The 110,759-nt window shown below is 48.9% G+C and overlaps 2 protein-coding genes and 1 long non-coding RNA gene across 6 annotated transcripts; 2 read left to right on the top strand and 1 right to left on the bottom strand.

The window, feature by feature from the left end:
* Positions 1 to 1,159: 1,159 nt before the first annotated feature.
* TPPP3 (tubulin polymerization promoting protein family member 3) lies at positions 1,160 to 4,852 on the top strand. Its single transcript, XM_054640824.2, has 4 exons — positions 1,160 to 1,283; positions 2,235 to 2,585; positions 3,614 to 3,767; positions 4,002 to 4,852. The coding sequence occupies exons 2-4, from the start codon at positions 2,398 to 2,400 to the stop codon at positions 4,188 to 4,190; spliced, it is 531 nt and encodes a 176-aa protein (XP_054496799.1). The 5' UTR covers positions 1,160 to 1,283; positions 2,235 to 2,397; the 3' UTR covers positions 4,191 to 4,852.
* Positions 4,853 to 15,112: 10,260 nt separating this feature from the next.
* On the bottom strand, positions 15,113 to 100,439 carry PLEKHG4 (pleckstrin homology and RhoGEF domain containing G4). Of its 4 annotated transcripts, XM_077185034.1 has the most exons (24): positions 100,210 to 100,439; positions 86,452 to 86,649; positions 78,755 to 80,864; positions 73,375 to 73,590; positions 69,479 to 69,602; positions 68,316 to 68,409; positions 63,233 to 63,319; positions 61,348 to 61,464; positions 59,058 to 59,156; positions 58,017 to 58,165; positions 45,110 to 45,248; positions 42,628 to 42,750; positions 41,924 to 42,115; positions 25,762 to 26,705; positions 23,630 to 23,879; positions 22,973 to 23,062; positions 22,416 to 22,640; positions 21,321 to 21,491; positions 20,627 to 20,843; positions 19,919 to 20,035; positions 19,570 to 19,833; positions 18,760 to 18,956; positions 18,143 to 18,219; positions 15,113 to 16,981 (listed from the first exon to the last, which is right to left on the bottom strand). In XM_077185034.1, the coding sequence occupies exons 1-23, from the start codon at positions 100,210 to 100,212 to the stop codon at positions 18,178 to 18,180; spliced, it is 6,168 nt and encodes a 2,055-aa protein (XP_077041149.1). In that variant the 5' UTR covers positions 100,213 to 100,439; the 3' UTR covers positions 15,113 to 16,981; positions 18,143 to 18,177. The 4 variants fall into 4 exon arrangements, with proteins under 4 accessions (XP_077041149.1, XP_077041150.1, XP_077041147.1 ...); XM_077185035.1 differs by lacking the exon at positions 18,143 to 18,219; XM_077185032.1 differs by lacking the exons at positions 15,113 to 16,981; positions 18,143 to 18,219 and having other exon boundaries at positions 18,233 to 18,956.
* A 2-nt stretch (positions 100,440 to 100,441) lies between these two features.
* Positions 100,442 to 110,388, top strand: LOC143695094 (uncharacterized). Its single transcript, XR_013184008.1, has 3 exons — positions 100,442 to 100,955; positions 104,757 to 104,854; positions 109,292 to 110,388. It is a non-coding gene; the product is annotated as an uncharacterized LOC143695094 (long non-coding RNA).
* The last annotated feature ends 371 nt before the right edge of the window (positions 110,389 to 110,759 follow it).

Below are 110,759 nucleotides of genomic sequence, written 5' to 3'. Positions count from 1 at the left end.
GGGCTGTGACACACCTGGGGCCTCTGGCCACTCACCTCTGAAGTGAGTGGTAAAGTTAGTGATCCCAAACTCCCAGAGCTGGCTGGTGGTTACCTCTGGAGGTCTCCAGACCCCAATCCAAGAAAGAATCAGTGTGAGTGGGTTGCTCATGTCTTTGTCCAGTCAAGAACTGGCAACAGTGTCCCAGGAGAGAACAGGTACCCCTCAGCCAAGTGGGGGAGGTTGTCACTGGGGCTGTGCCCCACAGCAAAATGCTCTGGGTGCACAAGCAGAACAGATGCCCTGGGGCAGCTCAGCCATGGGGACACCTGTGTTTGTCCTTAACCTGCAGCTTCTCTGCACAGGGAGCAGGGCAGACAGACCACAGACAGTGCCAAAGATTGATGTTTGAGCCACTTCCCAGTCCCTAAAGCTGCTGATTTGTCCTCAGGACCCCCAAGGCAGCAGCAAATCTCACACTGTGTGTCCTGCTTGCACAGCTCCTGCTGGTGCTGCAGCCGATCACCCACGATGCCCTGCACCCCCGAGCGATGCCAGGAGGGCATGGGGATCAAAGCAGGCTCTGGGCAAACAGCTGAGGTGGGGCAGTGAGTAAGAGATGTGGGTTGTGCTGGGGCTCCATGACAACCACAATATTTGGGTACTGCCTCAGCTCGCAGCACCCACTGGGAGCCCTGCTGTGGTCATGCTCCAGGCTGCCAGGGTGGCAGTGCTAGCATGTGGCTGCTCCAAGGAGGTCCCACTGGGCCACAGGTGCTCACCACGGTCCCTGACACACCAGAGGGGTTGGCATTGCCTCCTCAGCCTGGGCAGAGTTCCTCTATGGGGGGCATGGTGATTGTGTGGGGCAGGGGAAGGGCTGCAGGGTACAGCACAGCCGGGGTGCCAGGGGGAGTCTGTGCTGAGGGGTGGTGGAGAGACCTTGTGGGTTTATGGTGGGGCCTCGGGGGGTGCTAAAGGGACCTTGTGGGACAACGCTGGGGATTTGTAAGGTGATGGAGAGACCTTGTGGGGTGTAGGAAAGACCTGCCAGGTGCTGGAAGGGTCTCGTGGGGAAGCAGAGAGGCTTCATGGGCTCGTGGAGGGTCCCAGAGGTGGTCCCGGGTCCGCTGCCCGGGCTCCTCTCCCCGCCCCGAGGGCGCTCCCGCCGTGCCGCGGCCCGGGGGAGGCGGGCGGGGGCGGCCCGGCCCCTCCCGTCCCCATGGCGGCGCCTTAAACAGGCGGCGGGGCCGCCCCCGCCCGCCTCAGAGCGCGGCGCCGGGAGGGGAGCGAGTGACCGGGAGGTGAGAGACCGAGCGGCCGGGACCCCCGCACCCGCCGCCCCTCGGGTGCCCGTCCCGGGGCCGCTGCACGGGGAGGGAGAGAGAGAGGGAGGAAACCCGGGAGGAGGGCGAGCGGGGCCGTCGCTGCCCCGGCACCCCGCGGCCGCGGGCAGAGACCTCCGAGCCGGGCGGGAGAGCCCCGGCTGCCGCTGCGGGGCCGTGCGGGCCCGGGGCTGCGGGAGCCCGCGGGAGGACGGGGCCGGGAGGGGACCGGCGGCATCCCCGCCCCGCCGCGCCTCCTTAGCGACGGTCGCCGGGCAACGCCCATCCTCCCTAGCGACGGTCTTAGGGACCACTCCCCGGCCTTCGCCGAGGCTCCGGGGCCCCACGCCAGCCTCTCTTGCCCGGACACCCACCGGGCGAGGTACCCGCTCTGCGCCTCGGGGTGCCGGAGAAGCCCCTGGGTGCTGGAGCTCCCCGGAGTTCGGCCGTGCCCAGTCCCGGCCGAGATGCTGTGGGTGAGGGATGCTGAGCCGCCAGGGCGAGGCTGGCGAGGCGATGGCGAGCGGGGACGGGACAGCAGCAACAGTGCCGCCACGGGGTACAGAGACTTGTTTGCTGCTTGTCACCCTGCAGGGCATCACGCTTGGCCCAGCCCTGGGGGCAGTCACAGGCTGGGGTGCTGCAGCTCCGCACAGGGGGATGGAGGCAGGGGAGAGGTGGGGCTGAAGGCAGGCGGCGGGGCCGCTGTGCGATGTGAGAGCGAGCGGGATGAAGGCGGACGCATTGCGTCATTCCCGGAGAGTACTCCCGAGGGACAGGCTGATGCACTCACTCCCCGCCAGCCCCGGAGCCGGCAGCCTCGCTGCTGACAGCTCTCGACCAGCAGCCTCCATTCCCCAAGACGCGTTCTTGGCTTTCGGCCTCGGGGCTCATCCGAGCCTGCTGTCAGCCCTCACCCCACGCCCGCAGGTGCTGCCAACACCCCGATCCTGCTGCGGAGCCTCCATCCTCGCCAGCCTTCCTCCTCCTCCTCCTCCTCCCGCTGCTGCCCTCGAGGGCCTCGAGCAGCCGGCTGAGCTCTGCCGTGCCGCCAGCAGGAGCCTGGGTGGTGCCGGGCCCATCCTGCAGCCCCATGGCCGGGAATGCTGAGGTGGCATCCCTGGAGGAGAGCTTCCGCAAATTCGCCATCTACGGCGACACCAAGGCCACGGGGCAGGAGATGAATGGCAAGAACTGGGCCAAGCTGTGCAAGGACTGCAAAGTCACCGACGGCAAAAGCGTCACCAGCACCGACGTGGACATTGTCTTCTCCAAGGTGAAGTAAGTGACTTGGATGCCTCTGCAGGATGGGCAGGGCGTGGGTGTCTGGGTGTGGGGTCCCCACAGAGCTCTGCTCCCCCTGCTGTGTGCCCAGGCTGTCCATTCCACTTGTCACAGAGCTGTGGGAGCTGTCCTGCAGTGTCCCACCTTCAGGGGGGACATGTGGCTGCTTCTGCAAGACCTAATGATAAATCAACCCAAATTTGGAGGTGGGAGGCTCAGATTTGGTGCAGAGATTGTGTCCCTGCTCCCACTCCAAGAGTTGGGGTGGGCCTGGTTGGCTCTGCCAGGTTCCCATCTCTCAAGAGGTGCCACAGGGAGCAGAGGAAGGTGCTCAGGGTTGTCCCATGTGCTGTGGCCCTTCCCTGGGCCTGGCCAGCCAACACCCAAGCTTGGGGAGGATCCTGGTCCATGGGAGTAATAGGGGCAGCTTGAAGGGCTGAAAGGCTCCTGGAACTGCTTTTAGGGTCCCTGGGGACACAATGATGCTTCACGCTCCACACCAGGGTGTGGGAACAGGTGGAGAACCTGCTTCCTCCATGTGCTCTGTCCAGGAATTCCCATGTTCCTCAGTTGGGTCACATGGAGCTGAGCACTGGGAGGTTTTGGGGTGCAGGAGAGCAGGTTGCCGTGCTGCCCTAGAGATGAGAACCAGGAGCTCCTGGGAGAGATGCTCTGTACATGTCCTTCCAAATTTGACTGGAGGATTGATGCCTGCCAGAGGAGAGAGTGTGGTGGGCAACCCAGGCAGCTGGGAGAAGTGGGGATGGATGCACTCCCCTTCTTCACACCAGCACCAAGTCCTAGAGCACTTCCATGCACACTGGTGTTTGGTAACAGGGACTTCAGCAGCATTTGTCTGGAAGGCTCCTGGAGCTCAGCACCAGCTGTGCCCAGCCCAGCCTATTTGGCTGTAGCTGAATTTCAGAAGTGGGTGAGGGTAGAACAAAGTCAGGGTCTCTCTGATGCAGCTCATCCCATTTGGAGGCAAAGATGTGCTGGTGGCAGCCTGAGTTTTGCTCTTGCAGAGGGAAGACAGCCCGTGTCATCAACTACGAGGAGTTCAAGAAGGCGCTGGAGGAGCTGGCCCCCAAGAGGTTTAAGGACAAGAGCAAAGAGGAGGCCTATGAAGCCATCTGCCAGCTGGTGGCAGGGAAGGAGCCCATTAACGTGGGTGTCACGGTGAGTGAGGAGCCCCTGGGCTGTGGGAGCAGGAGGGGAGGATGGGGCTCTGCCCCCTGTGCAGATGCTTTCTAGGAGACCCCATGGCCCCAGGTGAGGGGGACCTGAGGGTCTCATAGGGCACAGGGGCACAGCAGGGTCTTTGGTGGGTGTCAGGACCTTGTGTGGGGCAAGGGATGGGACTTGTGTGGGAAGGGGATGGAGCATCTTCTTGTCTCCCATGTCCCACTGCAGAAAGCCAAGACAGTGGGAGCTGTGGAGAGGCTGACGGACACCTCCAAGTACACGGGCTCCCACAAGGAGCGCTTCGACGAGAGCGGCAAGGGCAAGGGCAAGAGTGGCCGGGAGAACATCGTGGACACCAGCGGCTACGTCAGTGCCTACAAGAACGCGGGCACCTACGACGCCAAAGTCAAAAAGTAGGGACGGGTGCCCGTGGCGCGACCGGCCCGGGGGCTCGGTCACAGCCCCGGGACGTGCCCGTGAGCCGGGCCCGGGAGGCTGCGCTGGGGCCGGCCCGGGCTGGCGGGATCGGCCCCCGGCGCTGGGGGGATCGGGGAAATCGCCGGGCCCAGAGCTCTGCCCCAGCGCTGTGTCCGTCCCCCCCGTGCTGCGATCCCCCCGCCCCTCCGTGTCCCCCGTGCTGTCACCGCAGCCCCACACCGCACTAACAGCGCTGCTCCTCAGGGCTCCCCTGCCCGCCGGCACCCACACCTTCCCTACCTCAGCCCCGGCTCTCGGGGCACCCTCCGTGTCCCACCGGGCACCGCCGCTGTGCTGCCCTCCGGGGCCCTGCCTTAACCCGCAGCAGCTCCACCACAGCCGCCTCCTTCCCTCCCCTCGGGGCTGCCTGGCCCAGCCGCTCCCCGGTTCTCGAGCCTCAGGCCCGGCGGTGCCGCTCGTCCCGGAGCCGCTCCCGGCCCAGCCCCGGGATGCACCCGCGACTGTTCGGTGTCGCCTGGACAGCGGCAAAGGTCTCCGACCTGAACCCCCGTGGCCTCCCGCTCCCTTCGTGAAGCCCAAACCAAAGGATGCTGCAGGCCCGCGCTGTAACCCGGCTCTGCAATAAACCCCGTCCGCACTGAGCTCCGCTCTGGTTTGTTCGTGGGCCCGACCCCTCTGGCTGCTCCCCCGGCCGGACAGAGGGGGCTCGGCCGCCCCGGGCAGCTGTGCCGGGGGTTGGCCCTGGCCACCGAGGGTTTTGGCAGCTCCTGGCTGGCCCCGAGTTGCCTGAGCAACCGCAGGCACACAAACACGAGCGCCTGGCTCCCACTGCTGCTCTGTTTGCAACCAAACACACGAGGAGCTCCTGGTAACGATCCCTGGGAACAGGCCGGGCTCCAGAGCGGCACGGCAGCTCCGGGATGGGATGGTCACTCAGAGAGAGCAGGAACCCGGCTGCAGGGGCCGTGAGCCCGGCCCCAGGCACGGGCTGAGCCTGCTGCAGGGCTGCCGGGCGGGCACGCCGGGATCTGCAGCTGCACATCCACCCCCAGGGTCATCCACGCAGAGCCAGGCTCCCTAAATAACCCACAGGGGTTATCCCGGGTGCCTCAGCTGTGGCACTGGCACTGCTCAGGACGTGAGGGATGTGTCAGGGGCACACATGAGGCTGGCACAGGCTCGCTCACTGCAAGGCACAGCACTGCACCCCTGCATCCCAGACACTGCTTTGGCAAACACAGGAGAAGGAAGAGCTGGTCTGGGTGTCTTCTTCCATGCTGGATCCAGCCCCATCCTCAGTGAGGGCTGGGGGATGTTACCTCTCCTTTCTCCTCTGAGGGGGTTGGAGGGAGTTTGTGGCTGTCTATCCCTAAAGGCTCCTTATGAAGAGCCAACGTTTCTCAAAAATTGTTGCTTGTGAAGGGAGAGGCCGGGAGACTTTAACCCTTTGCTGACTGCCTTGCCCAGTGCACAAATGAGCTGCAGAATTCCCTGGGCCAGGCTGCCCTGCATGCCTTGAGGTCTGTGGAGGTGACTCAGGCCTGTCCTTGGAGGCTTGGCAAAGGAAGATTATTTTGGGAAGAGGTGAGCAGGTCAGGCCCCACAGGACTCATCCCTGGCTGTGTGTGGCCCTGCTCAGGACCTGGATGTGGAGCACAGGAGCTCTCATGTGGGGACAGCTCTGCAGGGGAGTTGCAGGTGTTGATGTGGTTTTGATACAGGGAAATCAAGAATCCTGGGAATCACAGAATCCTGGGAATCACAGAACGCTGGAATCATTTGGGTTGGAAGGTACCTTAAAGACCATCTCATTCCAGCCCTTGCACCATGAGCAGGGATTCCATGTTGTTCCAAGTCCCATCCAACCTGGCTGTGAATGTTTCCAAGGGATGGGGCATCCACACTTCTCTGGCCAGCCTGTGCCAGGGCCTGCCCACCCTGCTGCTCAGGTGATGGCTCATCCAAGGCAGGGCTGCAGCATCTCCCAGGACAGCCAGCTCCACCAGCCAGCCTCTCCCTGCTGATTCCTGAGCTTCCTCACAGCCTGTGGAGCCCCTGCAGAGCTCAGGTAAGAGCTCACAGCTCTCACAGCTCCCACCTGCTGCCACCCCCTGCATAAAGAGGCTCCTCACCCACTCCTGCACCTCTTCAAGTCCTTCACCACTTTCTCCACAGTTTACACAGAATTTCTCTCCTCCAGCCTCTTGGTTCTGGAGGAGGCAGCTCCAGTGCCCACTGCTCCCAGCATGCAAAAGGCATCTCAGTCATGCCAAAGCAGCCCCAGGAGAATTTGTGCCAGTAAAGACTGGCTGGATCTGTTGGCTGCAAAGTGCCCCAGATCAGCCTGAAACAAATCATGTCCTCTGAGGTGAAGGGAACAGCTTTCTGGGAAGAGTAAGATATTGATCTGGGTCTTCACCAAGAAGGGGAATCTTACTAAATACCAGTGTAATGATCTCCTGAGGGTTGCTGGCTCTGTGTGTGCATGTCCAAGGCCCCGTTCGTCCTTGCAGGAGAGTGAGAATGCCCTTTAGAAACAGCACCTGCAGTTCTGTGGCTGTGACCTGATTACAGACACATCCCACAGCTCCTCAAAGTGGTCAAATCCAGCTGGAGACATGGGTAAGTGCAAGGAATATGGCCTTTAAACAGCAGCTTTCCAGTGTGGGCAGGAAGGCAGAGGTTCCTGGAGTGGTTGGCAGTGGAGCACAGGATTGACAAGGAGAGGCTGAGCTGGATTGCTCAGCACCTGAGAAGACCAAAACCTGAAGAAACTTCCACAAGACCAGCAGCTCCAGCTCTTGCCCAGTGAAGCTTGAAGTGGTGCCACAGGCTGCTGAGCCCTTGGGGCATTAGTTGCAGACCTGCTCTGTGTGATGAAAAGTGACACTGCCCAAACCCAGGCCTGCAGCCATCTCCTCGTGCTAATGACCATCCTCTGGCCAAGCATCTGCTCTGAGCCTGGCTCCTCACCAGCCCCAGACAGACACTTTGCAGCCAGCTGCAATTCCCTGGCAGCAGAGGAGCCAGCAGGGAGGTGTCTCAGCCAGTTTGTGTTGTGTGCATTGGTCCAAGCTCCAGACATGAAGATATTTTCTCCTTCCCACTTGTGTCTCTCCCTTGGCCACCCTCTGGCCACGCTCCCACAGTGGAGAGACTCGCCAGACCTTGTCCCCTGTGGTGCCCTGACACCAGAAACTGCCACCTCTGGGTTTTAGACAAATCCTGACTCTCTTACAAGGTGGTGTCTCACCTTGCCACTGGGATGTGCAGCCCAGAAGGATCAGGTGGGTGATTTGCAATCAATTTAGCTGTAAAATGTGTTTTCTGCCCCAAGGTCCCTTCCCTAGAGAGCTTCTAAAATCATCTGGGCTCAAGGCTAATGTGCTTCATGCTTTGACAAGTTGTGTGCTGGGGATGAGGGAACTGGCTCCTCTGAGAGGTCATTTTTCTCTAGGATGAGCGATTTGACCAGAAATACTGATGAGGATGGATCACTCTGGCCCTCAAGGACATAGATTTGTTCCTAGAAGAGGGAGACAGTGGATACCAATATGGCCAGGGAGGTTTTACCCTTTCTGCCCCTGTGCAGGATCACCAAGAGCTCCTGTGCTGTCCAAACCTCGCTCCCCAGGGAACATCCCTGCTCAGAGGGCTCTGTGCTGGTGCTGGCAGGTCCTGGCAAACACCTGCCCTGTGCAGCTGTACCTGCCCTGCTCCCTCAGTACTTTTCCACTTCACTGCTAGCCTGATGGACAATGCTTTCCAAAATACACAGACAAGCTGTAAATCGTGTTCAGACAAGATTCAGAGTGCAGCTTCTGTCACCTAAACCCAACTCTTGAATTCAGGCTCCTCCTGTCATGCCCTGAGATTGGTTTGACCACGTGTGCTCAGGCAATGCTTCACTGCCAGCCACGTGCTCCAGCACTGTGCTGGAATATTGATTCAGTTCCCTTTTAGATGGAATTCAATTAACTAAATTACCATCTTCCCAGCATGGCATGGCTCCAGATAAAATGTTATTATCCAGGACTCATCCCTGCATTTTGTTAATGTAATAACTGCAGCAGACTTGTGAGAGCACAGGGGGAAATGGAAGCAGGAAGATGCAGAGAAAGAAAACAAAAGGCAACGATTGGATTCACCAGATTGAAATACAACAGGAGCTACCATGCAAGGTGAAACTGAGCATGGCCCATATTTAATGTCTGTTTTGTTCCCTGTGCAGAGCACAATTGAATAATTGCTCTGGACTCCAAGCTCCCAGAGCTGTGTGCTTCCACAGCTTCCCAGGTGTGTGATGCACATTTTCCCAGTGGGAATGAGGCTGCATTGCTCATGACTGGTGCATTTCTCAGCTGGAAGAGGGGTTTGGGAACAGTGTGGCTGCTCTCTTCAGTCAGCTGCTGCAGCAGGATGGTTTGTGGATAGTAAAGACTCAGGGCAAGATTGTTGCATAAAAAAGATTAAATGATAGGCAGGCATTTGAGAGAGGGCACCTCCTGCAAGGATATTTTTCCAAAACCAATACACTGGTTTCGTCATGGAACCATGGAATATCTGGGACTAGAAAGAATCTTAAAGATTCTTTAATTCCAACCCCTTGCCTTGGGCAGGGACACCTTTCACTGCCCCAGGGTGCTCCCAGCCCTGTCCAACCTGGCCTTGGGCACTGCCAGGGATCCAGGGGCAGCCACAGCTGCTCTGGGCACCTGTGCCAGGGCCTGCCCACCCCCACAGGGAAGAATTTCTTCCCAATATCCCACCCATCCCTGCCCTCTGTCAGTGTGAAGCCAGTGCCCCTGCTCCTGGCACTCCATGGCCTTGTCCAAAGTCTCTCTCTAGCTCTCTTGGAGCCGCTTTAGGGACTGGAAGGTGCTCTGAGGTCTCCTCCTCTCTTCTCCAGGCTGATTTCCATTTATTCAAAATCACATTTTAAAACATTTGTACTTGGAGCTCTAAGCTTGTAGCCCAGAGCTCTGTGTTTGACAAGCTGCAGCTACAGCCAAGATTCATTCTAAGATTTCGTGCAGAGATTGCTGACTGTCCCTAATAACTGATAGAAGCTGTTCCAAGAGATCAATAGCATGTGCTGAGATAGCTGGAAGCACATCAGTGGAGCAATCACATCTGTGATTGCAAAAGGCAATCAGGTCTCCTCTCTCTCGTTTTGACCCAAGATATTTTTCTAAAAAAAAAAAAGGTTTAATCAGACACAGAATATTCCTGATGTGCTGCTCACTGAACTGGCATTTTCATGACTTGGCTTAGAAGTCTGTGACCAGTTCCAGCCTCATTAAGGGTATGATGTTAATGGTCCCCAGAATAGCTCTCTGTTGTGTCCAAATCCATCCATGTGCCAGCAGTGGGGGCATTACAAGAAGCAGACACGACTGGAGGAATTCTGCTGGGACACAGGCACCGGGTCCTGCTGTGGCAGGTGAGCTGTCCCCTGCCTGTGACCTCTGGCTGTGCTGCAGGACAGCCCTGGGCTCCTGTCATTCAGTCAATTGTTTCACTTCCAGGCTTGGAAATAACACCTGGCAGCTCAGACCTTTCCAAAACAACTCATCAGAAGGGAGCACAGGGAGAAGGGTGGGTGAGCTTCCAGGTGCTGCTTTCTGAGCATCTTTCTGTCAGGCTGGGCTGCTCTGAGAGACAAAGGGGATCCAGCAGCTGGAGGTTACACACAGCAGAAAATCTCCAGGGCTGCCTGTGAGAGGCTGCACATTCTGTTTGTAAAAAAGCTGGTTTTGGTCCTTCAGCAGCCCAGGTATCCATCCTGTGATGCTCTGGCTTCCTCAGAGTAACTCCACTCTTGCTGTACCATGACTCCAAGCTTCTGGAAAATGCCAGTGGGGCACATCTGGCCCTGGCACCACATGTGTGTGGTTGCTCTGTATCTGTTCTCATGAGCCTTATAAACCACATCAGCCCCCATTTACTCAATTCCCAGGAGGCTCTGGAGGATCTTTCCATTTTTCTTTACTCTGTGTGTGTTTGATTCCTGGAGATGCAGTGGCTGGGAGCAGCAGCCTGATCCATCTCTTGTAGGGTGGAAGCCTCCACATGGTTCCCCTAAAGCCTTTCATCCAGCTACTGAATCAAATAATCCCTTTGGGATGAGACAAAACATAAGAAAGCAAACCCCAAATCCCCAGAATCACAAAGGGCCATAAATGTTACAAGAAATGAATCACTTTTGTACAGTTTTACCTATGTCTGGTAAGTCCCTGGGAGCCTTTCCAGTGGTGCTGCTGAGCCTCAGAAGTGATGAATATCCGTGAATGTAACATGGTGTGAGTTTAAGCAAACCCTTCTGTCACTGCTTTGAAGTATTTGTCTCAAACACACTTCTAAAGAAAAAAACCCCAACTTTTTCCAAGCATTCCTGCATAGGTGTGTGAAAAAAACAACTTAAACAAGCAGTAAAATCTGGAACACACCAAGATAATCTAGAGTTTTGGCAGGAAGCTCAGGTGATGTCAGGAAACAATTCTAAACAGAAAAGTTTCTATGGATTTTTTTTTTAATTTTTTTTTTTTTTTTGAGACATAATTGGAAACAGATTTTTGCTTTGGATTTAAACACTTCCCAGCAGCATCTGCAGTGTTATCCCTGCCTTATGCATGTCAGGAACAGGAGGGTATGGAGCAGAGGAGAGAAAAGCTCAGCACCCTCCTGTTCACGTTATTGCTGCAGGTTTAGGTTGTCTTTGGACAGCCATGCAACATCATTTTCCTGGGATTATTACCCATTGGATTTCAAGGTAAATTACAAAATCCAGCGAGGCTCCTGTCCATGGAGGTCCATTCTTCCCCCCTCATAAATCCAGCAAAGGATTTTGGAGCTGTGAGAAGAGCAGGGTGCTCTTCTATATTAATGGTTTTGCAGTCAAGTCGACCAGAAGAGAACATCAGAGACACCAGCGACTCCAAAACCATAAACCTGACACAAAACCAGCCTGCAAACTACTGTCTGGAAAGCTTCTTAATTAAATAAATTAAATAAATTATCTTTATGTCAGCTGATGCTTCCAGTAGTAACACACAGAGATGATAATGGGTAAACCCAGGAGAACATTCAAGATATGTAAACCCATCCCTGAGGTGTGACACTGCCCCAGAATTGCAGCTGTTATTGTACAGATTTATTTAGATTCTAACATTTAAAGTATAAATTATTAACAAATATTAAATATAGATATTAAGATATGGAGTTTGCCTGTATTCATATTGATGGTCTTTTTTTTTAATGCTGACCTTATCTCTAGAGGAAGTTAAAAATATTATTCTGAAAAATTGTTTAGATAAATAATAAAGTATTAATGTATATTAAGTAAATATTAATAAAGTATTGATGAGCACTCCTATATCTTTATCTAAAGCCCTCTTTAGGTTTTTTAACTAGAAGTCCCACATGATCAAATTGATCAGTTAATTTATTAGCTGCCATATTCCAGGTTTTCTTAGCTTTTTTTATTTTTTGTGTCTTCTCACCTGTTCCCTATTCTAAGAAATGACACAAAGAGCATCTAATTAAAGAGATCTGTCATGTTAGCATTGTGTTAATTGGCTTTTAAATAAATTGCAGCCCTGCTCCTTCCTCCAGACCGGATGGGATGGGATGGGATGGGATGGGATGGGATGGGATGGGATGGGATGGGATGGGATGGGATGGGATGGGATGGGATGGGGAGGCACAAGGCAGGGCTGAGCCCCCTTTGTGCAGGGGGAGCTGCTGGCTGGGCACTGCTGCCCATCAAAAGCAGCCTGGGCTGCCTGAATTCCCTCAGGAATGTCTGGGAGGACTTTCCTTGCAGCAATGGCACCATGAGGGTGTTTTGGTGGTGCTGTCTTTCTTCCACTGTCCCCTAAAATTGGATTGAGCCTCAGAAATACCAAGGTTTTACTCTCCAGTTGTTTTTCTTAAAGCTTTTAATCTTTCTTGCTTGAACAGTATCAGCAATAAGAAGTTGATGTGATTATCTATGAAAAAGTCTTGTTCCTCACATCATCTTTGATTATCAGTGCAGTCTGGAGCTACAAGCTCTCTCTGTAAGGTACTGACTTTATTTCTTGCATCCATTTACAGAGGATTTCCCTCCCCTCCCCATCCTTTTCCAGACATGCTTTTGACTCCTTTTTCTGTGGCCATTTATATGAGAAATAGCAAAAAACCCTTCCAGACATCAGGTTGTTCTAGAATTTGCAGGTTTGTTCTTGCCACTCAATGTTTTCTGTGTGGATGAACCAGAGAGCATTGTGGGATCTGCAGAAGAAGAGTTAATTAATTTTAGTGTCAGTGATTGGTATTTCTCAATTCCCAAAAGTAAAGTCACTCTGTCTCCTGAATCTCTGTTGTGGAAAGAAGCTCCTGCATAGGGTAAGTCTGATAATCATAAATTATTCACTGACCAACACAGTTTTGTGTTTGGGCACCTTCATTTTTATATGCAGACCTCAAGGTTACCTTTTCTCAGCTCTGCTGAATTTATCCTATGAGCATTAATTCTGCAGCTGAGGCCTTTCTTGCAGGCAAAGTGGGATTTTCTGTGCTGTTCTTCTAGACTTTTTCCATTCTTAGGTAATATTGTGTGCAGATGGATGTCACAGACTTTCTGTTAAAGTTTATCAAGGCTCCTGATAAGTATCCAAATAAAAGTCACATTCAGCTCTTCTGCCCTGGTTGGTGAAACAAGATTTCATGCTTGACCTTTCCATAAGAGCTCATTTAATGGTTTTGATTTTAATTAACTGCAGTTAAAGAAAGCAGCTGCTGTGTTTGAGGAGAATTTAATACTGCCCCATCTTATTGAATACAAATGTTTGAATCTGGAAAAGGTGGTGTTGCCCTTTCTAGTGCTCCATGAGGAAGTTCAGTTGGCCTGAAAATAACTTCATTCTAATGAATTTATTATGGTAAATTCACCACTGAATTTACTGTCATGTGCAACAGGGAAGTGACAGTTCCTCCTCTTCCCCTAAACTCTGTATCTGCATAAATGGAAATACTAAACGGGTATCTCTAACAAAGATTTAATTTGCTATACAGCTACAAGTATTTTTTATTTTAATTAAAGTGTAATTTTGTCTTGTGCCAGTGAAAGGTGAGTCTGTACATCCTGGCTGGATGAAAGTCTATTTTCAAACATTCATACCTGCATTTCCTCCAAGCTTTTTTGAAACTCTGAGTTTCTTCTTTTCTTTTTTTTACAAATGGAATTGTCTCCAAAATGTTGTGCTGCTTGATATTTCTAACATCAAATAATAACATTTTGTATTTAACATCATCCTTTTTTTTCTTTTCTTTTTTTTTTTTCCTTTTTAGGCAGTGTTTAACGTTGTTCCATCTCCAAAGGCTGGGAGAGGAAGAGCAGCAAAGCTCAATAGTCTATTACTGCATTAACAAACAGTGCACAATGACATTTACCACGGCCCTGTTGAGGTATGGCCAGGACCACATCCCACTGAACCAGAATTCCTGCATTCCCCATCCCTGGAAGTGCTCAAGGCCAGGCTGGATGGGGCTTGGAGCACCTGATCTATTCCAAGGTGTCCCTGCTCATGGCAGGGGGTTGGAACAAGGTGATGTTTAGAGCCCTTTCCAACCCAAACCAGTCTGTGATCACAGATTTGTGCAATGTCTGCACATCTTTAACAAAAAGGAAAATTGCACCTCTCTTCAGATTTTTGTGGGTTTTTTTTTAGGGCAGATCAGCAAAGTCAGATTAGTCCAGCTGAAAAATACTCCATCTGCCCCCTCTGCTGGTGTCCCTGCCCTAAGGCTGAAAAATGCTTTCCAAAACTGCAGTGGTCAGGAGAACTCAGGGAGGTTACAGGAGAGGGTATCCTCCCTCCACAGGCACAGCAATCTGTCTATAAAATTTATCAATCATCAGAAATTGAGATGGCTTAAAACAGCAGTGTCCTGTGAATATTCCACATTCCACCAAATTAGAATTTTTGCATTCCCCATTCCTGCAAGTGTCCAAGGCCAGGCTGGACAGGGCTTGGAGTGACCTGGTCCAGTGGAAGGCAGCACTGCCCACAGCAGAGGGGTTGAATGAGATGGTCTTTAAGGTTTCTTCCAATCCATTCCAGGATTTTACAATTCTAACACCTGAATGGCCAAACTATGTCTGGGAATTGTTGGGAGTACAAACTGGGTAGGGCCAGGCACAATGGCCATTTCTAGCAGAGATAAGGATGTTCTGGGAAGGGTGGATTCCCAAACAGCCCCACTGAACCCATCTACCCTCTTCAGGGGATTCCCTAAATGTGGAAAATGCCACGATGAATTTTCCATCTGAGCTGTGTCATGAGTGTCACAGAGCAGAGTGGGACTCCTGCTTTTCAATCAGACTTTCTTTATCCCTGGTTAGTTAAAGGGGGAGAAAAAAAGAAGAGACAGAGAATGCCACTTATCTTGTAGAAAGGCTGGAAAAAGGATGGAAAATTCCAGTTCTGACAAAATTTCAGGGAAACACCTCTGGTTTAGGAGCTCATTTATTTTGGTTGCACCCTCTCAAAAATGCATTGTCTAATCTGGGATTCCTGATTTGCAGCTCACTCTGTAGAAGTCAAGGTTGGCAATGGAAATATTTCTACTTATGCCAATAAAACCAAATATTTTTTTCTCATTGTTTGGGTGCCAGATATGGAATAGAGGGAAAAAGTTGTTTGTGTACTTTTCAGTGTTTAAAATGACAGGCACCATCAGCCTCACCCCAATAACCTGCTGGGTTAGGTTTGGTCAGAGAAATGTTACTTCAATCTGTCCCCAGTAGTCTGAGGGGGTATTTAAACACCCCAGGGCCAACTGCTCCTCTCAGGACTCCCTGTCTCCTTCTGCAGCCCAGGCTCCCATGCTGAAATCATGCCACAATGCAAGTAAGATTCATATAAAGAAAATAACCTTTATTAGACAAATCAATCAAACCCTGAAGAAAGAGTGTCAGGTAAACAATACTAAAGGTTTGTCCAGCAATTTAGAAACCTTTGAAACTGAGAAATTCCAGACGTTTCATGTTCCTCTTGTTGCATTAGTAACTTCTCTCCCTCTTATGACATGAGCTATTGTTGTCTTGACAGTCCAGAAACTTTGCATTAACCCAGCAATTATCTCAAAATAGTAACTTGTAAAATATTCCCTGTATAACTGTTTCCCACGCAATTTTGTACAAAGGTGTCAAATGTATTTTCCTTGCTGTCTGAAAAAAGAACAAGGTTTAAAAACATCCAGCTTATTAAAAATAAACAAGTGTTTTACATACAGTACAGGAATTTCCAAACTTGAAGGAACACTGTCTCCAGGGTGGCTGTGGGATGTAACACCCCAGTCTGCCAAGGGGAGAAAATTGCAGTTAAATAAATTACTACTCCATCTTCTTCCTCAGGCCAAATGTAGCACTTCTCCCACACCTGCAGGAGCCTGATTTACAGCCCTGCACAAACCAGGAGTAAACAGGAACTTGGCAGCCAAGTAACCACTGTTTCCAGAAATGGTAATTTTCATTTTGTCCAAGAACAGAGGGAGGGTGTCACAGCCACACAGTGACCTTGGATGTTACTCATGAAAAAGCCACCTTGGAACACAGGGCTCGTTTGTCTTCCAGTTATGCTGTGTTACTTCAAACAACTTCCACTTAAGGTTCAGCATTATGATCAACCCATTACACTCAAAACCTGTTGGTCTCGAATGCCAGCACATCCAAAGCTCCTCAAACAAGCCACAACAGTGGGACTGAAGTACCAGAAGAGGGGCTGAGTCAGAAATGAAGCAAGGAGCCAGTCCCTGTCAGTCCAAAACCAGGGGCACAGCCAGGACAAAGCACAATGGAACCTGAACTAAGCCACTGGAACCTGAGCCAGCAGGGCAAGAGAGGAACTTGCACTGGGACCGCAGCTACAGGGGGCAAGTGGCTAAAATTAGAGCCAGGAACTTTGGTGCCTCCAGAGCTCCACAGACAGCTCCCTCTTCCTCACTCCTACTGACACCTCTGCTGGCTGCTCCAAAGCCCCTCTCTGGGTCAGCCTCCCACGGGCCTCAGGGGAGTCTCTGCCTGGGCATCTCCCCCTTCTCTGGTGAATGCACTGAGGGTTTACAGGGGGAGCTGGCAGTCAGAGCAGAGGTGGCACAGGCAGAGTGGCAGAGCTGACAGATGGTTATGAGAGAGATTAACTCAGCACCAAGGCACTGGAAGAACCATCTGAAGAAACAATTCATAACAATGAAATTGCTTTTATTAGAATGGAAGTATTAAGCCAAGGAAATAAATTATTGCTATGATAGACATATTTAGAACATAAGGAAGGACGTTAAATCTTGAGCTTCAGGTCACTATAACCCTGAAACAGAAAGTTAGACTACTTTTTTAAATACCTCAATTTCTCTTCATGCCCTTCCAAAAACTTTATAAAATATGCAGCTTACACAACAAATAGTAACAGAGTCACTTGTAATAAAAATCTGTACAACTCATAGCTTTAAAAATAATATTTTTTTTTCCCCAAACTGCTATGTTACTTATTACTTATAAATACAGGGCTAATGAGTTCTAAATGCCCAAGGTCCCATCCAATACCAAAGCTATTACATTTAGTTGACAGAAGCCTTCCTGGGACTTCGTCTCAGGAAGAGGTCAAGTTTTGGGCTGTTTGAAAGAGCCTGATAATGGGCAAAAAAATATCTTCAAGGATGAAGACTGTGTCCTTCTGCTGGTCAGAGGCCTGGGGTCTTCAGTGAGTTTGAAATGGCAATCAAACCTGGAACACAGCACCGTGCAATGGGTTAGACCAGCTGCACTCCTGGGACGTGGCAGGATCCCACAGGTCCCTCTGTCCTGGCCAGCAGTGACCTCACAAAACACTTGAAATCCACTGTATGTCAGAGGCAAATTTTGGTGGGGAAAGAATATTCTCCCTGCAGGAGAAGCACAGCTCTTCCCTCTGTGCCTAAGGACTCACCCAAAGGTTTTGTGCTGCTGTCCCTTCTGCTTCTGTGGCCCCTTCAAAAGTCTCACCTGTGACTCTCCAGAAGGAGGCTCAGGATCTTAAATCTGAACCTTACTGGTTCTGTACAGCTGGGTCTGAACTCCTGCACCTGCAGGTCATGAGGCATGGGCCTGCATGGTGCCACACCCCACAGTGCCAAACCTATGAGCCATTCACCACCCTGTGCCTTGACCATTCAAGCCCTAATCCTGCCTCTCCCATACCCCTCTGCTCCCTGTGAGAAGGGAGGCTCAGCCCCAAGGACAGAGAGGAAAAGGCTGAGACAAGAGCAGGCTGGTTTGAGTGACAATATCAAGGGCTGCCAGCCATGAGCAGGAGCCCTGCTTGGCTGCAAGTCCTGTTAGGGTTCACCCTCCTTGGATCAACAGTGACTTCCTTCCAGACAAGGCATCCTCCCAAAATCCCTAAATAGTGAAACAACCTCTGGCAGCGCCCTCAGGACATCCTGACCATAACCTAACAGGTTCCTTTGTCTGGCAAAGTACCATTTCCTTTGGAGGTTGAAAGGAAACTGTGGGATAAATCTGCCTTGGGGAGAATACTGATTCCCCAAGGCAGTTCAGAGGGACTAAGAGCAGGATTTTGGCAAACAGCCACAAGAAATAGATTAGTGGTTAGACAGGTGGGCAGCATTCAGAGGAAAGCAGCTCATCTGAACACTCAGGAGGTGGTCAAGCCTTTACTACCTGAACGTGATTTTGCTTCTGCAAGGCAGAAAGCATCAGACCAGCTGTTCAGAGTGTGGCTCCATGGGAGCTGCTCCTCTGTAACCAGATGAATCAGAGCCTCAGTCAGGAATGCATAGGGAAAACTCATAGAGGAGCTGAGGGTGAGGTTCCCCTGACTCAGAGCTACTGACAAACCTGACCAGCACTCAGAACTGCTGGAAAATCCCCTGCAGGGGCTACTTACAACAACTCCACTTCCTGAGGCGGGGCCGAGGGGGGTCACACTATTCTTGAGGGACTTATGGTGACCTGGCCTGCTTTCTGCAGAAGAGAGAAGCCAGTGTTAGTAGGGGGTTAGAGGACAACAGCATCAGGACAGGATCTAGTGGGAAGGGAAGCAGCTGAGAACGCTAAGGAACACACCAACATCTCAGAGCAACAGGCTCCCACTACTCCCTCTCATCATTCCCCAAAAAACGCCCAAACCTCCCAGGAAAGGAGCTTGGCAGCACGTGCAGCAGAGCTCCAGCCACTCCAGGAGGTTATATGTGTACCCCAGCCCATGGCAGCATTATAGCTCCTGTTTGTGCAACACCTCCTAGTGCAGCCTCCAGCACTGCAGGTCCTTTCCAGCTCATCTCCTCAGGGATCCTGGCCACTGCAGGGGTGGCTCCTGCACCAGAGGCTCTCGCAGGCCCCAGAGGGGCCAAGTCTCTGCAAGAGGAAATGTCACTTCCCCACAGTCACCCCAAGCCCAAAAGCAGCATCTTCGGTCCCCCTGTGAGAGGCAGTGGCTTGAACTGGGGAGGCAGGTACAGGAGCAGGCAAAGTAAGGAGAGTGTTTTGGCTGCTTGCACTTACTGCAGAAATGTACTGGCTGTTTGTGAACCTGGGTCTGCCCTCCATGGCAGAGCTGTGTTGTGGGCCTATGGGCATGTAAGGGGGTGAGCCCATGTCTTCACAGAAGCTTTCTTGTGGGACGTTGGAGACACAGCCACTGTCGGAGCCGCTGGAGCCAGTGGCAGACATGCAGTGCGATGACTCTGAGCTCTCTGTTGCTGGGGAAAGAGAGGAAGGTCACTCTGATAGCCACAGACCACTAACAGATCCAACAGATAACTTTGGGTTGCATATAACCCATGCCACATAAGCTTGATAATGTACCTGTCTGCAAGGGCACTGGCCACACAAGCCCACAGATCAGCCACACTCCTGTCTGGGCCTCTTTAAGGCCACAGACAACAAACCAACACAAGGAAGAAGAGTTCTGATGATGCTGGTGAGTGGTATGGGCTGGCCAATGAAGTTCACACAAGGGAACGCAAAGGGTGATGGGGCCAGGATGGTGAGGGCAAAGGACAGAGCACTCCATACCAGAGGGGAAGGGACACAAGTCCCCAAGACCACAACAAGTACACAGCACCAAGCCTGCCATGGATATGGCTGCAGCTCAGCAGGTACTTTATAAGCCCTGTATTTGAGCTAACTCTTCTCACAGAACCTGAGACAGAGCTGGCATTATGGAAGGGCAGGGCCCTCATGCCCTGGTCTGGGTAGGAGACAAGGAGTGCCATGACCCCAGCAAGCCTGGTCTGACCACACAGCACAGAACAAGGAGCAGGGATGAGCCCACACATCCCAGGTGCTGTAGAGCAGAGGGGCTGTACGTACTCATTGAGGGCTGGCTGCTCGTCTCGTGCTCCAGCTCATCTTCCTCGATGCAAGTGCCAATGTCAAAGGGACGTCTGGGGGCCAGGACCCCTGGCAGCAGAGCCTGGTCCAGGTACATGTGGAGGTTGAGGGGCCCCAGCAGGGAGGAGGAGGAAGGGGAATAGGCAGTGGGGGTGCTGCCAGTGGAGAGCTGCGTCTGTGTCCTCTTGAAGGGGTTGGAATGGTCAAACAGAGACACTGCAATTGAAGCTCTGGTCCTGGCACCTGACAGAAAACATACAAAAAAACCCTGAGAACCAGTCCTGCCTCCCTCACAAGGATCAAGGGGGAAGGCACAGCTGGCACCTACCTCTGCCTTTCATGATGTAATCAATAGCACGGTCATTAATAGCTGCCTCACTGGGTTTGATATCCAGGAAGGGCTTGTTACCCACACCCATGGAGACCATCTCCTGCATACGGATTTCTGGAGAGGAAGAGACCCACAGCCACATTGTGAGGCTGACCCAACCCAACCCTCCCCACAGGCACTATTCAGCCACAGGTTAGAGCACTCTTGGGCTGGGCTGCTTCTGAACTGCTGAGATTAGATCTCCTCCTCTCCCCTTGCTGCCCTCCCCAGCGCTGTGGAGTCTCCAGGAACAAGCAATCATGCCCTGCTCTGGCCAAGTAGCTCAGCGCCATGCCACCTACGAGTGTCCTGCCAAGCGGGAAGCCTGTGGGGGACAGGAGGGACTTGGTCAGCATGATTCAGTAGTGAGCTCCAGTAGTGGCCCACATCACTGGAGAGACCAACAAGTCTTTCAGGGGCACAGCCTGTGCTCACAGGACAGGGAACCCTGAGCATGGATCTTTGGTTTCTCTCATGGACAGTCATACAGAGCTTGGACCAGTTGAGTTCCCTGGGGATGAGGGGCAGGGAAGGGACATGCCCAGCCAAGCCCAGCACATGCTCCTGAGGCTGCATGCTGGCACACAGCTGCTTGCTGCACAGAGCTGCCTGGTAACAGGATCCAAACCTACTCAGGACAGCATGAGCTGAACAGGGCTCCCGCACCTTTTGCGGCACAGAAGGAATTCCAGGAAGGAATCACACCTTTATTGCGGGCTGCCTGCTGCCACAGGATTTTGGCAATGTCACCAGTCCAGGCCTGCTTAGTCTCAGCTGAGCTGGCCTGGAGGATGTAGGTGTCACTGGACTTCCGCCTTCGGAACCAGATCTCAAAGCGCAGGCCACTGTCTCCACAGTTCTCGGTCAGACCAATGTCTGCAGTCTGGGAGGAAGAGGAAAAGCAAAGCATAAACCAGACTGTATCAGGAGCAAAAGGAGTAAGCTGCTTGAACCTTGTGCTAGAGCTATCCTCAGCTTGGCAGACCTAAGAGGAAGGAGCCTGAGGGTCTGGAAAGCAGCAGGTATGTCCTGGATACAGCTGAGCACAGACAGCTCAGGCAATTCCTAGTGCTCCATCCAGAATTACCACCACTTCCCTGCCACGTAAACATTGCCTTTCCCCCATACTCCACAACCCTCAGAAAATGCTGGCCCCACATCTCACAGCACAGAGGGCCTAGGCATTAATGAGTGAAATATCCCCTTCTGGCTTCATTGCATGGTTTGGAGGAGGCTGAGAAGTGGTGGGAGCAGCTCTTCTGCTGAAGGTGCTCCTGCTTCCCATTTCAGAGGCATGTGCCATGGGGAAACCAGCCATGGACATCTCCCACACAAGAGGGAGCTGCAGGGCTGCCCTTACCTTGAAGGAGCGCTTGTAGATATACACATCAAAGCCACCCTCAATCCTCTTGGGCTTGCTGAAGAGGATGAGGTCCTCAAAGAGGAAGACGTGTCGCTGGTACTTCCTGCGGCCCAGCCAGATGGTGAACTCGTCCTGCCGCACCAGCTGCCCCTGCTCCTTCAGGTTTACCTGGAGATGGGAGGACACCCTTGTAAGACTCCACCAGCATGACCCAGGCAGCCCTAGACCTGGACTTGGAGAACATGGTCCCATACGGCTGTAGCCCAGGTAGTGAGGAAGTGGCAGCTACCTGACATATTAAGAGGGCTCTCTTAATATGAGAGAAAAGAAGTCAGGCTGCATGGCATTGCTGGGGATCACATCAGGCTCAAACAACTGGCTCCAAGCTCAGGGCAGAGCTGGACCTTTCTCCTAGGTGTACCCACAGATGGCCCTCTTCTGTTGCCCTGTGCACATCTGTGACAAACCTCTGGAGTGGCAACTGCAGGCAGCAGCCAGAGCTTTCTCTTGGGGAGGAAATGATTTCCATCCACTGCAAGGAGCCCAACTGGGTCAGAAGGCCAGCTCCTCAATTCTTCCTGACCCAGACTGATCTTACTCCATCCTGAGCCCTGGGGATTCTCCTTCTCAAGTGCTGCACTTTGCATGCCTCTCCAAGTCCCACTTAGTTGATTTTGTCCTACCCTTGGCATTGGCATCAGTTCAAATTCCTTATTGCAATCTGCCAGACCCTCTTTTGACAGCTCAAGAGATGAAAGGTCCAAAGCAGCCTGCAGGATGCCATCTGCAAGGGCTGTGAGGCTGCCTCCCATCACTGGTAAACATCTGGGAGCATGTTTATGACAAGCAGCTCACCCAACTCAGGTAGCAGCACCCAGGCTGTCTGCCCTAGGAAATCAAGGAGACCTCCAGGCCTCACTGCTCCCTTGCCCCATGCCTCAGCAGTCCTTCTGTGCTGTACTGGCAGACAGCTCTCTGATCCCTGGGGGAACCTGAGGGGAGGCTCACCATACAATCCAAAGACCCCAAGTCTAGAGAAGGGGAATAAGTGTGGCTCTGCTCCCCTGGGCAGGGGAAGACACTGGAACGTACGTCACAGTCACGGATGGCATCCATGGCCAGCAGGTCATTCCCATGCCGGAGCTGAAACTTCACCATCTCCTCAGCAGCACGGAGATAGCCCAGCTCCTGCTCTTGTGCCTCGCTGCACTCCTTGATCAGGTCCTTCAGGAGCAGGGCATATTTGCTCATCCGCTGGATGGGTTTCAGCAGGTAGGAGGCCAGGTCCATCTTATCCCCCAGCTGTACCTGCTTGAACTGAGAAATGCAACACAGTGAAGGCAGCAGCCTCCCCAAGGAGAACCCTGTGCCCCCAGGCCAGCACTGACACCTCTTGACTGGGGTACTCAGGGAAAATGAGTACTCCTGGGGGGAATGCAAGGCCACAGGACCGATGCTGCTGTGTGCTGGGCTCCTTTCCCAAGCTCTCTCTGCACCTCTGCCCTGTCCCTTCCATACAGCTGTGCAGAGAGTTGTGCCAGGGAAGCAGTGGCAGCACTGAGCCTGCCTTAGGCAGGTAAGTTGGCTTTGCTTAAACAGATCAGTGACCAAACACAGTGAGCAATCCTGATACAGGCAGTGGAACTCACCTTGAAGAAGGTATTCCCATGGCTGGCCAGCAGCGAGTCTGACTTCGGCTTGTTCTTGCTATACAGTGCATACATTCCAAACTGGTCTTTCTGCAGAAGAGATCCATCCTCCAGTGAGACCCATGCACCCAGGACACAGTGACAGCCACAACCCTGGTAGGTTACTCTAGTACTTCTGCCTCTCCTAGGCTGCACCAGAGCCTCCTCTGATATTGGGAATAATTTTATTTCAAGCTCACTAAGAACAAGGGAATGTTCTTGTCTTCCTACTCCCAGAGTAGCTAGGACTTTTTGATTCATTGTTCTGCTATCCCTAGCCTCTTCCATACCCCAACAGTCACCTGGTACCATTCACACCACATAGCAGCAAAATGCATGGGGCAGCTGACCTTAAGACCTGTGTCCCTGTGCTTCTGCCCAGCAGCCCTCTTCTCCCAGAGCTGGTCTGTACCTCTCTGCTCACTCTAGTCATTACCTCTAACACCACAGACAGAAAACATGTAAGGGATGTCCCTGGAGAAACAGATGGGCTTTAAGGAGCGGAGATTTTGTTCCCCTGGCAGTGTCTCTTGGTAGCAAAGCACAACATGAAAGGCACAGAAACCAAACTCATGTCTGGAAGAGCCCGATCCCGGGGGCAAGGTACTGATGCCTTACGTGTCGCAGGAAGCAGTGGCTGACCCTCAGTGGGTGGTTGCAGCAGCTCTCAAGCTCTCGAAGGAAGTATTGGCTGTGGAAGTCATAGAGTTTCTCCAGGTTTCCAAAGATGACGCTGCGCTTCCCACGCAGGTCCTGGGGCAGGTCGAGGCGCTCCATCTCAGGGAAGTAGCTGTCGATGATGTAGCGGAGTGACCGCACGTACTCCCGCTCCGTGGTCACCATCTCGTCGATGATGTGCCGCAGTTTGCTGCAACAGGAAACACCCAGCCCTGAAGGGACCCGGGCTGCAACAGGGCTACAGCAGCCAGAGTGCCTGCAAAGCACTGGACTATCGCTAGAGAAGCTCTCTCTGACCGCCAGCATGGAGATGATCCTTGGCACAGTCCAAGCTCAGATACACAACTGTCCGTGATTGCTCTGACCCTGAGCGCTGACAGGACTCAAGGGAACAGCATGAAGCTGTGTCAGGGGAGGTTTAGGCTGAAGCTTTTAGGTCCTTCACCCACAGAGAGGGTGCTAAGGCACTGGAACAGGCTCCCTAGGGAAGTGGTCATGGCACCAAGCCTGTCAGAGCTTAAGAAGCATTTGGACAAGGCTCTCTACCACATGGTGTGATTCTTGGGGTAGTCCAATGCAGTCAGAAGTTGGATCAATTATCCTTTTGGGTCTCTCTTTCAGCTCAGGATATTCTGTGATTCGAAGGATTCAGGAAGGGAGTGCCCAAGGCTGGCTGTGATCCTGATCCTGATCCTCAGCAGGACACACACCCCTGGGCCCACCCAGCCCCTGCTGTGGACACAGTGGGCTGCTCTGCAGATGGCTGCTCTCCTGAAACAACAGTGACAGCAGAAGTCACAGTGACTTCTGTGAGGAGTCAGCCTGATGACTAGACACTGTGGGAAGCAATGTTAACCCTGGGAGAACAATAGCTCTAGAATTAGGTGCTGTTGGGCTTGCCCTAGTAAAAGTGAGAGTAAAACTGAAATGCCCTAGCATTTCATCAGTGAACAGCAGTTCCCAGCATGGATTGCTCTCACGTATCTCAAAGGCTGCCTCTTAGGTACTCGAGGTTTCCACTGTGAGGCAGTGTAGTACCAAGCATAACTACTCCAATGTGTCCCTTCCTCCCCTGCATTTCAGCCTTCCCTCAAGTCAACTCCTCTGGCTGTTCAGAGAACAGAGCAGTGGAACTGTCTCAGCACCCATGGACACAGGAGGCCTGCTGCATTGCTCCCTTGAGAAGCAAAGTGGTCACCCTTCTATCTGCTGGTGCACATTCCCTGCCATGAGCTTTTCTGGGTATCTCAGGGATATCAGAGCCCCCTTCCAGAAGATTTCACTGTCCCCAGCCATTTCACTCAAGAGTAGTAACCATGGTCCCCCAGCATCCAGCACTCTTTTCTCATCTCTGCCATTAATTCTTTTACTTTGAATTTAATTTTTTCCAGTGAGAGCAAATGAAAGACCTGCCTGGAGATCCTTTGTCAAGAACAGCTCGTATCCCTGGGCTCTCCAAAGCATAGGCACACATTGTAGTATGACAACAAAGCTGAGATTCTCAAGGATAGAGAAGGAAAACAGCACAAATGGCAGCTGTTGGACACCCAGAGATTTCAGCCCCAAAGCACAAATATAAACACCCTCTCACCTGTGATGCTGCTGTCACAAGGTGCTGGATATGCCTCCCTACCAGTCTGGGTACAATACTCCCAAAAGTCTGGGGGACAATGCCCTGAGCTTCTGCTCTCCCACTGCACCTGTACTCCTGGCTTTGTTAGGTCACTGAATACTGTTTCTGTAATCCCTCATTCTCCAATGGAAGCAATGTTCAGAGACTCCCTTTCCTGTCTGGGAACTGAACTTTCCCCTCCTAGAGGAATCACACTGTGAGGGAAGAGCCACAAATCCAGTTTCTCTGTTGCCCCACCAAGGAAGGTGTCAGATTATGTGGGGACATCCCTGTGGGCTTGCTCAGCATCACATACACACATGCAGGGAAGCTGGAGCTACATCTCCATCTGTCCTGTAACCAATGCTAAAGCAACCAGCACTACAGAGCTCCTCTAATCTCTGCTGGCTGCCTTTCCACCACCCTAAGAAAGAGAACCCCAAATGTCACAGACACTTACCTGCCCCAGCTCTTGGCTTCTGACCCGGAGAGGCAGCCCCTCTGTCCCTCCAGCAGGCAGTCTGCAGCCCAGCTGCTCACAGCTGGCTGCCGCAGAGCGAACGTCCTGTCCACCAGCTCAGTGCTGCTCACCTCCAGCCCCTTAATGAAGACGCCGGTGTTGCCGTACCTGGCTGGCTCGCTCCTCTGGCAGCTGGCCCACAGGCTCTCACCATAAGGCAGGTCAAAGCTTTGGGCCTTCCGGAGCACCTTCCTGGGAGGCAGCTTCCCAGGGACTGGAGTGGATGTAGGACACTGCTTCACCTCTGGGGCTTCTAAAATGCTCTCCAGGTTTGGCTTTTCTTCAGGCAGCATTGGAGACTTACAAGCCCTGCTGGTGAAAGAAATTCTGCTTGAGTGAGGACCAGGGCTGAGAGGAGCTGGGCAGACAAATACTTCCCCAGCATCAACATCTCCAGGGCAGCTCAGGGAGGGCGAGGGAGCTTTCTCCCTAGTCCACTCCAGACAGCTGTTGGTTCTGTTGTAGCCATGAGATGTGCTCTGAGTCCTGTCCCAGTGGGACCTGGAGGTGGCCCCCTCAGAGTGCCTCCGGTGGGACAGAGTGCCAGTCTCACTGCCAGCCTGGGGCTGCTCCCCCACAGCTGGGTTGCGGTCTGACAGCAGAGACTTCCTTGTTCTCAAGGCTGCTTCGAGTTTCTTTTCAAAAACCAGCTTGGTCTCCTGGCATTTAGACCATGCAAATTTCCACTGCTTGAGCCCCTTCTCACTCTTCAGCTCACAGGCCAGCTCCTTCATCTCCTGGAACCGGGCAGCACTGATGTCCGGGTGCTGCCCCTTGTAACTCTCCAGGCACTTGATCACATCTGCACAGTGCTCGGCGGAGCTGCAGTCCTCCATGCTGATACAGGCAAGGTGTCGCATCCCTTCCAAGGCCCACTCGTACGCCTGCAGAGCGAGGACAAAAAGCAACAGCCAGTCAGAGGGACTCAGTGAAGAACAACCCTAATTCAGTGCCTGAAGATAAGAGAAAGGATCAGTGTCTGGCCACCACAGTTCCTTGAATGTAGAGAGTGGGGGGGGCTGCTATTGTCAATGGGGCTTAACAATTCAGCAAAACAAACAGCCCCTTATGCAGAGGGCTTCAGCTGTGCTGGCTGCTCTGCCACAGCCCCACCTCCCCGCCAGGTCCCTGGGAGCTGGCGCCCACACTGCTGGGCATGTTTGTCCTCTCTGGGCAGGGGGGCCCAGGGAAAGCTGCTGCTAAGACTGCAGGAATTCACACCTCAGTGTGGCCCTGCTCAGCATAAAACCTGGAACTCTCTTTCCTCTTTTGCCCAGCCACTTTCACCACTGTCAAGCAGGACAAGGTCAAAGGGCACCAGTAAGCTGCAGGCAATAGGACTGCTGCTCCCTACGCTGTTTTCCCAGAGCTGACAGCACAAAGAAGCCACACCTGGGCTCTGTGGATCACCCCAAATGCTTTGACCCATCCTTGCAGCAAGGAAGAATCTGGGACTATGCAGCTTGTGCATTTTCTGTGTCTGCTGGCAGCTTGTGTGGTGTGCTGTGTCCTGCCTGCCTGGCTCTGCTTGCCACCGCACTACATGCTTGTGCTCGTTAATCAAATACTGAGCTCAGCAGTTTATTTCTAATACTCCAGGAATGCTGGAAGCAGCTTCATGGGGCTTAACTCTAGCAGTGGTGCATATGCTGGCCTTGCTAAAACAGTTCTGCTGCATCAGTCAACCAAGAGAAGTGGGACAAAATGTGGTCCAGTGGGACAAATACCAGGGAAGAGTGAGTGTCTTATCACCATGGAAAGAATGGGGCTCAGCACCAAGACGTGTCATCAATCAGAAGCAGAAGAAAGACAAACATCTGACTTAGGTCCATAAGCTACCATTTTCTCTATAAAGCAGAGATGGCAAGATTTAATGATAGAGTAAATAAGATGTGACCAGCTGCTGTAGGCCTGGCTAGAGAATTTTAATGGTCATCAGTGAACACACAGGGTTATTTGTTGAAATCAGATACACAAGGTGGGGAAAACACCCTGGACAGGGCTGCCTAGCATCTTCTACCAACTGCCCAACATCAGTGGATGTGCAAAAACACCACTGGATGCCTGGAAGTGAGCCAGACCATCTCTACCACTTAACCTGTCAGGCCCTGTGTACCTGCAGAGAAACAACACTCATTATTAGTGCCAGGAACAAGGTGATTGGTTTTTCCATTTTCCATTTCTTGAGCAGCTTCACTGTAGCAACCTTCACTCAGAGAGCTTAAATCATTTACTTTTATGCAGCTTTAGACATCAAGAAAATCTACCCAAGCTTTATGCAAGCAGACATTGCATCCCCATCAGGGACATGGTGGTCAAACATATCAGGTGCCAGGCTCACTCTCTGCTGGTGACAGAGACAGGCAGAAGGTATTTCATTCACATGAAGCTCACTCCCTGATGGGAATGACTTTGACAGCCAAACGCTGCTGTTTGTAGGAGAGCTGAATGCCAGCACAGCCTGCAGCCTGAGCAGAGTCACTCTAGGGCCAGATTCCACAGGAGCTCCCACAGCCATCCACATTCTCTTTTGAGCTGCAGCTGCAGCATGGTGTGCGTGCAGCCAGCCCCATTACTCATGCAGAGCAAGGAGCTGCTTCAGAAGCACCAGCAGCTGCTCAGGGAGAATGCTTCTCAGCACCACACAACTGCAGCATGGAACAATCCAGAGAGCAGTAGCCCCCTTTCCAAAGAGCATCAACAGGCCCCTGACCTTCCTCTCTCTTGATCCAGGCTTTATGCTCCAGACTTGCCCACTGCTGGCAGCCAGGAGGGATGTGCAGAGGCAGAGGACGTGTCAGATTTTGGTGTGAATCCGCATTTATCCTCGATGCAGAGGTTCTTCTATTTCCTGGAGGTGGAAGCATTTCAAGGCGAGGTGAATCCCCAGGCCCAGCAGATCTGCACAGCAGTGACAGATGGCCTATTCTGCTGTGGGGTTTTGAGCTGCCCCCTCCAGCTGTACATAAACCAACACCAGTCCCTTACAGCTCTGCCCAAAGCAAGGGCTGGCCATCGGTCTGGGCTAAGAAAGGGCACATCTCACCTCTCTGGCTGTGGAGGTCAATGGGTGATCCCCACTGAAGGCTGCATGCTGGCTGCCATTTGCTTGATGGGAAAAGCTGAGCTCAAAAGACACAGAGGGCTGTCAAAGAGGGTGCTGAGAGCGATGTTCAGGAGAGGGACATCCAGCAGACCTGCCTGGACTCTACAGTAACCAGTCAGGAAGGCAGATGCCTTGTGAAGGCCTTATCTAAGGCTGGGGTACTCATTTCCATGCACAGATAGGAGAGAGAGAAAAGAGACTTTTATTTCCTGGAAACACTGCAGATCTGTATGTGACTACTGTGAGGAGGGATCAGGGCTGCAAAGCACACAGGACAGCAGCCCCACCACCTCTCATCTTCATATGGTCTCTGTCTGTTCTTGGCAAGGACCCCAGGGCTGAGGAGAAATTACTCTCAATCTTGATGGCATTTCCTTCCATCACCAGTGCCTGTCACAGGCCGGCAAATAGCTCAGCTTTGTTCCCTGCACAATGGAGCAGCCCTCCACATCCTGCAGCTTTGCTTGGTAACAGGCTAAGTGACCACCAAGGCTTCCTCCAGTCACATCATCCGCTCCAACTGCCCCTTTTTGCACATAAATGGCAATCCTCTCCAGGGACCAAGTGTGCCCCCATCCTCGTGCAGGCAGTGGTATTGCTGTCACCTGTCCCCCAGCAGGGCTGCAAACAACACTCAGCCAAGCCAGGATATGGCCCTCTGGGTGAGGGGCTTTTGGGGAGCAGGCAGCCCTACAGCTTCCCTGCAGAGCTGCAAGAGCTGCTCAGATAAAAGGAGGCACCTGTGCACAGGGAAGCTGAAATCTTCCCAACCATGTCTGGAACCAGGCAGGAAAGAGCCTGTACCTCAGCTTTTGATCTTTACAGTCAAGTTGTTAACTGAACCTCTCAATTACAGGATTAAAGACAAATGTGCTTCCTGCATACGCCTGACTGACCTATCCTGCAGCAGGCATCAGCAACAGGTTGGTCCTGCCAAGCTGCCCAGGGCTCTCAGGGAGCTGCCATGCTGTAAGGAAAAGGCAGGGACTTCACTGGATTGTGGTGCAACCCTCAAGCCCATCATCCTCTGCTGGTCTTCTGATCATTTCACCATGGACAAGGCTTGCAGCACATCGAGGACAGGAGCTCCTGGAGTCTGTTGGGTTTGGCACCACTAAAGTACCATCTGCAAACACAGGTTCAGAGAAGTTGCTCAGGCCTGGCTCAGGGCACACTGCCAGCACTGAAAGCCTTCCAGGGGTCCTGGATCCTCACCTGAGCCACTACTCAGAAATTACACCTCCCCAATCCAAACTTATCACAATCCTATCAGATTCCTTGTATACTCAAGGTTAAGTGACCTCTAAGACACCCTCTGGGTAGCCAAAAGAAGGAGCAGGCACTGTGCATCTCACATATATGCCAGAAGGGGCAATTTCAGGGGTCTGTCTTTGTCCAAACCTCTTTCATCCCTTCCTGTGGGGAGATCAAGACAGTAACTTCAATTTCTTTACAAATACGAAACTGAATGTCTGAATAGGCAGAGGTAGGCAAATCAACTTTCTGCAGAAGAAAAATGCACCTGGGTGGGTAACTAACTTTGCTGTGAGAAGGTTTCCTTTGGAATCTCAAGTGCCTGCACAGTGCATCTTGAGACAGTCAAGATGGCCCTGGTGGGAGCAACAATGCAGGCAGGAATGGAATCATGCTGGTGGGTATGAGGACTGAAGCACAGCAACAAGACAGACCAAGTTTCTCACTCTTCTGTGGTGATGTCCCAGGACTGGAAGCCCCCATCTCTCTTGCTCTCTACAGCTCAGAGTGGGGGAAGCAGCACAGCAGCTGAGTACACTGTCAAGGACAGCAGAAAAGGAACTGACATAACAAGCCCTGATCCATGGTGCAGCTCCTGCACCCAGGCTGGGCTCCACTCTGCTGTTTCTCAGTGAGACACAACTGACTGCAGGTCTCTGTGGAAAGAAACAACTACACAGCCCCCCATTTAATCAGACCTCCTCTCACCACCACTGTACTCATTTTAAATGCCCTTAACTTCAGCTGTGAGCTTTAAGAGCAAAATGAGGTTAGCTTGCAGCAAAAGAGGCAAAACTGGTGCAGCCAGAAAAATTAAAAGCATCACAGGTACTGCTGTGAACTAAACAAAGCACTTCCCAACAGCTATGCAGGGTGTCACACAAGCACTGAGTCCTGCAGCTGCTCTGCTCTGCTGGCCACCCACACAGCCTTGATACTGACCCAAGTGCAGCTCAGACACAGATTGCAACAATCCCAGCACAGGGGTAAAGTGTGACAGGGACTCACCAGAACACCATTCCAGAGTAAATGCAGCTCAATTGCAAGAAAATGCTACTGCCATTATTGATGTTTATTTGGGCTTATTCCCTCTAAAGTCCAACATGGCTTTAGGTTGATTTGAGAAGTGACTCCTGCTCACAGCACTGGTGTGTCCCTTGTCACAGGCTGCTGCATGCACGGTGGTAGCAGGGACCCATGGCTGGAGAGGGCCTTATATGCTGGCAGTTCAGAAGGACCACGATTAAAGAGCTATTTTACATCAAAATATACTGAAAGCAAAATTACCCAGGCTTACCCTTACTTACCACAAAAACTGTCAGCTGGCAAATGGTGACAAGACTAACTGAGACCAAGCAGCTTCAGCAGAAAGTGGTCAGCTCACCACACACTTGGATCTGCCTTAGGCTTTCCTCAGGCTCCCACCTACCAGTACTAACAGCACCCATGAAGAAAGGAGCAGGGAAAGAGCAAGATTTCAGGATCTGCAGATGTTCCCTTGGCAAGTCTATCTGTTGGTTAAAAACTGGCTTCATCCTACCTTGCCATCTGTCCAGAGGGAGTCCATACCCTGGCTGTGCCCAGCTCTGTGCTGTACATTATCCCCTACAGCCAGACTGAGGCAGGGCCCCTGCTTCAGTGCATCATCTCAGCTCTGATTATTCACAAGCAAATGCTGCTAGCCTAAATACCAGATTGGGGGGCCTGGTAACCAGAGACAAGGCAGAGGGGGAAGGGACCGCGCTTCACACGAGAGCTACTGAAGTGTGCAGAGAACACCCTGACTGGGCACAAGCCAGATACCCCTTCACAGTGCAAAAAACAGGGAGAGAAAGCATTCCAACTGACCCCAAATTCTAGCAAAATGCAAAGTAAAACACTACCCAACATATAAGAACTATGGAGCAAACACTGATCCCTCCTAGACATTGTGATGCTTTTTCCACATCTCTAAGAGCCAAAGCCCCTGCTCACTTCTACCAAGATCTGTGGCTCCATGAGCAGGCAGCTCCACTTGCACACAAGAAACCATGTAATTTCAGAGCACAAGCATTTCAGCAAAGCCACCACGTTAGAAGTAATCTCTTCTCTATGCAGAGGTTTGCTGTTACTCTCCTATCCTGTAGCAGTCAACTTTTCCAAACTGCATTTGCAGCCCCTGTCTGCGATTCATTAGAAGCACAAACCAAACCAATCAAAACTGTGTCCTACATGAGATGTAGCTGGTAAAAGCTCAGCTTTAAAGACTATGAAAAAGACTCATGCTCTTGAAATGAAGAGCTAAACTATTTCTGAGCTGCTGTGTAGCTCAGACAGCCTCCCCTCCTCCAAGGGAGAACAGACCACTGAAATCTTTAGTTTGCCTAAAACTAGCTGCTAAGGAAAATAAACTTTAAATCCCGTATTTGCATTTCTGCCAGTTACCAAGTGCCAGCTGCTGTACAAACACTGTGGGAGGGCAAAGGATGAGAGATGAGCACAAACTAGAAACTCCTTGGATTTAAGCATAAGAAAGCAGAACAAGCAGATACCCCACAGCTGGGCAGGAAAGAACAACAAGGGGTCAGGGAAGCAGCACCTGTCAAGGTTGGTCTGGGCATGCCACAGTCCAGGTACCATCAAAGGCTGCTCATTAGAGCAACGTGCTTGGACATCCTTTTGCAGCAGCTCTCTTGAACAGAGCTCAAAAATCCCTCCATTTGCCCTCTGGGGAGCCAGGAATGACAAGTCCAGGAGAGCCTAATTACAGGCAAATATAATTGGCTAAAATAAGATTGCACATGATTTCTGCTCTCTTGACGACAGCACGAGGACCCAAAGGGCAAATGTGGCTCGCTGTGCTGGAGCTGTCGTGCAGGACGCGTGCTTGCCCTGCTCTTCTCTAACTGCTGCCACTGCCAGGCAGCACCCAGGGGGGTCAATTAGAAACTGGGTGACTCACCTGGTGAATCACAAGCAGCTACAATAACCCCTGCTTCAGAGCAACTCTGAGATTCCACAAGAGCAGCCTGTGCCAGTTTCACCATATATCTATGTACAGGCACACACGTACATGTGTATGACATGCATGTGTATATTTACTTGTGTGTGTATGTATAAAATTACTCCCTAGGTAGCTGGGCAGCAAGTGGCAGATCTGCTTTCCTCAAAGCTCCAGAGTTTCTCATGACTGTAGCTTTGGGTAGATTCTGCACTGACTATTCTCCCCCTACTTTTCTGTCTCACTATAGAGATTTTCTCAACATTTAAAAGCTCCCAGGTCCAGAAGATCAGGGGCCAAGTCTGCTCCCAGTAAAACCAGAAACTTCAATGTTTGCCTTTGCTGCAAACCAGCCTCTTCACATTTGAGGCACTGCCCATTTTTTCAGCAGCTTTGTTCACCAATGAGCCAAAAGCCTCATGCTACCAGCCAAGCTCAAGATCAAGCTACAGCGAGATGTGTGAGTCACCAAAGCTGGAGCTGGCAACTTGCACAACAGCAACAAATTACCCTTTCAGAGGCTAATGTTACCTCCAAAGGTTTTTTGCATGCTTTGCTTTTACATCTGTCCCGACAGTCACACCATCATGCTGTTCCAATACCCCACTGTAATAGCACCCCACAGGCAAGTGTGGACAGACTGGACTGTGGTGGGTGTCTCCCCTCTGCCCTGGCTCCCTTTTAATGAGGTTCCTCATGCTCCATGCTGGGGATTGCAAAACTTCCAGGATGCCCTTAGGCCTGCATGGAGAAAATGGGTGCTTTCTCTGTAGTCTTCATTTCACATCCTTTCCCTTGTGACAAGCTGAGCCAAACTCTGCTTAACTATAGCATGATGTGTTGGGATCTCTCTGCACTGCACTTTGGGAGCTTGTGCCCCAGGAGACGTGGAGCTGAAACTTGATCTAGACACCCAGCACGTTTCACTGGGTCTCTCCTCTGCAGGGGAACTGACAATGCTGGAAACAACTCCTTGTTTAAGAGCACACCAAGATGTACTTGGAGGGTGCAAGGCCCTGCAGAGCAGCCGGAGGAGCCGGCAGAGGCAGCGGGTGCTTGGGAGAGCCCTGTCCATATGTCCAGGGCTTTGATATGCAGATTGAGCCATTGTGAGCTTCAGTTCCATCTGTACACTGAGGGGAGCTTCATGACCAGATTGCTTGAACAGATCTATTTAACTCCCATGACTAAAGGGAATTCCAGTCTCCAGGAGGATCCGAGCATCCAGATGGATGCCAGCACACAAAAATTCAGAAAATCTGTCACCCTGTGCAGCTTCTATCCCAAGATTAGAGGGGAAAAAAGTACCCAAATTTTGCAATGCACAAGGCTGGGCCCAGCTGAAGGGAGATCTCTGCTGGCATCAGATCTCACACTTTAAGAACACACATTCCCCTCGCACCTCAGCTCCAATGTGAGCTGAGAAACCCCTGAACCTGCTGGGTGGAAATGCTGTTTCCCTGCCACAACTGACTGGCTCCCAGTGTGGTGTTCCTGCAGGAGATCTGAACACACCTGAGAGAGGCCCAAGTCTTTCAGATAACTGTCAATTTATGCTCATGGCAGCCAAGGACACCGAGGAATTTTTACACAGAGGTGCTCTGACAATCAAGGCTGTAGGTGGTTTCAGCATGTCAGGCATTGCTCCCTGCATACATGCAGTGGCAGAACATGCTGGCACTCCTTGGGTCAGGGAAGGCACATGAAGGGCACACACCCCACATCCCAACATGTGCTACACACTGGCTGGCTCCCTCAGACTCTTCCTGCTGTGTCCTCCACCGAGGGAATTTGGCCAGCACAGTAGGAGGGAGAAGGACCCCAGATGAATCAAGGCTTTGCCTCTCTGCACATGTCACAAACACATCACAGACTTCATTCTGCACTAAAGCACTGCCTGAGGTGCTTGAACAGGTGCTCAAAAGCGTCTTAACCCAAGAACCTCTCACCTTCAACTGCAAATTGCGCTTGGATTTAGCACATGACAAAAACCTAATTAATTCACTGCTGCTGCCCTTTAACACTGAGGGACAAATGAGTCTCACACCTATGTTGTGCAACCAGAAAGGAGCACTGAGTGCTGGTGCTAACTACTATTTAGCTTTTACCTCCTGCCACAGAGCTTGCCAGGGCTACTGCTGTACTGCCCATTTGACCATACAGTTTTTGGTGAAACATAGCAAAAAATAACCCTAGCACCAGCAGAGCTAGAAGTGATTTACTGAAGAATTTGTAAGACAGAACAGTTTCCAAATCACTAGTTTTGCAAGACAGAAAAACCTGATCTATAACAGATCAGATTTAAGTGTTCAGGACTTCTTGTTTGTACAAGAGGGCTATCTCCAAGGCAAAGCAGAAACTTTCTAATGCATGAATACACTTTGATAGGAAAGTAAACACTAGACTCTTTTTAACCTTGCAGGAAGATTTCTCCAGCAAAAACCTGGCAGGAAGGAGAGGGGAGAAATCTCACGCATTAACCTTGCATGAACTCTGCCAGAGGATCGATTTTCCTTGAGGCTCATTCCCCCAACTGCTTCAGGCTGTGCATGAAAAAGGACACCCCTGAAATACGAGAACAAATCAGACTAGATGTCTGTCTAGGGGCACGACTTTACAGGCATAACTGAGGAAGGAGAGAGAAAGAGAGATGAGACAGCTGCTGTCAGACAATGCTGAAGCCAGACAACAGTGGCTTCCCCTAAAACAGCACAGTAACTATTCCTCTCCCATGCCTTTTGGATCTCCTTTCATCATCCTGAGAACTTGCATCAGTAACAAGATCAAAACTGGTACTTGGGAATGTTATGCAGACCATCCCCAGAAAAGCAAAGACAATCTCTGCACAGAGGTGTAGAGAGAATAGTGCATATTAAGTCCCAGGGACTTTATTACAAACCACAGCAAAATCTCATTTGCTCCAAGCTGCTGTGGGGTAAAACTATGTTCTGACCTGTGCAGAACTGCTGGCAGCATCATGGAACAGGGACCTATGTCTCTGTTTACAGTAAGCTACAGTAAGGATACACCGAATGTCTTTTTTTCCACTTTGGTGCTAAGTTCTACTCTGTGCTTCTCCAAGCACAGAGTTTCCCAGGGCAGGGAATCATAGAACCCTTTCAGTAAAATTACTTCTCAAACTGTGCCAAACAGCCTGCTACAAAAAAATCACACTTTCAAGTTGCAGACACCAGGATCCTTTCCAGCTTCCCACAGATCAGCATTCACAACCCTCCTTTATTCATTAAAGGCTAAGAAAAAAAACATCAATAATTTATCACCTGGAAGGGACTTTTTTCCCTCAAAAAGATCATCTGCAAAATTGTATCTGGTACATAATCAGAAATGAAACACAGGAGAAAACAAGGTATCAGCAGGTCTCTGTTCTGAAACTTTTGGGGAGAAGTCAGAGATAACATTTGTGGAAGGCAACTTATTTAGCATACTCTGGATTTCTGCTGACAAATTTAAGATCAGATCTGAAAGCTGGGAGTGCTGTGCCAGCAGGTCTCAGTCACCTGGGGGGCAGGAACCCAGCAAACCTTGGAACAGACCAGGAGAGCAGCCCCTTCCTTTGCTGTCCACAACATTTGACAGAAGTGCTGGAGGCTGAGAGGTACCACCTGCCCTGCACATACATCCAGTCTGTCTGCAGCACCCAGCCCCCACAGCAACTTCTAGCTGCAGGTAAATTATGGCCACTGAAATGATCATGCAATAACTTTTAATAAAGAGAAAGAGGGAGTTCTAGTAAAGAGAAAGTCTGCTCTGCTACAGACAGCGCAGCCCTGGGATTCAGAGGGACCATGCAGAGATGCCCACAGCCCACAGGGTTCTGTCTGAGCGCACAAAAGCCGCACACAAAGCGCTCTGATTCACCCTGGATACACAGACACGCACAAGCAGCCGAGTGAAAAGCCTTCTCTACGTTGTTTCCAAACAATATCAATACAGCTCACACATCAGCCGGCACTTGGTACTTACAGGAGGGTTTGCTGTGTCCGTCTGCTGCCGGAGCCGGGATGGGGCGACTGTGACTTGGAGGGAAAGGTGCATGGAGATGTGCAGAGAGGCGAGAGCGATGGGAAGAAGGGCCCCGGCCCCTCTTTGGGCCCCAGAGCAGCAACACTTGCTCACGGGATGGAGTGTAAAAAGGCTGGCATTCCTACAGCAGCAAGGACAATGGGGAGGGATGAGGAGGCACTGCCATAATCAAATGCAGGCCAGCTGGCCCTCCCCCAGGAAGGGCAGGCACCTCCTTCACTTGCCAAAGGCTTTGTTTTCTAAGCCACAAAGAACAAAGTGGCTGAGGAGGAGAGCATAGGAGAACCCACTGTGGGGGCAGGTCCATCCAGAAGCACAGGTAACCCATTCCTGGAGATGTAAACACAGATGGAGAGGGGCTGGGCAATATTCTGCCCACTCCAAGCAGAAGTCAGAAACAGCAGCTCCTTGAGTGCAGCAAAAAAAAGACAGACAACTGAGGAACAAGAATCACCTGAGGCTGATGGTCAGGGGTCCTTTGAGGGAAAAGATCCAAGAGAAACAGAGAACACCACTGAAGGAATTGCTTGTGGAACAGAGCCCTAAGAAATCCCAAGAAATGGGAAACCCTACCATTTCTCAACCCACCTTGCCCCAAGAATCCTTAGCAGCAAGAACTGAAGGTGAACAACTTCCCTCAGAAAACAAACATAAGGCAAGGGCTCAAGCTGCAAGAGACTCACAAGCTATGGCAGGGCAATGACCACACTTTCTCTGAGCACCAGTGAGGCACCATCTTGCACAACATCCTGAGAAGCAGGAAAAAGCCCCCGGAGCTGCCTCAGGCCCTCCTGTAATGATACAGGCAGTTCAGCTCTGGGCACCACATCACCACATGGCCACAGGGTATGCAGGTGCTGATGGGACACTGCCCCTTCTGGTTGGGTCAGTGTTTTCTTCTACTTGTGCCAGCAAGGATCATGCACCTTCACTCCTGACCTTCAGCAGGACTGGCTGTCATCCCAGACCTGGTAGAGACTGTCCTGTGTGCTCTGGCTCACTGGACATGCTGCTGCAAGTAAAGGTGCTCGGTTTTGACAGGGCACATTTCAAACATGCAGTCCAGGTAACCTGCACTTCCCTTATGGTAAAGTCAACAACATGGGATATAAGAGTGTTCTGGGAAATAATTCACCCAGAGACAGCTTAAGGAAGGAAAAATATGAAGGCTGATGAGATAAACAAGGAGAGGAAGACTTGCTGGGGCTGCTCCTGGTCTTGATGGTGTACCTATGGCAGTGTTATTTATGAAGCCAGGATAGAGAGCAGGAGAAAAGGACACTGGGGACTGTCCTGCAGGAACCCCAGAACAAAACAGACATCAATGCTTTTGGTGCACCATCCATACCCTTGCTTGTTCAGCTGTCCAGTTTTTCCCCAAAGCACTGTGTGGTGCCAGATCCCAGCGCAGTCTTGGAACTGAGTAAACAAGGGACAGTGGCCAAACCAGGCTTGAAGCCACAGGGAGATGGCAGGACCCCGAATATACCCACACTGACTTTGTGGTACTGAAAAACAATCCTCCAGCCCACAGTCAGAGGTGGGGAAAGCAGCTTCCTTCACTGTTCTCCTGCCTCAGCCCAACCATCATCCACCCTCCTGTCAGGCACCAAGGGCTCCTGCCACAAAGGAAGCGGGGACAAATGGAAACATCCAGCTTGGCACCAGTCATGTCTTTGGGGAGGGAACCCTGCCAGCCCATGTGCAAGCTCCATGTGGTCTGGCCCAGCTCAGGCTGCCTCATTGCAAGGAGCTCTGACAGGCCTTCAGGAACTGCCAAGCAGTGAAAAAAACCAGTACAGCACCTTGATAGGGCATATGGGGTTATGCTGTCCCGTCCCACGGCCTGTCCAGCAGCCACAGCCCTACAAACACCTGCCCACCACATGCAGGAGGGCCAGCACAGCAGGGCCTGCCATTCCCAGCAGGCAGTGAGGTACGTGAGGGACGAACACCATGATCCCCATGGTGGGTGCTCCACTCCCTTGGCACATGCTGAGATGTTTGGAGAGCTGAGCTTGCCAGCTCATTTCCATAGTGTACATTGCTTACGCATCCTTGGGCTTCTTCCCCAAATCCTGGGGTTTGGCACTCTGCAGGCTCCTTACAAGAAGGAATATCAAGGACATTGCTTATTGCAGACTCCTGCTGTAGATATGCCCTCAGATATTAGGGAAGAGAGAAAGGAGTTAGGCAGGCACTGACAAGATCAATGCAGGAGGGTCAAAAGCAGCTCAGTATCAGAAGACAGTGAAATCAGTTTAGATAAGATCTTCTGCTTATCCCCCACCTCCCAGACCACACCACTAACTTTGCTTTGGGAAGGCAGAAAGCATTCTGGAGATCAAGATCAAACTCATAGGCACTGAAAGAACTTTCATGCTGTGCAGCAATTTCTGCACTGATCCTACAGCTGCAGGATGTATCCCCCTACACTCCTTGTTTCAGTTGGCCACTGGTTCACAATACACACGTGGTATATTTACACCACCAGAATTGTTTATAACTCTACTGAAACCAGTGAGATCAAAATCCTCCTCCCTCCCTGAGCCAGCTGCCTCTCCTCCACACAAAGCAGTGTGAAAACACACTGTGCCACTATAATTTTGTTTTCACTGGGGCCATGCAGCATGAAAGGCACAACCAAGAGGGCTGCTGCTGCCAAGGACTGCATCCTGGAGTTTTCATCCACCAAAAAAGCTGCAATGCCCTCAGAAAATTAACGAGCCGTTGTTGGGGTCTATGTAGCATTTGAGTCTCTAGAAATGACCCAGGCTCTGAAAAGGCTTTGAAGCTATGGAGAAACACACTGCCATAGTCATGTCCAACTATCCTGGCAGCCCAAAGAGCTACCAGCACAATGTAACTTCCATGCCAGAACAGAGCATTGAGCAGCCTGGAAGCTTTGGGGAGACCTTAGAACACCCTGCAGAACCTGAAGAAGCTCCAAGACAACTGGAGAGGGACTTTGGACAAGCGCATGGAGTGACAGGGCAAGAGAGAATGGCTTCAAACTGACAGAGGGCAGGATTAGGTTGGATCTTAGGAAGAAATTCTGCCCTGTGAGGGTGGTGAGGCCCTGGCACATGCTGTCCAGAGAAGCTGTGGTTGACCCATCCCTGTAAGTGTTCAAGGCCAGGATGGGGGCTTGTAGCAACCTGGTCTAGTGGGTGGCATCCCTGCCTGTAGCAGGGAAGTTGGAACTGGATGACTCCTTTAAAATCCCTTCAAACTCAAACCATTGTTTGGTTCTATGATCATGTGCTACAGTCCACATTTGTGCTCCAGAGACTTCCAGCTCTGCCTGGAAGGGTTCACATACAACCAATGTTTGGCTTGGCTGCAGAATTGTCAGTATGCCAAACAAGGCTCGGTGCTTTTGTGTGCCTCAATTTATCAGAAAAAACATGAGAAAACCCTTCCCAGGATCCTTCCCAGGATCCCCCATGATGGCAAGGGGTGTTCAAGTACCAGAGCAGCCCTTGAACTCTCTGTTCAGTGAGGTAGAAAAGCACAGGTTCTTGCAATTCTCCTATGGCACAGAAGGCAATTCTCTCTCCATTGGGGTGAAAAAAAAAAATTACATCCTTCCACAGCAAGAGGGTCCCCCACCTGCACAGCAAACTGCAGAGATGAGCCAGAGCAGACCTGCAGAGCATCACCAAACAAACTCAATCGTCATTGCCCTGACAGCAGTGTTCTGGGCTGCCTTCTCCACTTTTCTGCCTCACACAGGATGCTTTTCTGTGTTTTCATGTTTAGCTGAATTTCCTCCCTCCCCCCGAGCACTTCTGGCTGCCAAGGCAGCTCAGAGACAGCAACGAAGTGGCACCTACATCTGGTACAGCTTAACTTTTAGTGTCTATTCTTTCTGGAATTTGAGAACTTCAATACCCAATGTTTGTACAAGTGTGGAATAAATGAACACAGGCTCCCTGGCTTTCTGTTCTTGCCAAAGTTGTATTTTAAAATGCACTTAGAAAATCCTACTGCTTTTTCATCTGCAACTTTAGAAATTAAAGAACACCAAACCCAACTGCAGATCTGCTAAATGGGTGCATTTGCACTAAACCAAACAGGTGGGAAGGTCAGGCACTCAGCACAGTCACCACACACATCATGTCCTCCTGCTTCCCAGATCCCTGTGATGATCCAGGGATCCCTCGTTCCCTCAGCCACACTTCCCAGCTCTCCATTCTGGTGCTCCCTTTCCTCATGCAGGCCTCGCACATGGGAGGAGTTGGACTGTATTTATTTAGGACTGACAAGCAGAGTGCTACTCCTGATGGGTTAACAGGCTGAATTGGCCAGTGTGTAAGGATATAGCAGGAAAATGCAGGCAGCCTATCCTGGCATGGTGGCCAGGACTGGACACAATCAGCCCACCTCTTGGCCCTTGTCATCAGAGCCAGCACTGCCATAATCCTGCCCACTGTTGCCATGAAAGGGGTTAAAAAGCTCCAGCTCAGAGAGCAGAAAACCTCTATGCTTAACAGATGTGGACATTTTCTGGAAAACACACCCGCCCCTTCTCCCACACACTGACTTGAAAAAAATCACTGCAGACACATGAGCATGAGGGGACTGCTGCAGGTTATAGATCCAGCTCCCTGATGGAGCAAATACTACATTTCACACCTTTCATAAACAATCTAGCATTGGATTGAGTCCAAGCAGACTTTTACACCCTCCTCTGTGCAGCAGATGCCTTGTCTTACCTTGTCAAAGAATTCATATAGCCTGACTGTTTCACAAACTCGGTGCCTCGTTTCATCCAGCTGGGTGCAGAAATCCTCCAGCTCATCTTCATAGGTCTGCAGCTTTACCCTGTAAGAATGCACATCCACAAAGGAAAGGTCTTCCCATTGATTCATCTTCTTTAATGCTTCCTGTCCCCTTCTGCAATATTCCTGAAAACAAAAAGGTATTGTTTATGAGGATAAAGAGCTGGAATCAACACTAAGTAGTCTTCAAGGCCATTAGCAGCTAGGGCTAACTAGACTGGTTTTTAAGGCTCAAATCACATGAGCAGGGGTGTCTTTGTTTACAGCAGAATTGTGAAGCCTGATCTCATGATTTACACTTGTTACACAGTAGCTTGTAAAGGCCTACACAGCAAGACCATGGCTCAGTCAGCATCAGAAAAAGGCAGTGTTACAAGCGCATCAAAGGAGGAACAAAAAGATCCATCTTTCAACCCAGTAGTTATTTTCCCCAAGACTGGTAAATGCCATCTACTAAGTGTTGAGCTGGTGGGTTTGTCTGCAAAAGGAGAGCAGGGAGACTATGCAGTGAGAGGGAATGACACACACTTTGGTGATGAACCCTCTTAGCACCATGTGTTTGGCTGAGCACATACAAGACACACATGCTACCAACTCAGATGCTGGAGAATATCATTTTCCAATCTGACAACACTTACACTGGCAACAAGATCAAACTCCTTGAACTGCTTTTGTGCTTGAAGCAGCATCTCCAAAGAATCATCCAGGTTGACAGTTTCCTTTAGCCGTTTTCTGCCAACGTTCTCAATCCAATTGCTGACCTAGAAGAAAAGGGATAAGCCCTGCTTGTTAGTCACCCTGTGCTACTCACCAATGTAGGCCTTTATGTGGAAAGAGCAAGGAACTCCTCTCATAATGCTGGTCATCTCATTACTGGAAAGAATGAGTGTAGACTTCTCCCCCCCCCCAATCCAGCATTTCAGTCTGAGCCTCCTGCTCAGAGTTTTTCCACTTCAGGTTACAGAGTAATTGAAAAGCTCTGCTATTGCTCACTAGCCTTAGGCATAAACAGGGCAAGTGGCTGCCTGGGCTCTGTTTTGGGTGAGCCATGGTCTAAAGCAAGCTCTGCAACTTGCAGACTGGCCTGACATTCCTATTATTGTTACCCCCAACTGGGATCAAATCTCCTTGCTGCCAGATTTCCTATATCACTTCCCTTTTCTGACTGGTAGGACATGAACCATGTCAGTGTGAATGTATTGATGGATTCTTCCCATCTGCAATGCTCCATGGTTCTCTGGGACTCTCAGCTACTGGTTTTCTGAAGGCAGCTCTCCACAAAGCTGAGCAGCAACTCTATGTTCCTCAATGGAGCCCAGCTACTGCTGCAGTTATCAGCCCATATCCTCAAAGAGGGGTAGAGGACTGACTAACTAAAAGCATCCTAAGAGCAAAGCAGTCATAGGAGGGCAGGCAGGATAACACAGCACCTCCATCATCACCAGGTTTTAAAAACAGGCTGGTAAACTTGTCTGCAATGCTCCAGGCATAGGTGCACCTAGGGGAAGGGACAGACAAAGTGCTTCCTAACGCCCACACATCCTGTTTTCCTATGTCACCTGAATCCATATCCCAACTCAACCCCAGAGTCAAGGACAAACTCCTAGTTTTGTGGACTGTGAGAAGGTTACAAGGAGCAAGCCCACAGGCAAGAGGAAGAGATGGTGGTGGGTTCTCAGTACTGCAGAGAGGCACACTGCTGCTGCCTAGAGCTCCCAGGCAGGCCTAACAGCAGGAGCAGCCCCTGCCACCACTGGTGATCTACAAGCAAAGTAACACAGGAGCAGTTGAGTGTTACTCAATTCAACAAAAAAATAAAGTTCAGCTTAAAGCAGAAAGAGGTTGCAGTGCTTGCTTTTGTGCCTTTTTTCATTTTTGTTAGTTATTAGGAACCTGTGTGTTTAACAAGAGTCTCTACCAGGTTCTTGCAACACACTTCTTGTCCCGAGCACATCCTGCATGGCGCCCCAGTGTCTACCTGCAAATGGGAAGTCATTAAACTCCCAGATCCACCTTGGCCTGTGAAAACACTAGGTAGGCTGCAGCCTCCTTTGCAAATCCAGTTCCCACTAGAGGAGAGGAGCCCAGAATCCCAGAACAACAATGGTGAAACGGATCCTAATCATGATTTTTAAGGACAAACAAACTTCTCATTGTTGATGAGTTACAGCACAGGAAACCATGCAACTCCATAATCTCAGCGTTGAGTTCAGGCTTAGGGATCTGCAACATGGAACATCTGGGATCTGCAACACTGAAAGGACTGATCAGCTCTTGGAGGATGCTCAGAGGTGAGCTGCTTTATGACTTTTTGAGGTGCTTTATCAACATGGCTACAGGTTTCAAAGGTCTTTCTGAAAGCCAGTGCCTGTTTGCTTCAGGTATCCTATGGCTGTCAAGAGTTTCAACAAGCACTAAATGAAGGGAAGTTGAAGGTCCCACAGAAGTGCAGAGGGTGGGAGGTTGAGCATGGCTTTTGGGCTAAGGACAAGAAGCTGTTCCCTTCCTGGAGCCTGTAGAGAGGGCTGCACCCAAAGGCAAACCGAGCTGCACCCAGAGGGGAAGGAGTGTGCCTGGACTTATCAGATATCAGGGACCCGAGAACAGCACAGGAATCTAAACAACAGAGTACACAACAGGGATGGGCAGCCAGTGTGGGGCAGGGATATTCTGCAATAGAATGTCAGGAGACCCTGCAGGAGCTATAGCCCAAAGGGGACACCCAGACTTAGCAGCTTGTTGACATCACTCTGCTGCTTCTCAAGGTGAAGTATGAAGAATACTTCATCAACAGTCTCAATGAGAGGGTCAAAAAAGACACCCAACCTCCAAGTGTATGGCTTACCTATGAGCCACTTCACAGATGTTTATGGGGTTTGACTAATCCACACCTAGAGAGAAGCCAAGGGACTTTCACTTGGCATCAAGAGATACCAGGGAAATAAGTGGCTTGATTCTCAGCACTGCTGAAACTCTATCTCAAATTCTTATGTTCAGCCGTTCTTTTTAAGCATCAAGCATCACTGTACACCTTCACACAACAGATCAACAGGCCGAGTACCTGCTGTGGAACACACAGTCAGAGGGCAGCAGCCACTGGAACTGACAGGTAGGTCTTACCTCCTTAAAACACTCTTCCACTTTCTCGAACTCCATCACCAGCTCCAGCTCCTGGATGCGCTTGTTTGACAGCATCACCAGGCGGTGAACGCCCTCATCAACTTGGTTGTAAAGCACGCTGGCAGCGTCGAGCGCATCTCTGCAAGGGGACACAGGGCTGCTCAAGGCTTTTGCATTAGGTCCTTCCCCCAGCACTTCATGCAAACACAACCTGGCCAACAACAGCACTCCAGTCATCCTTCCCATGGAACCCACATAGGCCATCTCCATATGGAGAACAGGGGAGAATATTGCTGCTCCTTGCACATTACCATGATTCACCACTCTGACCCCAATGCAGGTAACCTGGCAGGAAAGACAAGAGCATCTCCTCCCAGCCAGACTCCCTGCAAGATTTACCATATTTCTCACACTTTCAGCTTTTCATAAACACAGATCATTGCATCAATGGATTTTCACAAAACACGGGGTCAAGCAGTTTCAGTGTCTAAAACCACCATTTGAATTTAATTAAGTAAATAAGCCACCACTAGTAAGCAAATCTCTCCTGAGTGACAACAACAATATTAAGTGCCTGATGCCCCACTTACTGTCAGGATTTCCACCAGCCAAACAAATATGCAAAGTGTACAACAACTCAGTGCCAGGAGAAATCAGATTTTACAGTATTGTGCTGAAGAGATTCATAGACTGAGCTCCCTACCTCCCACAGGCAGCCGTGCTGACCAAAGCCCAGCAGGCAACACCAGGAGGCACTCTCCCTGCCAGCCTGCCCACAGCACACAGGCAAGCATGGAGGGGTCAGGATGCAGCCCAGTGCCCTCAGATGCTGCAACCACAGTCTTGGTAAGATGATGAGTATTAGCAAATTCATTTTAGATGTGTGCAACACCTCTCCAGCACAGGCTTGGGTGAATCACAGATGGGATCCAGGAGACAGAAGAGCATTCAAGCTTATTCTTCTTGTATTTCTTTTGCTTCTAGATTTCCCCTCCTACAATTAGGGGCTCAAGAGACAGCTACAAGAAAACATTACAGCCTCCTTCAGCTGTGCTCTACACTGGCATGTTCAGTTGCCTGGTCATCTCCTGTACTCACCCTAAACCAATTTTCATTTCATTGTCTTACAACCTTCTGACTTATTAGAGCGTGGCTTTTTTATCGTATTATTAAAATTATCTAAAGCACTTGCAAAATAGGTAGCTAATATTGCTAATGGAAAGTGATTCAAACCAATTCAGTATACATGCTTATTTCTGTCTGGGTTTACAGGCAAACTTGAACCTATGAAATGCAACTGAATGTGAGTGTTTAGTAGCAGCCACCCTGTAGTTTTAATTGACACGAGGTAGCGCCATAGGTCTGGACTAGCAGCTCTGCATAGCAGAAATCCACACTATTTTTCCATTCAGAATTCCACCCAGTGTGCAACAGCCAACTTCTCAAACCTCAGGCTCTTAGATACTTTTGTTTTTCCTCTTTGAAATGCCATTAGACTGAATGAATTTCTCCAAAGTGCAGCCAAAAATACCCAAATAGTTTCTGGACTAAGATCAGTGCTACTGCAGTACAGAGCAGACAGGTCCTCTGCAGAGAATCTGCAGGCTTCAATGGAAAGATCCAAGCTGTAACGCTGCTCTGGCGTTTCCCAAAACTGCCATAAACAAACCGTGATGATATGAGCCTTCTGTTTTGTAATCCTTTCCTATGGACAGACCCAGATGCAACCCAGGAGACTCACAGCAGCAGAGTCATAATCATTGTCCAAGCTGAGCTCTGGAAAGTGTTTACAGAGCAGGTTGTGGAGGCCAGTTCCCGTCAGCAGCAGTGACACAGCTGGGACAGCTAATGAGAAACAGTTTGGACGATGGCTGCAAGTTAAATTTGGCAACACCATTAATGCTGCTCGGTTTTGTGCAGCAGAGCGTATCTGTCAAGTCCTATTTTCTGAGTAAGTCTCCAGCATACTGATGGCCAGACAGGCAGACACCCCTTGGCCTTACTCCCACAGGGCTGAATTCCCTGCTGGCATGAATGCTCTCATCCACTCAGGAAATGGATACAGCAAACACTCTTCCTCCCGCTGGCACAGGCAATCAGCACCTATAACTTTAGGCATTCCAGGCTGCTATATGCAAACCTTTTCAATTACCCCCTCATGAGGCAAAATATTTTTCAAACCTTTCCCTGAGCTTCCATGGAAATCACTTTGGTGTTGATGCTACTTCTTTGATGGCACTCATCAGCAAGCCAGACTGACCTGCTAGACCTTTCTGTAATAGGAGTCCTTATGTCCACCCAAGCCAGTGACAAATGAGCATCCATGGCTTCAGCACTTAATGTGGTATTGTCAGATGGCAACCTGATGACACAGGGACCTGAGACAAGGGTTCCAGCTCTGCCATTGCCTGACCTAGCAGGGAGTATGATCTGATTAGGGGATGGGAGCCAGGGAGTCCCACTCTGCCCCTTTCCATACCTGACAGAGGAAACAACCCCCCCATTGTCCTAAGTCTGAGCAGTTTTCCTTGACAGGAATCAGTAGCAACTTGGGCTGCAAGGCCTAACAAATACTACAGATTCTAGCAGAGCAGACTGCACATTTCCCAAAGGCACAAAACACAGGCTTCCCTGAAGACAACACTGCAACTATGGGAAGGAAAAAAATCACCCTCAAGGAAGAAGGATAGGAAGTGATTTTAAAAAAAGGCTAAAAAAAACCACGTTTCAAGTTTTTTTTTTAACCAGAAATAGGTGTACCATAAAGTCACTGTGTAAAGAGGCTAATTCACTGAGCCTCTGTGGAAAAGACCAGTCTCCTGGAGACCACTTGAGACCAGTGCTGGCCTTATGGCCAGCAAACCCCTCCAGGTTAGGTTCAAAACTGCAGCAATGAAGTTCTCCTGCTGGCCCACCAAGCACTGACCGAGGAACCCATTTCAGGAGAAGGGGCTTGAGTGAACTTCTTGGTATCCAGCTAAAGGATTGAGAAAAATCCACCCCAAACAACACCTCTGGCCCCACACATTCCCTCCACAGGAGTTATCCTGCCTCTGAAGATCTCAATCCAACCAAGATCTCCAATCCAACCAATATGTATATTTTTAGAAGGTGGAAGGGAGCTCCAGTTTAGAAGTGAGCCCTTTACCCATTGGATGTAATCATAAAATACATGTCTCAGTAAATAATGTGGCAGCTACAGATGTACAGAATCTACATATATATGCAAATCAGTCATCCTCTCTCTGTCTCTGCTGATACAATGGTACTAAAAGTGACATCCAGTTACTAAAGACACACACAGAAAACCTTTGCTTTACTGACCCACAAGCATCTCAAACTTACCTGAAGTCAGTCTAAGATGCTTTTGTGAGTTCAGTTCAAAAGAAGGCTGGAAATTAACTTTTACCAGTAATTTGGGCTGTTTGGGGTTATAGAAGCCAAAATCCCTTACTCTTGTCATTTAAAGGACTTTTATTCCTCTGTGAATGCTTGCAGCAGGCTATTGATACCCTTATCAGCCACAATTCAACACTTTAAGGCCGCCCCTTCTCATGGTCCTGCCAATGGTTTCCTGAGCGATTGAAACAACATGCACAGAAAAAATATTTCCAAACAGCTCCTCTGGGCTCAGAGTTCCCAGACAACTTCAGGTGTGGCCTCACACCATTCCTGCTCCTCTGTGAGTTCCTCCAGCATCTCAGCACCTCAGCTCTTTCAAAGACCAGCCACGCTGTTTTCACACATTCTGCCTCACTTGGCAGGCATTCATTAAGCCCTCAATGTCTAGTTGTTGGTCTTCTGTTGCATCTCCAAGGTAACTCCATTCATATGTTGTCAGCCCCTGACAGTTCACTTTTACCAGATGGACAGGCTCTCTGACTAACATCCATCTTTTACTCTCCTACACAGAGGAAAATATAAGCCTTTCCATGCCGTAGTATAAAGTAGGTAGGCAAACTGAGCCCAACAAAGAAATCACTCACAGTCCATGGGAAAGTTTGGTTTTTTGATTCACTTGGGCACTTCAGTGCTCACAGAGAGGATCCACTGGGCATTAAGCCTGTTCTCCCAAACCTCTGTACATCTGTTTATCTATTTACACACACCCACATCCATTTGCTGATCTAGATCTTAAAAACTTCCTAAATGATTTCCAGTACACTAGTAAACTCCACAATATCCTGAAACAGGGAGTTTTATAGGGAAAATGATACTTCACACAAATATCTATTTCTTTTTCAGCTTCAGACTGAGTAGTTTTTAATTCCTGTCCTTCAGTACCTTCACAGCAGCTTGAAAATTTGTTTGAAGAAAGAAGTGACTTCCATCCTGGCACACAAAGAAAACACCTGGCTGTTAAGGACTTTAAAGATATTTTAATAGTGGCCTGTGCAACTGAGCACAAAAGGCAGAGCTGTTTGAAGTCAGTGGAAAGTCTCAGCTCAGATTTGTGTGGATGCAGTGCAATTTCCCTGCATATGGGAGTGTGGTATTAAGAGTCTTCTTCCATGGTCAAATCATCAAAAGCAATTTTGCAATAGTGCAGAGTCAATATAATTTATAGCAAAAAGGAGTAGCTTGATGTCAGTTTATGTTTCCCCAAATCCTGTTTTCATTGGGCAATTATCATTTCAGTGGAAAAGGTTCCAAATGTCTTCAGCTTTCTGGAGAAGTGCCAAGCTGTTGTATAATGGTAGGGTAATTTTAAACCTATAATTTAGAAAGACCATTTCTGTCTAAGTCCATTCTTCAAAAAAAGCCAGCCTTGGAGAGTTACACTTTAGTTTTCAAAGTAAAGTACCTGTTTTGTTTTCAAAAAATAGATGGCCACAGAAGAAGCTTCCAGCAGAGTCATAAAAGCAGGTGCTGCCTGCACCATGCCTGCCAATGTCACTGAGATGTAAACAGGAGAGCACAGGGAAGGGAGCAGCAGAACCATCACTATTCTGCACCTTCCTGTCTGCCCCTTCAAGAACTGCTTTGACAATCAGCAAGAACAGCAGATCTAACAAAGGGGCTGAAATCAAGAGTTCATCCTCGGACCAGCCTTGGCCAATTTTAAAATGCAAAAATTCATGGATGGAAGGAAATACAAGATGTTGGTAGTGTATTTAATGGGGTTTGGGCAAGTATAGGGCAGCTAACTTGTCCTAGGAAAATTGGATATCCTTAATCTGATTTGTTCTGTAATTTAGAAGAAACACAGTTGGATGTTACAACATTAGCCTCATCTAGTCTTCCACTCTCTTAGTGCTGAACTTCCCTTGTAGATGTCCATACAGGTTTTAGCATAAAATGAAAAGGATCTGGAAATCATGAGATTTAAAGGATGGATTAGCCCAAGGACATCACCCAGATCATGTGTGCTGATACCTTGGCTACAAATCATTTAAAACATCCTGAGCAATGCTTCTGGAAGAAATCCTTCCAGGTCTGCAGGGACTGTGCTGTGCCTGAGGGATGTTTTGCAGGATGAGAAATGTCATTCTTGGTCATTACTGCATTTTGGTAGCAACCTACATAAGTGCCATGTTTGTAATGATCCTATAAAAGGAGGTCAACCTCCAATGCACAGTCCTGCTCTCTGAGCTGAGAGCTTCACATGCAGCTGAGGTTAAAATTCAAACTAGCCATGGTGAAGCTAAAGCAGATACGGCTAAATAAATATGACTGATTATTCTCTGCAGCACACAAATAGCCATGGTGGTTTCAATTCCCTGATTGAAGTATCTGAGGAACTGGGAACATTTTTTAGAACCCTGAAGCATCCTTACAAAGGCACAGAGGTCAAACACCAAATCTGCAGTTGCCTGTGGGATGGCTGTTCCCAGTGGATCTAGCTGAGACCACAGACCTGGCTGAATCCCTCCTCACTAGGTTACCTGACCTGGGAGCCATCAAGTAAAAACCATCCAATTAATGCAACACAGGAGACCAACACTGCCAAGAGAATTCTCTTCTGGAGCTCAGTTAGTTTAAATGTGTTTTTAGCAGAAATACACTCAGAAATCCCTTTAAAAGCTAAGGGATCAATGCACACAGTTAAATAAGTGTCCAAGCACAGTCCCAAGATGTGACCTTTGTTTCTTTCTTCTGCCTGGCTCACATTCAGATACAATAAAACTGTGTTCAGACTCTGGTTGATTTAAAATCCCAGTAAGATCCATAAAACTGACTGGGAAAAAACCCCATTATAATAAATCCCAAACCAAAAAGTAGCCTGCTTATGGGGACAGTTCCCAGTGCAGTGGAGCCTTGGATAGGATTTGGAAACATCATTCTGGGAACACTGAGCCTCAAGATATGATTTTCTACCAGCTGTAAACAATTTCTACCTCCAAACCTTGTCTAATGTACATTAACCTGCTTATGTTTATACTTTATATCCTGGTCAAATGCACCAGTCTAAGAGCTGTGTTCCTGAAGCTGAGACCACCAGGCTTTCAAGATGTCCTGCTCAAATACATACACACTTCATTTAAAGCCATATCCCTATTTCACTGATATATCCTTTTGCCCACTTTCAGGACTATGATCCATATAATAGTAGGAGCTGTGCTATTAACCAGCCCAGCAACAGAAGTATCTATCCCAACACAGTTATATAAAAAATGGTTCTTGTGGGATAGCCTGGGCTAAGGCAGGAATGTCAGGCAGTTCAGCTAACATCCTATACTGGAAACTTTTTGCCATTTTTTTCCATAATATTTTTAAACAGATAAAACACAGTGTGTCATTAATTACCTAATGCCCTGTTGGCATGACAAGCATTGCAAACAAAAACAAGCAAAACTGGAGTCTTCTGGGTAAATTCTCACTGAATCCAAGAAGATTTAGGACATAAGCAGAAAATGAAAAACAGAAAGGGAGCTGAGGGGAATCATCTATAAAAAGCCCAAGAGGACAATGAAAACTTACCTAGACAGAACTCTGCAATCTTTTAGCTCTCTGCAAATGCCACAATTGACGTCTCACAGCACTTCATGCACTCAGAATGACAACAGCCCCAGCTCCACTCTCCTTTATGTGCGGAGCAGCGAGATTTGTTTAATGGGAGCCTAAGTGCCTTTTACCAGGCTAAAACCACCACGCCAACAGAGGGAACAGGTTAGACTGTAACCAAAATGAATACCAAGTAGCACAGCGTGTGTTTGGGTAGAAATGTCGCCCTGTGCTCCTCCCTCCACCTGACACAAACAAATAAGGCCCAGGAAGAGCACAGCCACCCATGCTCGGCCAAAGGCTTAGTGCTCGTCAGCACCTTCTGTGTCACCAGCAACAGCACAGAGGCCTCTCGTGGCAGCCTCTGAGGTCAGAATTTAAGCACACGTTTTCATCTGCCTTCAAAGGTATTCTGAGTACACATCTTGTCCCAGGGTTTTAGGATTGGGTCCACAGGAGGAACATGGAAAGGACCCTGCACTGAAGGGTGCCTCTCACAGATCACATTAGGAGGGTGCACTGTGGCAAGTGGTAGCGTGAGAGGCTCCCAAAGCTCCCAGAGAGGAATGAAGATGGGCAGGCACCAGCTCAATTGCCATCAGCGAGAGGGACACAAGCATTAGCATCTTCTGAAGCATGCACACACAGAGCACAGCAGATACACATCTCTAAAGCAGAAAGGGGATGGCAGAAGACAATAATGCCTCCAGGAAGGTTTTCCCAGTGTAAGTTGCCTGGCTATGACCACCAGCCTATGGGCAGCAGCTGGCAGTTTGACAGTGCACACGCTGTACCTTACAAACCAAGCAGTCCAGCCATCTCAGTCTGCCCAAACTGGGACTTACACACCAGACACCTATCTCCCCACTACCCTTGCTCCCAACCTGTTCCACATTTTGGATGACCAGCTTAGTCTGACTCTGACCCAAGCTTCAGACAGTGCTGTGCAGTCCCTCAGCAGGGGCAGAGAGCCTGTACATTATCCAGGTTTACTTCCACCACAGGGAGCTCACACACCACTTTGCAGAATGGCACATGCAGGCCTTGCAACACCCCAGGAGTTGCTACTAGCAAGAGCCCTGCTGAAGATCCATAAACAAGAGGTCTGCAGCACCACACAGCTACACCCCACCTCATTGTTAACTAGCCACAGCTTCAAGGAGACGCAGAGTCTCAGTAGTGTGTGTGGAAGCCAGAACATGAACTATGGAGGCTTTTAGCTGTAAGATCACCCTCTCTGTCACTGTAATTGAGTCAGGTCCAGCGCCAGGAACCTGGCAGCTCAGGAAGTCTGCTCTGTACTGTCCATTCCCTCTGCTCAGCTCAGGTCCCCACCCAGGGCTTCCAACTAGATCACCAAGCCACACTAAAAATAGCCAGCTCACAAAACCAGCTCTTGGCTCTAGCCACTCCACCCTCAAAATACAGAGACTAACTATACTGCCTTCTGCAAACAAAGGAGAATTCACTCCTCCATCTATTTATAAGCTGCTTATTCACAGCTAGTAAGCACAGATTCTTTTCAGATGAGGAGCTTGGGGGAAGAGATTAAGCTTATTCTGGTTCCCTGGTGCACAAAGCCAAACACTCAACATGATCATTCCTTCACCATCTGAGGTTTTTCTCCTTTCAGCTCTCACCTCTAGCCTTGGGACTATCTTGCCCATCACCATGCAGAGCATGACACAATCCCACTCCCGTGCCATGGTGAGAACACTGTGGTAGAGCCAGGCAGGTGCATTCTGGTTAAAAACCATCTATATATTCATATAAAATGGTTATACCTTCTTTACTCTACTTGTGACTCATAACACATCTGCAGGATGAAAGGCATTCACTGGGCACTTGTCTAAGCACACGTTTCCAGCTGTTGGCTATGCAGGAAGGGTAACAATAATGAGAACAACAGTGAGAAACACCTGGCTAAAGACCAGGTTAAAAGGATCCTGGCCTTGCTGCCCACCCCCACACCACAGCCTCACTCAGCAAGAGCTCCCACTGCTGCTGCCTGGCTTCTGGCAGCTTCTCTGACATTGCCATCATAAACGGTAAGTTTTTGACATCCACTACAGAAGCAGCAATAAATTAATCCACTTTTCACAGCTGGCTCAGTGAGTTGCCTGTGATCACTACACAAGATAGCCAGAAGCCAAAGCTACTCCTGCTAACCAACTCTATGTACCTTATTAAACAACTCTTGTTATTAAAAAATTCCTCTTTGAAAGTGCAAAAAGAAGTATTAACAGCATTGAAGTGATGGAGGTCTCTGTGACATGTGGCCACACTTAGCAAGAGGAACTTCAGCTAGGCTAACAGCTCTGCATTTCAATCCCCAGAAAGACTGGGACAGCAAAACCTCAAAGAGTTCAGCTAACAGACCTGGAGAAGCACTGAGCCTTCAGAGCAGTGGATGGTGTGAAGGCAAATGTGCTGGCTTTAAATCTATCAACAGTGAGCAAGTGGCAATGCCACTTCCAGCAGTCCCCAGGCACCTCTGGGTGGCCAGCCCTACCATTACAGCACTTCAAGAGGTGCCACAAAGATACACTGGCTCATGAGTGCCACACCCACACCAACTCCAGGACAAATTCAGCCTGGTCTTGCTGGAGGTGGGAGATCTCAGAGGGATCAGCTGAGCACACCACAGCCCCTAATCCAACTCCTTGCAATGAGCTGCCTGCAGGATGTGTATTCTGGTAACTGAGCTCCTCCTTCCTAAGCTGGGAGAAGGCAGAGTTCCAGCCATCCTGCTTGGAGAAGACTGTCTTTCCTTTTGTGGACAAGCAGCTGGATGGGTAAGGCTATCTTCTGCAGTGGTACTTGGTGGAGGAAGGAGTATGAAGGCTCTTGGTCAGCTCACAATGGGAGCAGTTACTGGTCAAAGCCACTGCTGTGGTGCTACAGCATCTCAGGATGAGACCATCCAGGAAAGACTCCCAGAAGCTCTCAAATCAACTAGATTTAGAGAAACAAATGGATGGAGCACAACACATCCTTCCTGCATATCCACATCTCTGATGGAATGAGTTCAACTTTTGCAGGAAGGAATCTGTGCCACTGGCTTAGCAAAGCCTCACAAATCCCAGGTCAGACCTGAGCAGCAATGAGACCCACTGCTCTGTGCCACTCCAAAGGGCAGCTGTGCTCTCCAGGAGGTCAGAGCGAGCAGAGAAGGCTCCACAACCAATTCCACGAGAAGAGTTTCATTACTAAAGAAAAACTACAACAATTCTTGTTTACCTCGTGCTTGTGAAAGGTATTTGGCAGATAACATCTGACTGCACTTACATGCCTGCTTCCTTGCCTGTTTTAACTTATTATCTCCAACCTGTGGTCAGGCATTTTCAGAAGGGTTCATCCATCTCTATTCTTACCAGCTCCTGGTGTTCTTTTTCCAAATGAAACCACAAAATAGCACCAAAGACATCTGTGACAGCTAGAAAAATATATTGCCTGAAAAAAACCCCAAGTCAATCCCTTGCTTGGTTAATCCCAAGGTGAAGGTGCAGATGGGCTTGTCATCTCTATTCTTAAAAAAAAAAAATCACAATTTTAACTTTAGTTCTCCACTTGTAGTCGACATATTTTAATTAAGTGGAGCCAAAAGTCCAGAAAACTGCTCTTTAAACTGTCTTCTCTATTTATATGTAATTCATGCATATTCAGACAGTCACCTGTTCACAACTGGCCTCAATTTATGACTAAGAAGTCCTGGCAGTCATGACTATTTTATCAGACTTTTGTACCACACGAGACAATAAAAAACAACAATGGGACACGTAATAGACAAAAGAGCCAAAGGTGACTTAGAAGAGTAAAGCCATTTGACTTGCTTTTGTAAATAATTTATTTCAAGTATTGGGAGAATGGGTGTGGAATTAGGCTGCTAAGCATTGATCAAGATTTTACGATTCAAAGTTCAGAGCAGCAGTGCCACAAGCCCTGCTGAGTGCACACACAAAGGGAGTTCTGCTCCATTTTCACATATCACCAGCTGAAAATCAAATATTGGACCTACATACATCACTAGCCACTCCATGATAGCTTAGTTGGCCAGTTGCAATATTTTGTCTCTATCCTGCTTTGATCATATCTGTTAAAGAAGCCTTTGAAAATCATAATCTTTACAATATTAGCAGAGCTTAGAACCTTGAATATCTGCACATCAGATAGGAAAGGAGTAAGTGCAAAGCCATGGAGGACCGAAAACCAACAGTGCTTTAAACAGAGTTCTCTAGCCAAGTGATAGAGCTCTTTTCCCCATTTAAAGGGATCCTGAAACAAAGAAGAGTGGACTTCTTTAGTCCTCTGCCCCAACTTAGATGAAAATTTAAATACTGCATGGATTTTAGTTTCTGCAACTACTCCACAGCCTAGAAAAGAATAACTTTCTCCTGCTATATTCAGTTATGCTCCTTAAGCTGGAGAAAGCCACATGTATTTGAGCCATGGCATACAGTCTCTTTTCACACTGGCAGACAATGAATATAACCTGAATTAAGCAGAGAATATGCTACACAGCTTCTGTACAATCAAGCACTGTACAATCAAAGAATTCTGTGTGTATCCCCCACCCCTGCCCTTGCTAAAGTAATCAAAGCAGTAAATTATCCTTAGGGGTTCTGTCAGATCAGGTTTCAAAGTTGATCATTTCCCTGCACAAAAATATAGGCTTAGCTTAAAACCAAAACAAAACATAAAACTCGTGCACATTTTCCCATTCTCCTAGAACTCTAAAGTTGCTATGTTACTTAAAATAAAATAAATAATAATTAAAAAAACTAAACAAAGCACAAAACCCCACATTATTGTGCTTCTCATGTCATGTGAGAATGAAAAGCTTATACTGTAGCAATTCAATCCAAAATTGCATCAAGATTACTTCACCAGTTCAGCAAGAGAACTGTGTCTGCATAGTCTGCCAGAGCTGCTGACAGGAGCCACAGCAAGCAGGGAACAGAAACAGTTACACAGCCTGCCCTCATGCTCCTCTCTCTGCACCAAAATGTCGATCCTCTTCTCCCAGTGACAGGCAGCAACTTGCACTGTCATCCACTTGCTGAATTTTAAAAGAGAAATGTTTTTTTCACAGTGTTTGGTTGAGATACTCCATAACTACTTTGTTATCTTCTCTGGATTCCCTCCCTTCAAACCTCCCAGCTTGTGATGGCAACATGGAATTGAACCAGAGCAAGGCTGTGGGTGCACAGAGCTATTCCACACCACCCTGCCACCCCCCGTGCCCTCACCTGCACCCACATGCCAGTGCTTATCTCACAGTGAGCTGCAAGCTCCTGGCTGCAAAGGCTGCCTTTCTACCTTGCTGTTTGCACAGCACATAGCACAGAGGCCTTCCCATGCTGATAGGCTTCAGGTGTTTTAACAGCACAAACACAAGTTGTGCAATGCCCTGGGGATGTCAAACAGCTGGGCTCTCTCAATCCTCGCTTCTCATACCGACCCCACAAATGGGCAGTGAGTATTTGTTTGTGCAAACTGTACCAATGTGCCAGGAGATCAGAGCCTGCCTCAGCCAGCAAGCATTCCTCCCAGCTAAGGTCCCTGGAAATCCCCTTGCACAAGGAGTGCCTTAGGAAATCACGCAGCGATAATGGCCTGTACCTAAACATTCATCACTGCTATCATCAATTAAGGCTTGTGTTTCACAGGTACCCAAAATATCCACTTCTCTCTCCACTACAGAAGATAAGTCTGATTTGGCTTCAAAAAGGAAGTTGAACCATCTAAGTGAATTGACCTGGACTAGTTTTTGGACTGGGGAAGAAGCAATCAAGATAAGAATAAAATTCATTACATGTTTCACCTTTACTGTTTTTAACATAATTCCTTGCTACACAAAGCTGTTCTCCAGCCTGCAGAAACGATGGGGCACCTCAGGGAGACTCCCAGCACCTGTTTTTTGCTCATCCCCATCTCCTCTTCTCCCAGTCTGGGGGCTCACCTGTAGTCTTGGGTAAGGGTGACACAGGACGCCTCCTTCCCCAGTCTGGCGAGGAGCGCTCCGCCCTCCTGCTGCACCCTGACCAAACTTGCATCTTCAAGTACATTCTTCATCAACTGCCTTGAATTCCTCAGCAGCACAGCTGCATCCTGGAGGGATCACAAAAGTGAGGTGAGCAGATATTGCAATCTACAGGCAATGAGGGAACAGGCAAAAACCGGAACATAAACCAAAACACACCAAAACCACATCTCACTGGGCCCACTCTAGGAAAAGGGGACGTTGGTTCCCATAAATGTTTCTCTCCAGCCTGATAAGTCTAAAGTGATAAACAGTGCTCCTTATGCTCCTGATACCTTCCCCACCAGGCTAAAATTGTGACCCAATTCCCATAATTCTTTTTCCATTCATTTGCTGGGCATAGAAAAAACAGATTTCCAGCCGTGCTTCCCACACATACTTAGCTCCTACTGCTCTGGGAGCCTGGATCTGCATGGCTCCAAGCCTCGGGACAAGGTGCACATGAAGGGTTTGTGGAGATACAGATGTGTGCAGGAAGGCCACTACCATATCCTCCATCATTTACTATTGGCACCCTCAGTGCAGAGCTGGCAGCAATTCCCTACCATGTCAGGGATACAGCAGCTTCTCAAGAAGAGAAATAGAAGGTTTGTGACCACGTAGGCTTGGTCTTTGTTTCTTTGTCCCTTCCCCTTCTTGCCCACTTCCAAACTTTGCCCACACCCAAGTTTGTACCAGCTACAGAGCTCTGAGAATGCACCCCAATGCTGGAGCTAGCACCCATCAGCAACAAGCCCAGCTGGAAACATCTCCTGGGTGACTCTGAGGAATCAGACAATCAATCAGCTTCCAAACCCACTGAAGCCTCTATCACTTCATTTGGACTAGCTCCTACTAGTACTGGGAAACCCTGCTACTACAGCTTGCAAATTCAAAGCTACAGCTTTTCTGCAGCTATCCAGCCTCGTGCTCCTTTCTGTCTCAGGTCCACCCCTGATCCAAGGTGAGCAACATGCTTACCTCAGCCTTTCCTGGTAATTTTGTGGATTCCACTTTATTAATAGCTCCCTGAAGGAAGGCACAAACACCCTGGCATTGTTGTAGCAAGTATTCCAGCTTCTACAAGAAGAAAAGACCAAGGCAGAGATTATTGTCTCACGGCTGACAGGAAAGGTCTTCTGGGCTTGCAAAAGCTTCAGAGTACAAAAATCAAGAGAGGATCAAACACATTAATCCAAGGGTTCAAATATATCATTCAGTGAGACTATATCAGCAAAGAGAAACCCATAAGAAGCTTCAGCTGCATCACACTAGACCAAGGCCTCTATGCAGACCTTAGAAAGCTGCATACTCATGGCTTGGATGGGTCATGCTTTACAGAAAAAAAACCCAAAAACTAGTCCACTTATGTCTCACATTCTTCCATTAGCATTTCTTGTAACTTTCCATGATGATGAATCACACTGCATAAATTTCAGAGAAACAAAACATAAAACAAGTACTTGGAATTTTTCTACTTTAAATAATTTCTCCTCGTATTAAAAGTAGTGTAAATTAAAGATTAGGAAACTGGAAAGCTTCCAAAATTAAGTACCTTAACCTATGGACAAATTTGAAATCCTTCCGCTCTTCAGGGTGGGGGGGAAGCAGGGAGAAAAACAAACAAAAAAAAGTCCAAACATTTCATAAGGGCTTGTAAGGCACTATTTTTTAGAAAAGTTAATGATACAAAGCCTGAATACTGCCAGATGCCACCTTCTAGCCACTAAAATCAAGAGAAGGGAGAAACAGTTATTCCAAAATAACTGTGTTTAAAACAAAACAAAAAAGCAGCTGTTTGAATCTTTACTGAATTGAACTCCCTCCTCCCCTGGAGTGCTGGAACACTGCCAGCAGTGACAGATTAGCAGGCAGGATGCAGGTGAGATCACTGAGACAGGAAATAAATGCTGTTTGCCACATAGCTGCAGAGCTAAAGGAGCTGAGCACACGGGTCATTATCACACACAGTATAAACAGGCATTCCATACAGAATGATTCCTATACTAACTCCATTTGGTAATGTTTTACATGCCAAGACAAGAAATAGCCTGATATTATGGTGCTTCCTTCATGAATTACCCTTCTGCACACACAGAGCACCTCAGCTCTCAAGGTATTCTCAACTCTGTCCATTAAACTAATCCATTACTTCTTGCAAAGTTTCTCTGCTTTGTCACTGCCAAATAAACTTCAACTTCTCTAAGTTCTCCAAGTCAATCCTTGGCACAGATTAGGCCTCTGTACCTCTACTGCATCAGCACAGGTTCATACAAGTACTTTTAGATGTAAGTTGGAAAAAATAAGTTAACATTTGGCACATGCCAAGCCTATCTTCTGAAGCCTACCACCAGCACCAGAGTGGTGCTATCTGTGACATCTTAATCATGGCACTCTGGGTAGCAAGGTCAGAGCCAAAAGACCACTGGAAGCTGAGGTGACAATTCTGCCAACCACCAGGGTCAGCAAACTCAACATGAAGACAGCCAGCTTGTGTGCAGATTTACAGAGATTTAATCCTGTCTAGTCTTGGTGTGCCAAATAACTCAATAGAGCTTTTAAAGATTCAACAAGCACATGGTTGACAGCACTCAGGCTCCCTCCACAGCACAAGTGCACACAGAGCTGGGTATTGGTGCCATGGATGCCACCCCTGCAGGTTTCTGGCAGTCTGCACATACCCTGCTGCTTGCAAGTAAAAGATATTCCTAGAAGAAGAATTCTGAACTGATTATCCAGAACTTCCAAATCTCACTCATGCAAGGACTTCAGATATTACCAAGGAGATAATAGCTTGATTTGGGAACTTGCTCCAAAATCAATAAGATTTAATTTGTTATTACAATCAGGTTCTTCATCATGAGTCCAATGGCAACATGGTACCAACACCTTCTGCTGAGATTAGTTTCAGATGTCTGACCTCCTGTCTAACTCAAGAGCCACTTGTGTATCACAAGACAGGATTCCATTTCAGATTTGACCATATTTTGAAGGCAAGAAAGAATAGAAAGAGTTAATGCAGTTCAAGCAAACGAGTAAAAAACTAAAACTTTAGTTCCTGCAGTCATGCCAAAAGACCACAGTGTGTACTCATCTTATGAAGACAGTATTAGCTTTTTTTTTTTTGATACCAGAGATTCATTTGCATTCACAGCTTTACAGGAAAATTGTCTTTTAATGCTTGTAGGTTCAGCTGTTGACAGGTTCCTGTTGCTCCCATCTGTTACCATGCTTCTCTCAGACACCAAAGCACACAGGCCATTGTACTCACCCTGCGGAAGCTCAGCCAGCTCTGGTGGCAGTATGGAAAGGTCCCTTCCAGCTCCAGAGGCAGCTGGGAGCTGTCTATGTGCTTATGGAGGGATTTCATGGAGGTGAGAAGTTCAAACTGCACAGGAATAGAAAGGAAAAGAAAAAAGCTCACTTGTATTAGGGTGTGAGTACTGGAGGAAGAGGGGAAGGTTAACAAAAGGCAGAATCTATTATTTCTTTCTCTGTCTTGCACCGAAGCACAGCATGGAGTGTGTAGCTGCAATATCACAATATGAAGGGGAAAAAAACCCAACAAAAATTCAATCTTAGAGCAGCTTGTTGAACAGCTCAGTGGGCAAACCCTGAAGGAATGCAGGCCACAACATGCTGTTTCACCAGGCAGAACATCTGTGATGGAAGTCTGGCAGCAGCCAGCCTTCTCCAGAGCCAGCACCTCCTGGTGTAAGCAGAGCAACTCCCTCATATGTTCCCACAGTTGTGCTGTGATTTGCATCTGTTTAGAGAATCTGGGAGGTTAAATCTAGCCCCCAGCTTCCCCATCTTACTTCCTATAAAAGAGTCTAACAGACCAGCCTCTGCCCTGCCCTCAGCTCTCCTCCACTCATCACAGCAGCTATTTGCTCCAAGAGTTTCTTGGAGCTTGGCACAGGTAACTTGCCCTCTTCACATCTGTAGGACCTCAGAGCATTTCTACACTCACCAGAGCAACAAGTGCTCCTGCAGGTACATGGAAGCCAGCCCAGACACAAACTCAGGTGCAGACATTTAACTCCTACACACATACAGTGTGAAGTTTCTACCTCCTTACAAAATTGTGATGATGCTTCCAATTCCTCCTGCATGCCCATGTGTTTATCAGCCTTTCCTCTGTTCCCTCCTACACTCTTTGTGTTTGTTCAATGTGTTTAATGTCTTCTGTAACTCTCCCTGCATGCACGTGCCTGCAGCCCCCATTCTGACTCCAAATTCTTCCACACGGGGGGAATAAGGAAATGGACTAATAGCATTTGTTATTCTTTAGCCTTTGGGGACACCACACCTCATGCACAGCAAACCTGACACCTGTCACAACATCTTCATCCACAGGAGCCAAAAGGGAGCTCCTGGCCTGCTCTGAAACCTACAGAGCTTCATCAGGCACATAATTCTTGCAGCTTGCAACAGTCTTGGAGCACAGGAAGAGGACTAAGATGAAGTCTGCTGACCACAGCATGGCTGGGAGCCTACATTTCTTATACAGCTATAGAATAGCAAGACAATTTTACTTCTAGTGGGGGAGTTCAGTGATGTTGTGGTAACTTTTCCTCCTCTTGGTCTTTCCAGATATTTCAAGCTACAAAGGGAACCTCACACAAATGCCCATCTCATCTTCCCCTTCTTGCAGAAGTCTCTCAGCCACTGGCAGCAGCAGGTATGAGAGGAAACAGAGGAGATGCAAAATCCAGGAAAGCAACAGGCACTTTCAAAGGTGGAGTTCAGGATTTAGCATAATGTGATCTCTTCCTGACCACACATTTCCCCACTTGTTAATGGGAGAACATGAAAAGCATCTCTAATTGTGCAGAGCTCCTCCAGACAGTTATCCATGTTCCCAACAAACCCCCTGTGTTCTGAGTCCCCAGCAGACTGACGTAATTGTGGTGCAAATGTCACTGATGGGCGTGGCAATAAACAGCAGGACAGGGATCTGTTCAGCTCACAGAAACACTACAACCCAGTAAATACCACACACATAGAGACCACAGCCACAAAACAGGGAGGATACCTGTGGAAATTTCATGTGAGAATGAACATACATCAGTGACAGGGAATTTGCTGTCTGGACAGTTAAATAAAGGATATCAGGAGTGGCCAAGCAAACTCCAGATAAATGGTTCCATTACCTGTCCTGCTGGTGGCTTCTCCATCCGAAAAGTCAGATCTTTTTCAACCAGAAGCAGGACTCCATGAATACAGTGAGGATCCATCTCCTACAACAGAACAGAGCACAAATCCATTAGTCATCTGCCTTGGATACTAAGGAGAATATACCACAACAGGTTCATAGAAAGTTTGCAATTTATCCTTCAAAGGCATCTACAAAGCCTAGAAGGCATTCACCAGAAATTAAGGAAGACCAGTCTACAAAATATCAAGGTGATGTCTTTAAGCTAGTTTGCTTCAGATCAACTAGTCCTGCAATATTTAAGGAAGCAATGGAAAAGGTCAGATGTTGGCTGTACTAAAGAAGCTCTGCCCTCTGCACAGGGAAGTGAATCAGGGGAAAAAAAAAAACAAAACAGAACTTAAAAAAAACTAAACCATGTTCCATGTCCAAGTTTTTTCCTGATAACTCTACTGGTCACTTCACCTAACTGAAAGGAAGTGGCTTTCCCCCCTCCACCCCCAATCCAGTGCCAAAAACATCATCTTGTCTCTACTTACTGCCAATTTACAGTCAAGTACTTGCATCCTGTTTCTACTGTTAAACTGACAGAAATTCCAAATACAAGGGATGTTTGGCAGCTGTAGTTCAAACTCAGTGATCCAGGAGCAGCTCTCCCATTACAGAAGCATTCTACAGGGAAGTGAGAAACAGGCAGAGAGAAAAACAGTAGGAAGAGGGAAGCATGGCAGAAAGATCCAGACCATGGAGACAGGATTCCCTACATATGTGATGCCTGGACCAGGAAAGCAAGGAGAAGAGCCATTAAAGCTGTTGTGCCACATGATTAAACAAGAGCCATCCCATTTTGATGTCTCCTATATGGTCTTTGCCTCGGCAAAGATCTCAGGAATTGTCAAGCAACAAATCCTTTGTGGTGTTGCTCGAGCTGGAAGGAACCTGCCACACAGCAGGTCACAGCAGCAAAGGAAACTTGTTTAAATAAACAGCTCCAGCAGTGAGCAGGGTTAAATATCTGCCAGGAGCAGCAGAGCCAGAGTACAGAGAGAAGTGGACCAACAGAGACTGAATGACCTAACCTGACACTGGACCCAGTTCAGCAATTAAAAAACAAGGCAAACACAAGGAGCCCAAATTCTGCAAGTGAAAGTAGCAGCAGAGATCCCGGAACAGAGGAAAAAGGCCTTTCTCTCATCCACCCCTAAAACATGATCCTTTTAAACAGAGAGCAAAAAAACCCCAACTGAAACACCTTCCAAAACCATGAGAGGTTTCTAAATTGTAAATTTCTCCAGTAAATTATTCACACTTTCACTGTTATTTGAACACTGATTAAAAGGCCAAAAAGGATTTATTACATAATTAGGCTGCATTAGGCAAATACTGAAGAGAGGATGGGGAGATATTACAGCTGTATCACCAGCTCTGAATTTATCTGCTAGAAAGTACTGAAGAAAGAAGACTGGACACAACTTCAAGACTGCTGATGGTACTAAACAAATTTTTTCTTACACAATCCCTCTTCTATGCCAACAGTCACAAGATGTGCAATATGAGTGAGGGATAAAGGTAGTGATGGTGTAACAAGAGGTTACCACAATAGCCAAAATACTCATTTGTTTGTTACTCCTGAAAATAGAAACTGAAAAACCATTCACAAATAAAGCTGTCAAGGGAAAAGTTCAAGGTTTTCCAACTCAAGAAGAAATTGTATTTCCAAAGAAATCAAGTACTTTTCACCACATTTTTAAATTTGAACAGCTGAAGATAAGTCAGTCTCATCTAGCACTGATGGAGCAATCCAAAGACTGAAACAGTTTACCAGGAGCATCTCAGGAGACAAGCAGAGCTGGGAACAGCAGGATGCCACTGAGGAAGCTTTCCTGCAGCTTTATGCACAATCTCTTACCCTCTCTGCTAACAAAACCAACTTTATGGAAGCAAAGAAACAAGAGTTTCATACATACAAGTGAACTCTTCACCTCCCAAAACAGGTACAGTTTGGACAGCATAGAATAGAGGGGCATCAATAGGAGTTCAGAAAGCACCAGGGTAAATACAGAGCCTTTTATAATTATTCCTTTTAAAGAGAATTAGATATTTCTTCCAATGTTTCTCAGACTGAAGTTCCAGTTTTCTGGCTTCCTGCCCCAAATGGAAACCCATGGCCAGACTTAACAACACTGGCACAGTCTGAAGCACAGGCTGCCAGGAATGTTTGCACAGAGGGGACAGTCCCCAGACACCTCAGTCAGTCTCTGAGTGACCACTCTAATGGACTAGCAGGGGTTCCCTGTCTTTAACATGAGAGACCAAGTTCCTCTGCACTTCTGCACTAAGTGAGAATGCAAATACACCTCCTGAACAGAAAGGTTTGCACAGAACTTCTCTGCTTTCAAATGCTAAACTGACTCTTCCCAACCCAACACGAAAACACAGCCTTCACACTGATATGGGAAATTCAAAAGAATCTCACTCTATTAAGATTCAGGCAGAGGGAAATCCCACAGATACTTGCTCACTGAAGGCAGGGTACACATTCCACTGTCCATGCCTTGTCTGCTCACTGAGCAAGGGATCAGTCTAGGACTTCTGAGCAGCAAAGCTCCTCTTAAGAGCTACCCTCCACAGCACAGAGCCTACTTGTGACAATCTGTAACCAAACATCACAGCATTTATCCTGCAAAAATCCTTGCTCCAAAGCATCATTACACAGTTTCCCACAGGAACAAGCCTGATCTATTCCTGCAACATGCACGCACAGTGCACTTCCCTTCACCTCCGCACAGAGCTGCCAGAGCTCCTCCTGCTTCTTCCTGAGATAGCTCTGCAGCTCCTTTGATTCTGCCCCACTCCCTCTGCTCCGGCTGCTGTCTGGGACAGAAAGATTTCCCAGCCACCCAATATTCCAAAACAAAAGGCGAAAAAATTATTGCAGAATACAACTGGCCCTACCCTGAAGGCAGAGAGGACAAGCTCCCACCAGTTTACCAGGTGGTTCTGGACAGAGCAACTGACAGACTCTCATTGCTGTAGGGAAAACTAACCTACAAGCACCCAAAGTTGTCTACTAGCATTTAATTCCAATCATGCATTCATTCTCAAAAGATGGAGAAATGGAAGGAAGATTTCCTCAGGCTGACATATCCTGACCCAGGAACCTTTGCTTCCCAGGAGTCTCTCTAGGCTTAACAGAGCCCAGCAGGAAGGGACTCTGCAATAGGGCATCTGATCTGTGCTGCCCCACTGTGAAGCAGTGCTTCCCACTGCTGGGTTAAGAGGAAAACAACCCCTCAGAACTGAATAAGCAGTGCTGGACCTCAACATTAAACAGATTCCAGCACATTATCATAGTAGGCTTCACAGAAACTATGTAAGTAAAATCCTCTATAAGGGGAGTGGTGGACAGCAGAGAAATGAGCTCTAGAGACAGTCTGCCAGAGACAAGAGACACTGAGATGTGTAAGGGATTTCAGAAAGGTCCCCAAGGAGGTGATGTGCACGGTAACCTTAGAGATGTAACACACAGTCTGTACCTCAGAGCAGTCACTGGCCAAGCTAATCCTGCTGCACTCCACAATACTTAGCTTGCCTCACTGTAGTTATGCTCAGTTTTCTGTATTACTCTACCCTTGTTCCAGAGCAGAGGACAACATTGCCATGGGATAACAGAGTAAATGCTGAGGATCTTAGTGAGGCCAGGGATTACTCCTGTGCCATAACTAGGCGATGAGCTACCTGAACAGGTCTCCTTTACTGAGTCTTCAGAAGAGTCAGTGTAAGGATCAAAAACCCATAAGCAGAGTAATCAGCCTTTGTAAACAGTAAGAGTAATCAGTCACTGTTACCTAGAGCACACACTTAGGTCCAGCAATCTGTCTTACAGCACATTAAACTCTGTTAAGTAACTGTAGCACCACCCTGATAAGGAGGTGCTCAGAGCCAAACAGCCATCACAGCACAGCAAAAAGCTTCCCCCCTCCCTCATTTCAGAGGGGAAACTTAAGGTTAAAATGGCATTATTACCATGCTTGTATGAGAATTGAGACAGCCAGAACATGTTACTGATTTCCAAATCAGGCAACTAAGACTGCCATGCAACTTACATGGACAGTGAAATGCTCAAAAGCTTTAGCAAGCCTACTGCCATGTGGGCACAGCATAAAAGAGAACGTGTTTGCTTGTTACCTCTGCAGAACTGAGCAGGGCACAGATTACTCCTTCACCACAGAGAATGAGCACACTGATAGAGCTCACAGCTCCACCCAGCCCAGGAAGCAGGAGGAGACAGACCTCTGAGTCAGACTCAACTCTCAGATGTGGCACTGAAGCACATAAACCACAGACATCAGCTTCATTAAAACATTGCCCTGTTCCAGTTTGCAGAGTTTGAGTCCTAAGAGACCTAAGCTCTGATTTAAAAGGAACACCTGCTTAAACAAGATTAGTCATCGCTACAACCCATCATCTCCCTGTCTTTCTAAGAGCAGCAGATAGTTTCTATCTGGGAAGGGGGGCAACGTAACCCACTGGCTTCCCAAGTGACTGATATGAAACCCTTTGACCTGAAGCAATAGAGAGTTACAGCACATCCGATTCTAATCATTCACTGACAGCCACATCAACAGCTGCACGTGCTTTTCCACCTGGCACAGCAAGCAGTGTCCTTCCCTTCCCATGACAGCAGCAGAGGCATCTCTCCCTCCCTTCTCTGCAGCAGGCAACAACCCCTGCACATTCCACACAGCCCCTCAGTGCAGGGGACAACACCTCCAAGCAAGATAATTCATGACAGCATTGAGACTTGGGTACGGGCTGTTCTCAGCACTGAGATGAAAGCAAATTTGGAGGGGTGGGGAGGGGTGCTCTCCCCTAACTCAGACTGGCTTAGGTTTTTTGCTTTGTCTGCAGTCTGGCAAGTCCAGGTCATCCTCCTAAAGCAGGGCTGGGTGCGTAGCTCCACCTCCCAAAGCCAACTGAAAGCCAGGTGGCAGATGGAGACACGAGCAGCAGATGGAGATGTAACATCCAACCATGCCAGCAAGGCAGCCAGTGCTCCTCTGGCCAGGCTCAAGGCTCACCTGCAACGTGCTGAACGCCTTGAAGAGAGCAGGAACGGGAGAACAGCGACGAGCATCCACAAGAACAGTCAGACCCAAAGCCTGACATTCTGGTCTGCAAGGACAAAGATAAAAAGGTCACCTTTGTCACCAATGAAAATTAATAAGACTATAAAAACAGAACCTGTAGTCATGGCAGGGTGAAAAAAGACCAGTACATTATGGCTTTATAATAACAGGAACTAATTAGCCACCTTCTCCTGAGCAAAATATATACACAGAAACCACCAAATAATTGCTCTGTTTTTACCTTTGCCATATGATTATATGACTTCCACCCAATTTCCCATTTCTCCTATTCCTAGAATATTTGTCACTGATGGCAAAGGTGCTGATGCACACTGGATAATCCACACAGGAAAACCAATTCTTCCTAATTGTGTTCAGAGACAAGCTCGGTTTCAGCCTAACTGTTTCAGGAGAGCAGCCAGTCTGGAGCAGACCCAATGTCTACCTCATCTAGAATCAGATTTGAAGGGAGAAGCATAAGAAACAAAGTATGAGTTTCTCATGGATTAAGCCTGCTCCCCTTATTAATGATTTAAAGGCCTCAAAAAAATCACTATCAGAGTTGCTTTACCTCTTCTTATTTAATCATATACAAGCGAAAAATAGTGATGAGCTGGGGAAGAAAAGTCTGTCATAGTGAAAGGAAGAGAAGCTCCAGCAAACTCCAGCCTGCAGACAGAGGCTTTTTTCAGACACATATCAGGCAGCCTCTCAACCCTTACAGATCCTTCCTCCCTCTCAGCTTGGAGGCCTGGCCCTAAAATATCATGTCACAACACTATCACAGAGCTGCTGCATGACTGCCCCATGATAGCTCCCAAATCCCATTTTCTGAACTAATGAAGGATAGCAAGAATGGCTTGGATTCATGGCAACACATGAAAACATTCAGTACATACCCAATTATATCACACCATGTGCACACGGCATATACAGAATAGGCAAAGTGCTTGCTGAACACAAGCAGGAGATTCCCAGCTGTGTAATTTCAGAACTGTCTAGACCAAGTTCCTAGGCCAATAAAGTCAACCTCCTTCCATTCCTGTCTCAATTCCCATCTCCAGGAAAGGGAAAGCAGACATGGCAGCAGCTGTCAGCCCAAGAGCATCACAAACCTTGGGATGCTGTGCAAGTACAGAAGCAGGCGTACAAGCTCAGTGGTGTTGCAGTGGGGGTTTAACCAGGCTGTGCTCCTTGTTGTTATTATGGCCACTGCACGTCCCGATTTGTCTCTCGTACCTGTAAAAAGAGAGGGGGTGGAAATCACACAAGTCATTCAAGAGAGCCTGGTTCCAGGTCTGTATGCATCATATTCTCCTACTAAGACCCCACCACCTTCCTGGAAATCCTGCACTGAACTCAGTGCAGGTTGCAGATGGTAGGATGCTATAAACACACTTCCAAAGTACCCAAATGCTGCTCCAGAGTGAAGCAGATGAGCTCAGCTTGTCTTTCTCATGGTAGTGTTAAATTTGTACTGCTGTCCTCCACCCAAACAGACATTCTTCATAAATATGGCTGAAGTTACCTAACAATAATCTTGAGAAAAGCAGAAATCTCATAAATTCAAGACAGAGAATCTCACCTTCACATTGCTGTCAGATGAGAGAATGCAAACAGGTCTGCAGAACATGCACTATGTTAGGAGAGTGGGCACATGCTGAGCCCAGAATGTAACCATGCTGCAAGCAAAGCCCTGGAGCAGGAGCCCAGAGCTGCTCCTCAGAGGCTGCAGAGAGGACAGTCCAGGAGCACACTCCTGCCTGCCTACAGCTCTGACAAAGGGCAGAGGCAGTGCTATGCTTTCATTAGGTGCAGAGCTTGCTCAGTGCCCAGGGAATAGATACAGCACAGAACAGGCAACCCAGCTGAGTTGTGATACACTCAAGAAGGAGAAATCCCTCTGCTTCAGTTAGCCAGGAAGGACAATGCTTCCCTGCCACCCATTTTCCAAAAGCCCAAAGTCACAGCTTATCACAGGAGGAGAAGGACCTAACAGTGCCAGCTTTGGGATTATGTCCAGCCTCCTCTCCAGATGCAAAAGCAGGGGTAAAGAGCAGGTGGACACAGCACTGTGGAAAGCCAGAGCTGCTTCTGAGACTCAAAATCAGGCAGTACCTGCAGTGAGCCTGCTCAAGCAACTGGGAAAGTAAGTGATTTGGGGAACAGGAAGGACAACACCTCTTTTGTGTGAAGAGTATTTCACAAGAACAGGAGCCAATTCCTGTCATACAAACAGTACAAGAAAGATGGGGAGTGGGCAGAAATCCCAAGCACAAGACAAAAGCAGAGACTTAGAGAAATCTGTTTCTTTCCCTCCTTAACTCTGTTCCCACCACAGGAGATACTGTCCTGGACCACCTCTCTCCCCCATATCCCAGGGACAGGCATGAGAGCTGTCAGGTAAAACAGACACAGATGGACAGGCACAAGCATGGAAAGCTGCCCCAGTGTCATCTCCATCTGTCACTTGGACATGACTTGAGTAAGGGCCACAGACACAGATGGACACCATTTTGAAGCAGGGCTTTCTACCTCACAGGGACCAAAACTGTGACACAGGCTTTCTCCTGCTAACAAAAATCTTTCATCATCAGTGTGATTCAGGAGGACTTCTATTACTCCTGAAGTACTGTAGCCTGGATGCTGCATAATCAAAGAGATGGAAAGAAATTAGAAAAAGCTCATTAATATAATTTGTTTCATAAGCTAAGGGGACCATCACAAAATAAAATTAAAAAAAAAAAAGCCCTCAATTACTGGAAAAATGGCTCAATAAAACTTTTTAATTTTGAAGCAACATCTTCTGTCTATCAAGCAGGTTGGGAATGACCAGAATTTGATTAAACCTTGAACTTCCACCTAGTAGTTTGGGAATTGCCTGATCAGGTCAAAAAAAGCAACCAGAGACACCAGGGCTAGGTCTTCAACAGTGGCATAATCCAAAACTGAAACTATCCTGGAAGTTTCAACTAACTACATCAGCTACTAGTTTATTAGCTCTTATTTACCATTCATTATAAGTTATTCCTTCTAATATAATTACTGTATCATTGTTGCTGACTAACATAAAGCATTTAACTGAGTGGTGAGTGCATTCCCTCAGGTGTGAAGGTGCCCACTGAAACCCCAAAGAGGCAGAGAGGTCATTCAAATCTCATAGTGCTTTTACAGGAAACATAATTCCTTCCTTAGAGAAAAACTTGCTTGGAAGCTGTATCAAACCCAATCCTTGCTTCTTGTGGGCATTTGCTATCCCTCCATCACATATTCAAATGTTTTTGTCTCATTTAACATTTGTACATTATGAGAGGAATCTGTGACAAAGGGAGCATTAGGTAACATGGTCAGGCTTCTGCAACAGCATGGACTGAGAGCTTCTCTGAAAGACCCTCTCTACTCCTGTAACTTTCTGGGCTGTTATATACAGCATAAAAATGTCCAAACTCATCAGCAGACCAGAAGATTAAAAATCCTCCTTTGGAATTTGTTGTAACAATTCATCTCCTAATGCAAAGTTACATGTATGAATGTACCATTACTCTGCCCTGCCCTTGGTTTTCCATTTCACCTTCTTCCAGAAACTGGAAAAGTTTTAACTCCCTTCTTTCCTGGCACAAAGGTGATTTCATCTCTTTCTCAATCATCCTATGAGATAAACAACCTTCCAGTCTCTTGTTGTAAGACACCCAGTTTAATTACAAGAAAGGGCTGTAACCCTTCTCTGCACCACTTCTAATATTTACCATTTCCTTTTACAATACAGCCCAAACTATTTCAGAGTTCAGAGGCATCACCAATAAGTATACAGAGGTAAAAAATCAGTCTCTTAATCTGTCTAGTTGTTTCCTCCCCTTTACACAACTGAGGTCAAGATGGGGGGGTGGGAGCATTTGCCCAGCACCACTGGGGAGATGCCTGTGCTGCCTTTCTGCTCTCCTTCCCTACTCCTCCACACTGCACAGTCTGCCTGACCTCTTCTCTGAGGTTGGGCTCTCTGCCCAATTTTTAACTCGTATGTGGCCCCTGAGCTGATCAAATGCAGCTCCTCCTGCCCCACACTGAACAACCCTCTGCTGGCTCTGAAAGGACAAGCCCACAGGGGCTCCTTACACAGAGCTGCCAAATGCTGCTTCACACTAGAGAGGTAGCTCTTACTTTCTCTGCTTTACTTCATGTTTGGTTAAACACAAAGACGTCTTGTGTGGGCCCTGTACACCAAGCAACCCTGGCTGCTCTGTCCAACAGCCTCAGCTTTGTTCACCCCTCTGCCAGTATTCATCCCATGCAGAAATTTTATCTGCAGCTATTTGATATTCATTGCTCTATCAGATGCAAACACTGAATAACATTTGACCTACATCTTGATTCTGGCAGAATAATTCTGGGAAGTTCTCCCTTGATAGCTTACAGGTTTTGTCATCTGCTATTTAGCTACACTATCATTCACCCTACATGTTGCCCATCCACTTCACTGGGCTATTCCTCTCAGCACCACGTGTCATGAAATCAAATGTTTTCTAAAAATCTATTATATCTATGTGGCTACATTTAGTCAACTAAACTTCTAATTACCAAGAATAAAACTGGTTTTCAAGAGTCCTGTCAAAGAGCATCTTCTACATTCCTATCCTTTAATTACCTAGCAGGTGAATCAAGTTCCTATTCTTCTGACCAGGTCTGATGTCAGGCCCACCAGCCCATCATTAGCTGCATCCTCACTCTGCTCTTTTTGAACTCCTGGTATGAGCCCACAGATTTGGCATTTCTGACTCATACACACTTGGTTAACATTTTGAGACTCCTGAGAGCAAATTAACATTAATGGGAGGGAAGTTCTACTTCCTGTCCTGCCCATTCGGAAACTTCAGAGGATTCAAGAAGTGGAATTTCTGAAGAGGTTTGGAAGAAATAGAATTGGCACCAGTCTCCAGTGCTGCAGAAGGAGGCTCACCTCCCTTGCCCTCCTACAAACCACATTTCCAAGACACATTCTGGCTCAGCTACTCACCAGGCAGGCAGGCAACTCCACTCCTGAGCACTTCTGGGTTCACATCCTTCACTATCGTAGGTGCAAAGTGACCACCCCAGGCAGTTCCACAAGTTGGGGATGTCGGGGGAGTAACAGGAGGTGAAGTTTCCTCCAGGGCACTGCTTTTACTCACTGGTTTCAACACACCTGTGCCAGTTGCCTCTTTTCTCATCTCTGTCTCTTCTGGCATCATCCCTGTAAGACAAGCAACAAACAGAAGCTCGAGCAGAGTTCCACCCAAAAGATGTCAGGTAAGTACCAGACTGGGGAGAGATGTGCTCCCAGCTCCAGCACTCTGCAGCTCCTCCAGCTCTTTAGCCAGCAGCATGCATGTTCTAAAACTGGTTATAACATTAATACTACTGTAATTCTATAAAAAGAAACCAATTTATTGTAAAGTTTGCAAAGTATAAAAGCTCAATTCAGATGGGGATTACTGTAGTCAAAGTTCTTTCTAAAGGTAACATATCAAGCAGTACATGTCTGCTCACAGCCTGGAAGTCTGGCACACTGCAAGTCCCTGGCTGAGCTCCAGCAGCCTGAGCATGCTGAAGTGATAAACCAGCTTCTGACAGGGAGGGCTACTCCATCAGGACAGAATTACACCCCCAACACCACTTTCAGATTAGTTCCTGAAAATATGAAGTCAACTGGAGGCTGACAGATCAGCTGGAAATTAGCCAAAGAGACCCTGCTCTCCTTGTCCAGCCTTTTTTAATTAACATTTAACTTGAAAGTCAAGAACACATTTAAAAACACTGAAGAACAGGATGATTACACCAATCAGCTCCTGCTCAAGAACTGCAGAAAATGCTTCCTTTGTCTGATACCTCAGCTCCAAAGTACAAGTTATCAGAATCAGTTAATTCTAAAATTAAATATCTGGGCTACTACATGGAAACTAAAGCTAGTTCTATCAAGTTTCAATTTTCATGTAAAATTATCTGGAAAGAAGGAAAAAAAGTATCTACCCATGGGGAAGTATTATTCCCCATTTCCCAACATCACAAGAATTAGAAGCCAACAGTACATCTTCAATAATAGATCTTTAGTATCCTAAGTACCCAACTAGGCTATCCCTGTGTTTGCAGTAAGCTACACTAAATAAAATACTAAACTTCACTACTAAACCTGATACTTCAGTATCTATCAACAAAAATATCAACATTTCTTCACGAAAATAAGAGTGGAATATTTATTTGCTTGCTCTGAAGTCAGACATTTTAATTGCTATTTAAAATTTACTTCAACCATCCTACCTTCCTGCTGCATCAACAATGCTGACACTTGACTCAGTTTATTTACTAACAGATTCCAATACTTCATTAAAGAACAGGACCAGGAACAAAGCAGTCCTTGAAGTGGCTTTCAGTACAAGTTTTAGCAGTGAAGGAGATTTACAGGTTGAAGCTTAGCCTGAACTGCTTTCAAAATTGCTAAAATGGGTGAGAGAAGTGCCCTGAGCAGCATGGCTCACTGCAACAAATCATGCAGCAGTGGGGGAAACTAGGAGGAGCTCCCAGGCACTGCACCATCAAGGGCATGATAGAATAGCTGCTCATTCCTCTTTGGTAACACCACTGGCTGAGGAGCATCCCTGCATCTGCTGCATTTGGCCACATAAGCTGCTGTGATGGCTTCAGGGCTCTGCCCAGTTCTGGGCTGTACCAGAGTCCCACTCTGTTCCTAGGGGGACGTCAGCCTCCACTTCCCAGTGGTGCAAGAGGTCATCCACTTCAAACACTGCCACATCTTCCTGAGCAGCACTTCTGAGGGGCACTGATCTCCTGCAGAAAGGGTATCCTGAACATCACAGAGTCATGGAAGTTGTGCCCAAAGGTTTCACACTAAGAGCTGGTAGACTTTCTAGGAGAACATGGAATCACCTTATCAATGAGATGTAAGGACTGGCAGTAAGAAGAACTACACAGTTTGTAGTGAAGAATTCTGCATTAAATGACAAAAGCCTGCAAGGAGGACCAAAATGTGAGATTTCAAGAGGACAAGAAACAGAACATAGCTGTGTTCCACATAGGTTACACACCAGGGCAAGAGAAATACATAAATGTGTGTTACAGTCCTGCCTTGGATATCTCTTAGGAATGAGGCAGCAGCTCCCAAAAGATAGGAAAGATTTTGCTCAGCCCACCATACACAGTCACGGTACCAGGGCTTTTCAGCCCTGGGGAAACTTCACTAAAGCTGTGCAGCCTCCAGACTATGCACATCTTGGCCAAACAAAACTCTTCCCTGAGCTCCTGAAGGCCAGCTCAGATGTGCAGATGCCAGCTCTCCCAAACAGGCCCAAGCGCACTGTTTGTTATTCACAGTCGGGGCGGAGGCACTCACTAAAGCGGAAATTGTCCAATGCGGAGGATTACATCTAAAAGCAAATTGAGAACAGGGACATCTGAATTTGCCGTGTTTGCAGGTTCCACCTTTCCCCGAGGTCAAGGAAGTGGTAGAGGAGGATTTGCTTGTGTGCATTTCAAAGAGACATTAGCATTTTCCCTGCAAACTGCCCCAGCACCAGTATCACCTATGCTAACATGAGGTAGTAACCGGGACCAGGAACGGAACGCCCTAACAGGTGCTGCTGAATATGCCCCAGTGTGGCTTTTCAGACTATTTCTTGAATATCAAGGTATTTTCCACCCACAAAATAGAGGCATTCTTTCCAGAGCTGTGAAGTTTCAAAATCCACTTTCATTTGGATGTTAGTCATTAGGAAAAAACAGCAGTCACATTATCTGTGAATGGAACCAGTGTAAATTTTAAGCCACTAACTCAAAACAGGTCACATTTTACTTCAGACTTTTTTCTATTTATATCTAAGTCTTTCTAAGTTAGACTCTATTTGTGCACAAAATAAGCTCACTGAGAATGGAAGTAAAGGGAGAGAGTTAAGGGACAAGGAAAAACATGCAGACACAGCAAACTCAGATGCCCCAGTTCTGAACATGTATTTTGACATAATCAACAATATCTGCTGTAACAAGCAAGCTCCTCCACCTCACACAAAGCAAATTGTGCCTCTGCCCACTGCTGCTGAGGTGTGAATTTCAGATCTGAATTGACCCAGTAAAGCTTAAGCTTTGTTGTTATTTATAGTTTAGGCAAGATACCCACAGTTTCCAATCATAGTAGCAAAATGACCTCAACAAGACACAGAGAATTTAACCTACAGAACCACCTTGCTGGAAAAGTAAAGTCCATTTGTAGGACGTTTGCTTTGCTTTGTAATTTTATCTCTGAATTATCTTGTAAGTACATCTCTGAGGGTTTAATGGGGCTAGATAAGGAGATGGCTTGTTTGGATCTCAAAGCAATCTAATGTAATTGAATGGATTAAGCTTTTTATAGTGCCAGCTCTAGTGTTTAAGAAGTACTGCCAGCATTAACAGATACTTGAGCTTCCCTTTGCCACAAAAAGTTTATTTGGACACTTTGGATGGTTTTCCTGGCAATTTAGGTTGTTTCTTTTGCTTTACAAACACTGAGAAAAAAGGTTTGAATTTTTCTTAAACTGCAATGCCCAAGTTTAACATCAGCAGACTTGAACCAAAAGTGTCACTTATTTCAGCCAAATCCCCAAAATCATTTTTATTGTCTTTCATTAAAAACAAACTCTGTGTGTACCCAAGAGGATCCACCACTGCTAAAATCTCCAGCAGTGGCCAAGATTTATTCTTTGGATCAGTGAGAACATCACACATCTCATAACAAGCCGGACCTGGTTAATTTTAAAAGGAAAGAGATGGGAACACTCTACAAGCAATCACAGCACTCATGAGCAAAGTGTCCACCCAGTACTAAACACGGACTAGGTGTTCCAAGGCCTGGTCCTGAGCAAGCAAGAAGTCAGGCCAGGTTCAGGTTGGCCAGGGGAATGGACACCCACAGCATGGATATTTCCTCACATATATCCACCAAGACCCACAGATAGGCAGAAGGTGATTTTTTTTTTTTTCTGCTCATGGTGACAGATGCTCAGACAGATGTGCGCTGCAGAAATAGAAATTCTGAGCTGACCCCTCCATTTTGCAAAAGTGAAATGCTTGTCACTTCAAAAGTATCAGAAATGCCTGGTAACCCCGGGCTTGCCTAACTATAGATTTGTTTGATGCAAATGTTAATGAAGTTTTATTTTAATCAGTGGACACTAATTTAGCTCCATTAGAAGGTCACTAAGATATCAGGTAAAATGTGAGTTTTGGGCACCTGAGAAGCAGCTGTGTATGCAATTAAATGGAATCATGCAGCAGCTCTTGGCCACATAATTTGGGACAAGGGCAAGCATTACAGTGGCAGCACATCCCAAGACAACCAGCTCTGGATCTGTTGCCCCAGAGGCCCAAACATGCTCTAGCAACGTGGGTCTGTACGCCAACCCTTTCAAGAGTCCTCACTCCAACATTTCAAGCTGGGTAATTTTCCTAGCCAGGGGTCTCAGGGAATGAGAGCTGCTGAACTGGAATGGCATGTTCCGCCCGCCCCCGCCGCACACCCGCTCCTCTGTGTCATCTGCATATCGAGCTGCAGCTTTCCAGACTCAGCAGAGCTGGGCAAAGCCCACACCGGGCCCCTGCGGTTACACACCGCCTGCCTACAGTCTGCTGCAAAAGGCACACACCTGGATTGCCCTCTCAGTCCTCCTGAAGCAGCACAGCTCCAGCTCAGGAACCCAAGCGTCAAGAAATCTGGGTAATACCTGCTTGAACATTCCATCTGAGTTAGATGCTTCATTTCTGTGCTCTCCCACTCAAGTTAAACAGCTCCTACTTGAAACACAATCGAGCTGAAGAAAGCATGCCGGAGGGGAAGGCAGGGAAGAGGGGGGAATCCCTCAGCTCTGCAGCTTGCTGCCTGAATCAGTTATCAGCACATACATTTGTTGATCTTCAGGTCACGTTACACAACTAGTATTTTACTGTGGCATCCACTGCTGCTTCCTCTTGCCACAGCCATCTTCCTAAAGCCAGTTTTCAACTATGAAAGACTTGTATAGTTAGGCAAGTCTCTCCTCATACATTCTGCACATCATGAGCGGAAGCAGGAGGAGGCCACCAGCAATCAGATTAACTGAAATTAAAAGCTTCTTCCAATGGAATTTTTTTCTGTACCAACATAAATTTGCAAAGAATTATTAAACAAAATATCACAATAAACCCAACTGTGAAGAGAAAGCTAATTTCATGCCACAAAAAATGACAATTTATCTCTTCCCAGCATTTTGTGCTACTACCCCAAAGCTTCCCACATGTATTTATCAAATCCTGCCTGATAAGTAGTACTCCTTGAGGATTTTGCTTTCAATCCATGTTACCAAACACAACCAACAAACACCCAATGGCTGTACCTTTAGGAGGTGATGCCCCCGATGATGCCTCTGGCTGGGACTGCAGAGTGGTAGGCTCTGTATGCCCCTCAGCAGATCCTGAGGACAGTGGTCCACCCTCCAATTCCTCCTCAATGGATTCCAGTGTTTTTGAGGCTGTAGTCTTCAACCTTTCCCTGTAAGAACAATTTTCCTGGTTCTCCACCTGTCCCTGCAAGTCCTGTATTGCAACATGCTCCCGGTTCAGCAGAGAATTCTCTTCACTTTCACAGCCATGGTTTTCCACCAGCCTTTGCGGTTCCTCAACCGTCCCTCCAGACCTCTGCGTTTTGAACAGACTTGAATCCTCTTCTTGTGCACTGGGAGCCAACAAGTCACTGTTATTTAGTTGTTCTGCCATCTGATTCTCCTCTGCTGACTGGGCAGTTTTGAGTGGTATAGTTTCTTCAGCCTTTTTATGCTCTTGCTCTTCACCATCTGACAAGGTTCCATCCGCTGGAGCTTTCACAGAACAGTGACTATGACTAGTCTGATTTTCATTTACAGTCAACATTTCTTGAGACTCTTTCACTTCCTCTTGGCTGTCCCTTCTTCCCACCTCAAATTCATCTACATCTCCTTGGCTCTCTTCTGGAGGACTTAATGCAGAACTGCTATTTGCCTCATTATCGCTGCAGCCAGCACTTACATCTGCCATGTTCCCTGAAGGAGAGCCTCTCTCCCCACCTACCTCTGAATTCTCAGGCAATGTAGTGACCTGAACTGGCTCAACACTTCCACTGACAACCTGGCAAGAGACATCAGAAGCTTCCTTTAGTGTGCAACATGGTCCCAAAGGCCCTAGGACAGGTCCAGAAGAAGCATCCATCAGTGTCACCTCCTTTTGACCCTCAGTCAGTGGTTCTGTGCGTACTCCCAGCATCACTTCCTCTTTAGCAGCAGTAGCATCTAGAATCACTTCTGGGCTCTGCTCCAATGTTTCAACACCAGCATTTTCACTAGGTCCATCCCTTTGTCCCTCCACGTTTCCAGGGGCACCAGGCACTCGTGCCCTGCAGCTGACAGCATCTCCAGCACACACATCAGTGTAGCTGCACAGTGCGTATCGCTCACCGTGAGTCTCCCGCTCTACAGATGAATCTTCTGCACAGCAAGCGGGAGGCTCAGCCATAGGAAAGTTATCACCCATACTTCCAGGATCAGCTGGTATCAGCTGACCTTCTGGGGACAGTTCTCCATGTGCCATCACTTTGTTGCCTTCCAACGGAGTAACATTTTTGAGAACTTCTGGAGAAGCGCTCAGAGTGTCCATTTGACAGTGCTCTTTCTGCATAAGTGCTGACTGAATTAAGTTCTTGGAGTAGGTGCTGTCTTGTATGACAATAAACCTGTGCTTGCCTTTAGACTCATTCACTCGTGCCCTGGGCTGAGTTAAATAACTTAATGCCAGCGACTGTGTTAAAGATCCTGTTTGTGGCCCAAATCTGGGCAGTGAAACTTCTGCCAGCTCAACGTACTCTCCTTCAAGGTCACTTTCCAAGTTCTCTTGAGTCACAGGACTTGTACAGACACCATTGATCAGAGCTTCATTGAACTGTGGAGCTGTGCTGCTGATGACAGGGTTGTCTCGATTTGAGCTTAGTTCTTGTAGATACTGAGACCTCAGGTCTGGTGAACCGCACTTAGTACGGTCCGTGGAGAGGCACAAAATTGAACGTTCCTCTGTTATTTCTGGAGAGATGATATTGTTTTCAATTATTTTTGGTTTATTTATAAATTCAGGATTAACCACTTTATCCCAGGGGACACGAAATATTTTGTCATCAGTGGTTAGTAAACAATTTTCCAGTGCTATGCCCATCCGCTCTCCATTGAACGTACTCAACCATTCCAGAGTAAAAATAGAGGTATATGAAACTTCTGGAATCACCACTTCTTCTACATTATGCTTATCTTTTGCCAAACATTTCAGTACAATCCGTGGAGGCTTCTTCAGAGAGGGGACCACCTGCAGGTAGAAGTCACCAGGCTTCAAGATTTGCCAGTCAATGGAAGCTAGCTGGATTACAATCTTCTCTTGAATACACAGGGGCCAGCCTGCATGGCGAAACAGCAACCCGCAGTACGGAGCCTGTGGAGACAAGAGAACGTGTTTTCAGCACCAGCAAAAGATCTCAGCTCAAGCTTCTCTGTAAGAGATCAAGAAAACAGATGAATTTAGGGTCTTTGCTTATTGCAAGTTTTCCACACTAAGGTCTTCTCTTGAAAAAGCAGAAATAAGAAAATCTACCAACACAAACCACCCATGCAGGACAGGTGGGCACAAGTTACACTGGGAAGCTGCAACACCCCACTGAAGAGGACAGTGCAAAAACAAAACAGGAGATAGGAAGCAGCAAATGAGGAAAGCACAGCAGAGCTACAGAGAAAGAAAGCAGCAAATGCCATCAGCAAGCTGTGAGGAACCACACTTAACATACCAGCAATTTACTCATTCCCAAAACATAGCAGCACTCAGGCCATGCCTCAGACAAATCCCACCCAAGTAAAAGAACTGAAGTTTCATGGCTGAACTGACTTGACTCAATTATTTACAGCTTTATCACAACTTCAAAAAATAAAGTCCAGTGCTTTGAACTTGATTCTGTTTGGGTAAGATTTAAATTAAGCCATTCTATAAGCCATCAATTCCACAATTAATTTCATCTTTTTCTGTATGATGAGGCTTTGGATTCAATTAATTCAAGTATTTTGCCATACAGCAGAGAAATCAGAGAACAGAAAGGAACTTCCTGGATCCTCACACATCTTGAAACAACAGGTACTGGCATAAAGCAATTTCTTTCTTATGTTCATCAAGCCTTCAGCCCCACCAGATTTCTAACTCTCCTCGCACCTGAAGCAAAGTTGCTCACAGGCTTAGAAACCCAAATCATCCTTCAGATTCAGTAATTCCTCCTCCTCCTCAATCCTCTATTTTCTGGATGTGTTTTCATTGCTTAGATTTATTAACCCATGTCACATGACCTTAGCATGTCTACCTTCATCATCTCCTCAGTGTGCCTGAAGTATCTCCTTTGTAATGCCCATTTCTTTTTCTTAAAAACCATTTTCATTGTGCAAAGCATTGTAAAACATGGCCTGTAATGGCATCACCACTTCCCAAATGTGCTTCCTGGAAGCATTTCTTAAAGCTAAGATCCCACTTGTCTTCCAGTCACGCTCCTACAGTAGCCCAGTCACCTACTGGCTTTTCTTTTCAAACTGATGAACTCCAGTTCACAACAGAAGTTCTGCCTCCCACTTTGTGGAGGCACATGCTTGCCCTCTGAGTCTACCATTAGAAAATTTAAGTACAAAGTTTTAGAGCTCATCTTGTGCAATGCATTTATCACCCTCCTCTGCCGGGTTATAGTTTGTGTGTCCCAGGCTGGTTTCACCACAAACATGCCATACATACTCTTACTTTTTATGCCAAGGTCATGGATGAGAAGCACGGTGTGCTTCATGACTCCTGCCTCCAACTCCATTTTCCCCCCAGTACAAACACCCTCCCTCCCTTTCACCAGTTTGTAGCCATCTTGCAATTCTTGCATAAACCTCAACCCCTTTGACACAGTAATTAATCTTCCATATGACTCCATAATAAATCCTTTATGGCAGAGATTAAACAATGGAACTTATCTCTCTAGAGAGAGTTGGTTTATTAAAAAGGCTGTTGTGACACTACCTGCCATGGAGCAAACCACATGAAAACGTTATTCAGTTTTTCATGGGTCAGTTAATTCAGTCCTTGCTCAGTGCACAATGTTGTAGGCTCAGCTTGTTCTCTGTATTTTGTTACTAGTCCTGACTTAACAGATTCAATAAAATCCCTGCTACCAGACATTCAGCATCATATGGTAACTTCTTCCATATTCCAGGATGGAGACCTGCCAGTCCTATTTCTTCAAAATAGTCAAGTTCAGTCACAGTAGTTTTGCTTCTGTTCACTTACTGCTACTGCCTAACTAATGTACTTACACACTGTATCACTACAAAAAGAAACCTTACTTTAGTTTTCATTTACTTGAAGGATCATATTAATAATACCTTTCTATTCTAACCTGGACTCAGAGCAGACACACATCCCCTTCTTTCCTCTTTCTATGAAGTTAGAACCAAAAAGCCCTCTAACCTGACACACAGCTGCTTGTACTTCCCTCAAAGGCTAAGCTGGGCAGTCTGATGTTCCCAGGATTTCTGATCAGCAAGGCACAGATGCCTCTGTCACTAAGCTCCTTTCATCCACAATGCAGTTAAACTCAGCAAACCAAGACCAAGACCCTATTAAGGCCAAGGGTCTGTACCAAGGGTCTTTCAGGGGAAAAAGAGGCAGATGAAGATCAGCTCCCAAACTATTATAGCTCATAGGACTGAAAAGTGAAAGAGACAATCATCAGCAGCAAAAACATAAAGCTGAATTCCATCAGGACATACTTGACATAGAGATTCTGGTAAAATTTGGATTCAGAGTAACCCACTGGAGGGCCACTCATACATTAAGAAATTCCAAACAGCCTCCCTGTTTAGATGCTTACTTGTCTGCCTACTGACTCATAAGGAGAAAACTCAGCAATAAAATCACCAAAACCAAAATGCAGAATGCATTGAAGTTCCTGAAAAGCCCTACAAAGCCACAATCTAAACTGCATCAGGAGCCAGAGTAACATCCAAAACAGGAATGCAAGTCCCATAATAGCCTAAACATTACAGAGCTTTAGAACTTTAGTAAGTGGAGCATCCTCAGGCTGCTCCTGTTCCAAAATGCACCTTCAAAGGGAAGATTATGTGAAGAGGCATATTACAGTACCTTTAACATCTCATTTTGAGGCTCAAGGATTTGCTTTTCTCGTGTCCAAACACTACAGAGCCAAACCAGGCCCACCAGAGGAGTGCCAGGAACACCCTCTACACCCAGTGGCTGCAGCCAGGAATAAAGCTGCCTCTGAAGAAAGAGCTGGGCACCAATAACAAAAATGGCACAAAAGTGGAATCTTCTAAAGCTACAGGGATGGTTAAGCTGGAACAGACCATTTAGCTCAGGACATCACCTCAAAGCCAGGGACAAAATCTGGTTTTTAACTTTGTGCTGAGCAGAGACAGACCTCCTTGGAACACCCCTTCCAGACTCTCAGGAATCACTCACAGGCTGATGATTTTAATACACCCAGCTGATGCCCATGAACTTGTCTAATACTTCATGAAGCCATTTACACTTTTGTCACTGCAGAGGCTGACAAAAGATCCAGTGCTCTCTAGACTTTCTACAGTAGTCATTCAGACGTGAGTTAATTTTTTTCCCTCTAGTGTGTTTAGGAAATGCTCACACAGAGCAGCTGAACTACAAACTAGGAAGTACTGCTTTTGTTTAGACTGTCTAAAAACTAGGCAAGACTTTCAAAAAGCAATTAGTAAGAAACAGTCCCATGTGATTTCAGACTATAAAGATGAAGGGGCATACAGTGGAGGTTTGGGGAAGAAGAGCCCACAGCAAATTAAACAAATTTCATAAATAAGAAATAATAAATTTAAAATATCAAACAAGCAGACTTTTAAATAAAATATGTAATAGCCTGGGCCCAACTCTAAAGAGGGTACAAGGTACCTAGAGCTTCCCTTGATCTCCCAGTACTAGCACTCCAGAAGCAAAAATCATGAGTCACGGCCTGAAAGGGTCACAACCAAGAAGAAAAGATCTTGCTGACCACTCTCCCAGACATTTCACACCTCACCAAAAGCCCCCAATACCTAATACTAAGCCGTGTGCAGCCCTCCCTAAAGGCAGCTGCCCAACCCACATCTTGTTGGTCAGCTGGGTGGGCCACCAGCATCCTGGGCTTCTCCAGCGCCCACTGGCCTCATACTTCCCTTATCAGGACCCCGAGCTCCACCTGCCCTCCCCTCTCCCTCCTCAGGACACCCAGCACCCATTGCCCTCACACCTCTCCCTCCTTAGGACACCCAGTGCCCACCGCCTTCACACCTCTCCCTGCTCAGAACGCCCAGCACCCATTGCCCTCACACCTCTCCCTCCTCGGGACGCCCACCACCCATTTCCCTCACACCTCTCCCTCCTTGGGATGCCCACCACCTATTTCCCTCACACCTCTCCCTCCTTGTGACGCCCACCACCCATTTCCCTCACACCTCTCCCTCCTCACGGCCGAGCACTGCAGCGCCTCGTGTTCCAACGGCCCTCCAACAGCCACTGAAGCCACCGTGCCCGTCAAGGCGGCCCCGCGCTGCTATTGGCTGCTGCAGCCTCCGCTGTCCTCCCATTGGCTGCCGGGCGGCGGAGGCCCGCCCAGCCGCCCTGCCCGCGTTCCCCCGTGCGCCCCGAGGGCCGCGGTGGTTGCGCGGTGGTTGGGCGGCCTTTGCCCTGCGTTCCTCGGGCCCTGGTCCCAACGGCTCCCCTCAGGGACAGCAGCACCGTGCGCCCACCTCACTGCTGCTTTCTTGCCTTCCCCTTCACCGCCTCACCTGCCCAAGGCACCGCTGGCCGCTCAGAAGCTGCCGGGATCTCGAGAAGTGGGGAAATTGCTACCTTGGCTCCTTCAGCGAGGGCGGTGTTTTGGGGAAAGCCGTGAAACATCTTGAAATAATTACCAGTTTGTACAAACGAAAAGACTTTTGTTTCTTTAAAGGGGAAAAACACACTATGCACCATAGAATTAGAAGCTCCAATTACAGATACTGATGGAATAACATCTATTCCAGTGTTCAGGGTGGGAGAGAGCAGCAAGGTCATGCACCACCTTGGATCCTCCTCAACTCACAAAGACGGCTGGCACCAAGCTGGAGGCTGGTGACAATACGGGGTGACAAACACACCAAAACACACTTTCAAGATGCCTAGCTCACATGGATCCATCCTGTGTGATGGGTCTGTCCCCCCAGTATTTAATTTCTTTGAAACAAATGAGTAAATGACTATTTCAGTCTCTATTCCATATTTTTCCTCTTCCTAGAAATTCCTTGCCCTCTACCATGAGGACTTGAATTGAAAGCCTGGCCACATGCCCCCTTTACATTCAGAGACAAAGAAGTTAGAACAAACCTACCTTTTAGGTTGTTTGGGCTGGTTGGGTTTTTTTTCATCTTGCAGACTTCGAGCCAAGTTTTGGAGGTGTTTGACTCATCGTTTCTAACATTTTAGACTCCCAACAGTAAAGCACGTTAATCTTGGACTCGTTCTGGCAGTAAATGTAACGTGACTCCTCGGGGCTACTGAGCCTTGTGACCGTTCCAGCAACCATCAAAGGGGAGCTGGAGTTTTGGAAAAACACCGACTGAAAGCATTTCTCCCTGCACATCATTGTGCCAGTGGCAGGAGCCCGACAGCTTCATCCACAGGCCCAGAGAACAGCTGGGGTCAGAGGCCACCCTGGTCAGACACATCTAGCAAACACTTTGCTAAACCTCTTCCTGTGAATCCCTTAAGCCCTTGGTGTTCCTGATTACGGAAACGGAGAGCACTGCTCCACACCTGATCGCTGATCTCTGAAGGGTTAAGCTTCAACAACAATTTCTCAACTATTTCCTAATTGTCTGCCTGCCCTCCCACCTAGACTGCCATACATACTCAAGCACTTTTTGCCAGCCGTTTTGCATACAAGAGCAGAAAGAAAACTCTCCAAGAAAGCCTTCACATGCCTTAGAGAGCATGATGTACTCACACAGGCATCCTGCTGAATGCACTGCAGGATGTGCTTAGCTGGAATCAGGAAGTCTATGAGGTAGTGCAGTCCATCCCCACGGTACGTCTTCTCCACCACATCAAAAACTTGGCACAGAACAGTGGCTGCGGTAGCCTCAAATGGAGGGTAGAGTGCTGATAACGTGCTCTGAATGCAGCCGTCCAGTGACTCCGAGTCCTGCCGAGAGAGAAAGCATTAGTGGGACTGGGGCACGATCCGCCCAACGCCCAGGAGCGCGGCCATCGCCAAACGCAGGAGGAACAAAGATCAAAGGAGCCAAGTGCTGTCCTTTCTGGCTTCTTTTGGCACTAGAGTTTGCAGGTAAACACAGAAAAGCTCTCCCAAACCAGGAGTGGAGTGCTCGCAGAGCGCTTCACACAGGATTGCCAGCTTTTGCTTACGCAGCAAGTCCTTGTGCTGCCTGCGCGGGGTGGGGCGGCTGTTAGACCACACCGCAGCACGTGAGCGCGTGCAAGACAGACAGCCATGGGGTGGGCATCACCAGCCCTGTCCATGGTTTGGGGACACTCCCTGGTGGGCTAAGGGCACCTGCAGTGGGCTGAAGCTCCTCAGCCTCCTGTGCTCTGGAGTCCCAGCTCAGGATAAGGTGCCAGAGCTGTTTGGTTCTGTGGAAAGCCATTCTCCAGAGCGACTCCTCGTTATTCAAAGCTGTTTGCCTCTCATGAAAGGCTCTACTGCAGGAGCCAGGAGATTTTTGCAGTGCGAGATGCCTCACATGAGGATTCACACAATGTGTGTGAGCAGGGCTGCCGGTGGTCCCTGAGCACACTCACTGATACCTAGGATGCCTGTTCAGGGGGATCAGAGGCAATGGCTTGCCTGCATCCACCTTCATTTGGGAGAACCTGCCAGCCAGAGCCTGCCCATAGTGTCAGGACCAATTCCAGTGCTGGAGGCCAAATTCTGAGTTATTGCATGGGTGTAAATCAAGAGAGCTTGCCAAAAAGTAACAATTAAAAAAAATATAAAGCTGTACATATCTGGAGAGAGGATCAGGATCTCTCCTTTCTTTTCTATTTTAGAGGGGATCCCTTGGGCTAGCTTACAGCCACTGGGAGTAAGTTTTGCTCCAAAACCAAATCAAAGTTTACTCAGGTGTCTGGCCAGATCCTCATCTGATCCAAATCCACCTCCTTTCACTAGAGACAAGAAAAGCACTTCAGCTGCTTACGCAGAAGCTCTGCAGCCTCCTGTAGAACAGGAACAACTACATGAACATGCCTGAAAATACACTTCAGTCCCACAGCAAGACTGGGAGAGAAAGTTAAACAAAGCAGTGCCACAACAGCTTACACCACAACCAGGGAACAGTAGAACAAGGGGATCAGGAGGAAACAAATGGTTTCACTGCTTCCATCCATTGCAGCACATCTCTGAAGATGCCCCCACCAGCCTGAGAAAGTTCAACAGTCTCAGAGCAAGCCTGAACTGACCTGCAGCCCAGCAGAGATGATGCTCCTCACACAAGCCTTCCCATCTCTTGCAGCTTACCGATCTCCAGGTTCCTCCTTTAGAGGGTTGGGTGTTTAAGCACAACATAAACTCCCTGCTCTGATGCAAAGCCACCTTGTAGGACAGCCTATGGGACTGCACAGGAGAGGTGAGGACACCCAGGTGATGCCTCCACAATCCCTGCCTGCAATGAGCTGGCAGAACTACGGTGACAGGCAAACCACACATTGCCTGTGGGACAGTACTGCTTCCTTGCCTTTTCTGCTCTTTCTCCTGATGTCAGCAAAAGCAAGGCTAGATGGATGGCAGCAGGCTCCTAAAGTGCCCACACCTTTTCTGAGAGACCAACTGCCTCCTGCAATACTCAAGGCCAATGCAGCTAGATAAACAGATGTTAAGGAGCTGTTTTTCATACACATAGAATCATAGATTATCCTTAGTTGGAATACTTAATCCAGTATTCTTAAGGCAAGAATTCCAAAAGCAAGACCCCTATGTGCACACTCTGTAGAGCTGAATTCTAGGGGATGAGCATTTAACCCTAATTCTAAATAGGAGGAGAAGGCTGTTTTAAACAATTTACTTTCCACTCAGAAAAATAATAACCTCTGTTGATACCAATCAGTCCCAGCAAGTGCCTGTGACCTTGTCAGATAAAACTGGCCTTCACACAGGTGCTTTCCCACCCTACCAGTCACCTTCTTGGGCACTATCATAGCATTGCTGCTGGCAGCAATCTCCCTCTGACCCTCCACAGCCCACAAGTTCAAAACATCAATCAAAACCAGCTGGGGTTTGTTCTGCACCATCTTCTGCTTGAGCAAAATTCTTTCAGATATCAATCCCTCCCCAAAATAAATTTGTTAAGTTCACTGTTGCAAATAAAACAAAGAAGTCAAAATATTTGCACATGAGTCAGTGCATTGCTCTAAGGTTCTCACACCATTCCTCCTGCCTTAGAGTTCACAAAACAATTATTAACATTGGCACCAAATCAAAAATCCTTTATATGGTTAAAATAAACCAGATTGTACCTTATCCTTTCTTTAGTAAAATTCAAAATAACCATAGCCTGTAGCCATTGCAGAGTGCAGTGCTAACTGCACTCCTGAGCACAGAGGCTTTCTCTCCCTCTGGCTAGATTATACCACAAAGTCATGATAGCTGTGTAGATTTCTAAGGGATAGAGAGAAGGTTTCAACCATTACCTTTTGGTAGAAAGAGATGTTTGCACCTCTCTGCTAATTCTGCAGGAAAAGCCCCAAACAAGAAGTAGATTCCCATGTCCCACTGTGCTGCATTGGATTGCAGCACCAGAATCCTTGGGAGGGTACAGAGCACAGTAGCCTCTGTGTGCTGCAGAGGAATGTGGAGGTGACACTGCTCCTCAGTGCTCCCATCCAGGATGGTCACCCAGGGATAGCTCCTGCCTGGAAGGAGGGTGAAACATGGCACTGCCTCAGAAGCCACCTTGAAAATACAGAGGGCAGAACATGGCAGAGCTTGGGGCCTGCGACAGCAACATACTCTCCTTCAGCACGGGATTCATTAACCCAGCTCACAATCCTAGGGATGGGGCTGCTTATTGGCACTAATTAACTTCTCAGACTGCAGAGGGACTGGAGGAAAGCACCTCATCCAGGACTACAAGAGGCCTCATGGTGCTGCTGTGGAATGCCAGAGCACAGATGGGCAGCCTTACACATCCTGCCTGCTGCCAGGGCCTGCTGCCATGCACGTGGGGGAGATGTGGCTTGCAGCCACAGGGAGTTCATAGAAACCAGAGAAAGGGATAGTGCCCTGTGGTCCTGAGGCTGATAAACCTGAAGTCTAGAGCCCATCTCACCTACATCAAGGAATCATAAAATGAATAATGAAGGGACCACTGGAGGTCATCTAGTCCAACTTCTCTGCTCCGGAATGCCCCAGACCATATTAGGAGCCCCCTAGACCTCTGCAGGGTCCCCTAGAGCATGTTACTCCAGACAGCTTTTGAATATCTCCAGAGAAGGAGACTCCACAATCTCTGGGCAACTTGTTCCAGAGGTTCCATCCCTTATCTCAAACAGGCAGTGTAACCCCCAGCAGGCACAAGGAGAAACTTTTGTGACCCGGGATAAGTGAACAGCACCCGGAGAGAAGGAGAACAAGCTAAACCTAAAAGAATCCATGGAGGGGCACTCCTGCCCCAGCACATTTCCACTACAACCAGCTCACAGTGGTCCCCAAGAGCTGGCAGAGCCTGGCACAGGAGCCTGCTGAAAAAAAACCAGCCTCATTCAGGGACTACACATTTCAAGCTTCCCTGCTTCCAACACTGTTGCCACATCTCTCTCACAAGAAAGATCCTGGACATGTGCTGCTTTTCAGCCACTGGGCACAAACACCAACGGGAGCACTTTCCAAGCAAGCCAGAGAGCATCTCTGCAAGCAAAAGGAGTCTTGGGATTCAAATGGTTCTTTGTCAATAGCACGGGAGGACCTATAAACTCCAGCTCACTGCCACCACTCCACCACACCTCCCAAAAGAGAAACACGCTTTTAAAATAACTCCTCTATAAATCAAGGCGCTAAATAAAGCCCAGGTTAAGGTCATGTCCGGCCAAACTGGCTTTCACTGCTGCTCAGCTGAGAGCCAGCTGCAGGGGCTGGAGCACAGGGACAGAGGAGGAAAGCACCACACAGGGATGGGATGGGATGGGCTCCATGGGCTGAGCCATGTGACAGGAACTACCCAGCATGGTCCCACCCAGGAGGCCAGGAGAGCAGTGAGAACCCAGGAGGAGTTCACAACTGGCAGAGGGCTTGGGTCTGAACCGTGGGTGGGTGCGCTGCCCTCTTTCCCCTGCATATCACAGGAGCCACGGATGCTGTGACAAATAGAGCAATAAAGACTGTTGTGACAAAGCTCTGCTGCTCAGCCCTCAGAGCCCCATTCCATCACAAACTGCAGCAAGAACCAGGAGTCAATCAGAAATGAAGCTGTGAGTGCCTGGGCAGAAGAGGAGCCCAGCAGCTGTTGCAAACCTGCTTAGGGGATGTATCTACTTCTCCTGGTGCAAGTTGACACTGCAGGCTGGAAGAGGAGCCTGTCATGAGGCATCTGGAGTAACCAGGAGCTTCTTAGGCTTTTCTAGGTACACTGATGGAATTTTCTGCCACTGGGAACTCCTGTCATTCTACATTTTTTCTTACTCAGAACTGAACTTCTTCCTCTTCGAGACCTACTGCTCACCAATTAAGTGTGAACCCTGAAGAACCTCCTCCAGGTTTGGAGAACAAAATGTCAGGCTACCTGGGGAGCAGAGAGGTCATCCCCAGGGCTACACACACACTTCACACAGCATCAGAATATCTGTGCTCTTCAAGCAAGAGACAGCAACCCAAGCAGCTCAGGACAATGTAAATCAGTGCAGGGGAGACCTGCAATGCTTCTGGACCCACCTGGGACAGCAAAGCCTTGGCAGCATTTTCCCTACAATTCACCAAAGCACTTTGCTCATTTTGCCTACAAAGTACTGAGTCTTGGTCAAGGCAAACATGAAGAGGCACAACTCTTCCCTGATGACAGCCCAGATGCTGTCTGCAGACTACTAAAAAAGATTATTTTGTTGAGACTAACATGGGTTTGACTAACCCATGACTTATGGCAGACAGCTCTCCTTTCCAGCAGGCTGGACTGGCCCATGTAACACACTGAGGATTCATCCTGCAACAGGAATTTAGTTAAAGAACCTACAGCTCTGCTTTCCCAAACCTACACTCCCATTTGAGCTGCCAGAGAATGAAACTACATGTGCCAAATGCCCCAGTTAAATCCAGAGCTTGCCATGGCTTGGCAGAACAAGGAGCATGGCTGGGCAGTGAAGCAGAGCCCGGCAGGCTGCGAGCACAGCGAGTGGTGCCCGTGGTACACCCAGCTCTGAGTCACGGAGCCTCTGGGCTCCTGCTCAGCAGGGAGACCTTGCCAGAGCTCCCGCAACTTTGTCCTTCTTCTGCCAGCTGCCCGGAGCGTGGCCACGTCCTGCACGCACCCACTTTGTCCCCTCTTGCCCAGGTGCCAAGATCCAGTGCAAAGGCAGAGCAGGAGAGACCAGAGTGTGCAAAGGTGAGGGGAAGAAATGACCCAACCCTCCCACACCCCAGACTGGAAAGTAGAAATAATCGCAAAACTGGGGAGAGGCAGAGCTCCAAGCAGCACAGCACAGCGCCTGCCCATGGCTCCCAGCCAGCTTGGGGACTGGGGGAAAAGGAGCTCACAGCAGGGGCTGAGCAGGGCTGGGTTAGCTGGTCCCTCCGCCAGCACAGGCTGCTGTGCTGCACCACTTGGCTGGGGCTGCTCAGATCTCAGCTGACGTGAGAAACCTCATTTCCAGTAAAAACAGACCTCTGGGCTTTCCATGAAGCCTTTCCACTTTCTGACACAGAGCCGAAAGACAGACTGCTTTCCCTTTAAATAAAGGAGACATTTCTGTGTTCAGAAAGGTCTCTGGCTAAAAAGAGGGCTTGTTTTTCTGACAAAATTTGAGATTTCCCACTCCATTGCTGCAGAGAGGAGAACCCTCCCAGCCCCATTTCCTGAGCTGTTCTAATCACAGCGGCAATGAGTTCAAGAGAGAAAAATCTTCCCAGAGCAAGTGCCAGCTCCCCCCTCTGCTGCTTGCTCTGAGGCTCAGGGGGAGGCTGAGAAGAGGGCGCCTTCCTTCGGCACCCTGCCTTCCTCTGGATAAAATAATGTATTATTAAGAGGTGCAGCTATAGAGGTAGGCATTCCAACTCCTGTAATTACACCACCTTCCTGTGAGATAACCAGGAACAGCTCTACCTGCTCTTTGGGCTATTGTTTTAGGCTTTTCAGGGAGAAAAGCACAGCACCCAGTTCCACTTGGGAGGCAAGTGTTTGCAGTCTCACCCAGGCCAGCTTTGCTGAGGGGCTGTGCCTCCAGAAGCAAGCTGCTTTCTGCATGCCACCAAGGCATCCCTTGCAGAGGGCATGGCTGCAGCCTGGCTCAGCTCCCCTACACTGAGGCAGGCAGGACTGCTCCATAGCCTGTGGATAAACCAGCTCCTACAGCTTTGCAGGGAGTGGTGCTCTGCAGACAGAGCTCAGAGAATCATTTCCAGATGCCTCCCTCTGTTCTCCCAGCCCTACTCGGTGTTGACGCGGCTGCAGCAGCCAAAGCAGCTCCTACTGGGCAGCACACAGGATTATCATTCCAGGCACTGCAGGAAAACAAGCGCTTGGAAGCGATTAACTCATGATCTCTCATTTAATTAAACAAAGGGAAAATGATGTATTTGCTTTTCAGCTCCGAGGTCCCTGTTCTGCGCATGCTGTAGGTCTGGGCGTGCGCGGCTGGCGAAAGGCAGGCCCAGAGCTGGGTGATCTCTCCAAGCTCAGGCTTGGTTTGTTTTCACTCAAGGGGGGACACCTCAGATTCCTTTGAAAGTGAAGCATGACCTCCTGTGAGCTTCAAGCTTTGGAGTGCACAACTACTCCAGCGCTGTCCTTGTGCTGGAGCAAAAGGCAGGGAATAGCAGAGGCAGCCTGGTTCAGGTACATCCCTGGCTCTGCACCACACTGCAGGTGGCCTAACACAGGCATTACCATATGGCAACATGACTGGTGACCTGAGCCTGCTCCCCAGCCCAAGACCCCTGTTTACTTGGGTTCAATACAGCACCTTCCCCCTAATTCACCTTACTTCTCCCTACTCTTCAGGTTTTTGTCCTCCAGCTTTTCTGGAGAAGAGATTGTAACTTTCTCCTTTGTCTGTGCAACATCCAACACATCAGAAGAGCTGCTGACAACTGCTGAAGATTAAAGAGGCTAAAGTGGGAGTGACCCACAATCCAAGAAAGTTGTCTTTTAGTCAGAGTGGGGAAGAACTGGGAAATGAAGCATTTCCTCACAAGGGCATGTCTCGCTCCCTGATGAGTTCTCAGTGTACTGAGCAGGAGGTAGGTCTTTTATCCATAGCAACAAATGAGCCCTGGTCTCAAAGACCAGTTACTTTCTATCAGAAATAGATGAAGGAGATGATATAGGTGTTTAAAGGGCAGCTGAGTGAACAGATCAAAGCCCTGTCCTTAAACAGACATCTTCCAACTGAAACAAGGGTCTGCAAGTGGATGAGAAGAGCTGTGTATAAAACACCATCCTACAGCTGGACACCAGCTTATTTTGGTTTAGTTTAATCAAGGGATTAAGTCCTTAATCTGAAATAACTGTCTAAGCACAGGTTTTTATTTTTTTTAAATATCACTGGCATAGCTCTAACAATGCAATTAATTAAACAGGTTGTACTCTGTGTGCTGCAAAGCTTTGGGTACTTTTAGAACAACCTTCCCAGAAAGAGACTCATGCTGGAAGAGCATGAGCACTGGCAGCCATGGTTTCACTGCCCATTGTTGGCCATGTGCACCTTTCCACCTCCTCAAGACCACCTGGAGTTCTCCTCTTCCTCCTGCTGCCAGCCTGCACAGGCTGCCCTGCCTTGGGCACCAACACTCTGCCCGTGGCACCGTATGCCACAGTCCAGCCAGGGACTTCCACATTCCAAGTGTCATGTTCTACAACAGGCCCAGACAAGGCTTGCTAAATCCTGTTAGGTATCACAGTGAGAGCCAAGTATTTCACAGGCTACTTCTATACAAGTCCTGAGACATTGCAGCCAACTCCCATTCTTTATAGGGCTCAGTCTACAAATGCACTAAAAACCTTTTTCTCTGCTATGGAACAAAAGAAATTGCTTGAGCTCATGCACCCCATTATTAGTGATGGGATTTGCTCTGCTCTCAACTTCAGGCATTGGCATCCATCTGGCAAACCAACCCATGCAGCAGCATGTTGTGCCCCTTCTTATTTCTGCCTAATGGGTACTAACAGGGCACTCCAGGCAGATGGAAGATTTCTTTGTACCAGCCAGCTATAAAATACCCTAAGTAAATTCTTCACCAAACAGGTCAGCTCATTTTAACACCTTTTAGTCAGAGGCATTAGGCCACAGCCAACCCCTGTGTTCAGACACCCATCTGGGGGCATCTTACAACAGATGGGCAGCCGCCTGTGCTCAAAAAGAAAATGATAATCCTTCATCAGGCCAGCTGATGAGTGCCAAAAATGATCTTCATGGGGTCAGTACTTAGAGTATTAGTTCTGTGCCAGTGTTGCACACATTCTGGACTCACGTTCAGATCTCACCCTTCCTTTTGCAAGGTGCATGAGCTGCTAGACAGACTCCCATGGGGACTGGTGGATTCTCCATATCTTGCAATCTCCATAACTGAGGGTGGATGCCACAGAAAAATTATCCTCTTTCAATTAAAGAGCTCCCAGACTCCATATGGAAGCTAGGTGACACTCTACAGTCCCAATATCCCATAACAGATGAGCCATAGTTCCTTTTGGCCTTAAACACACTGTGTTACCATGTGCTCATGAAATATGAGTCCTGCTATGTCAGAGGGGGACAGAAACTGCTCTGAAGCAGAGCTGCAGTTCCAGGAGGGGATGGCTGAGCACATGAGAACACAGTAAGTGTAGACCTTGGAGGAGCACATCCCTGCACACCCTTAGGAAGAGGCAGGATGAGCCAGAAGGACAGAGCAGGCAGCTCAGAGATGTCCATGGTTATGCCAGCTCAGCCATGGGCCACTCCAAGAAACATCAGTCTGTGCTGAAGAAGGGAGAAGTGTTCCTGGTCAGGGGGACCAAGATTTGTTCCAAGACTCTCTGAGGTCACTGGGAAACAGACACGTGTGCTCAAGCTCTCCTCCTGCCCCCAAGCAGCAAACCTGGGACAGATTCAGATGAAAACATTTCCCCTGTATTTGGATACAGCACTAAATGCATGCCTCCCAGAAAGCTAAGTAAATCAGTCAGAAATTCAGGGCATTTCTTTCATTAAACTCCTGAGTCAGAAAGGGGTGAACACAGGCTTTTAAAGCTACTCCCTTTATAGATTTTTTTTTTCCAAACAGAAAACAGTCTCACGTGTCCCATTATTTCCATACATATCAAAGGAGGGTGGAGATTTAACTAGCAATTTCTAAAAGATCTTTGTGCACAGAAGGGATGTATGCCAAAACGTGGGTGGTTATAAGCCCAAACACAAAGGAGAATACATCCACAGGCATTTTTCCCCTTGATCCATTAACGGGCCTGCATACCAGCCTCCTGAGCATATGAGAGGGACCTTGTTCAAAAGGTAAATGTATTCAGCAAGATGACAACAGACAGCAAATAACCCACATCTTTTAGCCATGTTGGAGGCTCAGCAATGCTGGGGTTTTGTTGGGAGGCACTGAGACTTGACAGGCAGCCTCAGGGAAGGCATCCTCCCGAAAGAACCTGCTCAGGAAGCCTTTGCCACACCTAACACAGGCTGCAAAGCTCAAGGTGGACACCTAGCTAAGGTCATCAGAACTCCAGCAGCTTTCCTCCTCTGCAGCATGCAAACCACCATCCAGCCACAGCAGTGTGCCCCATTGCAGGGGATCATAAGGCTCCATGGAGACTCTCCTTTACCCCATCCACCAGTGTCCAGGAGGAGCACATGCAATCTTCTCTTCAGCTGAGCCATTTGATTCCATTCAGATCAATGGTTGGCTGTACCAGCTGAAGCAAGGGTTCATCCTGGGCTTCCCAGGCTGATGGCAGGATGGCAAATCTGAGCAGACAGAAAGATTTTCAGATTCATTCTGTGCTGCTTTGATCTTGGAAGTTTCAGCTTGGTGTCCAGTGATGCAAAAAATAGGATACATATGAAACCAGCACATACCACAAGAAAGGCCCCATTTTTTGTTAATATTTTAATGAAAGACTAAGCCAGCCAACAGAGATGAGGCACTTGGTGTGGCAGAGAGGTAAAAGCATGGCCAAACCTTCAGAATCAACGAGGGCATGTCTACTCACTTCTCTGAGCTGCAAACCAAGTACTATGAGTGGTGCAAAAAACACAGAGCATCCCATGGCCAGAAAGTGGGCAGCTTCACCCTGCAAGCTCTCCTTGCTTCTTACTGCTCTTCAGTCAGCAACACACCTGCTCCCAGTGCTACCACTCACTTTCTCAGACCTTGGTGACACTGAGCTCTGCAGGACTGGAACAGGGGGTTCCATCATGCATAAACAGCCAAAAACAGGAACAAAAAGTGCTCTGGTACAAGTGCCTACAGGTGGGTTCAGTTTATAGTTTCTGTAGGACACCTTGATTGTTTAAACAGGGATTTTTTCAACACTTCAGTGCTAAAGCAACCTGTAGCCCCTGTGATGTGACTTCCACCCACACTCAGCACCAATGCTCAGGTTAAGGCTGTGCACAGCCTGCAGGATGGTCCAAACTTTACATAGATTGGTTGCAGACAGGGTTATATTTGAGATGCAACTAGAAAATGAGGCTCTGTGAGCTGAGCACTGTGCCTGTGCTCTAGAATTTAGAGTAGACATGCTGGCTGTCTTGTGTGAAGTGACCAGCCAGGAGATGCTGACAAGGCTCTCATGTTATGATCTCTTCTGCTGTAGCAAGGTATGCCTTCAGAGCCAACTGCCCATGGGGGCAGCTAGCCAGCAGCACTGCCAGAAGGGGCTATGCTACAGGATGCTGGTTTTCAGAAAGAAGTGCTGACACACAGCACAGAGTCCTCCTTGGATTGTCTCACTGTAAGCACCTGCTGTCTCCCATCCCCATGTGGTACTAGAATACATTTGGCAATTTCTACAAGGAAATACCTGGATGCAGCTGGGCTGTCACCTGCATTCAGCCATTATTTTTATTGTTACAATGAACAACATGTTCACTTGCCCAGAGCTTTTGAGAATAAGCTGGGCAAAATGCAAATTGTCAACCTTGTTACCCCAGAGGAGGTGCTTTCAAACTGCTTCCATGTGCTCAGGATTATGTCTCTGGACTTTGTCTGTGTTCCAACATCTTGCTCATGGTTTTGGCACAGAAATAAAGAAAGAAGAGCCCCAATGCTTAAAGCTCTTTGTGATTCCCAGACTCATTTCCTTCCCACCCTGGGAGAAGACATAACTGGAGGAAGAAAGACCCTATTTTCTGCTGAAACCCATCTTCTCTCCTACCAGCATAGAGGTGCCACCAGAACTTCTCTGAGGAAGCACCAGGAAAGGTGAATCCTGGGAATACCAGGGGATGAAGACAGATCCCAAGTCACAAAAGTCATGATGGGTAAGCAAGGTAGACAGAGCCCAGCCAGACTCCTGCACTGCTCTCACCATGGAGTTTCCACAGCTCCAGAAGTCACTTCTAGTGGAAGGGGGCTACTTTAGCCCAAGCTATCTCACCCATTTGGTGTTCTGGGCATATCCCAGCTGCCACCTTGTGTACCCACACACACACATCAGCTCTAACACTGAAACCCCATGAAAATGAATCACCTGTCTCACAGAGCAGGGCAGCCAGCAGTGGTGCCTTGCCACACCTCCATCAGGAGCCAAGTGTCCAAGAGTCCTGCAGGCTGCTGGAGGCCATGGAAGGTCTGTACAGGCCAGCAGACTGACACACATTCACTGAGATCCAAATCTTTTTGCCTGCAGGGTTTGTTTGATTTACCAGGACACAAAAAACTCAAGTTCACCAGAACAGCTTGGAGCTACAGTCACAACTTGGTTGCTCACAGAAATGCACCTCCCAAAATGTAGATTGGTCTACCACAACACTGAGAACAGATACCTGCCATGGAGCAGAGGTGTCCACAATGTGGCCAGCACCCAGTGCTGGGTCTGGTGCAGCTTGGCCTCTGGTTCCTGTTCCTTCCAGCTGCACTCAGCCCCTGAGAGGCACAGGATCCCTCCTCAGCAGTGATACACAGTCCTTGAATGGCCAACCACCCAGACTGGTCATGGCACTGCTCCTCACAAAGGCCCCTGCTTCAGACAGCTTTTGCATCACACATTAAAACAACATCAAGGGGGGAAGCTGAAGCACTTGGGATACAGAAAGACACCTCCAGCTTGCAGGAGCAGAGTAGTAGCAGCCAGTCTCTGCCTCCAGCCTCTAAGGGCAGAATTTCACAAGCACTGCTCCAGCCCATGTGGCAAAATGCAGCCCATGAGACTGCAAGGGATGGCCCCAACCCTGCACAACCCCAAGCAGTGCTCTCCTTTGACTTCAACTTCATAATATAACCTGCATAGACCAAAAATTGCCAAGAACACACAAGGCATGGGGTGAGGAAAGAGGTCTTCTGACTGGGATGGAGAAGTAGAAGTGAGATGCCTCCAGAAGAATAGCAGAGGAGAGCACACCACGGCTCTGACAGGCATGTGAGGGCAAAGAGTACCACAGGATTCTCTGCAAAGGAGCTGGAGGGTAGTAAAGGGAAAAGATATGGGTCTATAAACTTAGCTCAATTTGCAGAAGTCAGAATTCAACTCATCCCTCAATGAAAGCCAAGTTTCTGCAGGCTCAGAAGCTGAACTTTGAAAGGGCAAGTCACTGCCAGGCACAGCAGCAATGCAAACTTCTTGTCTTCCTCATGGATTTTGTTCCCTCTGCTGTGGGGAAACAGCCCCTAACATAGCAGGACACCTCCAGGAAATTTGGGGTTGCTGGGCACATGGATCTCAGCCTGAGCCTAGGACCAAACCATCAGAAGCTGGACTGGTGCTCAGTGGGATGTCACCAGAGGGCCGGCAAGACCTCCAGCTACTGCTGGGCACCTCTGTTTGCAGGGCAGTGCCAGTGTGACTGGGCAGGGGACAGCCCTGCAGCCACTCCCAAGGAGTCTGGGTGCTCTGCTGCCCACTGGGCTCACCATCCTTTCCCCTCTCCAAACAAAGATCCCCACATGCACAACTTGACACCCAAAAGGAACATCCCTGCCCAGCTCCAGGGGTTCTCTGGATGCCCGCCCTGGGCAGGAGAAAAGGCTCTGCAAGAGGGCAATGCCCAGAGCCACAGAGCAGGATTGGCAGAGGGAGGGCAGGAGGAGAGCCCAGCATCCAGGCAGCACAAAAGACAAGGCTCTGCCCGAACTGACCCATCCCAGCTTCTCACTCCAGCGCTGTGCCCGACAGGCACCTCGCAGGGGTCAGTGCCAACAAGAAGTTTGTGTCCCTGCAGCCACCGCCCGGACTGGCACCAGGAGTGCAGTGTGCCACTCGAGTAGCGGGAAATGCCAAAAGAGCCGTTTCCCACTCCCGGCATTAGCGCCGTGCGCTGGCTCCAGGCGGGCTGTGCCGGTAGCAGCTTCGTCCCGCACAGTGCCCAGGGCAAGAGCCCTTCGCAGAGATTTCCTTACCATGTTCCCGGCCTCCTTTCTTCCCCCTCACTTCCAAAGGCAGCGTTTTTTCTCTTTTTCCTCCATGTGTGCGACGGGGCGTCTCCTCTCCCCTCCGACGTGAACCACCGAAGCACTTTGAGTTCTGGACTGTAATCCAAGCCCTCACCGCCCCCAGCACAGCTCCAACTAATCTAACTCATGACACTACCGGGGCTGAGCAGGGGACCTCCAAGGTTTCTCTGACAGCCAACTCCAGCGCTAGACGGCACAGGGGCATATCGAGAGCAAGGTGCCGCATCCCCCAGCCCTGCGGGGCCTTTCGGACACGGGCAGAGCCAGAGGCGCTGCCGGGCTGCTCCTCACGGCACCGCGGCTCTCCGCGCCCCTCGCACCCGCCTAATGCAGGCGCGCCGTGGCAGGGAGCTGCCTTCGCCCGGGAAGATCTGAATAGCTGCTGGAGGAGAGGGAGGCAGGCATCCCGAGAAGGTCTCCAGCTTCCCAAAGAGGTTTCCAGCAAAGTCCTCCCCCCTTGCCTCCTCTCGGCTTGTTTTTCTCTAAGTCCAGGGAAGTTTCTCTACTCCACGAGATCCTGAGGCGCCGCCGCAGGTTAAGTAAAATGCTGAGAAATGTAGGGAGAGTGCTCTGAAATATTGTTTTTCTAACTTCTAGAAGGAAAACAGAGAGCAGTGACCGCTTCAGGCAACAGCAACAAACTGCATTGGGACCAGGCAAGAGATGTAGAGACCTCACCCCCTCCCAAAGGAGTAAGTAATTTAACACGGCAAGTTTCTCCACCCCTCCATTAATTGTTTAAGATGGCCAGGGGCCAAAATACTGCCCGAGCAGTAGGGAAGGTCACCAAACAGGCAGGCAGCAGCCTCCAGAAGTGACAACGGGAAAGGGCAGAGCCACAGAGGCGGAGAGAGAGGAGAGAGGCAGGTGCCGCGGGGCATCCCAGGATCTGCTGACACACAAAGGCTTTGTGTAACGGGAAGCAGGGCGGGAAGTGACACACAGGCAAAACCTGGGCACGAGATGCAGGCCCTGGGATCAGAAACTGCCTCTCCAGCCTGAGCAGGGCATGGTCTCAGCAGCCTCGGTTGGGACTGACCCTCCATCGAGGAGTTCACAGTGCTGGAACTTGGTTGTCCCCACTTATGGAGAGGTCACACAAATTAACCCATCCCCAAGAGACACGGTGACTCAGGCAGGATGTGAGAGCCCACAGCAGAAGGGAAGACATCTCCTTCTCCTGCATGGACAAGCAGAGCAGCACAGGGTCCTTGCCTGCTGCAGATGGAGCAACTGCTGCCAATGCCTCTGCTGCCTTGGCTCAAGGGGCAGAGTCCCACAGCCTTCCCAAACCCTGCTCCACAGGGCCAGCAACTCAAGACCACCTTCAGATACTCCTCTCCCAAGGAGGACTGACAGCAGTTTGCCCTAAAACCCCTTTGCATATGATGGCTTCATCATGTTTCCAGACCTAACCAGCAATGGGGAGTTTGAGCAGCCAACCAAAGCCAACCATTCAATCCACCAGCTGCCTGGTGTGCTGCTGCATTTCCTTAAGCCAAAGAGATGTCCTGCTAAAAGGGGCTGTGACACTGACGGTGACCAGAGCTCAGCAGCTGCCTCACTGTTCAGCACTTGGCTCTCAAAAAGCCCGTGCTTCCAGAGGCTCCCCCATGGCCTGGAACAGCCTGTCACCCTCTCCCCACAGCAGCACTCCATCTGTAAGCAGTGTCCATGTCAGGTGACAGCAGTTGCTAATGCCAAGCTGGGTGAAGGAGAGCATCCCTGCCACCTCGAGTATTAACAACCCAGCACAGGCACAACCTAGTTGCTGCAATCTGCAACAACTAATTTGAGAGCTTAGATCTTGTCTGTGCATGCAAGAGAGCCTCTTTCCCCCTCATATTCCTATCAGGAGGATGAAGAGCCTGGCATACCTCCCCAGCAGAGCCTCTGACCACAGCTTTCAGGGTCTGTACAAGGCTACTTTTGCAGAGTAGCTTTGTCCTTCATCTGTTCCCCCAGCACCTCTCCCACGCAGGGAGCCTGGCTACATTTGGCTGACCTCTGCAATATCCTCCTGCAGGTGCTTGCTGGGAGTCTCCCTAGGGACTGGCCCACTCCCAGAGAGGAGGGAGCACCAGGAGTGATGTCTCTGCAGCATGCACATGACAAGCCCTGTGCTATCAGGAGTACCAGGCTATTTCTGTTGGAGGCATATCCCCATCACAGAATAAAAGGAGGTAGAAGAGATCCAACATGCCTCTCACAGCCAGGTGTTTTATGGAAAACTGTAGAAACAGTTTTATGTACTGTTTCTACAACTGCAGCATTACATGTATGTTTCCTTTCAGGAGGCCATGGCTGCCCAGGGCAGCACAAATTGCAGAATCATAGAGAAATCCTGAGCTGGGAGGGACCCACAAGGATCAGATGCTACTCATTGTTCTGCACAGGACAACTCCAAAAATTATACAATGTGTGATTGCACCAGCCTTGCACACAACTATTTTTATCCAGCAAACAGGTCACTGCAATTACCCTGGGTTCTGCAGAGGAACAAGTCTCCAAATAGAGACCTGGAGTCTCAAAAAAGATCTGGTAATCAGCAGCCTGGGTAACAAGCCTGGGAACTTCAGGGCTATTCCAGTTGCAGCCAAAGTTCCTGCTCCTTCAGGGGGGCTACTACAAGCCAGGAGCTACCCCAGCTTTGAAACAGAGACATGTGCTCCCCAGGCAGCACAAAGGGCAATGCAGAGCCATGGGACATCCCCACAGGCCATGGTGATGAGGGGGATGGAGCAGAGAACCTGCTCTCATGCTGTTCCTGAACTGGTCAGGTGTCCTACACTCAGACCTTTGGCAGCAGATCCAGGATGAACAGCTTTGGGCTTTCCTGTCTCCTTCAGGTGGCTTGCACAGGCCTAGGAGCACAAGGTTGTCATCTCCTTTAGTTCTGAATTACTTGCTAAGGTACTGTTAAGCCACCTAATTTCAGCTCTCTGATGGCCAGAAAGAGAAAAGTGATACTTTTCTCAGAGAAAGACAAAAGTGGTATGGGAGCTTGCAGCATCCCCATAAACAGAGGAGGAAGGCACCATAGAGGTACTCAGAGCCTTGTTCCTACCCCATTTTCCATTACAAAAGAAAGATCTCCACAAGCTCTCAAGTCAACACCACTCAGAAGGATGCAGGGAAGTTGGCAGGTGCCATTTATAGAGGCTGCCAAACACAAGAGAGAGCAGCTTAGAGCCCCATCTCACACCTCCTCCCTTTCCTACACTGCACTTAAAGCTCAGGAGCACCTTCCCCCATATGGATTTCCAGGCTGAAGAACCTGAGTGCAGCTCACCCCCACCCCAGTCAAGGCAGTGACGTGATTTCCTCTGCCATGGCACGGTGCTAAGGGGAACATCTCACTGCTGTGCACTCATGGCTGGTTCCTAATATAGTTTCCTTTTTTTTTAATTGCAAAGTGGCCTTTCCCTCTTCTGCATTGTACATCCATTTCCCGCACAAGCACATGGGAGACAGCTGTAGCCGGCACTTCAGTGGGTGTTAAAAAGCCCCTCTTGACGGAGGCTGCCAACAATGCCAGGCTTGTTCCCAGCACAGTCTCACTCTGTATCCTCGCAGGAGCAGCTCCTCGCGCCTTCCTCAGGGCTGCTTTAATTGCTGCAGTCACTGCAAAAGGCTGCTGTCATCCATGCTGGCAGGGATCTGAGTGCCCCAGCTTCCCATCCAGCAGACCCGGCTCCTTTGCATGGGCTGAGGGGCAATTGTACTCCAAGGGACTGCTTTGGTACCCACCTTGAGCAGCAGCTGACCATTGCTAAGCACAGCCTGTTGTAGAGGTGAATTACAGCAAAAGGCAGTAAATGCTGGCATTAGGAGTTTGACACTGGAGTCTGTGGGGCCTCCCCAGATTTGAAAGAAAAGGTAGTAGAAGAGGGATCAGTACAACTGTTCTGAAAATTTCAGAGGTTCTAATTTCAGACTCTCATCTCTTTCCTCTCTCTTCCTTTCTCCTTTCCTGGATCTGGTCTCTGGAGTTGCAGTATTTCCCAAGTGCCTAAAGCAGTACCACAACCTAGAGATGGGAGAGAGCACAGACAGAGGTAGGAGGCAGGGAAAGGACCTCTGCCTTTGGGTCAACACTTAGCAGAGTTCTGCTTATTTTTGGTTGTGCAAATCAGGAAATGCTCAATTCTTTTATGAATAGAATTCAGCTGTGCTGGAAACAACACAAGACAGATGTTTTAGATGCCAGATAAGGACATCTCCTGACCTAGGGGAAGTTGTGCAATATGGATGCTAGCAGGATGATTACATTACTGTGGCAAACAGCTCTTAGGAAAACACCCCCATGAGCTCCATGTTAGCTTAGAGTGATCACTGGTGCAGTCCTCAGCACAGCACAGGGAACCTCCTGTGGCCACAGAGACTTCTGAGGGAATGGAGACCTTGGGGATGGGCTGTGGTAGAGCACTGCTCCAGGGTATATGGCTCCTGTTAACCCATTGATAAGTGGATGTCTCTGAATCTACTTCCAGGCATCTCATCACCAGACTGAGCTTCTCCACCAGCTCCCACGTCCACAGACATGGCAATGCAGATATCCCATGGACTAAGCTTTACCCTGAAAGGAAAGGTATAGTACCATCCCACCAAGCTAGCCAAGCTAACTTAGGGAAGGGATCCACAAGGATCATTGAAGTTCAGCTCCAATCCTATACCCCTTCAACCTGGCAGTTGTGCTGCCACAAAATCAGAGGAAGCCTCCAAGAAGAAGCATTAAACCCCACCCAGAACAAGCCTTAAAACCAGGGATAGATGTTGCTCAAAAGAGGGTTTGTGAAAGAAAGGCAACAAGTGATGCAGCAAGTAGAGGTGCAAACAGCTCTTTGTACCAACTACACTTCAGGAAAGAACTAGCTCTCTCTCTCCCCCCATTAGGGAGACAAGAACAGGTTGTATGCAGTTTAATAACATTTAAACCTTTATTTCAGATCACAAGTAAAGCAGGTCTTGGCTTCACAAAAGCACATCTTGGTTTAACTAATTAATTTGATAATCCGCTATTTGCAATCCTCAGGAGACATTCAGCTTCTAAAGCAAGTAATTACCACTAAGTGGCAACCTCTTTGTGAGGCCCAGTCTGATTAGGGAAAAAAAATTCTTAAGCCAGAAATATAATCACAGTGTGATTTCCCAGAAGGACTGAAGGACAGACTACATAACAACAGCTGGTCACGCTCCCCATCTGAAGGGACAGAAGCAACTCAATTACCAGGTCTCCAGCTACAATTCAAGATGTTGTTCAGTGCCACGTGCAACCATGGCCTGCAGTTAACCATCAGGAAGTCTTACAGGAGGTATTTTGTAGGGACAGAAATCAGGAAGGTCTCACTTGGGGGGCTCAAATACCCATGTGTGCCACAAGGGAAAGAAGGGAGAGGAATATTTTTTTTTTTTTTAATTCAACATCACACATTGCAGCACATATTAAGAGAGGTGATTCTCCCCCTCTGCCCTCATGAGACCTGCCTTGGAGTGCTGCATCCAGGTCTGGGGTCCTCAGCACAGGAGTGACACGGACCTGTCACAGCAGGTCCAGAGGAGGCCACAAAGATGATCCTAGGGCTGGAGCACCTCTCCTGAGTGGACAGTCTGAGAGAGAACTGTTCAGCCTGCAGCAGAGAAGGCTTTGGCAGAACCTTAGAGTCCCTTCCAGTACTTACAGGAAGCTTACAAAAAAGAGAGAAGTTTTTATGCAGGCAGAGAGTGATAGGACAAGAGGGAGTGATTTTAAGCTAAAAGAGGAGAAATTTAGATTAGGTGTTAGGAAGAAATTCTTTACTCAAAGGACAGTGTTGCACTGGCTCAGGTTGGCTAGAAAAGCTGTGGATGCCCCATCCCTAGAAGCGTTCAAGGCACAGTTAGACAGGGCTTTGAGCAGCCTGGTTTAGTGGGTGGCATTCCTGCCTGTGGCAGGGGGCTTGGAACTCTGAGGTCCCTTACAAACCAAACCATTCCATGATTCTAAATCAAAGCTCATAGTGTGCAGTGCCAGAGAGAAAATGTGCAAGCAGGGCATTATCAGCCTTACAGCCTCTGCCCAGATACAAAGGCACACCTTGATGACACAGTGTCTTCCCAGACAAGCCAGCTGGACTCAGTACATGCAGAGTACTTGCTGGTTAGACCAGCTCTGGGCATCCCCAAGCACCCGGGGTTCTGGCTCAGCTGGCATCCATCACTGCCAGAGTCCACAGGACCAAGTCCTGCTCTGCACTCATCCAAAACCCCTCTCAGTCTGAGCAGCTCTGGGCTCCTTTAACTTTGGGCCAGGGAGGGGACACACAGAGGTGGCCCCAGGCCTTGTGAAGTGGCCGTGCTGCACACCACTCTTGGGTTAATGCTGCACACCAGTCTCCAGAGACTTCTTACAGTCATGAACACAGCCAGCACAGGTAGGAGGAGGGCTTAGATGGAAACCTGGCCTCCTGCCCAATCAGACACCACCCCAGTGCATCCACACCCCGAGGGTGTTTCCCCACTGCACTGGACTCCCCTCTTGGGTCTCAGCACTCTGGTGCTTTGAGTACTAGGCAGGTGCTCTGGTTGGCAAGATGTGACTGTACTGAGTGGAGAAAATATCCCAACCCACCACAAGAGCCTGTAGGACACAGAGCCAGGCAGGGACACACCTCTGTGAATGTGGAGGCAAGAGAGTTTAAATGGTTTAAGAGGAGCTACTTTTCTGTCTCCTGAGAGTTTAGGCATTGCCTGCCTTTCCTGAGAACAAAGTGCTCTTGGCTTAGAAATCCAGCTGTGGTTTCAGGACTGCTGCTTCAAAACTCACCACAGTCTCTGAACAGAAGAATAGGTCAGCTTTTTCTGCAGAGCAGCCTAAAAGTGACCCATCTCTCTCCAGACCCCACGTATTTAATGGCACAGAAGAGTCATCTGTTTACCTTCCCTGCTGGCAGTGATGCTGCATGCCATTTAGCCCCACAGCATATGTTTACTGTGCTCTCTGAGACAGCACGCTCACCTCTGAGCCAGACATGCCAGCAGGCACCCACACCCTTCCTGCCCCAGCCCCTGTCCTGCAGACAAGGGACTCGTGGGACACAGGGCCACACACTACTGCAAATTCCATCCTCAGTCCCAGCTGCCAGGGCCTGCTCCCCTTTCCAGGTCTGCTTGGCAGAGTAAGCGTTGTGGTGACAGACAGACAGACAGACACCTCCCACCATGGCTCCACACCACCAGCAGCCCCCCACTTGTGCCCCTGCTCTGTGCCCAGCTCATGCCTGGGCAACCAGCACCCATGAGACACCTGCCCAGCCTGCACCAGGAGAAGAGGGTACATCCCTTGGATACACCTTGGATGGGTATATCCCTTGGAGGATGCCACTGAGCACCAGCCATTACCAGACAAGGGCTGGGACACACTTCTGATCTGGAGACCCATCTCTTCTTTTCCCAAAGCCAACCTCAATCCAACTATGCCCTGCTTGGAGGCAGGGCTGGCAGCTCTAACCAGGGAAGCAAGGACCCCCTCTCCAACCACTGGCTGCAGTCTGCTCCACAGTTTTCAGAGCCAGGACCAGCTCCCAGATCCTACCTTGGGTGACAGTCAGGGACTTTGATCCAGGAGCTTTGATCCCCAGAACTGCTATTCCCCTGGGTGCACACTCTGCCAAGCTCCCATCCAGTCCCTCCAACCCTCCCAAACCCCACACTTACAGCCAGCATTTGCAGAGCTTCTACCCAGCAGATCCCGACAGATCTTGCAAACCATTCTCCCATGGCAGAATGTCTCCAGAGAAAAGGAAAGCTCTCACCTGCCTACAGTTTGCTTCTCCAGAGCAGGCAGGGAGGCAGGCAAACAGCTGAGTTAGCTCAGCACTCCCTGGGGCAGAGCAATAGCCCCAAGATGCAGCTCCAGGTCCAGTCAGTGCCTTATAGAGCTGCATGGGCGTTCCCTGGGACCAGCTGTCATGGTGCCTATCACAGCTGGGCTGTGTTGCCCACTGAACTCAAGCAGTCCCACTGTGAGTCCTCCAGGTGCATCTCAAAGTACCCTTAATCCAGCTGGTATTTCCAACAGGGGAATAATAACCTGCTCAGGTCTGACAGTTTTCCCAGATACACAAGAGATCTGCTTTGTCCCCCTCTAGCCTTGCCCAGCTGGCAGCAAAGGGGAAGGATCTCAGTCCTCCAGCAGCTCTGCAAGGCTTCAGGCTGATGTTCAAATCACTCCGCAGTGGGCAAAGAGCAGTTTGGGGTCAGGGTCTTCTCCCCAGGGGAGTCTAGAGCCACTGCAGATCCCGAGCACTGAGAAGGCTCCTTATGTGCCACTGGGAAGGGCTGGTTTGGCAGGGATAGGAGCAGTCTGCCATGGAACATCCACAGCTGGCAATTAGAGGAGTGAACCTCAGGGAATGCCTCCAGCAAGGATGCCAGGCTGGAGCACAGAGCAGGTGGGACACAGGGCACCGTGAGGAGGTGGCGTGATGTGGATCATAGCTGCTGCACCAGGGACCCTTTGTTCCCTGTTGGGCTGGAGGCAGAGGAAGCACCAGGAAGCAGCACAAGACTGACATGCTGTGAGCTGCTTCCAGCTGGGGTGGGCACCTCCCCTCCCTGGCAGCAGGGCTGCAGAGCACCGGCAGGAAACCTGATTCGATGGCATCAGCAGCAATAACAATGTGCCTCCTGGAGGAGAGGAGCAGCTTCCCCTTCAGACGGGCTGGGCAGAGGGCTCCTGCCTCCTGTCAGCAATCTGTCCTCTCTCCCTCTCGCTTGCCCTTCTTCCATTATGTTGCTGCTCTCTTCCTCATCGCAGACAAATCCCTGCTCCCAAATCGAGACAGGGTAAGGTCAGCTACAGAGCAGCCCCGGGAAGGTTCGAGGGGGCTGAGACCCCTCTGGGGCTCAAACAGGGCTGTCAGACTGGGGCCATGAGCCTTTGGAGGAGCTTGGTGGGACGAGGGACAAGTGGGCCAAGAGCTTCCTCCCCAACACAGAAATACCCAGGTCCAAGTGTGTGTTCTTTGCCGCTTTTTTTCCTTTATAGAATCATACAATGTTAAGAATTTGGAAAGGACCTTAAAGATCATTCTGTCCCAAGGCCTCTTGCCATGAGCAGGGACACCTCCCACTAGACCAGACTGCTCAAGACTTTATCCAACCTGGCTTTAAACACTTCCAGCGCTGGGACAACTCCAACCTCCCTAGGCAACATGTTCCAGTGTCTCACCACCCTCACAGTAAAAGAAGGCTTTGGGGTTGGGTCATATTTTGCAGCCCCTGCCTGCGTTTGCTGCCGGGTGAGATGAAGGTGTCTGAGAAAGAGCGCGTGATTGAACTTGGACATCACACCCGCCATCAGGAGAACGGGAGGGAGCTGGGGCTGGCACACCACGGGAGGCCTGAAACTGCCACACGTATATTGTCTTTTCCCTTAAGACTGCCCCGTCACGGCATCCCCGGGGCCTTTGAGCCGCGCTCCGCCGCACCCGCCCCGCCGGGGGCTCCCTGAGGGGGCGCGGCGCCATCTTGGCGGGCGGGCCGGGGCGAGGCCTCGGCGCGGGGCGACACCTGCCGGGGGCGCTGGGCAGCGCGGCCGCTCCCGCCGTGCCCGCGCTCCGCGCACCGAGCTCCGCGTCAGCCGAGCTCCAAGCACCGCGTACCAAGCACCGACATCCGCGTCAGCCGAGCTCCAAGCACCGCGTACCAAGCACCGACTCCGCGCACCGAGCTCCGCGTCCCGCTACCCGCGTACCGAACCTCAAGCACTGCACACCGAGCCCCGAGCTCCGCGTACCAAGCTCCGCGTACCGCTACTGAGCTCCGCGCACCGAGCTCGGTACTGAGCCAGCGCCGGCCCCGCTTCCGATCCTCGGTGCGGCGCCCTGGCCGAGGGGAGATGCTCCCCTGCACCCCCGTCCCCCGATCCCCACCAGCTTGGGGGCGGTTTGGTTGCCTTTGGGCAAGCGACACCCCACGTGGAGCTGTATTTATAGACAAATCCAAGCGCAGCGAGGTAGCTGCCTGACTTTTCCCCCTCTTCACTGCGCTCCTCAGTCTGTAATTTCCTGTTTGCCTTTAAAGCTATTTTTACTAAGAAAAAGAAAAATTAACAGTTTTATCTGTTCACTAGCAGAATAAAGCAAAGATCGGAGTGAATCTAGCAGGGATTGTGGATTAACTCCCCGGCAGCACCTGTCCCACCTGTTTGCTCCGCACCCCTTCCATCCCAGCACATGTGGGTGGTGCTTCTTCACTGGCCAGCTCCCATCAGCCAGCCCCACACCTCGTGGGAAAGCTTCAAGTTGTTTCTTTTTTATCCTTTCTCTGTCTTTCTGGGTACCTTTCTGAAGCTTTTGCCAGCTTTCTCCATAAATAGAAGAGGGTAGGGATGTCTACTGAAAATAGGTGTATCTACATCACCTATGTGGTAGAGAAGAGAATATCCTGATCCTTGGGAGATGGGTTTCTGAGAGAGCAGGAAGGACCCAGACGTCCAGGAGAAATCTGGAGGG

This window comes from Agelaius phoeniceus, chromosome 12 (assembly GCF_051311805.1).
Source record: "Agelaius phoeniceus isolate bAgePho1 chromosome 12, bAgePho1.hap1, whole genome shotgun sequence".
Taxonomy (NCBI): Eukaryota; Metazoa; Chordata; class Aves; order Passeriformes; family Icteridae; genus Agelaius; species Agelaius phoeniceus.
Note: the sequence above shows the minus strand (reverse complement) of the source record. Positions and strands in the feature narration are given on the sequence as shown.

Coding starts and splice junctions, on each gene's coding strand:
- TPPP3 (XM_054640824.2), top strand. CDS start 2,398: ATGGCCGGGAATGCTGAGGTGGCATCCCTGGAGGAGAGCTTCCGCAAA. Junction 2,586..3,613: donor ATTGTCTTCTCCAAGGTGAA/GTAAGTGACTTG, acceptor TTGCTCTTGCAG/AGGGAAGACAGCCCGTGTCA. Junction 3,768..4,001: donor CCATTAACGTGGGTGTCACG/GTGAGTGAGGAG, acceptor GTCCCACTGCAG/AAAGCCAAGACAGTGGGAGC.
- PLEKHG4 (XM_077185032.1), bottom strand. Junction 80,865..86,451: donor GCATTCAGCAGGATGCCTGT/GTGAGTACATCA, acceptor TTGTCTCCACAG/GCTCCGTACTGCGGGTTGCT. Junction 18,957..19,569: donor GAGCAGCCAGCCCTCAATGA/GTACGTACAGCC, acceptor CTCTTTCCCCAG/CAACAGAGAGCTCAGAGTCA.